The sequence below is a fragment of the Pogoniulus pusillus genome, chromosome 12 (assembly GCF_015220805.1).
Source record: "Pogoniulus pusillus isolate bPogPus1 chromosome 12, bPogPus1.pri, whole genome shotgun sequence".
Taxonomy (NCBI): Eukaryota; Metazoa; Chordata; class Aves; order Piciformes; family Lybiidae; genus Pogoniulus; species Pogoniulus pusillus.
Genome location: NC_087275.1, coordinates 14,905,475 through 15,048,405, shown reverse-complemented (window position 1 = coordinate 15,048,405; position 142,931 = coordinate 14,905,475). Strand labels below are relative to the sequence as shown.

Below are 142,931 nucleotides of genomic sequence, written 5' to 3'. Positions count from 1 at the left end.
GTTTCAAAGACAGGTGTTCACATTCCTCTTGGTGCAGATAACTTGCTAAGGAGGTACTATTTCAAATGTGACTAGACACACAACCAAGGAGTGAACTCTCTGAATAAGCCTAATATTTAGAACAGAACTCATAGAAGTATGTTCCAATGTGCATGTATCTTCCACTAGTATTGACTCTTGCCTCATGTTTTGGTACTGACATCTAATCAGTAAACCTATATACTGATGTGTCTGGAGCATCAGTGCAAAAGGGTTTGACCTCAGGACAGCCAAGGTTTGGGGCAGGTAATGTTTTTAAATGATGTTTTTGCTTCTGGCTACTTTTAAAATGTCCTGAGTGCCCAATTTATTTAACAGCAGAGGAATGTGACCGGCAATAGTCAAAGACAGAAGCCAGGGAGAGACTGTGATGAAATGGCTGTGGAAAAGTTTGTAGGCACAGGGCAATCAAGTCTGTGCACTGAGAGGTGCTATACGTTTGTAAGAAAGTCAAGAGACAGAGGTGGAAGTTTTGTGGTCACAGAACATCCCATCATATCTCTTCATGTGGCTAACTGGGGATCTAGTTAACAGAAGCACCAAACTGCTTGTGCAATGAAAGCAGCAAAAGCCCATTAGTGGGGATGCGTTTCTATCAGTATTGAAGTGCTTTGGCTTCAGTGTAGTTTTTACTGTGCATAGATTATTTATCGAGGCTGTGATTTGTTTATCTTTAATACAAATACAGCAGTCGGCAAGGTGTTGGGTTCAATGATGCTAAGGGGATAGCTTCCAATTTGAGATATCCTATGATTAGCAAAACAGAATCATATACTGGTACTGGTTATTCCTCTCTTATAGAAGAATCACCTGCATTGCTGTGACATCTTTAGCACAATATATCTTTGTTTATACTGGATATATTAGACAAAAACATAACCTTAATAAAGTAAATAGTCCAGTATAAAAAATTTATGTAAAGTGGACTTGAAACAGCCTTGGGAAACATTAAAACAAAAGCTTCTTAATCCTGAGGTAAGGACAACAGCCTACACATCTCACTGGTGCAAGCCATAAAAAGCAAGAAAGCAAGCAGCTAAGGCACACAGCTCACTCACCGGTTCCTCTTCTTAGCTGTTACTAGTTCCTTTCTGTCACTCACAGTTCTCATATCACTTTGCTCATTCTGAGTACTCAAGGCACAGTCTGGCATCTGGCCACACAGTTGTTACATCAACACACACATCCTCATTTCATTTCCCTAATTTCTGGATTAAAAATTTAATACAAAATCCAGGTAAATAACTAAATCCACAGATTATCTGTCCTCCTATTTTCCTAACCACTTCAAAGAACGCAAGAATAGCTCAGAGCCAACCCCTGCAGGCTGGCAGAGTGCTTTACTGCCATATACCAGCACTAAAACATCATACAACTGTAACATTTAGAAACCATCTCAAGCACATGGCAATCATCAGACCATGTCATGAGATCACCAGTCAACTCAATCTAAGCCCCAGACTGATGCTGCTCAGTAGGGTGTACTGATGCATGAGTTGTGGGCAGGGGGGATTAGAGGAACTGAGGTTTAGAAGAGGGAACTGTTGATTAGTGTGTAGAAAAGCTGAATGAATCATAGGCTATGTCTTGTGCTTTCCAGAGTGTAAACCACCAGACTGCGCAGTCTAGAAAGCCTGGGTTGAGGTTAACAGTAAGTTGTGAATGACTGTCATCTTTCATTCATACAGGTATGAATAATGCATGGCATTCCTTGTAAGGAGCACTGACAAACCTAAAGGTGACTGGCATTGTTCCAAGCAACGTAGATTTGGTTTTTTTCCATTCTGACAAAATTCCTTAAATGTAAAACATCAGCTGCACAGTTTTTGCATGCATCTGAAGGACCATCTCAATAACTCCCAGTTTAATGTTGCAAAACTAAGGGAAGCAGTGGAGAAAAGCTGCCCATGCAACTCCACCTTGCTACCCTTTTCCATACTTACAGTTCACTCTGGTACAGTCATGCAGTCACAATGTCTGGTCTTGTCCCAGAGAAGCCGAACAAGATGGACAATAGGGGGCAGCTTTTTGGTTCTTGGTCAGTAACAGCCCTAAGCCTCCATCGATGCACAGCTTCCAGGCCTGTTATGAAGACAGTTAATAGCTTAATCACAAGTTTTCTAGAGATGCTCATCACCATATTGCTCATGAATGAACATGCCAGCACACGCTTAACAGGAAAGCAGAAGACCCTCAGGGCTGTGGATGTGTGTGCATGCATGTCTGTGGAAGTACATGCATGGGAGAGAAAGGTCACACCAGAATTCAGGCTTTGTCAAGTCTCCTCACAAGCCTGCTGGCCGAGACCAGCACTCTTCCTGCTACATCACTGCCTGGACCAAACTTCCTTTCTAGGCAACACTGTTCTTTGATCATTGCACATCTTGCACTCTCCATAAGGAGAAAAACAAGGTTCTTCCAAACTGAAGTCTTCCCTGCACTTTCATTTTGTGCATTGAACAAGCAAAGAATTTTATGTAGAAAAGAACACCAAGTGACTCCATGACTAAGAATGCCACCAGTTTGTTTCTGCAAAGTGGTCTGTGACTGGATTTTCAGCAGAAAATAGACGTATGCCAGAGCTTCCCAACCACATAGCCCAAAGGAAGCCTGAGAAGACCTGTGTGTCGTACTCATGTGTATTTGTACTGCTACGAACAATGATGTGTAGTGCTCACAAAGGCTTAGAGATGGTAGAAAAGCCTCTAGGGGGAGGTGACACACTTCCAAAGTTCATTAATTCACAAAACCAATAAACCCAGACAGAATAAAAGCAAACCTGGATAGGGAAACGTTACATAAGAAGGAAAAAAACCCCACCCAGACAAAACAAAACAAACAAAACAATTCCCAAAACACATAAACAAACCAAACCCACACACACACATCCCAAAAAAAAAAGCCACTAAAGCGAAGCTTGCAGGTCCTTATCTTCCAGACTTTTCAAGTATAAAATCTCCTTAACCTCTGGCTGTTTCAAGACTTCATGAGTCATATCTTTGCTAACTGGAATACTTAGATTGAGCTTGTTCAGTGTTTGTTATGATGGAAGGAAGTTAGTAATAATAGGAAATAGAAAATACAGATCTTGGTTCCTTTAGATCCATGCACTTCACTGTTTTCTTAAGTGATCTGAAGCAAATGCATTTGTCATTATAGTGGCATGCTTATTTCTGCTAACCTGACTAACCTGGATAACAGCAAGCAATACACTTTATCTGTATCTATGGAGCTGCATGCAGTTAGCAATTTCTTTGCTCATCCAAGCCTTCCACATCTTCCCTTGCTTTCTGGCCACTGGTGAATTGCCAGCAAGAGTTGAAGACTGTGCTGATGTTCTGCTGAATACAACTGCAGTTGTCAGAGGCTGTAATCAGAGGTTGAAAGTTTTGTTGTCAGATGAGTTCAAAAGGTAAAACTGTCTTCCACATTCTTGGGTGAAATATAATGTAAAAACATCTTTGAAACAATCATACAAAACTTTTACAAATTATTATTAGAGTGCTATACTTAAAATGGATGTAGCTGTTAAAGGTCTCTCCTGAAATACCAGAAGGACACTAATCATATTGTCTACTTGGCAAATAGAGCATAAATGTGACAAACCTCTGCTTTCTTAAAAATCTTCATTTCAGATGTCGAGTTAGCAAGAGCTATAGAGTTCAAATTAGCATCCAGAGAAAAATTCAGCATGTCAAAATTGGAGAGTCTTTTTTAATATGAAAATGCTCTTGATGAAAAATATAAACCAGGAGATGGATGACAGATACAGCAGATCCTCTGCAGAAGGTTGTTCTAGCCATTTTTCACTCTGCAGCACTTGAATGATTTTCTGGGTCATGTTGACTTTCCTGCAGTTTATTTTAACTTGCCTATAAATATTTTTGGAAAATTGCATTTATTTACATCTTACCTTTGAATTTAATTTTCCTGCTTTTGTGATTGTTTTGGGTTTGGTTTGTTTTATGGATGGTGGTTTGATTATTTTTTCATGGTGGTTTTTGTTTTGTTTTGTTTTGTTTTAAATTTTTCTTCCTTGGTACTTGTATTTCAGTTGTATTTATTTGGATTGTGATGTAGTTTCTCTGAGTGACTATTTTCAGGTACATGAGCATCCATGCTGGTAGGCAAATACCTTGATACAATGCAGTTATTTTTTTTTTACTTTCATCATAACTAAAAGCATGAGGGAAATTTGATTGCAAACAGATACAGTCCAGATGAAATACAAATCCCTCACTTCAGTAAGTTTGAGATATTAAAAGAGTTCTGGACCACACTACAGATCTGGTGTCTATACACCTGAAAACTCTTGTACATAGGTTAGGAAAGCCATATTCCCTGGCTACTCTTAAACCACTCTCTTACAAATTATGGCCAGCTTTCCTTCTCCTGCTTCCCATGTTTTTCTCAAAGTGTGTGATCTGGTATTAATCTGACCTCTATAACATATTGGCAAATGTTTCAAGGCAAACAAAGCTATCTGTAAGTGAAGTTATGCTGTCTGATCCTTCTGCATCTGAAACCAGTCTACTAATGAAATAATTGTATGTACTTTGTGCAGTTTCCAATGAATTCACTGATATTGCCAAACAGATTGGCTGATGTTTTCAAAGCTAGATAGAAAAAAATCTGTGACTAAATCAACAAATTAACTTTTCAAATTACAATCCTGTTCAGAAAATAAACACAGATAAAAACACATCCCAGATTATGTAGCATCCTGTGCTCAAAGCAAAAGCCTGAAGTCCATACAGAGTATGTTTCCAATCAGTGCTAAACTCATGCAAGGCTTTTCCAGCATTCCCAGGCTTGACATCCCAAATGTTTGGTTTTTTTTCTTTCAGTTATGTTTTTTTTTTCACTTCAACTTTCACAAGATAATTAAAATAGTACCTCAGATAACAAAGAAAGAGGAGTAAATACAGTGTTATGGTGCTGCAGAGCACCCCAGGAGAAAGCCCATGTTTCAAAATTGTAATTCCCCTTCTTGTCTCCATAGTTACTCTACTCCTGCCCCAGCGGCTCAGGAGGGGAAGTGGAGACAAGGCTGTCCTCTCCCACCACCTCAAGCTTTCTTACTGCAACATCAGATATCTGTAGCAATATGGAGTCAGTTTTCACACCTGTGCTGCAGGGAATACTATAGATAGCACAGAGAAATAAAGAGCTACTTGGTTGGGTTTTGGCAGCTTGGTTTGGTTTGTGTCTCCTTTGCTGCCAGAATTACTGGAAGATATTTTGGTACTGAAAGATTTCCCCAGGTACTGTTCTGATTAAAACAAAATCCTATTTTTACAATAGATTAGTGGCAGTAATCAAAGCCAAAGTTCTGGCAGAAATTTTAAGTTCAGAGTTATCAATTACTAAGACACATTTCATGACACTTCCATTTACATTCCAACCTCAGGGAGATATAACAAGCCACATCTGTCAAGTAGGAGTGAAAAATACAGGGTGATAGAAAAACACTCAGAACATAAAATGGCTTTTCTATATCCACTTTTAATGAAAAAAATACTGTATGAATAGAAATGGAAGTATAACAAAGAATTTTCAGTTGATCTAGGAAAATACGGGGATAAATAGAACAAGTGCAGCTAACCTTTTACTTCAGGGTTATTTGTATATCACAGAACTCCTGTCCCTCCTTATAGCTACTCGTGTTTCAAAATAGATTTGAAAAGAACAAAATACCATCACAGTACTTTTACTGACATAGCTGAATATTTGACAGTACTATCCATATATTAATTTTTCATTTCTTGTATGACAAAAAAGCACAATAAAATACTTTCATCTGTCTTTACATGTGAGGAAGGAAAATTTGATCTTACCTCTCTCCTTTTAATTTCATAACTTGCCAGTCATTTCTGGCATTACCTTCATTTGATTAAAAAAAAAAAGTATGTTACTTTAATTTTTAATATGCAATTTCTCATGTAAAGTTGACATGGGATAACAAAGCATAGTTTTTACCAGTGAGGAGATCTGTTTTAAGATAACTTCCAAACACTCTAGGCATGAGCAAAATAATTTAAAAAGATCTTCAGCAAACTAAAATTAACATACATGTATGCCATATATTAACACTGTCCCTGCTGTATGCCTTAGTATGGTCCAAATTCCCAACACAGAGACTATTTATATCATTCTCTAGTGTGTTCATATCTTCTTAAATTGGAAGAAATATGTTTAGAAAAGAAACCTGATCTACTAGAACATATAATGGGGATAAATTAACTTCAATTATGTTACTCAAAATAAAATATCCATTATATAATGGATGAAATATCCATTATATTAAGCTACTGGCTGACAAGCATTAAATCAAATATAGACTTCCACATACTCTGTATCTGTAGTAAAGTATTATAACATATTAAATAGACCTTTATTTTAAAATCTCTTTCCAGCACAGGACCAACCCTGCCTCACATAAGCTAGCTGAGAGTTATGAGGACCCCTGTCTTTTTTGGTACTGTATCCTGAGCTTTTCCAGTTGTTCTACACACTGTGTCTGGGCCAGCTTCAGTGTTCGGTTCTCCTCTGTCAGTTCTGCGTACTCCTTAGCCAGCTGAGCAGCGTCCATGCTTTCCTTTTCCACTTCTTCCAGCCTGGCAATCAGCTCCTTTCTGACAATTATGGAAAAACAAACAAAAACAAACAAAGAAAACCCCAACAAACAAAGGTTAAAAAAGGCAGTATGCAAAAATTTGTCATTATATGGTAGGTTAAAGCTGGAGCATAGGTTGCTCACATGGTGTTATTTGAGCTCTTGTGAAATAAAGACCTAGAAAATTAATTTGTTAGAGTCCTCTTTTCTCCCTTAAAATATGAAGCTCTCAAAATCTCTGATAGGTTTGCTTTTCAGCAACCTAACATGCAAAATGCTAAGGACCTTTAAGCATCTCTAACTTCACTAAGAGTTGAACATGCAGTTCACGGAGAAGAATCAAGTTCCTGGAAACCACATGCTAATATTTTGCCTAAAGAATTACAATTCCTTTCTTCTTTCAATATTAAACAAATTTGAAAGAGAGTGAGGGATTTTTAATTCATCTAGTTAGCTTTATCAGTAAATTCTGTGAAGTACACATGGTCTGCTTCTCAGTGCTGCAAAGAAAAATTACTCTATTAAAAACTAGGCATATGAATCTGAACTCTGTATATTGTTACTATGAGTTTATGCTCATACCTTAGTCTTACTGCTGAGGAAGAGTGATAGAGCTGAAAACCTACCCCTCCTGGTCTTTTTAAGAGCAGACACAGGAGCATTCAAGCTGGTGCTTATTTCTGGATGGAGTCACACAGTGCCCTGTATTCCTAGAGCTGGCCAGGAGCTGGAGTTTCCTGTATAGTATCAGCTGAAATTACCTCAGCACAAGTTGAGATAAAAGAGATATTAAAACAAAACACACTGAAGGCTTGAGTAACTCACAGGCTATCTAATTGCTCTCCACTTAGTTACCCAGCAGGCCTAACCCAGCCTCTGCCTTTTTTTTTTCTTTCCCACTAAGTCAAGTCATTTACCCCTCCTACAGAATTCTCTTCTAAAAGGTTCTTGGTTCTTTTGATCATTCTATCTTGGAGATTAGTTAATCTTTAACTGCTCATACCTCTGTGACTTTATTTCTCAGTCATGTCAAAACAACACTTGTAGACCATCAGTGGGAAAATGTAATGCCTTCAAAGTCATAGCTTTTGCTCCAATCTTTGAAGGAGCCCTCTTGTCAAATCAGACCAGTGCTTTGTCACAGCTTCAGTTTTAATCTGCTGCTATTCATACCATCCTGCCTCATGCCATGGTCTAGCCTTGGGCACTGTGGTAAAGGGTTGGACTTGATGATCTGTGAGGTCTCTTCCAACCTTGGTGATACTGTGATACTGTGATACTGTGATTACAGCTTTCAGGAAATTCCTACAGTGATTCTATTGCCATAGTCAAAATATTCATGAAATGGTAACATTTCAGGATTTGCTGATCACTTGTATTACTTATGGCTGCAAAACTACCACTTACAGAAGCAAACTTAAGCATCTGGGTTTTGAAAAACACTTTTGTCTGGCTTGCTTTCAGGATTGTGTCCTTACTACAGCTTTCAGTGATAGCAATTTGCCCATTGTTTAGCTGACTGCAGTCACAGTTACTGGAGTTCGAGTCACAAATAAGAGGCTCCCCTGGCACACAGCTGTGTTTTCCATATTAAAAAAACCCAACCAACCAACCAAAAAACCCAATAACAAAACAGTTAGCAGCTATTAACAGCAATTTAAAATCATCCAAAAGTTGCAGTATATAGAAACTCTCTGTAGTTAAGTATGTTGGCTGTGTTTAATACCAAAATAATGCCCAGCAGTAATGCTGCAGCAAAGGCTCTTCTCTTTCCTTTCACCAGGTAAGAGGTATATTCGGTCAGTTCTTCAAGAGAAGATACTGAGGGTGTGTTTTTGTTCGACAGAATTCTATTGATGTTTGGCACAAAAGAGTTGTAAAAAGTTTTAAACCAGCAAGCCATTAGCAACAGGATAATTTTCCTTTTCTAGATCAACCAATGTCCAAATCGGCCAGGAGTAAATGATCTTGCTAGATAATTCAATATTCCATCTCCCACTAATGAGACTACAGGCCACAGTGCAGTGATTGCATGCATGCTTTAGAGAGTGAGAAACGCATTTTACAAGTTCATCAGCTTTAATCACTTCAATCTCTTAGAGCTTCCTCTAGAGAACTTTTGTCTCTTGGGACTGAAAGAGCGCTCCAGCAATATTTCTTTGCAATTATTCTACTGGTGGAACCCAGACTGAAGGATTAAATTAAGCTCTTTCAAATTACAGACTTTTGAGTCAGTAGTGTTCCAAACAAATGAATGAAAAATCATTCATCCCTACTTTTCCTGCACTTAAAAGGTTCTTAAAGGGATATGCAGTGAACACACTCATAAGTAATCAGAATCTTAAAAGCAGCCAAAACTTTTCCATGAGGACTTTTAGTACATGTAAGAAAAAAGGTACTAACTATTCTATTTGGACTTGATCCAGGAGTGGCACAGACAGACAGTGTGCAAACTCAGGTCTATTAATGAATGTCAGCCCTGATTTGATAAGATGAGGTTATGTGCAAGCAGAGCTTTCATGCTGCTCTCCAGTAATACTCAAGCAGCTCAGAGAACATTCCCCTCCCTCCGGGGTTTTAGCTTCTCTATTAAACAAAATATAAATGTGTTAAAATAAAAATATACTCATTGCTGTCGTCTACACCCTAGAACCAACCTTGCAGAAAGCATTTTCCTTGCACTGAGGTAGTAAAATTGCCCAATTCTGAGTCAGCAGAACCTACTTATTCCCTTCCCATCAGGATCAACACCTGTTTACAGGGCAGGGTGATGTTTCAGGCAAATACTGCCAGCCTGCCACTGAGATCTAAATTTAGAGTACCAGGGAATTGCTAAATGTTATGAATGGTGTGGTTTACAAAGCTCACAAAAGGATGAGGACAGTAACTAACATTTGCTTCTGATCTAATCCAGGATTTGAACTTAGCTTCCAGAGGTTAAAGAACACCGTACTAAGCTCTTGCACCATCTACCTTTTGTTGTGGATGCTTAACAAATAGATCTAACACTGTGTAATCTGTGCTTTCTGTTAATGGCTACCCTGAGTTTAAATATTAACAGCGTTGGTAAAGTACTTTTAAAAACTGTTTTGAGGTACTTGAAGCTTTGAGGCAATCTGTAACTTACACTTCAAATGTTCCTTTTGGGGAGGGGTTTGGGTGGGAAGAGAAACTAAGTGTGATCTGCATCACAAACCGATAAATCACAAGCCACAAGCAGAAGAAAATCCCAGCATGGTCTTAGGGAAATTATTTTTCTTGTCCTAGCCTTAATGACTGACCGTGCTGAGAACAGCATTCCTTTATAGTAATATTCAACGATGGTTGGAATTGATGATTTAAAGGTCTTTTCCAATCTAAATAATTCTATGAATATTCTATGAATAAATACCAAGAAAAGTTACAGATGAAGCAGATAAATCTGTCTGGAGGTAAGCGTCTCTGGAAATGGACTGGACTCAAGGAAAAGAGCCTCCACAGTGCCAAGAGGAAGACTTGTCTTCCTTCTGTCGTGAACAATGTGTTCAGGATCATGCATCTGTGGCACTAGGCATTTCTTCACAGCTAACAGGGGTCTATGCGTTCTGGTGGTCATTTACTCCTCCCATATTTGACATGGCTTTCACATCAGGAGGAATCGAGACCCTGTAAGGTAACTGCTGTCTGAGGAGACTGCTCTTCTCTTTTTAAAGTCTACCAATTGATTTTTAAAACAATTAGACAGCCTGTTCAAATGTAAATGAAAGTGTGTCTCAGATGCCAGCACATACAAGTATTCATCACCATAATAGCTGGATTTTCTCTTTGTATTAGAAAAGTGTGAATTTTGAATACATATTTTGGATACATGCAAGATGATGAAAAATCAAATCTATAATGGGAAAACTATTAAGATAAAAGGTTGCTTTTGTGGCTTACACCACTCTTTTTCTGCAGTATCCTAAAGTCTGAAGACTGGTTTTCTCAACAGTGTTGGGAAAAACAGTCAAACAATAGTGCACCTACCAGAGAAACCATCTGGACTTGAGACCACAGAAACAGTCCCATGACTATGAGACCATGCATGCTAAAGCATGCAGAAGAATCCCACAAAATTAAGCAGACATCTCCACTGCATTTTTAGTGTAGTACGTGTAAAAGAAGGAAAACAAATCATATCCGTGGCAAAGAAAAGGATTGATCCTAAATCAGGTGGTGATCAAATGATATTTTCTGGAGAGTTATATTAGAATTGTCTGGGGGAGGAAAAAAACCAGCCAGCACTAAGAATATAAGATATAGCTAGCAACCATGGCAACTTTAATATTTAACTACATAATCCAAGGTCATTATCTAGTAATAGCAATATAACGAGTGCTCGAAATAACCAGCCATCCCATCCCTTTCACCCATACTTAGATACCCAAAACCATCTGTTATGGAAATACATGTGTGTTTCTGGAACATAAATTAAATTACATTCTGTGACCTAAATGTGCCGTGTTCTTGCTTCCACACCCTTTTCTTTCTTTTCAGTCATATCTCTCATTCCAGAGTGATTCTGTCCCTCGTACAATGTATTGCTGGCAGACATGGGAAGAGTTTGAGTGAAGACAGCAAAGCCCTGATTATTTAAACGAACGAAAATCTACCCAATGTTCTTTTAAATTCTTTCAATTTCTTACTTCCTTTTGTTTGCCTTTTTTCTTAGTAATTTATTTTCTCATCCTTACTTGCTTCATCCTTAAATGTTCCCTTGTTTGAACCTGCAACTTCCCTTTCTCCTCTTCATGTGAAATAGTGGTGGTCTTCTCTCCTACTCCCAGCTTAGTACACTCTCTTGCCATCTACATTGTACACAAGCAAAAGTTGCAAGTAAGCTCTTTTCTTGCCTTGATGAGAAGCAATCCTTGTCATTTTACACCACTGCCCTTCTATACTTTGGCCATATGTGATCCTCACACTAAAAAGAGAGATAAGTCCAGCTAAGCAGAATTATTATTTTTTTTAAGTTGCAAAAGAGTAAATGTTTGTGACAATTAAAAACCTTGTTCATCTTTCTGCTTCTTAAAGAGGCCTCCTTTAGAAATATACCTGCATGTACTATTTCATGTACAAAAGGTTACACAGAACTTTGAAGACAGGAATGTAAATGAAGTAGAATGAACATTACTCCAATATCTGTATGGGTATTTATGTCAGGTTAATGTAACATTATTTCTTCTTCTGCAGGGGAACCTAATTGTGACCTTTCACAACTCAAAGAGGGCCTATAAGAAAGATGGGGACAGTATTTTTAGCAGTTTCACCTGTTGCAGCAGGACAAGGGACAATGGTTTTAACCTAAGGAGAGTATATTTAAGCTATGTATAAGGAAGACATTTTTTACAATGAGAGAGGCAAAACACTGGAACAAGTTGCCCAGAGAGGTGGTAGAAGCCCCAATCCTGGAATCATTCAAGGTCAGGTTGTACAGAGCTGATCTAGTTAAAGGTGTCCCTGCTCAATGCAAAGGGGTTGGACTAGATGACCTTTCAAAGGCTCTTCCAGCCTGGAGCATTCTGTGATTCTACTCTATGATTCTCCTAGCTAACAAATAAAAAATATTTTCTCAATCCATTGTCTGCCCTTCTCTTGACAATCATTGTCTTCAGTATCCTGCGTGCACAGCGTGCTGTCAGTAAGCAACCACAGATGCAGGCACTGCCAGGTGGGATTTGACATTTTAATTCCACAGGTGAGTTGACCTGTGAGGAGGAAGTTTGGAGGACTGACAGGTGTACCATCCAACAGCACTTCTGGTTGTCTTTGGTAAAAATGTACACTGAACAACACTGCACAAATTGTTCCCATGACACGGGATGAACCTCTATCTTTGTCTATTTTATCGAAGCAATATATAAAAGAAGTAGACTATAGATATCAGATGTATTAGGCAGTTGTGAATATCTCTGTACATCCAAATTCAAACGTAAAAGGTAAAGACACCTTCAACAAGGGCAAATTTCAGGAAGCTGCAAACTCCATCTTTTCAATTTGATTATAACTGCTTCTGAGGCTAAAAAACCTGCGCACCTCATCAGACCTCTTAGAAAAGTACAAGCATCCTTCTCTGCTGAGAATGGAATGTTCCATACGCATGCCACTCCAGCCATTGTAATCCACTCTTCATACAGCATATGCTACCCCATGAACTTCCTTTCACTTTCAAACTATTTAAACTGTTAAGAATGTTTTTAGATATAAAACAGTGATCACTAGATCAAACTCTCTATTACTCTTTGCTTTCTCTTTCACCTCTACATATCTAGTTTTATACAAAAATCAAGGCTAATGTGTTCAGGTTGCCTAAGTTTGCATGTGCACCTATATATGTACATTCGTGCTCATGTATGTGTCTCCTAATAGCTTTTAAATTCATTTTCTGATTTCAACCAAAATTCATGCAGCAAAGAAGTCTCAGTTAATTTCTGGAAGGTTTTATAGGAACAGGCTGTTGTTTCCAAATGGGGAAAGCAGTATTGTGAAACCTCCTCCAATATATTACAAAATGGAGAATCTATGTGGAGGGAGGAATCACAAATAGTTCCTATCTGGAGAAAAACACCACAACTTCAGTTGGCATTTTCAACTTTTTAAACCTCAAAATCAAATATCCACAGTGGGCTGACCTGTAGGAAATAAAACATCTTCAATCCCAGTGCTTGTAAGACTACATCTTCAGATTAAGAGATTTGGAAGGTGGTGAAAAGTGCTGCACTGACATTTGTCATGTTCAGGCATTTCACAGATAGATAGCATGTGAATATCTAGGCCAAAAATATGTAATTTGAAGGCATGTAAGAATCACAGTAATATAATTCTATTTGCTGTATCTTCAGCCGCTCTTTTCTGAACTATGTTTACTGGGGCATGTGACCTTCCATCCACAGAACAGGTTCACCAAAGGTAGCAATGGTCAGGGCTTTCTGGCATTGTTCCCCTGTTCACATCTGCTGGTGGAATGAAGGAAAATGCCAGCCTGAACCTTCTTGATTTGTCCAGAATAGCCACTGCTGAGAGGCTGACTTCTGGGCTCATAGTTGTCAGCTGATGTAAAAAAATTTGTGTGTGTCTCTGCCATTCCCAAGGGGCAACGTATTTCTAATTCAGCTTCACAGATAAGCAAATATGCATTCAAACAGCATTTTTAATCATTCTAGTAAATGCAAAACCAGGTACGTGAGTCCAGTTTTCAAGGGCTTCAAGCATACTCCATAAATGTGCTTCACAGATTCAGGGACGTGTCAATAATAATAATAATAATAATAATAACAATAATGCATTTATATTTCTAGAATAAAACCAACAAATGATCTAAGGATACTTTTTGAAAAGACATGCCTAAAGTTAGGCCCCTAAACAGTAATTTAGTATTTTATATTATTTTTTTGTTTTCTGGGAAGACAAGCACATGCTTTCTGCTGAATTCAGTTGCGAAACACACATGCAAGCAGCTTCTATTAGGCAATCAGGTTTGACAAATCTTTGCAGAAGTTTTTGGATTAATTATCCTCTCTACTGCTTTTTTTAAAACACAGATTACTTTTGATAGGGCAACTTTAATTAACACTGACTCAAATACAAACCACGTCATGATGTAGTGTTAATCTCTTCTGGTTAGTTTTATTTTTGGAGGGTTTGTTTGTTTGTTTTAATTTATGCAAATCTCAGCAGCTGAGTGCCATGCAGGTCCTGCTGCAGAAGGGGGTTTGTAGTGGGAAGCCTTAACTAGTTCCATTGCTTTAAACAACAACTAGTTACACTGTGCCTATTAGCCATCAACCCCAGCAAAGACAAGTCTCACTTTCTCACCCCATGTAGTCTAAATTCAAGGATATCTTTGGTTATCTTACTTGTAAGAGCATACAGGATCTCACCAGTTTCCTTTCCATCAGCTTACTTGTGCAGCCAATGACTCCCATGGATGCAACCTTTGTTGAACTGCACAATGAACTGTGCTAAGTTTGCTATAGATGCAGTGGAACACCCCTTTACTCAAAACTCACTCTTCAACAGAGCTTTTTCAACCCCTGTTGCTATACTATAAATGTTTCTGTTCCAGCAGCATTTTCACAAGAAGCCTTTGAGACTGAACTGACACTGAGGTAACTTTCCCTGAGAAAGGCAATTCTGCTTGAAGTCAACTTCAATGTGAATGCAAAAATAAATATATATATATACCTATATATATATATATATAGTTTTAATAAAGCAAAAGCTTATTCAGCAGTAACTATTATTCCTTGAGGTTGCTGTCTGTTAAAAAACTTCCACTACTCACCCCCTTTCTCTGAATTCCTTTTTCTTTTTTCTTATTGAAAGAGACCAAGAACTGCAGAGTGCATGTAGTAGTTTGAGGGTTCCTAGGCGCCCCCTAACAAAACCATAGGGACAAAGGCTCGTTCTAGGGTGATGGACATGCTTGCCCCAGGATATTGTAATATTGTTATTCCATTCTGTTTTCTGGTATTACAGCTTAAAAGACTGATCTCTCCTCCTTCCCTTCTCTGCCTTTCTTGCTTCCCTATATCCTCTCTGAGAACAGTGCACGTTCTTATCTCATGGTTCTTGGGGGAGATGGCTGGTACGGAATTGAGCTGCATCATTGCGGCCCACTGAGGCCTTGTAGGCCCCAGTTGGGGAGGGCAGTTATGGCTTACTCTCAGGCCAGCGGAGGGTGGAGGGGGTGGAGGTTTCTGGAAGGCCTGTTTGAGCCCAGCGGGCTTTGTATTTATTCTACCTGACTGCCTTTTGTATATATGCTCTTGGAAATGTAATTTCTCTTTTAACTTCCAGTAAGTGCACAGTATCCTCATTCTCACTCCTGGAAAGGGGTGAGAGTCATTTCTGTCCTCCAGTCCCAGGTATGCTCATGGCCCCAAACTGGGACAGTGCACTTTGCCAGTTAGTAGTCATGCAAACATTACAGAGGTGTGAGCACAGGCCATAGAGAAGAAAAAAAACAAGGCTGCAGCTTACAGAATCATAGAATCATAGAATCAACCAGGTTGGAAGAGACCTCCAAGATCATCCAGTCCAACCTAGCACCCAGCCCTATCCAGTCAACTAGACCATGGCACTAAGTGCCTCATCCAGTCTTTTCTTAAACACCTCCAGGGACGGTGACTCCACCACCTCCCTGGGCAGCCCATTCCAATGGCAAATCACTCTCTCTGTGAAGAACTTCCTCCTAACATCCAGCCTATACCTACCCTGGCACAACTTGAGACTGTGTCCCCTTGTTCTATTGCTGGTTGCCTGGGAGAAGAGACCACCCCCCACCTGGCTACAATGTGCTTTCAGGTAGTTATGCACTTTGCATCTGAACATTTCAAATATCAATGTACCTAGAGACAATACACCTCACAGGAAAATGTTTACTGGTATTCAGGAGTACTCTAAACCTAATGGAGGATCCATAATGTTCTTCATTAAAACACGGAAAGTTCAACTGGAGAAAACCCTTTAAACTGGGACTTGCACCATCTGAACTGGACTGTTATGTGACCTGGAGGCAGTCAATGAAGGTTTTAAGGGACACCTGTATAACTGACAGCCCAGAACTATAACAGTTCTGTGTCCTTAGCGGCTCCAGTTGATCCTACAGCCCAGCAACCTCATTATTGTGCTGTACTGTGATCATCAGGCAGAGGTACAAGGTCTGAAAATACCACGTGAGATGCTCACATTTAAAACAGGATTTTACAAAGAGAATATACAACAGTAAATACTTTAGAAAAGTACTCACTTTCTTTCTTCCAATAAAGCAATTTCTTTCTTGACTTCATGGTATTCTTCTGCTATTTTGCAGTGCTGTTTGTATACCTGCATAGATTCCTTAGAATCATGACAAGGAGGCAGTGGCTTTAAGAAAAGTAGAAAAAAATATATTACTACTTTTGAATTAAATAGTAGCAAAATGACACATATTTTGAAAGATGCAACGTTTATCTTAATCGCTGTGAGGATACTTAAAGATTTTTTTTCCCCTACTAATTGCAAGATACTGCCAAATATTCCTAATAGTGGTCTTTCAAGGAAGTGGAAAAAACATTTCTCTGCATAACAATATGCATAAACTTTGTAAGAACTTTCCTTGCCAAGATTGTCCCAAGAAAGATTTCTCCCTTACCTTCCTCTTTTATGGCTACAATGATACAAGAATATTAAAGATGATGGATCAGACCCGTAAAACACATGACCAAACTGCAGCACTGGGCAGAAGGCTAAGCAAGCGAACAAGCCCTTATTCTGCAATTGTGAAAGACGAGAAGAAAAGATATTTGGACATTGAGGCTGATTCTGCTGGACTCAGCAATAATTACATTGCTGACTGGTGCAGTCATGATTTTTCTATCCTAACAATGCCTCAAAGCGTAAGTAGTTTGCTCAAGATCATACTCAGTTTCTCTGTGTCTCCATTTCCTGTAGCAGGATACATACACCTTGTTAGAAGAAATGTTAGGAATTACATCAGCTATATTCGCAAAGTGTTCAAAATTTCCATGAGAAGTGCAGGTGAGATTAAGAATCACAATTAAAAGCAGCATTTAGGAAAAAAAAAACAATCAAATGAAAAGAAAGACCAAGACAGAAGCTCTGTACCTCCCAGCCTAAATACCAACATCATTGATGCAAGATTTAGATTTTTTTTTCAATGCACACTGGAGGTATTAAATATAGCAAATAAACCTACTCTATCCTAGGATGACTCATATAAATTTCAGTTTGCTTAAATGTCAGCGTTTTTCATTCTTTAAAAAGAACATAACTTAATTCAGGCTTCAGGCTTGACTGCCACATTTTGGCTATAACACTTTCAGGAAGTGTAGTATTTTTAAATTATTAACCATGAATCAATTGACTGCAAATGAACTGCAAATAGCATGCTTGAGCCACCTGTTTGAAGTGAAAGGAAGCACTTTAAATAGTTCCTTTACTATCCAATTAAAGCACATCCAATTGAATTGCCTTTCACAATATAAGATTATGTTTTAGTTCTTGTGGTCCTACTTCAACTCTTCTCTGTAATATCATATTCTTTTGATGACCTTGTTAGGAAAACAAAAGCACAAGTCTTCAGACTTTCTCTTATGATCTTGCAAACCTTTATTTTAGCTAAGCTGGAAATTAAATTTTTACTAAATATATTCAGAGATGAAGACTAAAAATATTTTTTAACCCAGGAGGCAAGGTGAATTGGCTTCATACATATCCCATGCACAAATGTAACTTATATATGGAACTTGCAAGTACTTGTAGATCGTATGTGGTGCTCTAGATGTCTAAATGTATGCCTCTAAATGTAAAAATGCTGTATTTCATTCCCTCTGAACAGGGAGAATTCAGGCAACCACAGAAATGGCAGTCCTTTACCTGATGAATATGGTCCCTAGGAACGGGCTTGTAATTGCATTTCAATGTAGATAAACAATAGCACCATTCATATAACCACCCAAATAATAAGCATAAATTTAACAAGATGGAATATAGAAGTCTCAGTGCTCTAATCCAAGAATGCGAGGGTGAGCCAAAGTAGCATCTCTGGTATCTACCAGACAGCAGCAAACAACAAATGCGTCACAATAAAACAATTTTGAATGACACTCAGGGAAAGTCCCCAAATAGCGACACTTCAGAAGAAAGAAAACCCTTGCTTTTGCTTCCAGCTCAGTTTCTGAAAATCTAGCTGGTTTAAAACAGTTTAAAAATTAAAGCAGCATTCAGTTTCTATATTCCAGCTTCCCACTCAAAAGATATATATAGAGAGCTAAAAATTATCTAGTCATGCTGAGACTTAGTATCTAATTCCCACTTAGAACCAGTTGCTGACTTTTAAACCCCTTCCTATCATTGTTTCCTCTTCAGTGGCATTTTTTCATATATTGATATTTTACCACTCAAACTGGCAATAAAAGATGCAGTCAGTTCACTAATATTATTTGTTTGTTGTTCATTTGCTTTTTAATGCAACTAGATGACTGGGCAACTTGGGTTTGCTCTTTTGTAATTTTGACATTTCAAAGATAAATTTTAGAGTTAGTACCTAGAATGTCCATGAGTAATTTCTGGCCAGGAGGACATGAAACAGAATTATGCATTCATATTTAACAAACACCTCTACTGCAATCACAAGAGAAAACAGATATACAGACCTAGTAAGCTCTTTGCTGCCCATCAGAGAATGCAAGCTAACATCAAAGCACAAAGAAATTATTTTACCCATGTCTAGCAGCCTACTTGACATAAAAAGAATGCAGAAAATTAGCAATAGATCTGTTCCCACCAACAGAAGCATTTTCATAAGATGGCAGAGCAAACTCCTTACAAATAAATGCAGAAACAGAAGCAAAACTTACATGTGCCAAGTAGCCAGCAAATATTTGCAATATTAATATAGTCCCACAGAAAATAAAATAATAACATAATAGTAACTGCTACTGGACTAGGCCATATTCAACTAGATAGGAATGGGAGGAATCCTGTAATTCATAGGCTTGCCTAGTTCCATCTTAAAAAAAATGAAGTCCCTGTCTCAGCTGTAAGACTCAGAGAATCACCAAGGATTAGAAACATTTTTGTCATTTCCAGTTTGGTGTTGTTGAAGACAGGTTTGTAGAGTCTTTGAATTTGCCAGCACTATCTTCTGAATGGTAGCTCTCTCTACATCTCACAGGTAAAACAGGTAGCATTTTCAGAGGATTCTAATATACTTTCCAAGACCTATGTCTCCATAAAGCTGCATTCCTCCAAGCCATCCTAGACAAAATTTCCATTTTCCTTAGCTTATCCAGGCAGTCTTTCTCTGCTTCCCATTCCACCTGCAATGACTTTTTTTCTATCCTGTGGCCAGGCCATGGGAACTGTTGCAGGTGCTAGCCCGTTGGTAGTCCCATGGCAGAGAAGAACTGTAATTCCCAGCAGAAAGTGCTTTCCATCCATGAAGTCTGCATACTAGTTTCTTTGGTAAAGGTATGCTGCTTCCTCAGGCAATTAATTACAACATAATGGCAAGTTTGCAGTCTCCATATTATTTTTGCTTCCTTAAAACAGACCAAGCTTGTTACTATCTTGCCCATCTATAAATTAATACATATAAAAACATACCTGCTACATAAGCAAAAAACACCTCTGCCAAAGAAAGTTATATTTAATGGCAACAGTTGCTACTGTAATCCTGCTTATTTCAGGCTTCAGGGTCATCCACCCTCATTTTCCTGTGCCGGCAAAATATGCACACACAGCATCTCTGATTTTGTTCACAAAGCTATTATAAAGCCCATAGCATTTAGTCGTACTGGTGGTCTATCCTACTGTGCTCCACTTTCAACAAGGTCTGAATTTGCCTCGTGCTTTGCTGAATAATTCACTGTGACACTGACAAACCTTCTACATAATCCAGCAAGTAAACACCAAGAGATCTTGTTATAGGCTGCACGTGTGTATGCTCATCTTTACAAGACATACCCACCACGTATTCAGATTTTTGTTTGGAACTCAGATGTATAAGGTGTTGGAAGATGATATGCAATGGCAGTTCTTGAAGACACAGAGCCTGAGCCACCCTCTTTGTTTTCAAGAAAGGTTGAAGGAGCTACTCTAATTAAAACTGTTTCTGGGGAACACAAGAGGATATTCTTTGGTAATTTTTTTTGCGCCACCCACATGACAAAGTGTGGTTTATCTTATCCGTGTTCCATATGCACAAAAGTTGTATAATTGATAGAGTCATTCAAGCATTCAAAAAGTTTAAAATGGAGTCTTTTAAAATTCACTTTTGTTTGTTTACATTTACCTTTTGGCTCTACTGTGAAAAAAATCAACATTTTATCCTGCGAAAGTCTTTAAAACAAATTGTATGCTATGGTTTTCACAGCTGGGCATGCAGACTCACCTAGAAGTCTTCAGCAATAGTCTAGTTAATGACTGGTATCTCATTTTCTGTAAATTTGTTAACTTTTAGCTAAATTATTCTTGAAAACCAGAACATTCAGTGTCAATATTTTACATTTGAACCATATTCATTATATGGCCTTGTGTACTCTTTTACAATGAAAGAAACCATGCTTTTCCAACCAAAAATTGCAGCTACTTTTTATTGTGCAACTGGAACAATTCACCCATTTTCAAACATCTAGCCTAGGACATAGCTATGAAAGTAAGCAGTTCTCTTCAAATAATTCAAGTCAACTGGATGAGAACAATTGAGAGTTTTGCTCTCTTTCTTGAATGATTTTCTATTATTTTCTAACCTTAGCATGCTGTTCTGACTTTGCAAACATCCATGTCTTACGTAATTCAAGATCATAATTATCACAGTAGCATTACAGGAGACTTATCAAGTTCATAGGCAATCAAATCTAATTATGGAGTTCCACAGTACTCTAGGAATTCTCTTGCAATTAACACATATTTAAAAGATACAGCATAGGCTTTGGAAACACAGTACACTTTTAAGCTTTCTAAAATGATTTGCATGTGTCTAACAAGAGTCTTTGCATTCAGTAGAAGCAAGAGTTCCACTATTAAAGTTCCAGAGTAAACAAGGTTTCTGCTAAATGCTTGTATTGCACATAACTGTTCCTTTCATAATATTTTTGTTGCTTCTTTTGTATACACACTTCCACTAAACCATGAGAAACTACCCCTTAACAAACTGATATTATGAATGGTTGGAGCCTTTTCTCTGTTGCAGCAATTTTATGGTCATCTAACCCCATTGATTCCAACAGATTTGTAGTACAAAATATGACATAAATGCCTCTCTCAAGCTCAAGATTTCATGATAAGGGATGATAAAAAACTAGAATGCCCAGTGCATCCATATCTGACTTGTGTTCTTCCTTCTTTAGGATTAAACTCCCAAACTTCGATGGAGAAGAGATGAACTGAGCAAGTCACAGGAAATACTGGAAAAGGATAGACAGCTTAGACAGCTCACAGGGCGTAGTAACGCAGGTAGTTAACACTAGATATCTTCCTCTATATTCAGTGCCCTAAACAAGAAGGCCTTGGATGCTGATGTAGGTGTCTAAATATAGCAGATAACCTGCAGTTGCATGCCTGTCAGAGTGGCCACCACCCACTATGCAGCTAATCAAGGAAGCTCCTTCCAAAGTCCTGTCCAACTTTTACAGAAGGCAAAGAGGTTAACATTCTCCAACAGTAAACTGACAGATGTAGCAAGCCTACCCTTGCTGCACTACCCCCGATGCCACACACACAAGGGCAGGAGGGAAACTTCCAATACTGCAAACTAACGGAACTGAAAGCAAGAGGTTTATCAATATGACCTTTGTTTCACTGGTAGCATATCAGGAACGTCTTTGTAGGTTTTTTTTCAGTATTGAAGCTGCAAAAAAGGACAAACTTTTCCTGCATACAGCTTAAACTGCTCTGTTCTTATATATAAGACTTTTGTGTCTGCTTGCCCATACATTAATTTTCTTTTTTCTTAAGTAAAAATAAATAATAATAATGAAAACAAATCAAAAAGTAAAACTTTAAAATTAGAGATTTTCATACAAATTGCTTCTTGGGACTTGCCTCCTCTCAGAGAAGCAGAAATGAATTTAACATTCAAAAAGGCAATTGGAAAAGACAGTATTTTTTGTCTAAATCTAGCTAGTAAATCAGAACACTAGACTGCTCATCTTTAGACTTAAGAAAGAAGCTGTAACATTCAACTAGGATTGTCCTTCGTAAGTCCTTACAGATAATTAGCTATTTCCAATTGGTCTCCTGGAAGTACCTTTTTTTCCAGCCAATTCTGCCTCTACTTCTGTAAAGCTGGTGCTGGTGCTTGGACAGCAGGGTTTATTATCCTGTCAGGGAGAGGCCGCATTGAACTTTGCCCTGCCATTGGATACCAGTGCCAAGGGAATGGGTATGGTAGTTATGGCAGGAAAATTTGGAACACTGGGTAAATCTGCTTAAACAGCCAATTGTCTTTCAAGGCCTCATATAGAAGGCCTTGAAGCCTAAAACAGAGGTGCAAATTGCTTGGTACTCAATTTGTGATCTGTTGCTTGCATACAAAAAATTCTAAGGCTTTGATTTTCCAAGTCACTCTGTGAACTTACATAGATTTCAAAATCCAACCTGAAGATCAGCTAATAGTGTTCCTTTGTATGTTTGAAACCTAGAAAGTTATTACTTTTTAAAATTTTTCAAGTGCCTACCTTGCATTTATAGTTTGCTTCTCAAAATACAAATGCTTTTGACTGTATTTATGGTTTGGTGATGAAAATCTTGTGGGTCTAGAAGTGATATTTTTATTACTAAAATATGTCCCAGCATTCTTATGAATTCAAGCATTTCAAGCTGCTATGATAGTTAAGTATAGGGTTTGTTTACATGATACTTAATGTGAGATTCTTTGTATTAGCTAACTGGGATAGAGAAAACGACAAGAGACACCACCATTCAGTACTTCTGATGGTCCTGGTGAAGCCCATATTGTGCTTTGTTACTGTAATACAGCAGTTACCTGGTTCAAAGCTGCTAAGGTTCTGTTAATATAAATTGCAAACACATGCTATATAGGGCTGACACACCCTTAGCAGTTTGGATTATAGCAATTTAGAAAAGGAATCAAAAAGAAAATGAAAATAGGTGAATTATAACTCGGATACAGTTATTGCTTCTTTGAAATGTTATAGTAGTATAATTCATTTAATTACATGAAATGATTATAACTTTACACTGTGATCTGGACTGACAAGAGCAAGGAAATACAAACGTTCATTGGTAAAACTAAATGCACAATTACATCTGCATCATCTCAGACTCAACTGCCTCTGGTCAAATGTAAAGACATGTAAGAATAAAAATGCATGCAAGATTGAAAAGCTAAAGGCTGAGGCACTACCACTAAGATTACACTGTCAAGTGGCTGAGTCAGCCAGATAATCCTTACAAGTTATCAACTACCTCAATATTACCAAAAAAAAGTTTCTGAAGGATGATAAAAATAACACTAACTGAATCAAAGCTCTCAATTGCTTCTTTGAATTTGTTATCACATTGAGATCATGAGAGTACAGGAAGGGTCTTTTGGAAAAAATGTCAGGTACTTAACAGACCAAGAGGGTGTACTTAGTGGAATTGCTCTAGCATATGCTTAAATTTCTATTGGAGGGCTACTATTCATCCATCAGACTTGAATGCTTCCAGAGGAGCAATTTCAGCCTGCCATGAAGTTACATGTTTAGAGTACATTCTGCATTCCAGAAATGGGTCATAAAAGTCCTAATTAAAAAATCATCTCTTGATCTATGAAGTACCTACACCTGACATTAGCAACTTTGTGTATATATAGCAACAACAGTAACGCTAATCATACTTTGCACTTATCTAGCACTTTTCACCCACTGATCTTAATGATCTTTAACAAAAAAGGTCAAAATTACAAATCTCTTTTCAGACAGGGATTTTTTTCAGATGGATGAAGCAACTCTTCCAGTGTGATCACTGACACACAGTGTGATCACTGACAGGATTTGAAACAGAATGCAGATTCTTGATTTTCAGTTCAGTACTTTAGCCATGAAACAATACTGCTTTTCTCAAACTTAATTTTTCTGAGAGAAAAAAGTATTAGCCGTCTTTGTTGTACTGGAATATCAGTGGAGCAAAGAGACCAATATACTACCCTGTTCCTTTCATCCCAAATCTTAGATTTCTATTAATTCTTTTAATCTTTCCTAGTTAATCCTAAGGAACCTGCCTCTGCTCTCAGGATTAAAGGCAAGAAGAGTGTCTGTCATTCTCAGTCACCCTTTAGACGAGAGCAGCAGGAAAGAAAACTTATTCCTTTAAGTCAGCAGTCCTCCAGTGTTGTCTCACTAGTTGATGGGGACAGGAAGGATGACATCATTGGACAACACGGGCTGCTAATGCCTTTCTCAATTTACACTCAGGAAACAACTGCCTTCATATTGAAATATCAGAGGATGTCTAAATGCTCCTGGGAAACAGATGATCTGAAGTAGTTTACAAAAGCCAACAAACACTCCAGAACTGCCACGGAGGAAAGGGAAATAATCCCTGCATACAGAATTGGCTCTGTGCCCAGCACACCATGGAGTTGCCATCAACTGCCATTTATCTGATGGTTCAGTATATCAGGGTCCCATTTTGCTACGCTGACAAATTGGACCAGACTGCAATTGGATTAAACATGTGAAATCAATTTTTCCTGCAAATTCTGAAAGGGCAATGTTTTCTTTTTCCTATGGAAATACACAGTCTTACTAAATGTAATAGATTACAGAAGCACCACTGAAAACTTTTACTTTAGTATAACAACCAGAGCTTTTTTTTCATAGCAAATACAGTGAATGTGATGTAGAAGTGTAGTAAAACACATATAAACAAACAAACAAAAAACATTTACCTGCAGCTGCTGATCTAGTTCGGGAAATGCCAAAGGAAAGTTTTCAGAAGAAGCATCATCTAAAAGGTAAACATGATGTTAAAAGTCAATGCCTACCAAAAAGGGCATTTCAAATAATCTCTTTAATGTAGTTCTGCATTGCATATATTCACAATCTCGGGATCCTGCCAACACCTCTGCAACTGCTTATCATTCTGCACTTGAGATACCCTAATAGTCTCCTTGAAAATACTACTGTGTTTGCAATAAGAGAATTGCTGAAGAGATGGGAAGCCTATTTTATATTGCAGTGATTAAAAAATAAAACAGCCAGATAGCACAGTGGAACCTGTGAAGTAAAGAACCTTCCAAGGGCAGCAGCCTTACTACCAAAGAGTTCATATTTGAATGAAGGGAAAGAGATCTTTCCCATCACAATACAATTACTTACCAGGGCTGAACCACAATAATAGAAATCTTTTCTCCCACCACATAAAGGCAACCACAAGTACACACAAGCCAGCCTGGCAACTGTGGCACTAGAAGACTGTTATCTACACAGGCATTAAAATGGGTAAGTTACCACAAATTTTGCCCCTCTGCAGAGATGTCTTTAACTTGCAGATAACAAACTTTAGGAACTGGAGCTAGTCCGTTCATGACAACAAGCCAAACCATGTTGTTATTTATTTATTTATTTATAGTACAGGCTTCCAGCAAAGGTGGGACAGACTGCCAGTTACGTCAGTGTTGTGGTGTGGACACCTGCCCACTAGTAGCTGGACTGTGGTCAAAAACATGAATCATACTTGGTAGCGTCACAGCTAGCCACTGCAATATTTCTTTCTCGGTGACTTTCACACCATTGGTTTTGTACTGGGTTGTGGTGAATGTTTATGCATCTTACTACAGGCTACGGGAGGCGAACAGAAGGTTACTATTAGCTCTCTTACAGAGTCAGTTGTTTCTAATGTGTCAGAATTAAGCAAGGATGGTTCTTGTAGGAGAAAATTGCTAACCTAGATCAGAGCTTGCAACCTGCTCTGTGCTGGCAGACTTGTACACTACAACAGAATTCCAAGAAGATTAAAAGAGACGTGTTTCAAAGCTGATTCTGGATATTCTTAAAGAGCACAGACTGGAATTTAATTATTTCTCAAATATTGGTTATCTTTTTATCCTGTCCTCAGTGGTCATACAGCAAGGTAGGTTGGGAGAAAAACTAAAGTCACTTTATCCTATGAAGAAGAAACATATTGGCTAACATACAGCTGTAGTCTTTAACTGATTTAGCTAGAACTCGGCTCCTCTAGGGAGGGATACTCAGAGAAGAAAAAAAATAACACTGTGACACAGAGGGCAAAACCAAAAGCTTTTGTACTTCCTCAGGAAACAAAGTGAAGTTCTGTATTTTCATGAGGTAGGGGTCTTGAGAGTATAATCAAAAAGTCATACCCACTCTCCTCCCAAATTTATTTCTTCACACTATGACCTAAACATGCCAATTCTTGAAAATCCTCAAATTACTTTAATTGTATAGAATTACATTGCACTGATATACAAATGTTTACCTTTAATCTGCTCTTGCTTTCTTGTACCATATTTAAAAATAGACCAATATTCTAAAAGAAGAAAGATGAATCATATGGCAAGGCTAAAAGGAAGAATGAAATAGGACTCAGTCTGACTAGGGGTACAGCTGCTCTACAAATATTTGGCTGAATAGCTGTTAAATATTCTGACAGAGATATTGGGCCAGAGTGGTGGACAGCAGCTAAGCTGCTATTTGTTTTGACAATTCCAGCGGTACAGTCTTCAGTAGAGTAGCTTTAAGGAAGGACCTTGAACATCTTTAACTGAAGAAAAACAAAGCAAAAGCAAACACATGACTTTTAAAGAAACACCAGCCAATAGTTTTCTCACTGCATTGGCTATTTAAAAAAAAACAAACCAACCAAACAGAAAACCCCACAAAGTTAACGCAGTGTCAGAATATTCAGAGCACAATCAGTTAAAAAAAAAAGTTTAGAAATACTTTTAAAATGATAGAATATAGAGAGAAATTACGATAGAGGAAATCCTTCAATAAACAGATGTTCCCTGCTTATTTTTTGAACTCAAGTGACTGAGTCAATGGTACTAAAAATAGAACATATTGGTATCCGAACCATTATGACATACCATAGTACATTTTATAATGGGCCTGCCCTAGCATCTAATGAACAGCTGCTAGGGTTTTTTTAGTTGTGCTAGTTTAAGATTTGTTTAAATCATCATCTGATGTGCAGAACATCATAGAGAGGAGTTGTGGACTTCAGTGGCTTTAAATTTTTCTGAGTTCCTAATTCTGTTAGGCTCAACTGAAGTATTTAGTTTACAAAAATCAACAGACACCCTCACAGCTAACTTGTTTTCCACAAGAAAAGCAAAAAAAACCAACCACAAACTAACACCACCCACACACACATACACAAAGAAACCCCAAACAAACAAACAAAAAACCCAACCCCCAAACCTTTCCCCACAGGTTCCAGTGAAATGAATTAATGCATAAGGTCAGTCTTCATTTCACTGTCACAGAACAGCCACAACAATAACAACAGAAACCAACCGGTAAAAACTAAACATGTTTAGATTTTACACAAGGAGAAAGCAAATGACAGCAACCATTTCCCTCATAAAACTTGTCTTTTTTTGAGGATGTTACCAGAAAGCCAAGGAGAAAGATACAAACTCTTGCATTTTCTGCCAAAAGAAACCCTATTTCCCATACGAGCTTGGATACTGGGTTGAATACTTATGCAAGACATCAGACAAAATAATATTTTCTTCTATCTTTAAAAAACTACTACTCTGAAAACCCAAACCACTGAAAATATCTTACATGTCAAATAAAATATTCAGCAGTTCAAAACTTGTCACTATCTCATCTGCCTGCATTTGTTCTTTTCTATCCTAGATCTCCTTAACTAGGCAACAGAATTTGGAAATCTCTCTTTTCCTCCTTTTCTCAATATATTATAAATATTTAATGAGTGCTCACATTGTTATAAGGAAACACTGATATAATCAAAGACCACTTGTATAATAAAGTTAGTGGCATTTCTGTGCCACAAAGCCATGAAAATAATCAGTCTGATTCTTCAGCATAAACAAATAGTATCTCATGACTGTGGTCACTCTTTCACTGCTCCTTTACCTGTCACTTGTAAAGAAAAAGGATTTATAATTCAAACTGGTTGTTGAAAACATATTTTATTTAAAAACAAAACAAAGCAAATCAAAACTTAGAGCTTACAACTTGCCATACCTGAAAATGAGCTGAGATTCTGATCAGAAGAAAATAAGAAAGTAGGAAAAACATACATTTGAGTGTTACAGCCATCCCAGCAAACTCAATAGCACTAAGTCGTGATGCCAAAGAATCAGACTAGGGACTTCATCACAGCCACCTAAGTTAAAGTGCTATCATAGGCTGAGTTGAGTCTGCTACCATGCTGCTGTCATGCCAGCTTCAAAATGAAAAGCTGGAGCAAAGCTGGAGCAAAGCACCATGAGGCTTGAAGTTCAGGTTGTAACATGAGAGGCTTCCTGTTCTGGTTGCTGCTCCTGGTTTCTGGGATTTGTTTTTTTGTTTTGTTTTTGTTGTGTTTTTTTTTCTGCTGGGTGGGCTGCAGGTTACAAGGTGGGAGAGTTACTGGCTTCTGCTACTGCTTCTGCATTTTGCTGCACCTTTTTTTATGCATAGGTTGAGGTAATTACACATTGTGTTATCTTGTTATAATATTCATTTCGACCTAGAGCAGTTTTTTTGTGTTACTTTCCCTCCCATCTGTGTGGGGGGAAGAGGGCTTGTGAGAGTGACCTGTGTTAATTCAGGACAAGTATCCATAGCATGATTTCTAAATGAGTACCACTTCTTGATTTCCCATAGATTCCAAAAATAATACTGAAGGTCCATATTTAAAAGTGCACTAAAGGTAAAGACATGTACCCTGATTACAGGATGAACATATAATTGACATCTTTTTAACCAAAGACTTGGTGTAAGGAGTAGCTTGTCTTCTGTTTGTTTCATCAGGTTCATACATTTGCTTTGCTTGTTGCTGAAAACAAAGAGCATCTGAGGGAAACTCTCTGGGGAACTCACTTCCTCCATGTGCTTTCCATCAGTTGGGCTGAAACAAATTGCCCCTCTGACCATTCTTATAGCAAAACTAACAACAAAAACCACAAGCACTCTAAGCTTGGTGCCCAGTCAAGGCATCTTTATGCTGAAATGGCATGATGAACACCTTTGTGTAAGGACAGCAAGGCTAAGCTGATTAGCCTTCACTGCCTAGGTGAGCTCTTGTATCTCTGCTGGTAGCACTTACTAAGACAAATATGAGAGGGTCTTCTAATATGTGGCACAGAGACCCAAGCCATCTGATTTAGAAGGCTGGACTGTATCAAGACTAGTTTTCTTCATACCAAAGGCCTGCAACTTATCAGTGATGTCCTGATGTATTCAGTCTCTGCTATATGCTAATATGGCACATTTGAGAATGAATCATGCTCTCTGAAAACTTCATTTATTTAAACATGTTCTGGGCATCTGAAGATTCCAACAGCCCAGACCTCCACATGTAGATGAATGAGCAAAGTTTCTCACACTTTGCTCTCTGACTGACACAACATCTAGTATGATGAAGTTCCTTCATATATGGCTGCTCCATTTAGCTGAACTGTGGGCAATAATTAATGGACAAATACTTTAGGAACAACATCTGATTTAATTGTAATACAAACTCACAAATTACAGTTCATCTAGGATCTTCACTAGGACAGAAACAGAACATAAAAATTTAAATGTGTTTAAAGCACACTAAGGTCACTAAATCAAGCACTCAAAATTTAGGAAATGCCAATCACAGCTCTGCTTCCTTGAGTTATGATCCAGTCTAATTATATGAGTTATTTTTATTTTAATATATGACTTAATTATATGAGTTATGATCCAGTCTTTAATTATACAATCATGTGCTATTTTTTTCTCTTACATGAGTGGGTAAGTGTATTCAGATCTCTTCCTCTTAAATTAAAGAATTAAATTGGTAACATAAGTAGGCTGTTATCCTGTAAGTGGATCAGCCCTCGCACAGGAAAAGTGCTCAAACTCAACTGCAAGCACTGTGATTTGCAGCAGGACAACACTGGCAAGCTGCGTATTGGGGTCCACTCTTGGCCCTAGGAGGGCAGTTGGATCTAGAAGTCCGAGCCCTGCTTACCAACAGAGAAGTACAGACTCATCAAGTTCATCCTGGAAGGCTGTGTGGCTAAGTGACTGCGACTTGGCACTGCTGTGTGAAGCTCCCGGGCTTCTATTCACAGCCCTGCCTGACATGACCTTACACAACCTCACAGTTACCTCACTCGTAAAATAGTGGGGAATGGTCACAGCCTGACCCAGGAATAGGCTATGAAGGCTTGCTCAATAATAAGAGTTGTGGGCCTCCCAAAAATAGAAACGGTCCATAACAGAGGGGTAAGTGCAAAACTCTATATACCTTCACCTAAGCCTAAAGCATCCTTTGTTGATGCACAGCCACTATTCCTTTGAGGGTATTCCACCTAAATTCCTCTCTAATTTCCCAAAGATCAAGACACTTACTTGAAGGTGGAGAGCAGTTTTAGGAAACTAGCTCTATAAATTTTAGCCACACATTTTATCAATCCCTACTGATTTTTGAGCGATACATTATCTGCTGGAAAGCCTCTGTGGCCAGCTACAACCAAAATGAGGATAGAAAAGAGATCTGAAGGTTGCTGTTGTATTGAAGAATCAGTCATTGCCAAACAGTCTTGCATGATGAAGTATAAAAGCAAAATTTTCTTTACAGTTCTTATGATAAAAAAAGGTGTACAGAGAAGTGGACTAAGTCATCTGCTATGCTTACAGAAATAGTGCACTGTTCCACCACCAGTTTTGTTAGAAGATGTATTGCTTTTGTTATTAGTGTTTATTCTGAAGAGTGCTACCAGAGCTAGGCTAATTTCAGTCAAAAGCTACTAGCAATTTCAAAACCAGTCATTCACCACAACATGTCACTACCAGAACTTTTTGGCAAGATTCAAGCTTTTAGTCTGGGAGGGAAGGTGAAGAGATGCTTACCTATAAAGCTTCCCTTAGAACTATTACACAAAACAAATCCACTTGTCTAAATTTAAGAAAGTTGCTGTTATAATTCTGTCTTAACATGTTCAGTAAATAATTAGGGCATATTGAATTAGGGCATATTGAATTTCATTGTTTTAATCAAAGGGATGTTGTTAAACTACAATGAACTTCCTATTTGGGAACAATTACTTAAATTTTGGAGCACCATATTTAATTTAACTCGCATTAGTTTCCAAGTGATATAAAATAGGCTAAAATAATGTTTTAAATTCATCAACTTAATGTGGTACCTTAATTCAAAACAGTGCAATGTAGTGTGCAGACACTCAGAGAAACCCATGTTTTATGCCAGCTTAGTGAATTTGAGTAAAAGAGACAGGCATAAGTACACATATACAGAAATAAGAGATACACAATAAAACTATCTTCTTATATAGCAGCCACTGACGAGACTTCTAAGGAACTGGTTAGCCTGCTTCCACATTACAAATACTGTCAAAGCTGGCCAAGATTTCAGTCATCAAGTGCTGACTGATGAATGATATAACAAAACTAAATTATTTCTTGTACACTTAAGATAAGGCAGTTCAGTTAACACAAAGTAATCTCTTCTCATGAGCTGGGACCAGTTTTGCTGCTCTTCACACCCAGTGCTTGGTTGCAATCCTAGCCAGTGAGATAATCGCCACCCAGAAGAAACATTCCATTTCCCCTTTTTATATCTAGTTGTGCTGCCAGTTCCTCCTAGTAAGCATTTGTACAGCTCCCGGAAGGAGAATGCAGCCTTTCTTGGTGAAATCTGTCACTGTCCCTTTCCAGTGACCCAGAGTTTAAGGAAAAACTTAAGTCAAACAGAATGCCTCACTACTTGGCCCAAGCAAAGAACTTTTTGTATGTGCTGCAGCAGTACATAACACTGTTTCAGTTGGAAAAGAACTCTAAGATCATCAAGTCCAACTGTCAAACTCAGACCACCATGGCCATTTAACCATGCTCCCAAGTGCCATGTCTGCATGTTTCTTGAACACCTTCAGTGATGGTGACTTCACCACCTCCCTGGGCAGCCTGTTCCAGAGCCTGGCTATTCTTGCAGTAATTTTTCCTAATCTCCAATGTAAGCCTCACCTGATGCTTTACTATCACACTTAAAGCAGGTAACTCCTATTTGAACTGAAAACAAATATCCTTGTTAAGAATAAAAAACATTAAATAAATGCTAAAAAAAAGGAGAAAAAAAACCCAAATGTGGAATACTTGAAGGTCTACCTTCAAGTATTGGCAGCTCATCTTAAAAAAAGGAAGTGTTAAATACTTATTTGTACTTTCTTGATTCAACTACTGTTAGATCAACATTTTCAGACCTGATAGAAGTTCATTTCATTTGCCTTCTTTAAATATACCAAATATAATAACCACGTCCAGGATTACCACTAAGAAGAGCAGAATCCTTATGATGCAGTAAAACAGAATGTAGGTTTACACCTCCTGGGTAGGCCCCAAGGGGATATGATGCAGAGGAGAACATGGCACTCACTTTACAAGCAACTATTTAGTTTTACCAGTACTCAAAGAGATTCTGGAGTGCATACTGCAGGAAGACTTATCTATGTGCAATAAGAGATTAAAAAGTCTGGAAGAGATCAACAAAAGATAGCAGAAAAATATTACTTTCATGTAATTAAGTTTATTTCTCTAGTAGTAAGAGAGAGGCTGTAATTATTAGCAGGATAGAAAAGTAAAAATAAAATATGATGCAATGTTAAGGAAGCTAGGCTTCCTGCCTTTCATGTCCCCTTCTTCCAAGCTATTCACAACCTTGTCATTTCCTATTGCCGTCTCTTATCACAAACCACTCTACCCTCTTTGATTTTCCCATGGTCTCAGCTTTCCTTGACTTGTTTTCAGTGTCTCACATGAGGATTTTTTTTTCAGTAATTTGTGTCTTTTAACTCTGTCTCCAAGACCCATAATTCCTGTAAAAATATTACCATGTTACTATATCTTGAGAGATGAGAATGATTCCTTATTACCTTCTTTCATAAGAATGTAATTACTAGATTATTTTAATTTATGAAAAAGGGTATACAGATGGCCACATGTGCTTCTTTACATTCCTTGTCTCAGTCTTACATTGACACTCATCTTTGTGAGCTGAATTTTATGTGCAATAATATATGAAGATGTTTGGTTTTAAATTCCCTTCTTAGGGAATGAGATTCTATTTCAGGCCTGTACCTGCAATACATCACACAAAAATTACCTGGAAAAGATAATGTATATTCTAAAATATGTTTTAAATGAGAAAATCATACTCAAGCTGAGACTTTTGTTCACAGAAAGCTCAGGAATTTGCTTTACATTATCCTACAATGCAAAACATCCAGTAAAACACCCATCAGCAGTGGGTTTGAGCTATCATTTTCAGAGATCCTTTCATTTCCTGCCATATACACATCTCAGCCCTGGCTTCGGGCATTCACCTTTAGCAACAGCATAGCCAACTTTTTTAAGGATGCTTTCCAGCTGCTGATTTACTTTATTTCATTCTGACTTGTACTGTTTGGCAACAGGTCTCTGGACCTTAATAATATTTAATGTGCAAACTAATTATATCAATCTTTTCCAAAGGCCATGTATGTACATGGTATGTTTGAGGAAATTAATGCTCAGTCAGCATGAATTGACAGGACAAACATCAATGAAACTTCTGCTGCTTTCTCAGGGAACATGCCACGTGGGCCATCCACTTCCTGAAACCTTTCACCAAGCTGGGCACATGTGGCACTTTTCAACCTTCATGCTAAAGGGAAAGTCTCTTTCTGCTCTAGCTTCATCCGCAGCACAAAATGTCCTTTTACTTTTATTATTTTTAAATTCCTTAAAGTTAGACATATTGTATATGCAGATAAATTCAGTAGTTAATTATAGCCCTAAGTATATTTCACAAACCACTGTAAGAAAGTTAAAATCTAAACTAAACTCACCAGACTGACAATTTAAGGAGGTTCTTAATGGAAACATTAAAAGTTATCAGACGTGAAAATCAATCACATGGTATCACTCTGGAAAAACAAATCCACCCATAACACTGGACTTCATTTGATACTGTAAACACTGTTAAGAATACATAAAATTTAAAAGCAATTATTTCATTGTGGATCACTCCATAAATTAAACTGTACCTGAGGAGTCATTCAGGCTGAAGGCAATTCGCACTGGTTTATCAGCAGGTACCCTGGCAGTGGTGATCATGTGGGCACTTGAGTCAATGCTTTTACTTGTTTGTTCCAGCTGCAATTATATAAATAATATAATTAATACAGAGCACATGATACCATTCAACAAATGAGTTTTAATGCTCTTCATGCATTCACAGCTACCTTTCTCATTCTAGCTAAGCAATGCCTATAAATCAAAGTCAAGGGAGCATCATTTCACTTTTCCATTTATGAAGGATTTAAGTGAAATCCAGAGCAGAAACATTCTTTTGCTATTTACAGATTAGAAAGAATGATGGCAAAGGAAGCTTCCCCTCTCCTCACCTGCTTGCTCCCCGCCATTGCCCCTTCAGCAAGCCTTGACTCGTGGCAATGCTGCCTGGTTCTGAAGGTGAAGAAGGAAGAAGGGGTGGAGAGTTGAGAGTAACATGACCCCAAGCCTGCCATGTGATTGGAAACGTGCACACCACTCCACATGGTGTCAATGAGGAGGCATCCATCCTCCTACCTTCCACCCATACTCCCCCAGTCAAACTATGCCTGATAGTCACACATTTAATGGTCAGAAAGCTAGTGGGTCTCCAAACCTTGGTGGTGATTCTTCAGTGGAACTCTGTGCAGATGTAGAGGTCTATCTGCATGGGTTTGACTCCCAGATGGAGACTTTATTCAGTCCTCGGTCTTTGTTCTGAGACCACCCACTCCAAAAAGCCTTTTTTTCTGAGATGAAACCCTGTCCATTAAGAAAACAGCTAGATTCACTTCAAGCAGTGCACTGAAGAATCATTGAGCAGCAATAGAAATGGCTAATCTAATTACTAATCTGTAATGGTGTAACTGCAGCATCTCTCAACACAGCAAAGTTATAGTCAGAGCTCTAGTTATGTCCAGTTAATCTTCTGAATGAACAGTTTTGGTTAAATTCTATTAAATAGCTGAATGCAAACTTAATCTGCCTTGTATACCTAACACAAAGCTGCTAAAATTCACAGATTTGTTCTATGTACTGGAGAACGTGAAGTCAATCATACTTTATGCATGCAAAGGATCTGCCCATAAAGAAGTTATTTTAGGACTGAAAACTATGCTATCCAGAGTGCATTGTAGTCATACCAACTATGTGGACAATTATGAAAGGAGCTTTTAGGTTACCATAAAAACTCAGTCAATTAGAAACCAAATTCTTCAGAAAAATTGAATGAATACACTAAAAGCTGTATCAATAGACAACACAACATTTAGCTAGTGAAAACAACAGCCAACAGTCCAGCAGTTTTTCAGTAAAGTAGCTATTGTATTGCATGGAAGTACCAACAACTCATTCTAATTTGCACTCAACTATTTGTCAGTCTCAGAAAATCAATACAACAGAACAGTATCTCAGGATTATAATATTCCTTGGTGATGCACAAGGGAATCAAACACTTTCTTGGCATCACTGCCTTGCAATCAATGGAACGGTGTCACATTTTCTTTTGACCCATTAATTTCAGCACTTCCTTTTTATTTGTTACATCTGTCTTAATATTTAGCTAGCAGGGTGATATGGTTACTCTGCACAATGATACATTTTAAAATGTTGTTTGAAGTGCACGATCCTTCCTTAAAATAATAACAATATTCTAAAATAATTACTTTGAACAGAATTGACTTGGAGCTGGGATTACCTCTTTCAACTAATACGTAAGGGATATTAATGATTGTTCTTTATTCCTGATTGCTAACAATGAAAACATACCAAACCCTGAATTTTTATCTATTGGACAGAGACGAAGAAAAGTCAACTAAACTGCTGTAGTCTGTTTTTGGACTCAGGAAAAGATCCCCTGGAGTCAACTGAAATATTCTACTTTGAAGTGCATTGCATTCCGCAAAGTAACTTTTTTTTTTCCTAAGCATTATTGATCTCCTTCGGCGCCCCCGTCCCGAAGCCTTACTTTATAAGAAACATCTAAAACATCTCATTGTTTAAAAAAAACCCACAAACAAAAAAGTAATTACTGATCCACAAAAAGATTTTAAGTGACAGTCACATCCTTGAAACAAGGCTGTTCATCATTCTGTGTTGGTAGTATACATTCCCCTGACATCTGTTTACTATCTAAGTGGTGTTCCACATAAGAGTACACTTAACATTTCATATCATAGCCTAAGAAATTAAAACGATGCATTCTGCTAGAGGTTTTAAAATTGCCCTAGCAATGTTGCCAGGAGTAAATTCATTGTCTTAGCCCAGTCACACAGTTTGTGATCTGCAATGTTTAAATTGCCTCTTTTAACCACCTACTATGCGAGGGCAAAAATCAGTATCTCTCCAATAAGCAATGATGAGTGTTTTCATTTTATTCCAGTTCACAAAAAGCAATTACCTTGCTATCCAATTTTTTTGTATTACATTTATCCCTTCACTCTTTCTTGTATGGAATCCTCGAGCTCTTTGTCACAAAAAAGCAATCAAAGGGAACAGAGAAGTATGGAAGGAGCCTGTGTACAAACGAGGTGATACAGGAAACACAGAGACCAACTGCCCCAATTCCCCACCTGCTTTCTCCACTCACGAAGAACATTATCTCTGCAGACAGAGATGAGAGTGGGCAACCTGGAATTTAACAAGATTTAACGAGCAGTCCCCTTCTTCCGAACAATTGCGTACAGAAGTGGGTGCTGTTTCTCCATTAAAAAAGAATCTGCAGCAAGCTCCGATTAAGTGCTGTTATAGCTCTATCAGTTTAGTTCAGTTTTCACACCTGTTGCCTTACCTCACTTAGCGGAGTGTCTGCACTTGTATAATCCAGGGCCAGCCACTGCCTTGGCTTGTCGTTGCCTTTATGGAGTAAAGCTTCAATAAAAGAAAAGGCTGCACCTGCTACATAGCAACAAACTGACACGGTCTGAGAAGCTGAGACAGCTGTCAGAGCAACATGCTGCTACCTGCACTTCCCATAGGCTTTGCTGTCCCAAAAGATCACCCGTTTCCGCTTTTCTCCACAATTCTGCTTTCCCTTCCTCTCCTTGCCAGTGACAAGGGATTATGATGCTGTCATGCTTCAGGGAGGAAAAAATCCTTCTGTCACAGGCATTATTAAGCAGCAAACTGTGGCAAGCCCAAGATTTTTAATTCATTAGTCCTGGCAAACCTAAAATACAAACAGACTTGCTTCACAGGACAGGAATGTTTTCAGCATGACCCAATCAGTGTCTGTGTCTATTCCAGCAAACTGGCAAAGATAGCATGACTCCAGTCAGCAAAAATGTCTGCAGCTCCAATCAGCTTGGGCTGACACTGCCAACTTGGACTGGCTACAAGCGAACTATCAAATGATAGCAGCAACTATCAAAGCTAACAACAAGGGATAGGCTTGGCATGTTAGGCTAGATTCATTGTGGCTTTAGTCTGGCTGGGCTTGTTTAACAGCAGATGATCGTCCTGCAATTCTGAGGAGGCAATGGGCAAATTACAGTACGCTTACACTGTGAAAATGGATTTATTTATAGATGAGTTGGTGATGGCAGTGATAGCTAAACCTGTCTAAATCAAGAGATTTGCCTGAACTCAGAGGATTTTTTAGTGCCATTTCAGATAGCTTTTAGAAGTTTTGAAACTGCAGACACACAATTTATAGATAAATCTTGAACTATCACAAGAGAGATTAATTTGTTCAGTTTAAACTTTTATTTTCTGTAGCTGTGTCACACACTTGTACTGCCTACATGATTGCTTTGATTGAGTGCTGTCATAGTCATTAAAACAAATGGAGAAAAATGCAGTACAGTTACTGATTGATTGTACAGAATATCTTTATACTTATTTTTCCTCTGTTTCAAAAGGGGATTCTTTTCCTTTTACATTTCAAAATGCATTTTAAAGTAATTTTTAAAATTCCAAATCAAAAAGGTTTATCCAACACAAATCTCCTGTATAGGCACACTGCTAGATTCTATTGGTTCAGCTGAGATATACAGAGGTTTCAGGACAGATAGAGATGTGAAGTCAGATTTTCATCTTTCCTCATCCTCTCACCTTCTGGCTTTAGCCCAGGACTGATGTAATCAGTGCAAATCTCAGGAAGCCAACAGTTGCCCTTGTGGCCTCAAAAGACCTTTTTCGTATTTTGAAACTACTAAACTGAAAAGATGCTCTACCTACATTGCCTTTCCCCACCACTGACATGGGAGAGTATCAGACGGCTACACCATTAGTAAGGTATCTGGTGAAGCAGTCTTCTAAACTGGCTCAGTTAACTGCAGTTAAAGAGTTAGTGAAAATTTGGGCTGCCCTTCTGACTATGCTGAACATTTTTCCTTAATGTGTTTCTGAAAGGACTGAGGATTCTTCTCTACATGTCTCCTTTGGAAGGGGAGGGTGAGATATTTGTTTATAATTACAATCATTACTGCGAATTGTACAGCTAAATAACATCAGCAGCTGATATTGATCTTCAGCTCCAATTCCAATTTCTGTTAGATATTGATCTTCAGCCCCAGTTCCAATTTCTGTTAAAGCATTCTTCTCAAGATAGATAAAATCCTGGCTCTAGCGAATTCACTAAAAATATTCCCCTTGAAGTTTCCACGGACCCAGGGTTTCCCCCAAATCTTAAGGTCCTCATCTGCTTTGTATGGACAGATGATATTTAGATGGTGTGAATGCCTTCATTACATGCCACCACAATAAGTCTAAAAAAGCCTCTCTACATAAAATCTTAAGACATGGAAAATGTTCAATAGCCATGACAGCAAGGGTCTTGTACAGAAATGATGTGTGTATAACCCAGGGGTGATTTTCCAGATGGCTCTGACACTCCACATTTCCAGACTGATACTTCGGTGGAACTCTGTTTAAAGAGCATGCACATCTATAAAAACTAACTTTGTAATAATTGTATGGTTTTTATCCATTGAATGTCAGTGTTTCCAATTAAATTTAGTATATTATACACATTTTACAAAAGAAAGTGAAAACACTTATACTTCACTTACTATGCACCCTCCTCTTCTAAAATGGGTGTGCTACTTCCAAAAGCTACGGATCATGTGCTAAGACACCAAATATCAGTTCTGTGCTTTACACAATGAAACTGCTACTTTATCAAAGGTAGCATACTTTCAAAATGCAATAAAATTATGGTGTTCTGCATACAGAACATTAAATTTGAAACACCAGGGTGAATGATTTACAGAATCATAGAATCACCCAGGTTGGAGGAGATCTCTAGAAGTCATATAGTTCAAGTCCCCTTCAGTGAGCAGGGATATCCCCAATAAGGAGGTTGCCCATAGCCCTGTCAAGCCTCACCTTGAATATCTCCAGGGATGGGGCCTCAATCACCTCTCTGGGCAACCTGTTACAGGGCTCAATCACCCTCCTGTTTTCTGAGCTTTTGAATCACCTACAACCGAGATAGCCAGAAAGATGTGTAAAGTAAACTTGTAACATTCATTATTGTAACTATTGGTTTAGATTAGACAGATAGTTCTCAGCAGAACTCTTAAGTGAAATAGACAGGGATGGATTGTGCTGGTTTGAAGCTAATTGGAATATTTTAATGAGAGAAATTAGATTAATAGGCTGTGAAAACAATGGTGATATCTACTTCACTCATAGGTTTGCTGAGACATATAAAACCAAGGACACAAGCATAGATAAGACAGTCTGTTGGAGCCTGTCAGAGTCAGTTGGTGTCTGTGTTTTCCCCCTGGGCTTCTGCCATCTGCTTGGATCTGTGTAACCCAACTAATCATTCTGCTTCTAGCCCCTCTTGCCAATCCTTCCAACTTACCTTGCACGTAAGGCAGATTCTGGGATAAGACAGGGGCGTGGAAAGAAGGAGGAAGGGTGTTTGGGAGCCCTTCCTGGGCACTCTGATTTCTGGGAGGGGTATTGTGTTTCTGTATTACTTCTAAATTGTATATTTCTGTATATAGCTGTAAATATTTGTAATATATTGCAAATATCTGCTTGTATATTGTGCTAAGCTGTGAATATAAAGCTTCATTCTTTAAACTCCAGCCAGCTGAGTCTAGTGAATTCAGGCGGGAGGGGGAAAGGTGTCACTCCCAAACCATCACAGGAGCACAGGGACTTAACTGATAATCAGTAATAGAAACATGCAAATTTGTAACAGTTTTTAGGATGAAATATTGGTTATTCTACAGATGTGAAAAAACACTAATATCTGCTATCTAACAAAACACCTGTTGCCCTCCCTTTTTTTAGCTGTGCTACTTTCATTAATCTCCGTTTCCTAGTATAAGTAGTATTTTAGTAGCATATGACCTCACTGATACTAAAATGGTGTTTCACGGATTGCCAGTTGCCTATTTAAAAATACATTTTAAATATTCTAGTTTATGGAAGATGTTTCAAGAAGAAATGTAAAAGCAATAAAAATGCTTTGCCTAAAACCACACTCAGAGCAAAACATTCATTTTACAGAGAGCTCTGAGTACAAACAGAATCTCATTTCTGACAATTTCTGGTTAACTTATTTCTGTAACAAATGTTGTTAAAAATCCCACTGTGGGGAGGTTTTGGTCCCCTTTACTGATTTTGGGGCTGATCAAGGTGAAGCTGCACCACACTATGGAGAATCAATTTTGAGAGCAGAAACATTGATGAGTCACATCCTTTAACTCCACATTACCCTTAGAATTTTCACTACCACTTGGATTGCATGGATCAGAATTTGGCAAATATTAAAAGCCAGACAGTAAACTCCATTTATCTGCCATGGTAATTGAATAAGTTTCCTCACAACAGCTACAAATACAGGATCTCTTTGTTGACCTAATCTCTTCTTGAAATCCATAAGAAGAACCATTTCCAGTCTGAAGGAAACAGGGTAGATAAGTGTTTTTTACTACAGAGGCAGGTATCCTAGGTGATATAAGAACATTCAATATGATGTAATCAAACTACAATTTTTACAGCCAGAAATTCAGAGCCAGAGATGAAGGCCTCTTTTATGTCTTTCAGATAACAGAAAGGTATAGATCAAATATAAAGTCTTTAGTCTTGCACCTCACTCGCAACCTAACATCACAAGTCCTGAAAACTGGAGCAGCCAACAGAGCACTTCATTATTGTTCTTACATACTACGTACTCTCTCTTTATCTAAGTGGTATTATAACACAGGTAAAATAATGTACTTTCTTCCAAGTTCTATACACATAAATGGCTGAACTCTGTCAGATTAAATGAAGTCATTAAAACCAATGTGAAACATATACTGAGCACTGACTTAAAAAATAGCCCATAAGAAACAGCTGAATTTATTAATAAAGAATCATACAGATCTAATGGAAGAAATTTTTTAGAGAAACAATTTTTTAATTGCCCTGTCAAGGTAATGTGGATTTACAGGAGTTGACTCAACAATTTTTACACCTGCCTTAATACCATCTGGAAATAACTGCTCCTTGAATCATTTGAGAACTTGACTGGTGGAAAAACTCCATCAGTTCCACAGCAAACTCTAGACAGAAACTGTGGGAAGCTAATTCTGCTGAGAGGAAGGAAATTGAAACCTTTGAGATATGATGCTGCCATTGATCCTTCTGTATCTCTGTCATGAATAATAAGAAGGAAGCTGAAGTCAGAAATACTACTGGAAAAAAGTCACTATTGTCAGAAATCAACAGGTGCAAACCTACATGTTTCACTCACATCAGCAGAGCTGGAAATAACCTTTAGAAACTAATTACAGGAAGCATGATGGTGGGTCATCTCAGCAGGGAATCATGAAGGAGGATACAGATAGACAGTACGCAGCAATTCACTGGGAGATCAACAACTGAATGCTTAAAGCAAGCATTGGCTAATGCAAACTGGAAACACCAGCACTTTCTCACAAACACTTAAATCCAATGCATTGATTTGATTTACAGCTGTGCCACTAAACCACAAGCAATATGTCCTAGGATAAAAATATTCTCTCATATTTGTGTAAAAGTTGGCTAATCATTGCATTTCAGCTGGACTTGCCATTCCCTAAGAGAGTGTCTAACTTACCTTACTTAACTTACCTGAAGGGAATACTACAAGACATTACAGCCTCACTTGATAGTGGCTGAGGTCATCATGCTCTGATGGACAGATGCATAAGACTTTCAAGTCACCACACTCTCATGAAGCTTTGATGCTCTAATGAAGAAATCAGCATACAGAAGAATGTGTCAAAATCCCTGCAGCAGCTGGTATTTTGCTCATACTTGAAACCTCATTGCTGATTGAGCACTGAAACTGCCTTAGTTAATACCATCAGCTGCAAACATAGAGGAGTTTAGAAATCATAAATGCTAGAATATTTATTAGTCTAAAATTTTAATTAGTAAAAGAGTCTTAGTATAGTCCAGGAAGTCCTCACATCTCTTCCAGATATTCATCTTACTTCCCTTCCTGAAGAGAAAATACATGATATTGTAATCAACAAGAGCAGAGCAGACAATTCAGCAGTGCAGTAGATGTATGGGGCACATAAATATCACACAATGATAGGATATGTGTCCATGAATTTATCTTGTTCCATAGAGTGAACTATATTAAATGAGAAATTATTATGGTTTAAAAGTCAAAAAGTGTTAGACTTATGACCTGCCCCCCAGTTTGTAGTTGGTTTTGAACCCCTGCGCATCTTTGATACACATGCTCTTTATTGATGGATGCTCACACCACTTTCTCCCATGAACTCAAACGCAGACAAAATTGCTTTTTCCAGTGAAAGATACTACATTTTTGCAAAATTAAAGATATTATCTTTTTATAAAGGCACAGTAGAAAAATAAAATAACAACAACAACAACAACAACAATAATTTTTAAAAGTCTTGCTCTGACAGATTACTTATACAAGACAATTCCAAAAGCAATCTTACCCAGGGACAGCTCCTGCCCAGAAAACAAGACTGTACCAATTTTCTACCGAGGCACTGACAGGAGTAGGGCAGTGACAATAAACTCCTTCTTTTGCAGAGAAGAAAAAGAGCACTTGAACTTTGTTCTTCCTAAAAGATGTCCATGCCCCTGAGGCTGACTGCAAGTGAAGGTTGAAGCACTACCATTTTTTTCTAAATTAATGTCATGCTCTTCTTCATCACAGGAGTTTAATATGGAAGAAGTGGATATTCTTGTGATCTGATGCACAGGACTAGATCAGTGATATTAATATTCCATAATATTCCCATATTAAATCACCCACACAATACTGTTTAAGTGCACTACTGACAGGAAAGAATTGACATCTAATTAGTATTATTCAGATGTATGGCTTCTAGGAATGACATAATATTGACATTTCTCACAAAAAAAGAAATGAAAATTGCTTTGTATTTTGCTCTACCATCAGTTTCCTTAAAAAAAAAAAAAAAGCAAAATACTCAGCTTTTTTGTGTGAGTACTCCACAGGAGAGAATGTCAGTGGTTTTATTACTACTTAAACTGAAGCAGGAGTTTTGACAGATTTGCAGTAATGACTCTCAGACATAGTGGTTATCTTCGAACACTCTTTGTGCCAGACAACACAGAATAACCACTGTTTAGTAACCACTTACATACATCTACTGCATATCATGAACAGAAGCAGCTGCTTATTCATAGAGACTTGCTCTTCAATGCTGCCCCTTAGAGGACACATTTGAGAATACATCCATAGAATCATAGAATCCAACCTCCCGGCCATGGGCAGGGACACCTCACACTAGATCGGGCTGTCTAGAGCCTCATCCAGCCTGGTCTTAAACACCTCCAGGGATGGGGCTCCAATTACATCCCTGGACAACCCACTCCAGGGTCTCACCACCCTCAAGGTGAAGAACTTCTTCCTAACGTCCAGTCTGAATCTACCCATTTCTAGCTTTGCTCCATTCCCCCTACTCCTATCATCTCATGTAAAAGAGTCTTTGAAGACAACCTAAGAATTCAATCAGAAGAGTATACTGTTGCACCCATCTAAAATCTATTGGCTATTTTAATATTGACTGTTCACCAGTATGGCATACAAATGTAAAACTCCCTAATCACTTCAAGAAATTGCCTTTGCTACAGCAAATTTTGTAAGAAATTTTAAAAAAAATCTTGATTCTCCATACCACCTTCATGTAAGCCCCAAAGGACATCCTGGTTTTGATTTGATTATATTTTCTCATGTAGTCATCCACAATAATCCAAGAACAAAAGAAAATCTCCAAATTAGATCTGCAGTGAATATTTTTTCCCTTTTCCAAAGCTCTGTAAGCAACACTACATAGTTGTTTTAACATCTTGAACTACATGCAGGTTGATGTAGCTTCTGCACTGCTCTCTAAATCCTGATTTTCATGTGAGAGTGACAGAAATGCCACCTTCAAGGGAAGGTTGCAGTGAATACTGGTCTTTAACTTGAATTACACACTCTTGATTAAAACATTTATGATTCTCATCTTGAAAAATACATCTCTGTCTGTGTGAAGATTTATCATGTCTTGAATGCCTTTCCTTTAGATGGGCAGTTAGATGTGGTAACTGTCCATTTCAGACGAGATGTCCAAAACACAGGGCTGTAGTCTCAAGCAGTTTAAATCATTAACTTGTCTCCTGCTTGTGTAATACAAGTCCTCAAACACAGTGCAAAATCTAGGAAATTACTGTTGAAATACCAACAATGAAAATTATTTGCATTCCAGTCACTCATTTCTACAGTTTTACAGATATAAATAAAGTAGTAGTGGTTTAAAACGAGCAAAACTAGATATTGATTAAACCCACTGTGATAGTTTGAGGGTAATTGGAATATTTTAATGTGAGAAGGCCTACAGGAAAGCCAGGAAGGGACTTTTTACAAAGGCTTGTAGTGATAGGATAAGAGGGAATGGATTGAAGCTTGAGGAGTGCAGATTTAGACTGGATATTAGGACTTCTTAGGGTATCAGGTAGTAACAGGACTACAGGGAATCGAGCGAAGCTGGAGATGGGTAGGTTCAGACTGGACATAAGGAGAAAATTCTTCACCATGAGAGTAGTGAGAGCCTGGAATGGGTTGCCCAGGGAGGTGGTTGAGGCCCCATCCCTGGAGGTGTTTAAGGTCAGGCTGGATGAGGTTCTGGCCAGTCTCATCTAGGGTAGGGTGTCCCTGCCTATGTCAGAGGGGTTGGTACTAGATGGTCCTTGTGGTCCCTTCCAATCCTGACTGATTCTATGATTCTAAATTAGATAATGTGATATAGAAGTTGCCCAGGTCATGCTGGTAGCTCATACTCTATACTGGCAACAAAGAGAGTACTCTGCCAACCCGGGGAAAAATTCAGCAGACTCTCTCTGTCCCCAGCTCTGGATAATGGATTCTTTAACACATGCATTTAGATGACACACAATTAAGAACCCATAAAAGTAAACCTTAAATAAGAATGAGGACAATATGAGAAATAAAAGTTGTAGTTACTTAGACCAGGTCTCTAAAATAATTTAGGTAGAAAACTGAAGTATTAAAAATTTGAACAACATCTGTCTTTGTCCTGAAGATCTAGATTTAGACCACCCTTAGAAAATTCCAGATTGGGTGTCCAAATCAAGGCATGACACAGTGATTGTAGAGTAGCACAGATCTCTGTGTATCAGGTGTCAACTAATACAAAGTTGCTGTCTCTATCTCAGAATCCTACGTTTTAGACATGTTCTTTTATGCTTAGTGTCTGCATAACTGAAATAAATGCAAACGGGTCTGGTAGTGGCTTGTTTCCGAGTGTCTTAAGACAGCCACTACTCATTTTACTCTTCATGACTTCATTCAGGTGCAAGGTGCAATTTCTGCAGAACCCTTCATCTACTCATTGCTGAGCCCATTGCCTTCTTTTATTATTTTCTATATTTTTTTAAATTACAGACTAAAATTTGTATTTCTCTCACTCCTCAGTTTGGTATTCTTCAAATTTCTACAGAGGTACTGGTAAATTCTTTCTGCTCCAACAAGAACAGCTGAGTTTCCAACAGGAATTTGCTTGTGTTTCTAGGATCCTGTGGACTCCACTGGAAAAAGTATGAGATATTTCTCTAGTCCTTATCTTATCATGGATTTGACCTCCTCATGTAAAACAGAAGTCACCATCTAGAAGACATGTAATTTTTGCCCACTTATGCTTGCTTATGATCCAGAAAGACCTCAATGATGTTGCTTTCTCTCATTAAGTAGAGGGTCTTGAACTGTATTTTGGTGTGTACCATACCAACCTCACACCGTGATTTCCTACCTTCAGTGTATCTACAATACAAAAGCAACACAAAGAGCATAAGTTCCTCTCTAAGATAATCATGCTTTCCAATCTTGTCAGATGAACTTCTGTGCTCTTACCAGTTGTGCAGGTAGAATCAAGCATACTGGAACCCTAATTCAGCTGTCGACTGTCACCACTATTTTAATACGTCAGCATTTTCAAATATTTAATCTACTGATCCCATGCAAAGGCAACACTCCCCTAAAATCCCAGAAGTGCTGTCCAGTGACTCAAGTTAACTAGATTAGCTATAAAAAAAGGACATACACTGAGGTAAGAATACACAAATAGTGAGGAAATTTTGCTGTCTAGCCTGCGGTCCTCTCCACCAGCAAGAGAGAAAAGCCCAGGATGAGGGGAGCTGTGGAGCACAACTCAGGAAGCACATAGTTGATTAGTAGTCCAGTTGATTACAGTGCTCTTTCTCATTATGTCACAAGTGAGATAAGTACAGTCTGATGTAACTGCTGCTGCAGTTACTAGAATTATGTTCACCCTGAATGTTCAGCCTTATGTGGTTTACAATTCTGTTTAAGTATATGCATGATTCTCTGCAAACTAGGTAAAGTCTTCAGGCTTGTCTCCAGATGCTACTCACATTTTTTCACTGGCCAGATGTCAGTGTTGTCAAAGAAAGACAGATATTATATTCACAGATGTCCGCGTTGTCAAAGAAAGACAGACATTATATTCACAACTTCAGCAAAACCATTTCTATCTCTTGTTTTACAATTGCTGAAGTTCCCACTACTGAATAAGCAAAGTAAATTAATATTCTGTCCTTATTATGAACTTCCCAAGAACTTGTTAAAATTTTACCAACCTAAAATTTGACAAACATGTGCCTACAGATAAGCTGGGGATTTCCACATGTACTGTAATAGATTTTGGCTGGTGAAAGAGCAGCCAAGTGCCAATAGCCAACCCTCTGACCTTTGGATGGTCTCTTAGCCTGGCAATGTTTGTGCAGAGTATAAATGGTGTAGATGAGTAGCTAAAAAAAAGATCAAGGCCAAGTCAAAGTCGGGATTAGACAGTGAGTCCCAAATAACTCTTCATTATAACAGAAAGAGATGTTTTAGTGATAGCTTAATACAATATGCATTTTGTATATATTAATAATTGAACCCATGCATATACCTTTTACCTTTAGTGGTATTCTGGCTTTAAAAATGTAGCTAGCATAAGCTTCAATAAAAGTATTTTACCCACAAGGCAGTTTTAGAAGTATCTGAAGACAGCATAAGGCAGCACTGCCACAGAGAGAGATTGCTGCCCTGTTTCCCTTTGTCTTCCCTTATGCCAGTCCAAGATTTTGGACAGTTATGTAGTGAGCAGGGAAGCTGAAAGTTAGACCATCTTCTTCTGAGCTAGTCTTACTGCAGATCAGTTCCCTAATCTGGTTCATCACATGAGTGTCAAAATTAATACGATAGGATTTGACAGAAAGGGAAGAAGAATGAAGATGTGTAATAAGCAGCCAAAGATGGGGCTTTGTGGCCACTGTCCTTACTTAAATACTAGACCTGAAGTGTGGAATCATTAAGCAACACAGACTTTATGACTTTGTTATATTATGGGTAGAAATAAACATGGGTAAATTCACTTCTCCAAGGAAAAGCAGCACTTCCACAGAAACTTAAACTGGAGCGAACTGAACAGCTGAACTCCTGAATAATAAGAGTTGAGTTTTTCACCCCTAGGTTGATTGCTTTTCTCAAGCAGAGCTGATTTAAGAAGAACCATGCAATGTTTCAATGGTTACTGTTCACCTCCACAAGACAACTTTGCTTTTTGTTGTGGTTCCAAAATTAAGAAAGACACATTTCCTATATACAATGACTTGAGAGTCTAATTAAATAACATTTTAATTACTGAAGACTCAGAATGGTAATGTCACCTTCTTAGAAGATTGAATGCTCACAAGGTTAATACTCTGAATTGCCAGGCAATAATAAACCTTGATTTAATTTCTGAGCTAACATTTACTAAGGTTCTGATGAAGCAAAGCAGTACTTGGATAGACCATCCCTGAAAAATCAGAGAACAGAGTTCAGAAGTTTAAAAAGATAAGCATTCAGCCTTTTTTCTCATGTAATTCGTTGAATTACAATGAATGTGAACTTATGAAGTGGCTTTAGCAGTAACATCCCATTTCTTTAGTATCCTGCATACTATTGCCTTGACTATTCTGTTGCCCTGGTGAAAACCAAGGAAGGAGAATAATACCAATGTATACCAGTCAGCTCAGAAATGTGTTTTAATACAAATTAATACTGTTTGGGACATCATAATTTAAGCACTGGTTGGCAATCCACCTAGGCAGGTTATAGGATTCTACAGGAGAAGAGCCATGGACTTCCTGACTGAAGACTGCAAAATTTCCAGGAAACCATTTCACCAGTTAACTAATATATTCCCTATTTGGTAAAAAAACTGTACTCATGTTAAATCCTGTGACAATGAGGTAGCTACATCTAGACGATGGCATGGAGAATGTAAAAATGTATGGTAAAAAAAAGGCAAAACTTTTAATGTTGAATCACAAGAGACTCGCCTGAGGTCATGCAGGGTATGAGTCACAGAACTGAAACACATGCTGTAGTCACTAATCAGCAGCCTAACCACTTGAACCATTGTGCACCCCTGCCTTAAAATGAATGTCTTTGTCTAAGATGCATTCAACTACTGATATAATGCCCATGACCTCATGCTCATAACTATGAAGTCTTCTGCAGTGGCATAGGAGTAAGTGCCTCCTCTGATCTCCATGGCTAACAATAGATAACAGAAGTTGCTTTATAAACTACAGTTTCTGGTATCTTGGCCATAGAACAGGATGGATATTTTTTTCTTTCCCAGGTGCACTATGGTGCAGATATATTGGAAGAGAGAAGTAGGGGATAAATGGGGTTATGTCCCCTATGCCAAACCCCAGCACATCCTTTTGGAAGTGACCACACTCCTTCGTCATGGTAGTTAGGGCTAAGCAGGTTCCCTCTTCTTCAAGTGCCATGTGCCTCTTCAGTAATTCTAGCATAGCTGCATACAGAGTTTTTGAAGTTCATTAACAGGGTCTTTATGTAGTTTTGCTTTCTATCACCAGTCTTTTTTATACTGCCATATGATGAAAGTTAAAACTGATTGAATTTTTAGAATTATATGACGGTAAAACTAAATCTATTGAGGTTGCTTAAGCAACCCATCTCTAGTGATTTAATTAACCTTGCATGTGGCTTACCTGTGCTTAGAGGTGCACCATTAGAGGCTCAGATACTATGTAGCCTGCACACACCAGCATTACTTCTAAGGCCTTGCAGTTTTGTCTTGAAACAGTATGTTTGTGTGGCACAAAAGCAAAGTCAATAAAACTTACCAAACGTAAAGCAGCTTTGTACAGAAGTAACTCCACTGCCTCCTGGCTGGACCTTGGCTACTCATAGAGATGTCAAGGGCAGCTTCCAAAGCATTCTCAGTGTGTCCTGTAGCATGAATTTTACTTGAGATTACGCTGGATAATGAGGCCTGTACATATGTCTTCCTATAAGTACATTTTGCTGCCATGTGAACAAGTCAGGTATGTACCACGCAAAATACTCAACTGGAGCCTGCAAGATTTTATGACCAGTTTTTGGCATCAGTAGCAATAAAGGCTCAGGGGAACATGCATGAGACAGTCCACTGAACTTGACAGTGTAAGACTCCTGTGAAGGAGTCAACACCAGCCGCTGCCGCAGTAGGGGACACTACTTTGTTACACGCACGATGATTCCTAGCAAAGAATGTCACCATTCAGCACCCCTGACAGAAAGAGGCAGTGAGTTGCCGGTAGTACATGTAATGAATCAAGCAATGCTATCTTGCCTATCATCCCTCAAGTTATCCGTCTAAATACTGTTCTTCTTGTCAATGGTCCTTCTCTTCTAGAGACCTAACAACCTTTATCGAGCAGTCAGGCTGTCGGCTAGGTGGGCTCAGCCGGGATGGACAGATGTCAGGCGAGATGGCGCTGCACAGGACCCGGCTTTTAGGAAGCCCTTCAGAGGCGCATAGCTTCGCCGGTGCTGAAAGCCGAAGTCTAAGCACCACCCACCGGCAGTACCTACGAAAAGCAGAAAACGCAACTCAGGCACTGCGGGGCCTGACGATGCTTAGCAGCTCCCCGTGACCCATCCCGCCATCGACCTTCCCTGGGCTCAACTCGTCCTGCCTACCGGCAGCTCGGCTGTCCCATCGCGCCGACGCGCTCCCTTTGTCCCGTGGTCCCTAGCGCGCCGCACTGTCTGGAGGAGCGGAGCGGAGCAGAAATGGCACTGCACGTCCCTAAGGCCCCGGGCTTCGCCCAGATGCTCAAGGAGGGAGCGAAGGTGAGAGCGCTGGCGGGCGAGCGCTGCTGTCTCAGGAGCATGGATGGCGTGGGCAGGACGTCTGAGTATGGCGGCGCGGGGCAGGCTCTAGCAGGCCGATGGACCCCAGCGGCTCCACGCGTCGGGCGAGGCAGGGGCTGGGCTGTGTGGCGCTGTGTGCCCCCCCAGGGGCTGGGTGCCCCTCAGGGGCCGTGGCACGGCGGGCGCAGGTCCTGCCCCGCGCTGCCGCTCCGCGCGCGGGTGGCGGGGGGAGGAGGGCGGCGCCTGGCGCACGCGGCCTTCCAGAAGGCTCTGGCGGGGCCGCATCCACGCGCCCAGAGGCGCGGCCGCTTCCGCCTCGGGGGCTGCCGCTGGGCGCTGGCGCTCCTCGGGGTCGTGTGCCTGGCTCGCGTTCTTTCGCTGCTGAAAGGCTTCTCAGGAAGGTGCCTGGTTTGGGCAGCTTTTGTAAGCCATGGCCAGTGCAGTTTGACCAGGCCTGGCTGTTTGGAAGTGTCTTGCTTGATTTGTACATTCCTTGGCGCTCTTAACTGTCTGTTACTGAGTCCATAAGAAAAAACACATTTGTCAATATCGTAGAAGAATATTGTCTCTTCTGTGTATTCTGGGATAACTGAGTTAAATGATTCTTGTGGAATAACAGAATTGCGAATAAAGCAGCGTGTACAAGACCACATGAGTCATAGAACAGAATCATAGTATCAGTCAAGTTGGAAGAGACCTCCAAGATTATCCAGTGCAATCTGTTAGCCCAGCCCTTGCTCCTTTCCAGGCTGCCGTTGCTGTTTTTCTGTTTCCTTTTGGTGTACCACTTAAGAAATGGCAAGCTCTATTAAAAACTAAGTATAATGATACAGATTTTCTGTTTGGAACCTTATTATGTGTGCGAGGCTGTCTAGTTGAGGTGGGGCACACAGTAATTCTTGTCTCAATGTCTTCAAGTAAGGTTTAGTTTCCATTCAACCTTTTGAGTGAAATGCCATGTCTGAATTAATCGAAAGCTTTGATGGAGTCAGTACATCATTGCTATTCTGATGAGAGATTCATTCCTTTCTTTTTTGTTAGAAAGCCTAATTCTAAGCAGAATGGTTTTATTTTTAGCATTATTCAGGACTAGAGGAAGCTGTCTATAGGAACATCCAGGCATGCAAAGAACTTGCGCAAACCACCCGCACAGCTTATGGACCAAATGGTAAGTAAATCCCAAAATTATCGTGGCATATTTGGGCAAAATGTTAGGTTTGAAGGCTCAATCATAGAATCAACCAGTTGGAAGAGACCTCCAAGATCATCCAGCCCTATCCAGTCAACCAGAACATGGCACTAAGTGCCTCACCCAGGCTTTGCTTCAACACCTCTGGGGACAGTGACTCCACCACCTCCCTGGGCAGCCCATTCCAATGCCAATCACTCTCTCTCCCAACAGCTTCTTCCTAACATCCAGTCTAGACCTTCTCTGGCACAACTTGAGACTGTGTCCCCTTGTTCTGTTGCTGGTTGCCTGGGAGAAGAGGCCAACCCCCACCTGGCTACAACCTCCCTTCAGGTAGTTGTAGACAGCAATGAGGTCACCCCTGAGCCTTCCCTTCTCCAGGCTAAACACCCCCAGCTCCCTCAGCCTCTCCTCATAGGGTTTGTGTTCCAGGCTGCTCACCAGCCTTGTTGTCCTTCTCTGGACACCTTCCAGCACCTCGACATCTCTCTTGAATTGAGGAGCCCAGAACTGGACACAGTACTCAAGGTGTGGCCTGACCAGTGCTGAGTACAGGGGCAGAATAACCTCCCTTGTCCTACTGGCCACACTGTTCCTGACACAGGCCAGGATGCCACTGGCCCACCTTGCCAAAGAAGCAACTGTTTGGTTTTTTGAGGAAATGCATTGGACTTGCTCTAGAACTCTGAATATAGCTTTTCTGTCTGTACAACTTAGACTTTGGTTAGCTCTTGAGTTATGCACAATATACTTGCCTTTGTCAAGTTTTTGTACCAGTAGCTGTGTCCTCTTTGCTGTCTTAATGCTATATGACAGATCTACAAAAGTTAAAGAAAAGACAGTAATTTGGTAGATGGCTATAATGAATGTAGCCATGCTGTGTCTGGCATGACAAAAAGTGTTCTCCATTACTGAGTAGTTAAATGGTGTGCTGTTGCTTCAGAAGAGAAAACTGTTGATAAATACTGATTTTTCTCTAAAGGTGTTACTTCACAAAACTCTTCTAGATTCTTAAAGGTATTGATAATGTTGCAAGATTTACTTGAAAGTTATGAAACAGTGTCTGTTTGACTAATGAATGGTTTGGTTTTGTTTTGTTTTCATTTAGGAATGAACAAAATGGTTATCAATCACCTGGAGAAGCTTTTTGTTACAAATGATGCTGCTACTATCTTGAGAGAACTGGAGGTAAGTTTTCTTGCTTTAGAAGTTGTCGGTTGTGAACCAGTGTTTTTAGTAATGGGCTATGGTTCTGAATGTTAGTGAGGAAATACATGTAACCTTGTCAGGTGATTTACATAGGTAATTTTTAAAATAACTCTTCACTGGGTTTGAGTGAAGTCAATGGACTATTCACAGTGACAAATGAAACTCTTTTGGAAAGTTATATTAAGTAGTTGAAGAAGGTGCTTAGTAATTGCCTACTTTTTTTTCCCCTCAAACCAGTGTAGATTTAGGGGAAGGTACTGTGGAAAGTTCTGAACAAAATAGCTTTTGTGTTAGTCTCACACTTTTGGTGGCTGCAATGTTTCTCTTGTTTGCTTAGAACACATTAAAGAGATTTAAGATCCTAAGGGTTATAGCATCCTTCTTCTGTGAATACAGTGAAAATCTAGAACAACTCATCTGTCCTAACTCTTTTTCTTCTTAGTCTCAAATTCATATTCGTATCAGATAAATCTTTATCACAGGAAATCCTGGAACTGCATTCTAGGTGGGATGTCAGTAACTAAATTTGTATAACTTCTTTTAAAGGTCCAGCACCCTGCTGCAAAAATGCTCGTGATGGCTTCCCACATGCAAGAGCAAGAAGTTGGAGATGGAACGAACTTTGTTCTTGTTTTTGCTGGAGTTCTCCTGGAGTTAGCAGAAGACCTCCTGAGAATGGGGTTATCGGTCACAGAGGCAAGTCATGTCGTTACTACAATTCATGTAGCTTGAATTCAGATTGTCATTGTTAGCATTTTTGTGTCATAATATTGAGAGTCATCTATTTCTTGCTGAACTAATTTTTTAGATGGAGATGTAGGAGGAAGAGTAGATGTTTTCTGCTTGTGTTTCCTTGCTTCCCTTGTAAGATTTTGTGTTTTAAATTCTTTCATAATTCTTTGAAGAGGAGGTGAAAGCAGTATGAGTGTATATTGAAGTGATGTGGCAAATATTTATTGTTTCCTGCACAGGTAATTGAAGGATATGAAAAGGCTTGCAAGAAAGCTCTAGAAATTCTTCCAGACTTGGTGTGCTGTTCTGCAAAGAACCTTCGAGATGTTGAAGAAGTGGCATCTTTGTTGCACACTTCAGTCATGAGCAAACAATACGGCAATGAACGTTTCTTGGCAAAGCTTATTGCTCAGGCCTGTGGTAAGTGGAGAAGATGAGATGTGTGTGTGTGTGCTTCTGAAAAAAACACCTGAAAAACTGTGTAGATTTGCTTATGGTCATTGCAAATGTCTTTATATAAGATAAAAGCTTTGGTTACTTTATCAGGTTGAAATGTGCGGAATGCTTTAGCTTCTGGAATGAGTGTAACTTGTATTCTTCTGTCAACCTCTTCATTGTCACTGTGGCTGAGAAAAGGTCTATGTTTTCTACTAAACATTTGTAGAAATAGTTTTCTAGTCTCTTAAAAGCAGAAATTGATCTTTCTTGGTTTTCATCAATAAATAGAAAGTTGTATTACACTTCAGATAAATCATTGCTAGTGTCAGCCACTGAACCGTGGAAGGAAGGCTGTAATGGTGGTGTTTTCTCCCTTTAGATTTCCAAGGAAAAGCTTTCATGTCTAGTTTAAATGCTTTTTCAAAATATTCTGGGTCAGACTTCACTTTTGAATGTACATGTGTAAATGGATATTTGAACTGAATTAACTGAGCATCCTGATTTACTTCTCTTGGTGCAGGTTACAGCTGCTTTAAATCTAGGCAGACATCTCAAACCATTGAACTGTAGTACTTCAGAAAAACTCCAGGCATTATTCATAGTGTTGTTTTTCTACTTGATTCAGTAAGCAATACCAATATTTATTTTATTTTTTCACATCTCTCTTTTTTTTCCCTGCCAGTTTCAATTCTTCCTGATTCTGGTCATTTCAACGTTGATAATATCAGAGTGTGCAAAATTGTGGTAAGTTGGAAGTAAATAGCTTTACTGTAAAGCTAAACAGCTTAATTATAAAGTTAATTTTTAGGGCTTTGAACTTCAAAAGTGCCTTTTCTACTCTAATCTCTATTGTGTTGTGGCACACATAATAGATTTTGGTAATTGATGTTTACATTCCTTGTTTAGTGCCCAGTAGCAGCTTCCAGCTAGAAGAGTCATTAATATTGGAAATTTACACTAAATCAGATACCTTAATTACACACAGGGCTGTGTTCCATCTTTGTTGTAGAAGCAGTCACAGAATTAGCCTAAGGTGCAGGAAATGTAGCTGGATTCCTTTTGTCAATGGGACATGAGGCCTCAGTGTGGTATGTAGAATTGGAACGAGTTCATATCTGTGTTTCTTCTCTGCTCATAAATACATAATAAGTTCAGCACAGAAAATCAGTGTCGCAGGCTTTAACCTAGACCACCAGCTAATAGGAACCTGAAAGTGATGAATGATAATGATTCCATTTCTTTCCTTTCAGGGTGCTGGTATCTCTGCTTCCTCAGTACTGCATGGCATGGTTTTTAAAAAAGAAACTGAAGGAGATGTTACTTCTGTCAAAGATGCAAAAATAGCTGTGTATTCCTGCCCTTTTGATGGTATGATAACTGAAACTAAGGTATGTAGAAGCTCAAAATAAGTTAGAGATCTATTTATGCTTATGTGCTCTTATTTTCAGACTTAACTATAAATATTCTTGACAGTTGATGATTGAGATGTTTTTGTTAATACTGAGTTCACTGGTTTAAAAATGTTCATAGGAAATGTCTGAATATAATTTTGCTTTACAGAGTTTTGGGGTTGTGGAGTTCTTGGGTTTTTTTGAGTTCTTTTGAGCCAAACAACATGATAGAATATCTGAATCTTAAAGTCTAGAAATGCTAGAACTGCCCTTTTTTGAGTTGCTTTACGAGGATGACTTGAGGTTTATGGATAGATTGGGAGGCAATGGTTTGTCATAAACTTTTAGGCATGTAATGTTGAATTGATAACAGTGTATGTATGTGTTTTACTAGGGCACTGTACTTATAAAAAATGCTGAAGAACTGATGAATTTCAGTAAGGGAGAAGAAAATCTAATGGATTTGCAAGTCAAAGCTATTGCTGACAGTGGTGCAAATGTAGTAGTAACAGGTGGCAAAGTGGCAGACATGGCACTTCATTATGCCAACAAATACAATCTTATGTTGGTACGGTAAGTACTAGAAGAGCATAAAAACATCTGATATACTGAAGTTAAGAAATGTACTTGCCATGTTGTTTCTTACCTCTCAAATTATAAAAGAAGGTATTGCAGGCTACTTGGTTTTCCAGTACAAGATCTGAGCTACAATATTTCATAGCTTATGTTTCTTTATAATATTTCATCTCTATGCAACAACTAATTGAACGTAACTTGTATATTGTGGTACTGTTGTTCTGCTGTAAGTGCCTTTTTAGCATAACTGAAATCAAGGGTATCAAAGTTTGGGGATCTAGTACAGAGGGATGTGGCCTCAAAGGCATGTTCTACAAAGTAAAGTCAAACTATTAGCAGCAGCTCTTGCATTTCACAAAAATAAGGAGTCCTTTTCCAAAAGCTGTAACTTCATTGCAATTATCCAGAAGTTGGAATTTGAGGAAGTAAGAACACAATCCTGTAATGTCCTTCCTACAATAATCTGTACTTGCTTGTAAAGATGAGTTCAAGTCTTATGTGCTGGAAGATAATGTCCATGTTTTTTACTAAGTTACTTGTTTTAAAATTCTTAGAAAATAGTCTTTGGATAGCATCCTTAAAAATAGCTCAAAAATAGACAAATGGATTTTATAACTTACTGCAGTACATTTTGATAGATGTTAACTGGTTTACAAAACACTGCCAAGTGAAGAGAATACTTGTAGTTTTTAACATTTGTTCTGGAAACTTGTTATTAGAAAGCCTGTTTTTTATTTTTGTTTTGTTGTAAAGGTTGAATTCAAAGTGGGATCTGAGAAGACTCTGCAAAACTGTTGGTGCAACAGCCCTACCCAGACTGGTATGGACTTCTCATATGAAGTGCAGAAGGGATAGAACTGATGAGTGAGTTAACCTTTTAACTCTAGTTTTTCTTTCCAGACACCCCCTACTCTAGAAGAAATGGGTCACTGTGACAGTGTGTATTTATCAGAAGTTGGAGATACGCAAGTTGTGGTGTTTAAGCATGGTATGTATGTTCTATGGAACTCCTAACACTACTGTTCTACAAGTATGAGCATATGTGGTTTATGTCTAACAAGCTTCATTCACTAATGCACATATCTGTCTGAACAGAAAAGGAGGATGGTGCCATTTCCACTATACTCATCCGTGGGTCTACAGACAATCTGATGGATGATGTGGAAAGAGCAGTGGATGATGGTGTAAATACTTTCAAAGTACTCACCAGAGTAAGTAACCATAATGCTTCAGTTATGAAAACTGAGCAATGGGTCAGTTGAGGCAGGATTCAACTTGGCTTTGTGTTCATTTGCTACAAATGCTGTAGCAGATATTTACATTGCCAGCTTACATAGCCTTGTCTACACCTCTGGAAGGCTCCTAGTGTTGAGGTGCAGAGGGCTGTGCAGAGACAACCTCATGAACACAATGTACTTAAGAAGTTGATACTCTGCAGGCACAGCACTGAGTTTTCCAGTAATGAGTGAGTTCTTGAAGATGGATTAGTTTTAGCACTTTCTAATGGTAATCACTTCTTTCTTGACTGTTCCCCTAGTAGTCAAGTTTCTCAATTATTAATTTCCCTAATAGTCTAGACAACTTTTTTTGGCTTGTTTTGTAATGTTCCTTGGAAGCCAGGCACAAACCCCCCCCAGCTACGTAGCTTGTTCTGTCACAGGGGATCATCAGAAAGAATTGACATGTTGCAGACTATAGTTCATAGGTGGTAAGATACTCTTCTTCCATGTCCTCCTGTAGTTAGGCTTTTTAGATAGAAGAACTCCATTTATTTTTCTTCTGAGCAGCTTCTGTGGACTTGAAAATTTGTTCCTTTTTTTTTTAAATTTAAATGCAAAAGGAAATATTTGTGTATTTACTTGGAAGTTGGCATGCAAAAATTGGAAATCTTCTGTTAATATCCTGGAGATAACAAGCTAGGCACAATGGCTTAGAGTACAGAAACAGCCACAGACTGTACAGTTGTCTCCAGGACTTGTCCTAACTTCAGATTTATGGTGATTACTATTGTTTGGAAGACTGAGGGTTCTGAAATGAATGCTGCTTTGCCAAAGGATAAGCAAAATACGTGATTAAAAAAAGAACCCAAAACTCAAACCAAAAAACACCCCATAAACAAAAACCTAGTAAAAAATTCCCAACACCTTCTGATATATTAGATTTAGTGTACAGTACACTGGTCTTCTACATGTCATTTCTCAACATGGTAATGGCAAAGATTGGGAAATCTAGGAATTCTATTAAAAGTTAGCCAGGAGCTGAAATTACTTTTGTGAAAACAAATGAACAAAAACCTGCTAAAACCCCAGAGACAAAATGCACTGCATTATTACTTCGCTTTTTATGAGAGAAGCTGTTTTCCTTCATGGGCACTGGAAAGAATGAGTAAATGCTGTTAAATTTCTCTTAACTGCACGTTTGTTCTGAAGTTGGTTCTTAATAAGTCACTGTAGCATGAAGTTCTAATGCATTTTTTATAAAGTATTTAAATTATAAAAAGTTCATATGATGCTTCAAGCAAATCTGTGAATTTTTGGATGGTCTGCTCACAGGATAAACGTCTTGTTCCTGGAGGTGGTGCAACAGAGATTGAATTAGCCAAGCAGATCACATCTTATGGAGAGGTACAGAAAATGGGCTTTTTGATGTTTGTTTTTATTTTACACAACACACACCCACGTATGTATTTAAATATATATTTGACTTTAAAAATACATACATACCATTTTATACCAAATTATATGTGTTAATACATATAAATCAATTTAAAATGTCTCCCCGTGTTATAGTTTTTGAAATGCTGACATGTTTACAACGTCACTTTAGACTTGTCCTGGGCTTGACCAGTATGCCATCAAGAAGTTTGCTGAGGCATTTGAAGCCATTCCTCGAGCATTGGCAGAAAACTCTGGAGTAAAGGCTAATGAGGTCATCTCCAAACTTTATGCTGTGCATCAGGAGGGGAACAAAAATGTTGGCTTTGATATTGAGGTAAATAGTCTCTCGTGAGACTGTGTTTTACTGTATAGAAAAATAACATCCTAGAATTGTTAATACTGAACTGTTGTTTCTTCCATCAGCAAGCTGTTAAATTCAGTGTAGCATATGGAAGGTAAAGTGAGATGCTAAATAACATGATAAAGTCTTAGTAATTATTTTGTCATCCTGCTAATAGATAAGGAATGAAGGTTTTCTGAAGAGAGATGAGAGCAGAAAAGTCATAACTTGTTTTAAACCTGTTTAAGCCCAATAAATTGCTAGGTAGAAGTCTAAAAAAAGCTTTGAGTAATGTTTTTCTCCATCTGATAGGCCGAAGCTGCAGCTGTGAAAGATATGTTGGAAGCTGGTGTATTGGACACATACCTTGGAAAATCCTGGGGTATCAAGCTAGCTACAAATGCAGCAGTCACTGTCCTAAGGGTAGATCAGGTAAGCTTGCAAGTAATTTGGGTGCTGAAAATGGAAACCTTTAACTCTGTGTGGAGGGTGTGAACCCAAAATAATGTGAATCTTCTTAGAATGCAGGGCATAAAAGTATGGGATACTTGAAAACATGATTTGTTTTTTTCCAAGAGTTCAGACTTTGGAACATTGCAATGCTGCTCCTTCCATGGGAGAGCTGTTAATGCTGTTTATTTTTTAAGATCCAATACTTAAAGTTAACCGTTCCTTCTGTGGGAACAAGATTTAACACAAGAAACCTTACTCATATATATGAAATGAGATTTTTAATAAGGAAATCTGTTTTTCAAAAGAAGTTAAAATCTCAATGACAAAAACCTTCTTGATATATTCTGTGGAACTCTACAAAAACGTTTTGCATGTAAAATTCCTGTAGATTATTATGGCAAAACCAGCAGGCGGTCCAAAAGCCCCTAAGCAACAAGGACATTGGGATAAGGATGACTGGAAAGATGAGCCTGAAAAATAGTATGCAGTAAGCTCTGTTTCTCTAGCAGAGAAGTACCTGTGTGTGAGAGCATGCATGAGTATATTGACAAGCACATGGCAGATGATACCTTTTCCTGGGGACACGTTAACACTGCTGCCTTATGTGTGCTGATCGCTATGTTTTGTATTTGTGCAAATGAATTTTACTTCTAAGTGTTCACTGAAGGGATGACAAAACAGAGTTTTGGTTTTACTTCACTTTAGCAAGCGAAGAACATGAGCCTCTGACATGCTTGATAAGTGTGGCGTTTAGACTAATTCAAAACAACAGCTCTGACAGTTCTGCTTTCTGTAGTGTGCATCCTGTAAACCAGTCACTTGTTGGCTTATTTAAGCACTCACTTTCTGTAGACTAACTGAAGCTTTTGCATGAAAAAATGAGGTAAAAGCTTTTTCGGTATATCAAGGCTCAGCTTCTGTCATTTCCAAGAAAAAAAAAACTTGTGTATATCTCAATTAGGTGGATAATAATATTCATCACCTTAGATTCAGAGTAGGGAAACTGCATGAATTTAGTCAGTGTTAGCAGTCAACATCTGGGGTATGAGTCTCATTCTGACCTTTTTCTGCTTCCCTATTATCTTCAAGATCATTATGGCAAAACCAGCTGGTGGCCCTAAACCTCCATCGGGAAAGAAAGACTGGGATGAAGACCAAAATGATTGAGCAATGTAACTGTATTTCTTAAGTGTCATCATGATTTGAGTTTTTTAATATTCCAGTTCAACCTGTTAGGATCTTTTGTTCTATTGCCATTAAGTTATGAACTGTGTCCAATGGAGTGCAGAACTTGAAACACTTCAATAAACGTACTGACTAGTAAAATGTTCACTGTTGTTGTATTTGGACCTAATATGATGTGGTTGTTCCCAGTGTGTGACTGTGTATGTGTAGGGATAAGTGTGGAGGTAGGATGGGCTGACCTTGACTGGCTGCCCAATGCCCCTCTGTCACCAGGGCATAGGCAGAAAATCAATACAAAAAGTTCACAGCCTGAGGCAAAGGCAGGAGCAATCAATCAATTACAAATTAGTGTCTCAGGCAGAACAGATCCATCATGTGGAAAATTAATTCATTACCAATTAAAATTAGATTGGGAGTGAGAAACAAGAACAAAGCAGCGTTCTTATTCACTTCTTCTTTCTGTGCTCCTTTGACTACGTTTTTGCCCTCTGCACCCCAAGTAGGCTGGGAGATTAATTAACAGGGTTCCAGTCAGCCTGTAATACTCCTTCCAGTGTGTGCTTTTTTCTCATCACCCCCTTCCAGCCCTTTTTGAAGTGTTTCAGCATAGGCATCCTCTAATGGTTAGAATCCAGCAGGAGTTTCAGCTACTTCTGTGTGGTAGTCCATGGGCTGCACTTTCTGGCTGTGAAACCTGCTCCAGTTTATGTTCATTTCTTCAGGGTGCCATCTTGCTCCAAGGCCCACATCCACCAGCTTTGGCTCAGGGAATCTCCCCAGCCACAGTAGAGGTCTAGCATGGTGCTCTTCACACGCTGCAGGGGAAGAATGTGCTCCCACCATAGCTGCTGCTGAGGATCCTCGTGTGGGTGCCTGGAGTTCATCGCACCTCTGTCCTTGCAGGACTGTTTCTCACATTTGCCCTTCCTCACACAGGCTTTCCCTGAGGCACTGCCATCCTGACTCTGGGGGCTCAGCTGTGCCTTGCCGTGGGTCAGTTGAAGCCGTGCCTCAGAGGCCCTGTCTGTACCCAGTGCAGTGGATAAGGGAGGCTAACCATGAGTTTGCTGCAGGGAATGCATAATCTCTAATTGTGGCAGCTCTGTGTGGTTGTGTTCCTTGCCTAATATTTGAGCATTAGAAGGCAAATGAGTATTGTAATAATGAGTGTAGCAGCAGGTCTGCAGTTCAAGCCTACATTCATTTTCATTACACACATCTATTTCATCCTCAGCCTTTACAAGCCTCCATGCTCCCAAAATGTCAGCCTGACAGTAGTGAGCTGCATCTCATTCTAATGGCCTTAAAAATAAACAGCAAGCAGCAATAGCTAGCATGATACAGAGCACTGGAATCTTTCAGCTGAAGCCCCCTGTTAAGATTCTTCTTGGAAAGTAAACAGCTTGTGTGTCTCAGAGTAGCTTGAAAGAACAGCACTTGAAACTCAAGCCCCTTCAATAATTGATCCTTTTATTACTCTTGCCAGTGCTACTCCATTTCACAGCCAGAAGGGAGTGGAAGGCTAAATCAAGCTGGAACTATTTTATGCCTAAATAAGGATACCATAGAACAGCTACACTAATACTTGCTTTATAGTCAGTTGCTGGTGTGGCTGAAAAATAAACTCAGCAAGTTTTCAGAAGGATTGGCATACTGATAGAAGCAGCTGCACAAGTGCTGCTGACTGTAAGAGTAACAAGAACATGCAAGACAGCCCATTTTCTTAATAAGGTTGCTGTGAAAAATCCACCAAATGTAAGCAGCTGCTGCTCTAGCATGGAAGAGCCAACATTTTATTTATGTGAAACCTAGCCTCTTGAGAGCTTCAAAGTTACAAGTCACTGCAGGACTAGTTTTCTCATCCATCTACTGCAGAAAGGCTACACTGGAGTGCCTATAGCAAAAAGGATAGGGCGCTGAGCTCTCAGCCTTGCCCAAACACCAGCATAAGGTTCCCATGCAAAAGAATTCCTAGAGAGGTTGCAGACTGAGTGCTCTTCTACTGGACATAAACCAGCAACAGAAAGGGAGCTGGTGCTGAATGTGTCTCAGCTTGCAGATGTGGAGGAAGGAAGAGCTCCTTGTGCTTGGAACTCAGCTCTAAAATACATGTGGAACAAATGATAGAATAATTATAGGTCAAAATTACAGCTAGTCCTTTTAAAATGAAAAAGCTGCTGTCTACACTGGATAGCACTTGCAGGGAACTAAACTTAGTGGCTGCTTGTCTGTGCCAACACAAGAGAAGCTCAAACCTGTTTTTTAGAAAAAAAGTCCTTTTATTTAAAGTAGTGAAAACATTGGAAAAAGTTAACCACTTGTCAGTGTGTCCAAGAGGCATAAAATATATTCCTGCAGTTGTGTACAGTAGTTCCAGCATGTTATGAACACGATTTGCAAATCTCTGCCTTCTTTTAGGCCACCTGAAGACAACTGCATGTAGAGGGAGTTACAGCAGTCGCTCATAGAACAGGAGATAGGCTTGCGAGCTCAGCACTTTGGCTGCAGACACAGCTTGCACATGGGTATCACTGATGTGGAACCACTGCCCTTTTACTGGTTCAGTTTCTACAGCTGAGAAAGGAAGTAGTCAGGAGTTAGTATGCAGAATTGCAGCAATTGCTGCTGTGACTGTTCTGCAGTAAAAACAGATTGTAAAATGCTGTTAACTGTTTACCTTGAGAAGATTGTCCTCGAAGGACAAGATCAGAGAGACTGTTGTTCATGTTTCTCATTTTAGCATAAGCAGTGTAGTGCCCAGACCTCATTGTTCCACTATGTTCAACAACTCCATAGAGAGAGTACAGCACTTTTGTTTCCCCTTCAGCTACATTCTGTAAGAGCATAAGTTTAGCTGTTTAAAGAAGGCTAGAATGTAAATGCTTCACTTTGGTGCTGATGGAAGGAAAGCTGGACTACAGTTCGTGCCAGCACCACAGCTATGATCACTGGAAGGATGCTGACTCAGGTGTCAACTGCAAGGTATCCTGGATTGTCACAGAAAATAACTGAAGCTTGAGAACTGTTCTGCAGATTTTGCTAAGCAGCTTTACCGTGAACATACATTAAAACAGGGGTAAAAGAAACCTGATGGTTTTCTCACTTACTTTACACTTAGCTGTACAAAAAGGAGCCAAGTCTATCACTTCTGGAAACTTGACGTGCCTGTTAACCTTCCGCAGATTAAATCCACCCTTAGACAAAGCAGAGGAAAACCCCATTATGATAAAATGTAGCATACTGAAACCATGCCTACTTACTAAATGTTAAAGGTTAAAGTTTCAACAATAAAAAAGTAATTTTACATTACACAAAATCTGAGAAAGAGCAACATCACTTTTCTTTTCCTCTTCCAATGCCCAAAATTTTCCAGCTTTACCTCCATGCCCCCCACACACTGCACTGGAGGCTCTTCAGCTCACTCTAATGGTAACTTAATGGTTGTAGCAGTGAAAAGAAAAAAATAATCAACTCTAATGTACATAACTAACTATGAGGACACCTCTGGCTTCTCAGATACTGTAATATGCCTAAGGATCTAATCTTAATATTGTCAAAACTGTTGTAACTTCTACTCCCACCTTTTTCACATAATCTTCCAGTATCAGACTGGAAAAACAGAAAAGAAAAGATGACAAATCCTTAATTATGTTACAGTCTCTTGAAATAGGGTACACACTTTCATTTTCTCTAAGAAATTGTTTTTCATCTGCTTAAGGTCATCTCCCTTATTTTTCAAGGATTTTGATTATTTTGGGATGCATTGCTCCTGGGCCTGGAGAAGGCAACCCTTGAACACTGACCAGCTTTCTTGGACCTCCCCCTTCCTTTCAAGGTTTTTACCTATGGCACCCTGCCAAGGAGGAAGCCTGCTCTTTTGAAGTCCAGAGCACTGAGTTTGCTAAGCACCCTCCCTGATGCCTTGAGGATCTTAAACTCTACCATTTCATGGTCACTGCAGCCAAGGCTACCCTTTGGCTTCACTTCACTCACCAGCCCCTCCTTGTTGGTAAGGACTAGATCCAGGTAGCATCATTTTTTGTGGGTTCCTCTACCACTTGGAGGAGGAAGTTATCATCAATGCATCCCAGGAACCTCTTAGATTGCTAATGCTCTGCTGTGTAGTCTTTCCAACAGATGTCAGGGTGGTTAAAGTTCCCCCATGACTGGGCCTCCTATTTGTTTGTGAAGGGCCTCATTCGCTTCGCTTTCCTGATCTGGAGGTCTGTAGCAGACTCCTACTATGATGTCACCTTCCCCTGCCTTCCCTTTAACTTTTACCCATAAGCACTCTGTTTTTGCATTGCACATCCCCAGGTGGAGCTCCACGGACTCTAGTTTATCACTGATACAGAGGGCAACACCTCCTTCCCTTCTCTCCTGCCTGTCCTTCCTGAAGAGTCTATAACCATCTATCCCCAAGCTTGAATTGTGAGATCTATCCCACCATGTCTCAGTGATGCCAATGACATCATCACCCTGTAGACTTGCACATATATGCAATTCTTCCTGTTTGTTTCCCATGCTCTTTATGTTAGTGTAGAGACATTTCAGTTGTGCCTCTATTGGAGCTGACTTATTAACTGATTGTCTCTTACCCTGTTATTTGGGCACTCTTTTCTCAGTCTGTACTTCAACCCCAGGGTCAGATCCCACCTGTCCATGCTCAGGCACCTCTGTAGCTATCAACCTATCTCTATCCCTTGATGTCATCACTACCACATGAATTACCACGTGATGTTTTCCTGTTGGCAACTACTACCTGAGTGGGAACTGTCTCGTCTCTGCAAAATTTTGACTGCATTATTTTGTCCCCAGCATGCTTCTGGGCAGCAGGTTGAGAGCCCTTACTAGTCCCCTATTGCTCTAACACTGGTGTCTCCTTGCATGGCTTGCCACGTGGAAGCCTGATGACTTTATCCCACTCCCCCTTCACATCCTATTTAAAGCTCTGTCAAAGAGCCCTGCAATCTGCTCCACAAAGACCCTCTTCCCCCTTTGAAAGAGGTATCTCCTGTTTGGTGTGAACAAGCCTGGTGCTGTATAAATCATGCCCCTGTCAAAGAACTCAAATTTATGGTGGTGACACCATCCACAGAGCCATGTATTAAAAGACTGGATGTGGCTGCTTGATCCAAGGGCTCTGCCACTGGCTGGAATAAGAGAAAAGAAGATGATTTGTGCCCCAGAATCTCACAGCACTTGTCTCAAGGTGCTCGAGTATTTTTTGATCATTCTAGGACTATCAGTCATTATTTCTTCTCCTCCTACATGGAAGATCAATAATGGATAGAAGTCTGTAGAGTGCACCAGGCTAGGAGTATTCCTAGCAACGTCCCTAACCCGGGCTCCAGGTAGGCAGCACACCTCTCTATGAGAGGGTCTGCCCCTCTGTTCCTCTCAGAAGAGAATCCCCTACAACTATGACTCTCCTCTTTTCCTTTGTTGCACTAGTCCTAATTCTTGGGGCTGGCTGACACTTCCTGGGCAATTAAGCAGATAGAGTTTCCCTTCTATCCTCCTCTGCCCGATCCTAATATGCTAACATTAGTTCTAAGCTCAGGTAGTACTCTATGTGTGTGTGTGTGTGTGTATATATATACACACACAAAACTGATACCACATACATTTTCACAAGATCAGCCAGTACATACCTGTTGAAACCTCTTCAAATGAAGAGTCAAAACTGGAGGAGCAAGAGAGATGAGCATCTGTTTTCTGGCATTAGTATAAACATACTTCTTTTCACCTGCAGAAAAGAACACCACCAGTATTACAGCAAGAATTTACTCTCAATATGTAGTCTCTCACAACATCCTCTACTAAATTGAGAAACTGAACACAAATCAAGAAACTGAACATTCCCCTTTTGCACATCATGTTAAATGATGACATGTACAACAGCTGCCATCTTGTAGATCCCAGATCACAAAGAACAACAGCTCACATCATGTCTGAGCCATGTCAGTAGAAGCAGGATGAACTCTTGCTTGCTCTCCACAACTCACAATCAGAAATTGTTTGTGGCCTTTACTGGCCTTTTCAGCAAACACCAACACAATTCCCCTGTGACTGTCACAGCAGAATGGGAAAGTCACCTGCTGAACAGCTACTCACTACATTCATCCACATCGTTAAGCTTTAGATTGAAATGCCCTTTCTCTTACCACAAACCCAAACCCACTCCTCTCTGCTCATTCTTTCACTCCTGAGGTATTCTGTATCCAACCCTGTGAAGTTAGAGTTCTGACTAGTTAAGGACTTGCATTAATCAGTGCAAAAAAGGTTCTTGGAACCTAACCACTGAATACCAATTGAATTCATCCAAGCAAAAGTTACACAAACACCACTTTAGGGATTTCCACTTCCCCCCTACACCCCCCCACCTCCATTACCCAACCAAGTAGCAGATATTTCAAGTTTTCTTTTAAGAGGTAATTTGTCATACTTTTTATGTTCTTCTTTGGTCCATAATGCATTTGTGTACATACATCACAGAGTAGTTTATTGGTCTCAGTAAGTTTTTCATTGCGGGTAAACTGATACAAACAGTACTGGACTGAACCTTCTTCCAGGTTTAGATCTTCTCTGTTTGCTAGAGTACAAAATGCTGTCTCTGAATCTTCAGCTGATAATTCACATGCCTTGGTGGGAACAGTCTGAAGGTCATCTAAGGTACTTGAGACAGATTCAGCATCGGTACTCAGATGTAGTTTTGAGAAGTCAGTGGCAAGATCTTCCTCATTTTCATCACCCTCAACCTTCAAAGATAAGTTATCAAGGCCATTGACCAATGTTACAGGAGAATCTAAGCCTTCCACAGGGAGATCCACGAGTGACTCATTTTCTACACACTCTTGTCCCAGCTTTCCTGTATTCTCATGCATGCTTTGAACTTCTGTACTACTTTCCTGTACATTCAAGTTTTCTTCAGCTAAGCAGTGATCACTGCAATCATTTGTTGATTCCTCTTCTTGCTTCATATCAGGAGTTTCAGAGTTAATTTCTGCTTCTGACTCTTGGTTGTAATCAACATCTTTCTCTGACTGTTCAGCTGTACAGGTATCTGTCAAGTGAAGAACCTTTCCTTGAAGTTTTTGCTGGCGGCGCTGGCTCTGTGAATTTGAATACATAACAGACAAAAACACAGAACAGGTTTAAATGAGATTTAGCATTTCTTACCATTTCTTTATCCATTTTTTTCAGCATGTCACAGATACATAGAGCAGGAGTAAGGAGAACAATCTGTGATTTAATGATCAGAGGTGACTGATTCAACCAGTACTGAATTTATCTTCTCACACACATAGTTCCCATTGCTCCCTGTTATGCAGCATCTTCAAAATATAACTTAGGATTTCCTTTATATCTTCCTAATCTTTTTTTATGTCTATTCTGTGACTATTCCTGCAATCAATGACTGGAGGACAGATTTTAAGTACAAATTAATTCTCCTTCACACAAGCCACAAATTCCACTCCTCCAGATGCTAGCTGACCCTAGCACAGCAGCTTTTACAGAACATGTTTCTTCTTAGGAGCAAAGAAACAGACTGAACTGGTCTTTTCATGCTTGTACATTTGAGTTAGACTGTGAGCTGTTTCTTCTCCATCTAAATTGAGGCAGCAAAAAGAATCTGTTTTAGCAGAAGTTGCTAACACTCCATCAATGAAAGTGAAATAGTTGTCAAAACCAACCTTGGCTTGTTTTTTGGCCTGTTTCTTAGTTTTTTTCTGAAGGTGCTTACTCATAGTGGGAGGCTCATCTCTCTGCTTAAGATAGCAGTCATTGTTTTTATCTTCTTCATCTTCAGATTCCTTTTCTTTGGTTTGTTTAACACTTTTCTCTTTTGTAATTTTTACTTTCTAACAAAAAAAAAAAGAAGAACAAAGAATGAAACCACAAAGCCCCCACAGAAACAGAGATGCCCCTGTCCCAAATAACAAAACAGTATTCCAAAGAAAACTGCAGGGATGAGATATTATCTTAGTTTTCAACTCAAGATACAACATTTTAGTGTTTGTTACATACAACTAGCTCATTTATGCCACCCTAATATTTACAAAAGTCTCTCACTCCAGAGGCAGCTCACATAAAACAATGACTTGCAGAATGAAACACTGAAAGAGGAAGGCTATCAAGGACCAAATTCTGAACCTGAAAACCTCTAACAGATATGGATCTCACTAAATGCATTGAAGAGTAATATTTCACACAAGCAGAGACACTTTCAGTTGAACTTTCTGCCACAGAATTCGTCTGCTTTTGCTAAAAATGAAATTTGCTTGCTGCAGGAGACACATGACCCCTTTGGATGAGGGGGTTTCATTTTGATATTTACTCATTAGCTTTTCTGTAAGCAGTGCTACTTCACAGATCTGAAATACTGAGTGTAGAGATCATACTCATGAAACACAAAGCACAGTAAGTATTTTTGAGTGTCTAGAGATAGATCACTGTGCTGGTCTGAGGCTAACTGAAATATTTTAATGAGAAATTGGATCATTGGTTGTGAAGAGAAAATAAAGATGAAGTCTATCATTCATTGGTTTGCAGAGAGGGGAAATTTGTCCCACTCTGGTCTGTGACACTGGAACTATTCACTTCCTCCTCACTTCACTCTCATACGTTTTCTACTAATCTTGCCTAACAGAAAACAATGTAAGCTTTGCTGGTTGCTTGCTTTGTCTGTCTCAGAAAGTAGACGGAGAAAGAGTGGGGTAGCTTTGAGCCCCTTCTGGGCAGTTTCTTTGTCCAGAAAGGAGTTTAGATTTCTGTATTATTATTTATAGTTACTTGTAAATACATTGTGTATATATGCTTGTAAATTTTGCTTTGCTGTAAATATATCTTTACCTTACTTCCAAGGCATCTGAGCTAGTCTGGTAAATGTCAGTAGCTGGGGGGGAAGTTCCTAACCTATGCCAATCATATAAAACAACAGTGATCAAACAAGTGTTCACATACTGTCCTACTCTCATAGGCTGTGATACCATAGTATCAGCGGGTAATAAGAGACAGGGCAAAGGCCTGATACAAGCCAATACAAATCCAATCTGAATCCAAATCCAGTTTATTGCACCCATGCATGGGCTTGGCTTATATACTTTTTTATCAGAAAGCTACATAACAGGATTACAACATCATGTTAAACTCTGATTGGTTACATTACACCTGCGTTAGGACTACCTTAGGATTACACACACTGCTTGGCAGACATTCTTCATATTCTCTCAACACCACATATATTGTGTCTGGCAATTCTAAGTCAAGCAGAGATAGGCAAAAAACACAGACTCCAGGCTTACACTTGTTTACATTTGCTACACCATTCTCTAAGGTCATTCCAACCTGCCACTTTAACTCCAACTCTCTCCTGTCCATGGCTGGACAACAGCTGCACCACAGTCACACAATTCTATACAATCACTGCTTTTAGTATTACTATATCCAACATCCTACCAACGTTTCTTAAGAGTACTCAATAACCTGAATATTAAGAGAAGGACTCTTCCACTTACTGTGGAAAAATGGATGAAAAAGGTAAAAAAAATTAAAAAATAAAAAAATGCAGGAAACCAGTAGCACCCATTTGTGATGGTTTGGGCTCTTACCCACCCCCCCACACTTTTGTAATTGCCCCAGCTAACTCAGAAGGGACTCCAGGAGTATAAATGAAGCTATTCATTTTACAGCAGCAAATATACAAGCAGATATTTACAATATATACAGTTATATACAGAAATATACAAAGGATAAACAATACAGAAGCACAACTCCCCTCCCAGAAACCTGAGTCCCCAGGAGAGGCTCTCAAACCACCCCAACACCTTCCCCGGCCCCTCTCAACCTTACCCCAGTGCCCAGGAAGAATAGAGGTGCAGCCAAGAGGTTAAGAAGGAAGGTTAGTGGCAGTGGGGTTAAGGAGATGTGACTAGGTCTGAAGGCAAAGGCAGAATGAAAAAACAAAATGGAGAATGTTATCAAATATTTTACTTCTTCTTCCCAGAGGTCTCAGCGAGACTATGAGAGAAGTTGACATCACAATTCTTTTCCTTTTCACAGCCCGTTATCTAGTTCTTTTTACCAAAACATTCTAGCTTGCTTCAAACTAGCACACCATTACTGTCACACAGTTTACTTCAGCTTTACAACACTGAAGATGAATTAGGAAACAATGCTTTTTGTTCCTGTGTTGTGTCACTAGTGGAGAAGAGTGAGCTGCTTACTAGATTATCCCCTAGGCTAGTCTCTACATGAGAAACAACTGACAGAGCAGCAAGATTGTCAACAGACTTAATCAGTCATTTTCCCAGAAAGTTTATGAGCCACAGCTTACAGGAATGACTCATGGAAATCTTATTTTCTTCCTGGACATACTTATATTTGTAACTTTCAAACAAGATATTTAGAAAGATGGACAAATTCATTCTCTGCAGACTACATAATAAAGGTGTTTTCATACAAGCAAACAAGAACTAAGGCAAAAAAGCAAGCATGTATAATTTCTTACCTGATCATCTAGCAGAGGAAGTGACAAGTCAAGGAAGGACTCATGGACCAAAGACACCTTTAAATGAATATTCAAAAGTTCAAATTAATTTTGATTGGAAATGGCTGGCTTGCTTGTCTGTAGGCTTATTTGTATGTAGCCTTGTCTGCACTTAATGCACGATTACACTTGTGCATACAAATTCAAACCCCACCTTATTTACCTTCATAAATAGCTGTCCATGACCAAAATCTAGCAGCCACAACATCACATAAATAGACAATAAATACTTTCACAAATTTCAGTTTTCTAGTGGCCCAGAATATGAGAACCTAATTTAGGGTACATGGGATTGCTATCTGAAATCTGGCATGACATTCCTTTAGCCCACTCACTAACGCCCTCAATTAATTTTCAGGATGCATTATCTCAACATTGCCTCATTGCCTGGAGAATAATTAAGCAATCCTACAGTCATTCCAGTGTGGGAATGGGAAAAAACTAATTATTTGATGAAAACAACGAAAGGCCCCTGGCAGCATACTGCTGGTGGCAGAACAATGAATACACTCTACAATTTACACCACTGGAAGGTGTTTACTGGGGACCTGAGAGTGTTTTCCTCTGGCACAGCCAGCTTGCCGCTGCTGACCTCTTGCCTTTTTTTGGTTTTGAAGGCTTTTGAAGCTTTATAGCCTAAGTGATGACAAGCCATGTATCTCTTTGAAATGCACACAGCTAATCAACACTTTTAAGTTTGACCTCTTCAATTTCACTTGTTTCTACACTGAGGTACTTCGGGGTTCTCCTGCAGATTACATACAATTATACTCTGATCTATTCAAAGCAGGCAGTTTACTTACAGTTCTGCACTCCTCACACATAATTGTGCTGGTTAATTCTCCACCAAAGATTCGGTCTACAAAACTCTGTATTCCCTTTTTCTTTTCATATTCTGTGAATTGATACAGTATATAGCAAAGTTAATCTTACATACAATTTAGTTATGGCACACTGAATAGACTAAAAGGAGCAAGACGTGTGGTGGAATGTGCTGACCTGCCCTACTTTCCTCAGGAAGTACAGCAAGATTCTTAAATTAGAATTCTTTTGTGAATCAAAGGAATGGGGGTGCAAATGCACTTGCAGAAGACAGCTTGATTGAACCAACACATTCTCAACTCAACAACATTTATCTGTTTTCTCAGAGTTACTGCATGCCAGTAAGAATTGCTGCCTTCTCTTAGGACTTAAGTGTCCGAACCTGAAGAATAACCACCAACTTTTTTGTCTGTATAGGTGTCTTATCAAAACCCCAGGATTTTCTCAAGTTATCTCTTCAGTATGGCACACAGTCTGACTTTAAACTTGCTTTTCATCTTCTAACTTAAGTCATGTTGAAAAGTCTAAGAATTATTCTGTTCACTGTTTGGAAGGACTTTTTGAGTATCAAGTCAAGTAACAACGGTCCATTACAACTGAATAAACTGCTACATTCATCTGCTAATATTTTAATTTCTTACATAACATTTGAAAGATTAAATACTACCAAAATACATTTTAACTTTAACATTTATAGAATCAGCTCACTCTTACACTGTTAGAAAGGGAAAGCCATCATGTTCAATAAGACTTTTAAATAAGTACATTAAGACTACCGAGAGATTATATATACAAGGTGGCAGAAAGATGTACAATTAAACATGTACCTTTTTGTTGATATTTTTAAGTATGCACTCCAATGAAAGAGAGTTTAAATTATCATCAGTAACTATATTTTACCTTTAATTTTCTTTTTAAGCTCTTCTTCATTTTGTTTGTTAGAGTCAGTCAACGTCTTCAGTATTCCAACACTTATTTGCTGAAATTTTCAAAATACATATATATTGTAAAATTCCCTAAGCTAATTCAGGTTTAAAAATGGTTTTTTTTTTGGCTGGTTTTGTTTGTTGAGTTTTTGGTTTTTTGCAAAGTTTAATCTTCAGCAGTTAAAATAATCACAAAATAGTTCCTTTGGATATTAAAACAATTACTACATGAGAATCAAGCCTGCAACTTAACATTGCAATTACTATGTCAGAAAATCCATCTAAAGATGAATCACTTTTCCAAATTTCAACTAGGAAAAAACCCAACATTTTCCACAAGTGAGCCTTCAGGCATCTCAGAAATTAAAACAGAGATATTCTTTAGGGTGATTACACATGCTCCACACCCACTTTTTCTTGTAGGTTTGGACAATGTACTTCTGAAAGACAGACATTCATATTAGAAGTGTTGAATTAACCAAAGCAAGCAAAGCTGAACCCTTCGAGCCCTTCTACTTGATTTTATTAGAAGGGTATAGAGAATAATCAGTACACTGCTTCCCAAAAATACAGAAAATATCATTACCTTAGAAACTTAAACAATGTGTGCATTTCATGAAACAGACACAGGCCACAAAGTTTTCTCCAGAAGTTTTGTTGCTCCTTCACAACCCCAACGCTTGTAGAACTGGGCAGTCTCTAACTCTGTTCCTAGTCTGCTTCGATTAACTGGGCAGCACGAACCACTCTACAGAGGCTGACTTACCTCAGAAAGAACTCTCTCCCCTCAGCAGAGGGGAAAATCTTTGTCTGTGGTATGAAGAAGAAAGGTATGCACGACTATGAACTTAGCACTTACTTGGATTTCTTCTGTTCTCATGCCATCAAGTAAGTAACGAAGCAATTCATGGCTGTCTTGCTGCTGATAACCTTTAAATCGTATTGCTCTGTTAAAGTAAAGAGTAACTGTGAAGTGGAGCTAAGCTGAAAAGATAGACAAAGTAAACCCAATTCATATCAGACAAAAGAATGAAGGCTCAAGCAAATATACACATAAAATAGATGTTACTTTCTAAAAATACGAAGCTAGCTAATCAGAGTAGGTCACTGAATATCTTTCATCTTTCATTAATTTAGATTTTCCTCTCAGCATGTTCTGAAAGAAGAGGATAAAGTATTATACAAGTTCCACATGCTGTGGTGTGAGCTCAAGATGAAATAAAGGGAGAAAATTGACCTTAATTTTAAACAACAAACTTTTTTTATATTTGATGTGCAATTGTACAGATACTCACTTTTTACAAACCTGAGCAAAAAGTTCCTTAGGAGTCACTACTCCTTTTTTTGTCTCTTGCATTTCTGTCAGGAACTGATACATGGCTAATGTCAAAGGACCTGGCTGATCTAGTTTTATCAACTGAGGTTCCTGTTTTAAACAAAAGCAACAAAGTTGTTTCGCCTCAATTTGGTAAAAGATCCTTCTGAAGCAAGTTTTTCCTTGCCTAAATATTTCAGTTACTTAAAAGACTATTATAAAATACAGTACACAAAATTCTCAAATGGCAATAAGTTAACCTGACAAAAACAATCAACACATGGCTTCTCATAAGATGGTACCAAAACACTGGGCTAAGAATCATTAGTTACTTATAGCTTAGTTGTAGCTACAGATTTCCTGCTTTTACTAGGAAAACACATTTACTGAAATGTACAATCCTTCTTTCCCATCAAAATCTCTAGCCATAATGGCAGGTGCATTATAAAGTTAGTGTTGCAGACATCTTCTAGTTTCCTATTTTGCATTTAGCCAAGCAGCACTATAGCAGACTTACACATTTTCATCCCTTAAACCAACTTAACCATAATCTCTTTTGATGACAGCCAGTAATTAAAGAGTATTGAATCACTGCTCTTTTGCTTTGAATCCAAGTCCTCTGCTGACTTCAGAAATGGCTTTATGGAAATGGAAGCAGCTTATGGGTGGAGTTCACACTGAATTTACATCTGAACTTTGTTAGTATTTAAATGAAATACCTTTAAAATGGTATCACTTGTTAAAATCAGTATTGCTTGTTTCTTTAAAGAACTGAAGGGTGGGAAGAAACTCAAGCTGTGACTGGGTAGTGTAGACTGGATATTAGGAAACTTTTTTTTCTCACAGCAAGAGTGGTCAGGCATTGGAATGGCCTGCCCAGGGAGGCAGTGGAGTCACCAACCCTGCACGTGTTTAAAAGTTGTTTGGATATGGTGCTTGGGGATATGGTTTAGGAGTGAACCTTGCAGAGTAGGGTTATCTGTTACACTTGGTGATCCTGAGCATCTTTTCCAACCTGAATGTTTCTATGATTCTGTGAAACACTATGTAGGTTGAAGCATTCATACCATGGATAACTCAGGTGACTCGATTTTCACTGTTGCATCAGGCATTTTAGCTTCTTTAAGCAGCTCCCTCAGAACTGGAGTTTGTGATAAATTCTGTAGAACATAAAAGAAAGGAGAAGATTGGCATCTCGAGAACAAAAGGAAGAGCAACTGAATTCCACTGCTCATGGAATTTGTAGCAGCCAGCTAAGCAGCAGCTTATTTTTCCCAAACACAGAACCAGCTAGGTACCACTCTAACATAAATTCTAAGAGTGTTTAACAGGTAAACATATATTCCATACAGACAATGGAACTTGCAAGAGTCCTCTACATATATATGACTTTGGTTGCAGAAACCCTACATGTACTATTCCTCTACAGACTGATATTCTGACAGTCTGTTTACTAATGCCTACTTCTAAACCTCAAAAGGTAAGATGAAGTGTGCAGTATTTGCTTGGTTTAAAGTTTGTTTTTTACAAAAAACAATAATTCAAACTGTTTATTAAAACCTGCAAGTACAGTGGGAATTTCACTTGGGTAAATTTTCAATATTGAGAGCCAAAGAAAACCTGCAAGTTTCAATATACATGAAAGACAAAGTTTTTTGTATTCAAACACTTCCCAGCTCAGCAAGACATACAAGAAGGCAATGGAATATGCTCATCCTCTTAATATTTACTCTTCTTTGATTTCCTATTGCTGAGAGAGATATTTTTCTTTTCAGTAAACACCCAGAGTCTCTGAGGATTAATTTCTTACATTCTAAGAGGTCAGCAAGGGTGATGCATCAGACTGCTTTGTATTTTTTTAACTAAACTAGGAAGCTGACATGCTTAATCTGCATCAGTGAAAGATGCTGTCCATGAAAGGCAACTCGTTTTGTTGTACTTTCCCTTAAAGCAAATCTGAACCTGCAGCTGCATTTCTTCATATTTCTCTGGGCCAACACATTATTTTTAGGAAGACACCACCGTTCTTGGCAGATTGTGTTGTAAAACACTCAGAGTGGGGTTGATGAGGGCTGGGTTTTTGGGTTGGTATTTGAAATTTAAGCAGCAGCAGTTAGCTACCATACCTGCATCACTGCATTAAAGAAACACGTATTCCCCAAGTTACTAAGTCCTTTCACAGTCACTTCTGAGCTAGTGCTTGAGATTTCTTTTTCTTCCTCATTTCTGCTGTCCTTTTCCACTGTTTTATTTTCAGATTCTTTGTTCTCTTCTTGGTGTTTGACTGAAATAATACAAAACATAGCACATATTAACCCACTAACAGGGAATGGGCCAGTAAAAAGTTATTACAGGAAGCAGCAATCTATGAGGTTTAAAACTTTACCATAGGACAATTAATTCTGTAATTATATAAATTTAACACTACTGGTTTAGATTTAAAACTGGCTATGTAACAGAGCTAAAATAAACAAAACTGAACAACCACCACCATAAACCAAATTAAACATAAAACCCCCTGAAATTCCATTTCAGATCAGCATGCAAGTTAAACATGCAACTTGGCCCCAAAGCCATGCACATCAACAAACTCTGAAACTCTGCATGTGTATCTGCAATTTCAGTCCTGTTGCAAAATTGCCTGTTAGGGCTTTATACAACACCCAACAAGATGGCATCTGAGAGAATCTCTCTTTTGGCATGGCACTGTTGTCTGAAATTAAACACACAAGCCTCCCACTGTCAAAGCATTTTCGTGTTCATTCCATGAGCCTCAAGATGAAGCTGGAAGGTTTATATTCTTTGAAACATTTTCCACGTGATTAATTTGGTGTGCAGCTCAAAATTTCACTGACCTCTTTGATAAAATCATAAGGAAATTATGGCTAAGTTTTAGGACAACACTCACACTGGTTCTGCCAACTTGACAGTCTACTATTGGTTAGGTTTCTGATAAACAGAGCTGTGAGCCAAAATAAAGCAATGCCAGCTTGGAGAAAGCACAGAAAACAGGCAAAACAGTCTTTGCAGATGGACAAGACAAGAGATGGATGGACAACAGATGAAACACTTGAAAGGGCTGGCCACTACACCCAGATATTCATCTACTTTACAGTTCAAACCTGACAATTTTGGCAAACAATATGGAGTTTGACTATTAGATGTAGGCATAGAGATGTATTTGGGAAATAATGACCAAAACCATGCAAAGATTCTGATCCCTGTGGGAAAAGCACAGCTGATTTTGGAACAAATACTCAAGAGATTCAAATATTCACTTGGCACTGCTGGATGGCTGTGATTTACTTCTAAAGGGGCCCATGATTTCAGCAGTGTAAGACAGCACTGGAGTTTCTGATAGCCATAAGTTGTAACGTTTACTTTTATATGCAGATTCTTCCAAATTTCCTTGTGGAAATGCCTAGTACAGAACCAGTTTTGCCATTGTACAAACAGGGAATGGGTGTTTGCTGTGTTTGTTTCCTTTTAAACAGCCACAATTTGCAGACAGACTGCAGGCTGAACACATCATTTTAGAATTCCAAATCCACTGCAGCTCAGCTACCTGTAACTAAATGTACAGACCTACACTAAATGACACAGAGTCACGGAAACATCCAGGTTGGAAAAGGCCCTCAGGATCACCAAGTCCAACTGATAACCCTACTCTGCAAGGCTCACCTTAAACCATACCCCTAAGCACCACACCCAAATGACCCTTAAACACATTCAGGGGTGGCGACTCAGTCACCTCCCTGGGCAGCTCATTCCAGTGCCTGACCACTGTATCCATGAAAAACTCTTTCCTAATGTCCAGTCTAAACCTACCCAGTCTCAGCTTGAGGCCATTCCCCTTGTTTTCTCTCCAACTACCTGTGAAAAGAGACCAGCACCAGTCTCTCCACAATGTCCCTTCAGGTAACTGTAGATAGCAATGAGATCTTCCCTCAGCCTCCTCCTCCTCAAACTAAACAGCCTCAGCTCCTCAGTTGCTCCTCATAAGATTTATTCTGTAGGCTTTTCACCAGCTTCATTGCCCTCCTCTGGAGCCGCTCCAGCACCTCCACATTGCTCTTGTATTGCGGTGCCCAAAACTGAACACCGTGCTCCAGGTGTGGCCTTGCCAAAGCCAAGTCCAAGGGGACAATCACCTCCCTACTCCTACTGGCCACAGCATTTTTAATACATGCCATGCTGCCCTTGGGCTTCCTGGCCACACTGCTGGCTCATATTCAGCTGCCTCCAGATCCCTTTCTGTCAGGCAGCTCTCCAGCCACACTGCTCCAAGCCGGTAGTCTTGCTTCGGGTTGTTGTGACCCAAGTGCAGGACCTGGCATTTGGCCTTGTTGAAACTCATCCCATCAATGTTGGCCCATTGATCTAGCCTATCCAAGTCCCTTTGCAGAGCCTCTCCACCCTCATTCAAATCAACACTGCCACCTAACTTGGCATCATCTGCAAACTTACTGATGACACTCTCTATGCCTGAATCAAGGTCATCAATAAAGGTATTAAAAAGAAGTGGTCCCAACACAGATCCCTGAGGAACACCACAAGTGACTGGCATTTAGTACAGATCTGTACTAAATGTATGCTTTCCATCAGAAAACGTGCTGCAACACCTGGAGACTTAGTTCTTTCAGCTGATATGTTCACAACTACCTATAAAAATACTTTTTAAAACAACAAATCAAATTGTCCTTAGGCAATGACAATTTTCCTTCAGAACTCAAAACAGACAGAGCAATACTGATGAATAAACAGAGCACTTCTAAGCACTGAAATTCATCTCCTCACAAAACAATTGAACACTACATATTTTTAAAAGGCATGGTAAAATGTTTTGGTTTTTTCCTTCCTGTTCCTCTATTTCTGGTCTCTTAAGTTTAGGAGACACTGAATAAAATCCTGGTCCAATTAGGTCCATATTACTTATGATATCAGAATTCTGACAATAAAAAAATATTTTAAAAGAGAAAAAAGAAAGAAATTAGCTTTTTACCCTAAAATGCTAGAGAAGTTAAATTTAACTCTGAGTATGTTCTGGATTTTTACACTACTGTATCCTAGATTTAAGAGACTTTCTGATTTACTGTGTGTATACTGTAATCACTTACCTGTACGCAATGAATCAGTACAAACTTGTTTTCTAATGCAATCCACAGTCTGGCCCAGTTTGCTTTTAGCACTATATGGAACTTCATTATCACACTTGTAGCACCTGTATCCCCCACAAAAAACCAAAAACCAACAATCAAAAACCCAATTAATCCTACCCTTTTTGGACTGTTTACAAATCCTAAACTATTTGTTCAACGCAGTTCATTGCAGAGTTATAAAATTACAAGACTTATTTTAAGATTTAGAAGTCTTAGAGCTCAACCTACTTCTGATCAAAAAAATAACATGTTTAGAAATTACCTTGCTAAACTATTTCAGTGACAGAAGGTTGCAATTTACAAATATAAATGAGAGCCTTAAAAGATGTGAATTTACAAATATCAATTAGAGCCTTAAAAGATGTGAATAGAAAGTTTGTTGCAAGAAAAATAAATGCAGGAGGGAAATTACCAGAAGAATCAAGGTAACAGGCCCTGAAGGAAATGACATATGAATGTCATGGCAAGGAAAAAATGCTCTTCTAGCCAAGCCATATTTACACTGGATAAGAAATAAAGGAGTGCCTTCCATTAGTCCTGCACACTTTTAGTTGCTCTTCCATTGCTGATACAAAACTATTTCTCCCATTATGATCCAAGAAGAGCACGATTAGGATGACAACAGGCTGGTCAGGGAACTGGTGACATCATCATCCCTGGAAGTGTTAAAAAAACATGTAGACATGGCACTTCAGGACATATAATAGTGGGCATGGTAGTGTTTGGTTCAGAGTTGGACTTGATGATTTTAGAGGTCTTTTCCAACTTCAACAATTCTAAGATTCCAATCTGTTTTAAATGAAATTGTGAGAGAAGCTGAAGTAATAAACAATCACATAAGGGCAAAATTCTGCCAGAAAAAAACTGGAGTTGTGTACACCAAACTCGTAGGTCTGCCCAGTCAGCCCTTTGAAAAGGTGACAACAGAGATTGGAGAGAACGCAAAACTTCTGCACTTTGTAACACACTGCAGTTCTTAGGCACAAAGAATTAGGCAGATTTCAGGATTACCAAGTCAGACTTGGTTTTCTGGTATCAAACACAGAAGTCTGCAGTAAAGTGCTTCCCTGAATCTCTAGCATGCCTGAAATTAGCTGTCATTTTAACACTTCCTTGTATCCCATTAAAAAAAAAAAGGCTCAACTTCAGGATCTCAAAGCATGTATTACAGTTTGCCTGCTTAACTACAAAAAATGGCATTCTCTCTCCTGGAATACTCAATGATAGTGACTTCCACAGGTAATTTTAACATCATAACCTTTTATCTGTCAAATGCTTAGTAAGTAACCTTGAAGGAATAAAGACATCGGAAAAAGTTTTTTCAGCAACAGCTGTTGTACAGGTGGGGGAAACAATTGCTATGTCATACCAGTACTAAAAATGCATACAATAACACTTGTGAACCCAAACCAGCAGTACTCAGCAAATTACTAGAACTCATCTCTTATTGACAATTTGGAATGTTTCTTTTAACTTTACAGGTAATACTCAAATTTCCACCAAAGATGTGTGCTCATCATCAAAAGATTTTTCATACATTTTTAGTATTGATAAATTTTGATCAAAACTACTTCTGGACAATAATTCTGTGTAGCACAGTTTAGAGATTTAAGTTTTCCTCTTATTTAGTTAATACACTATTCCTTTTAAGAGAAGGAAATAGTACCAGGGAGATGGAATTTGTATTGATTGATCCAGTAGCATCTTGTAATTCTACAGTTGTGCTTCTTAACTCTCTCTCTCTCTCTCTATATATATATATATATAGTATTAAGAAGTGCTATTTATTGAGAAAATAAAAATAATTCAGTTTTTCACTAAGTACACATCAAGAAGGAGCTGAAAGTTAAGGTTTAGAGCTATATATTAACATTTGTTTCCATGTGTCTTTGAATTCTTACCAAGCAAAATCAGTAAAATATAAAGTCAACAGCATTTACTAGTTGACTGATTTCAACTTCAGTTATGAAAACTTTCTAATTATGAATTTCACACGAAAGTAACTCAGTAAAACCCATCACAGCCTGCTGGGATTTTCATACGTGGAATTCGTAAAGAGAAGAATGTACAAATTATATCCCAGCCTCTGCTGCCCTCTAGCGGTGTCTTGTAACCGTTCCCTGACAAACTCACCACACACTCCAGTTGTCCAAACTGAGAACCAAACAATGAAGGTCTGATCTTGGCGTTGTAAAATGCTTTAAAGCATGCTGTTCTTGAGAATTTCTGCCACAACCCTACAACGTTGATAAACACAAGTGTCACAAAATCCAGTGGACTATCAATAAAACATACATAAAGTCAGGGTATAAACACAATATGAAAACAAGAACTGTTTAATTACGTTAAACTAGGACAAACAGACAGGTCTCTATTTCAAGACACTTATTTCTGCAGGGTGAAAGGTGACTTACTGGGTGCAGAATAACTGAAAAGTTGCTCAGGGACTGAGCATTTAATTTACAAATTCCAGTTTGAACAGCTTTAAGAGCAAAACAGAACAAAAACCTATTCAGCATGCAAAGTTCTACGTCTAATAACCTGCTGTGAGCACAAGGTGTTATTGGAAAGATCAAATTAGGAGCATTAACATAAATTTTTATTTTCTTCCAAAATAATTTGTACTTTCTAAGAAAGTAAGTCCTCAAGATGGTGTTTTAGCCTTAAGCCTGATAAATGCCACTGTGCCAAGCTTCCAAGTAATTTATGAACAGTTCAGAGCAGATATTTTTTAATGACACTAAAGTATTATAAAATTAATTTATCTAGCACCAACTTTAAAACGAGTTTAATGAAAAGCTCTCTTGTTCCACTGAACTGAAAGATATTAAGACAAATTAGCATAGATACCCTATGGCCACATTTTAGACATAACCATATCGAAGGGCTCTCATCAGTCTCCTCCTCAGACTTTTCTTGTGTCTTATTGTCAGCCTGGCAGTCCTGGCAAACATGCCACTCCACGTTTAGCAGTGCCTTTTTCAGATGACCTTGTCCCAATCCTCCTTTATGAACATGCTCGCACACTGGTTCTACAAAACAAAAAGGCCAAGAAGCATTTAAGTATCAGAACAAATGCAGTCTCAAAGAAACAGGTAGCAAGCCAAAAGCTAGGACAGCCTTTCTAGAGCCAAAGAAACATTGACCATTTAGCAAGCATGTCAGAAAGAAACCCTTTGTGACCCTAATTACAATGCAGGGATATTATTGCTGCATCTCAAACTTCTGCATTACTACAGGAAAGACAGTAACAACAAAAAAACCCCACAAATGTATCACTCACATCTACATCCAGTCAAAGAAAATTCACTAAACTTAGATACAAACCTACCTTCTCTGTCAGGCTGCAGACTTCTATTAGTGTGGTGTTACAATTTCTGCACTTCTTAGCCTACAGCCCACTGCCATGGTTCCCAGGCACCAAGGCAGCACCTGGCTGGTCTATAAAACAGGACATTATGGAGGTTATGCTTACTGCTGCCTCAGTGAAATTATGCAGCAGACTACTGTAAAAAACGAATGGTAGAGTCATTCTTCCTACACCATTATCACTTCACACTGCAAACCTGCACCTCACTTAGAGTTGCATCTTCTGGGCCTGGTGTGAACTCCACTTATTTAACCAAACTCTTCTAAGGATGAACAGGCATCTATTGCTACAAGCTACTATCAGAGGTTTAAAATCTCATTTCTTTGTCATTTAACTTTTAAGGTTACTGGTCACATTCTCACTTGTGCAAAAAGAACCTGTGTGTAAGCCTGCAGAGAAACTGACTGACAGATAATGCAAATACAAACTGATCTATGCTGTTTCAAATAAAAGAATGAGGAACATAATTTTTTCCCCTGCCTTTTCTGTTTTTTTTTCTTTTTTCTTTTTCTCCTTTTCCTTTTTTTCCCCCCCCACAATGTCAGTTTCTGAGACATTTAGTGAACCATATACGATCCTGTTTGCAGTTTCAAATGGCTAAATTTGCAAATACAAGGTAAAACATCTGACAGTATAGAGTTACTTCAAGTCAAAAAGAGTAAACAACTCATGCTAAAAGAAAATTTTAGGGAAAAGTAAGAATGTGTGAAACAATTGTTGAGAAGAATTACATAGCTGTTTGCAAAATTCAGCTGTCTAAAGTCCTTCGGTACAGAAGCATTTTTATTACTCAGCATAACAGGATTGAATCTATCTTCATTGAGGTCAAAGATCACAAGATTAGAAGCAATATTAACAGCCTCAAGATAGCAAACTTTTTATGAGCCTAAACCGGTGAAAATTCTCGTACCTATGGTTCTGTGTTTGTCCAAGATCATGAGATTTCACCACAGTACAAATAATGTCCAGTAAGGACAAGTGTAGAGTCCTGCATCTGGGTAGCACTAACAGCAGGTACTAGTTCAGACTAGGGGTCATTCTGCTGGAAAGCAGCCCCATGGAGAAAGACGTTGCTGTCTCAGCGGACAGAAGATTACCCATGGGACAGCAGTGTGCCCTTGTGGCCAAGAGAGCATCCTGGGGTGCATCAAGAAGACTGTGCCCAGTACATCTGCCTGGCTTTCCTCCCCTTCTACTCTGCCCTGGAGAGATCATCCTTGGAATACTGTGTCCAGTTTTGGGTTCCCCAGTTCAAGAGAGACATGAGTCTGCTGGAGAGAGTCCAGTGGAGAGTTGTGAGGATGACTGCTGCATTTGAACATCTCTCCTATGAAGAAAAACTGAGAGAACTGAAGCTGTTCAGTTTCGAGAGAAGGCATCTGAGAGAGGATATTATCAGTACCTACTAATATCTAAGGGGTGGGTAGCAACATGAAAGTGATGGTCTCTTTTTGGTGGTGCCAAGTGATAGGACAAGTTAAAATGCATACAAGCTAGAACACAGGAGATTCCACCTAAACACAAGAACACACTTCCCTACAGTGAGGGTGACAAAGCACCGGAACAGGCTGCCCAGAGAATCTGTGGAGTCTTCTTCTCCAGAGACTTTCAAAACCTGCCTGGATGCATTCCTTCAGACTTTTATGTTGTTTTTTTTCAAACAAGCCTTTTGTATGTTGGCTGCTACTATTACCATGGAATTAGTCACAATGATCAGTCTTAGTTTACACTTGTAGATTTATAGGACCTTTTTGAGGTAAGCTTGCCTATTTTCAGCCAAAGAAGTAAGATGCCATCAGCAACTGCACCATAAGCTACCACACGACCAGGATAACCAGGAAACCAGAGAAGAGTAGACTTGAATTTAAAATAAATAGGCCAGCACATCAAGTCTTTTGGCTAAAACTGTAGTTCTCTCATTCCCAGCTCAATTTGTTTCCCCAGTTAGACTCAGCAAAAATATGGGCAAGACACAACAGAAGGAGAGGAAGAGAGAGATTTTAACCAAAACCCACTACTGGAAAGCAAAGGTGATGAACTAAGTCAGTTGCTAGCACAAAGACAAGTGACAAAAAAAAATTCACAGCAATTTTAAATCACAATCATTTTTTGCTGAAGCAAGAACCTTCTGCCAAAGAAACTTCATTAGCAAAATGCTAGTTAAAGCTATTACAAGCTTAGCAGCTGACTCTACAAACTCATTATTGAGGAATTTAATCTGATTCAGTATGATCTGTGTGTCACTAAAGAATTCTGTGTCTATAAAGAATTGTCTTGAGTATCCTGGAAACCAGAGTTTCCAGGGAGACTCCTAGTTTCCAAGATAGGATGCTTCTCTCAGCATACTCCAAGAAGTAGCAACACTAATTCCTCTTGGCAGACTTCAGTGTCAATTACACAATCCCACACTTTGCAAATGAGACCTCAAAGACAGTCACTAGCATAAAGGTCTTCTAATATTAATAATCTTCAGGCCCTTTTTTGGGTTTAAAACAAACATTAGGACATAGAGTTCTCTGAAGAAACATACTCAGCCTACCTGAAGGCTCATCAGACTGCGATGTTTTGTCTTTGATGCGTTTCTTCCCCATATTTGTAGTCTGTAATTCCTCTTACATGGAACAGTGACCTCGTGAAGCAAAACAGTAAATCAGAAGACAGGTTTTGGTTTTACTTGTTCAATGTTAAACAGTATGTTATTTCTATGGTAAAGGTGTCTCTTGGAAGTGAACTAGTTTGTTTTAACTTGACATTTTCAAAAGAACATAATTATACTTTAACACAAAACAATTGTAACTGTTGTACAGGAAAGATCAAAACAGGAGTTACAAAAATTACAGGATTTAAAATTTTAAGTCAGAAGCATTGCACAGAGGAACAAAATGGGAGACTTAAGTATCAAATATGCTATTAATCTTCAGGACTTGTAACACAGAGATTTCAGGAAAAAGGATTAGATTTGTTCCAATTAAATCTTGAAGTTCTTCCAATTGCAATTTGTCTGTTTTCCTTAATGCAAATTCCTTCTGAGTCTGACACATCTAAATACTCAAGTGTTTGAAAACAGAAAGATTCTTGTAGAGTGATCTACTACTAAAAAGTCCTAAGACAAGTGCCTGCCTTCAGAAGTTTGCTACTGCACATATGGCAGGACTTTTTTAGTGTCTAGTCTGTAGCTCCTGCAAGGCTCTGCCTCAATTCATAAAATCTCATTCACATAAAATCACGTAAACTTGAAAACAGGTATGTTATAAAAATACAGAAACGAAAAAGGTGCAAAATTGATTCTATGCAGTCTTAGGCAGCCTATGTAGGCTGGCCTAACCCTGCTGCCCATCCTTCATGTTAGCACAGCAAATAAATCTGACTTGTAATATTTTGCCTTTCTAAATAGTATCTTAGCTCCTAATGAGCAGCACACCAGCCACAGACAACAGTTGCCAGCTTGGAGCTGGCGTAGCCAAAAATCAAAGCCAGCTCAAAAGAATTAAGGACATTATAGGCGAGTTCTTCAAAACGAGGGTCGCAAAACACTGAAACAAGTTGTCTGGAGATGTGGTGGAAGCCCCATCCCTGGAGACATTCAAGGTCAGACTTGATGGGGCCCTACGCAACCTGACCTATTTAAAGACGCCCCTGCTCACTGCAGGGGGCTTGAAGAAGCCGACCTGATGGTACCTTCCAAACTGATGCACCCTATGGTTCTATGAATCACAAAGAAATTAAGAGTATTACGTATGCCACTTACAGAGGACTTTGTGTATGAAACACCTTTTAGAAAGACGCTTTCAGGGCAGATTACCCAGCTATTAAATGACAGGTAAGCGGCCACTTCATCAAGAGCAGAATTAATCACCTTTTGCAACTCAGCATTCGATTTCCTCAGAAAAAGTAAATGCCAGCTCATCTAACAAACTGCTCCTACTGCACAGCAGTCCGCAGTGAGTTACAAGGTTTTGTGAACCACTCTAAATCCTTGAATTCCTTGCCAAACTGATGGTGTTCGTGACGGGAAAGCAGGGCAGCAGGAAAACATGTAGCTGTGTAAATTAACCCACGCTGTGTCTGGACGGACTTGCCTGACAGGCTCGTCACTACCCCTCTCCACTCAAACAGTCCACACCAGGAAAAACGCCGCACCGCCCCATAGCTAACGCAAAACCCGATTACTTCTATGTATTTCTTTTAAATAACACAGACACCAAGTGAGCTGCGTCGCGCGGGTAAAAGAGGAAAATGCCCCCAGTGACAGCGCCTGCGAAACCGCCGGGAAGGGAAGGGCGCCCGCCCCGAGCAGCAGGCCGGGGCCCAGAGGCCCCGCCGGACACCTGCTGCAGCGGAGAGCCGGCACTCTCTCGCCCTAGGGCAGCGGCGGGGAGGGGTGCCTCGAAAACTCGCACGGCGCAACGCTGCTGGGTGCTCGGCTGGAGGCTGCTCGCTGAACGCCGCCGGCCAGCACCCCGCGCGACCCACGTGCGCCCCGCGCCCACCGCCCGGCTCACCCCCGCCTGCTTCCGATTGGCCCGCGCCCGCCCCCCGCGCCTGCACTGACAGGCACCGCAGCCAATGGGCATAGCCGAGCGTCCCGGCCGAGGCGCAGGCTGCGGACCGTCGGAAGAGCCAGTCCCGGGGCAGGGGAAAGGCGGCGGCCGCGCTGGTAGGAGCGTGACAGCAGTACTAGGGGGCTTCCGTCCCTCACCTGCCGGTGCCGCGGAACGAACAGCTTGATGGCGCATGGCTCCGTCTCGGGGCAGCCCGGCAGCTTCACCTCATCCCCACTCGGTTGGGCGACGGTCACCGGCTGCCACACGCTCTTCCGGCGCGCTGCATTGTGGGCCCGTGAGGACACGGCCGGGAAGGGAACGGCGATGGGGACGAGCCAGGGGGACGAGCCGGCGCATGCGCCAGCCTCTCGCACCGCCCCCTCCGCCGTCCGGCCCGTGGGGTAGTTGGTGTTGGGCCCGGGGTCTTGGGTGTCGCTCTGGGGCTGGCTGGGCTTGTTTGACAGGGGCTCCCCAGGCGTGCAGATCCTCGCCTCTGGGGCCTAAAAGAGGCAGCGGCGACTGCGCTCCAGACGAGCGGCCCAGTGAGGGAGAAATGCATTTCCTGACGCTCGAGCACAGCTCGTCCCTTCTCAGGTCAGTGGAGGTCTCATGGGCTGTCACAGCACTGTCCTGCCGCTGACTGCCCGCTGTATGCCACCTAGTTTTGATGGGCTTGGTTCTGCGGACCGGTATGATTTATGCGGAGGTATTTAGTGTAGCTTTGTCCCATATTCAAGCCCTGTTTTTCTTTCCCAGATTCTTTGCTTAGGGAACAACAGAAATGACTGACCGAGAAGAAGCCGAGATACAAATTTCAGAACTGGATTTATTGTCTAGCATGTTTCCTTATGAGGAGGAGTTCATTGTGACTGACCAGCTGGCTGTGGCAGAGCTAAAACACTATGTCGAAAACGACTCTGCAGAGATGCCATCTTCCAAAGTTCAGTTTATACTGAATGTAAAGCCAGAGGTCTCTAATGCCTCTATGGTACTGTAAACACCTTTTAAAAAATCTTCTAATTTCGTGGGATTTGAGATCTTACACTTTGAACTGAATGTTTGCTCATTATGTTTTTTAGGTGGAATTCTCTATGGCTTGTGCTTTACCATTTAAGTACCCAACTGTTCTACCAGAAATTACTGTGAGGTATGGCATTAAAAATACAGCTAACTGTGATGGTTTGGCTGTTACCTGCCCTCCCCCTGCCATGAATGCACCCAGACTAGACTCAGCCAAGCTGGGAAGTAAGAATGAAGCTTTATACTTAGAGCTTAGCACAATATGCAAGCAGGTATTTACAATATATACAGCTATATTCAGAAATAAACAAGTTTTAAAAAGTAATACAGAAACACAATACCCCTCCCAGAAACCAGAGTCCCCATGAGCGGCTCCCAGTCACCCTTCCACCTCCTTTCCACCCCTCTGCCTTATCCCAGACTTTGCCTTACATTCAAAGTGAGTTTGGAGGATCAGCCAGGGGTGTTAGAAAGCAAAAGGATTAGTTACACAGACAGCAGGTTAGGGAGAAAAGTGCAGGCAGCCAGAGACACACAGCAACTGTGATATCTATGTTTGTGTTCTTGTTTTTATACATCTCAGCAAGCATATGAAGTAGACATCACCACTGTTTTCACAGCCTATAATCTAATTTCTCTCACTAAAATCTCCTAGTTAGCCTCAAGCTTGCACAGTAACAAGCTCTTATGTACTACATAAATACATTTATAATAGAAAAAAAAAAAGTAATTTTTTAATAGTTTACTGTTAGGTCAGAAGGACAGTAATGCTGAAAAAAAAAAGTCTCCATGACTGTGGTTTCTCTGATGTCCTCAGCAAATAAGTGATAAAAATCACACAGTCACAGAATGTTAGGGGTTGGAAGGGACCTCCAGCAATAATCAAGCAGGATCTTTGCCAAAGCAGGATCTTTGCCAAAGCAGGATCACCTAGGGCAGGCCACACAGAAACACATTCAGCTGGGTTTTGAAAGTCTCCAAAGAAAGAGACTCTATTACCTCTCTGGGCAGCCTGTTCCAGTGCTCCACCACCCTCACCATAAATACCTCCTTGTGTGGAGGTGGAACCTCCTGTGTTCTAGCTTGTACCTGTTATTCCTTGTCCTATCACTAGGCACCATCTAAAAGAGATGATCACCTTCATCCTGCAATCGCTGTAGCTCTGTTGGATTCTTTCCATCAGATCCCTCTTTCTCTTGAATTGGATGAGAAAAAATGTGGAGGAGTGTCATCTGTGCAGAGGGGTTACACACAGATGTTATTCATAGATTTTATTCTCAAGAAGTGAAGCTGTTAACTTGAGAAGCTAAGCACAAGCTAAAATGAAAAGTTAGTGGTCTTGTGCGCCCCTTGTCAAGCTGCTGTTACTTCCAGGTTCCTGTTAACTTTTCACAGGAACATTTCTGTTTTAAGAAATAACTTTATGTATTACTGGAAATTAGTTCAGCTACCATAATTACTTCTCAGTTACCTTCTTGATTTTGATTTATAGACTGACTACTGCATGTGAACATGAGTTGGCACACTGATTAAACGCTAATTAACAGTTTTTCATAGCCAGCTTAAGAATCAATAGCAAGTGCATGCTACTTAAATATGCCCTGGCTTTTTTTTCAACCTTGAAGTAAAACTGCTTGAAAAACATGCTAAATTATAAGCATATTACAACTGCATCTATATTTTTCTTTAGGTCATCGTTCTTAAGCCGCTGTCAGCAGATTCACCTGAACTCTGATCTCAAAACATACTTGATGCAAAACTGCAATGGTGAGCCCTGCATGTTGAGTGCAAGGGAATGGGTTAAAGATCACGCAGTTGCTTATATTGACAAAGAGCTTTCAGCTTCCTCGGTGACAACATCAAATTCTGTGCCATCAGAAGATACCACCTTCACTCGACTGTGGATCTATAGTCATCACATTTACAACAAGCAAAAAAGAAAGAACATTATTGACTGGGCCAAAGAGCTCTCTCTGTCAGGGTTTTGCATGCCTGGAAAACCAGGTGTTGTTTGTGTGGAAGGTCTACAAAGTAGTTGTGAAGAGTTCTGGTCCAGGTTTGTATTTCTTTCTACTTAAATGCCATTAGAAGTTAGAATATAATGTTTGATGTTGTGTATGTGTAAAAGAGGAAATCCAACCACCTTCAACCAATAGAAGTCTGCAAAATTAATATTTACAGTTCTGAATACCCACTGTACTGTTGGCTGCAGCAATCAAAGCTGCTAGTATCACATGATGCATGTTTATACCTTCCTCTGTAGTTTATTTGTATACTGATGGACTGCAGTATCCCAGTTGTGCTAGATCAATATGCTGTTAAATCACTTTACAATCATCTTTTATTCTGCTCCCATCATTTAGACTTTCAGTTGGTGCAGACTACATAAACATTGTCATTTGGTTATAACAGCCAAGAGAGTATGAGAATATGAGAATTCTTAGCACAGATCAGGCAGAAGTGAGCACTGAAACAGAAACTACAACTTCATCAATTATTTTGTGATGAACAATGTTAAGGTTTTTGAAGCCTGAGTACGTAGAAAGACAAGCTTCTGCTTATGGGAGTGTCTACATGTGCATAGTATTTCCGTGATCAGCTAGGGAACCATCTCTGTCAAGATAAATGTACAAATGGTATTTATTGAGTTTGGTGATAAAAGCTATTTTGTAGTATTTTCTAAAGCAGTGTTTATTGATAGATCCATAATTTTCTAATTGCTTTCAGAATAAGAAGACTAACATGGAAAAGAATTCTCATTCGACACAGAGAAGATGTTCCTTTGGAAAGTGGAGGACATGCTGAGATTCAGAAACAAAGAAAGTTCTCCACTTTGGAAGAAAAATGTTTTGATGCACATGGTGCCAGAGGAAATCATATGGATTTGGGACAACTATATCATTTTTTGGAAGAAAAAGGTTGTGCTGATATTTTTCAAATGTACTTTGGTGTTGAAGGGCACTGAAGGAGTTGAAGATCACCACAAGTCCAAGTGCCTGCATTTGTAAGTTAATTGTAAGTTAATCCTCTTAACAGATTGCTTAGCTGATCTGCAAAAATTGATCAGAAAGATAATTAATAATTAATAGTTTATATGATGAATACAGCTTTCATTGGAAGCAAATATCCAGTGAAATCCTGAATAATGAAAATTACTAGGTGAATACTTTATTACACTTTCTGCTTTTAAGGGCATTTGGGGTATATACCTAATTACAATGGAAGAAAATATGTGTAATAACCTACCGGGCACTTAAAGAATTATAGATGAATGGATGGAATTGCATTACACATGTTTGCTGGAAATACAATACAGCAGAGAGAAAACAGTCCCAGAGGCTCCAAAAGTGTATGGAGAAAAAAATCCTGACACAGCTGGTGATGGAGCCAACTAGGGAAGGCTCCCTGCCGCACCTGCTGTTTGTGAATAGAGGACTGTTGGGGACTGTCTTTGGTACAGTGATCATGAAATGACAGAGTTCTCCGTTGTTGGAGAAGTAAAGAGGTAGGGGTCAGCAGAACTGCCCAGTGGGCAGATTTTGGCCTCTTACAGAGACTGGTCAACAGAGTTCCTTGGGATACAGTCCTGAAGGGCCAAGGCATCCAGTGTCCTGGGTTAACTCAGCCCAGTCTCACAAGGCCCACTCCCTCCACATAGATCTATGATATCCAGGAAGGCTGAACACTGTTTGAGAAGAAGTCTTAAAGGTGCAGGCACAGGCTATCTCCCTGTATTAAAAGGTGAGCAGGCAGGGAAGAAGACTGGCCTGGCTGAGCAGAAAACTTTGGCTGCAAGTCAGGGCAAAAGGGATTGTTTAGTCTTTGGAAGAAGAGGCAGACCACTCAGGAGGCCTACAGATTGTGAGAAGGAGTTAGAAGGGACAAAGCCTAACTGGAAATAGATTTGGTTTCAGCTGTTAAAAGAGAATGACCAATGGTTTTACAAATATTTTAGCAAAAAAAAAAGAGGACTAAGGCATATCTCTGTCCTTTATTGGATGCAGGAGGGAACATAGTGATCAAGGATGTGGAAAACACCAAGGTACTCATTACCTTCCTTGCATCAGTCTTTAGTATGAGGATCAGTTGTTCACTGGATACCCAGCTATCTTGAGCTGGAAGATAGGGATAGGAAATGAAATGAAGGTCCCATATTCTAAGAGGAGATAGTTATCGTGATCTGCTGCACCACTTACACAAGTCTATGGGGCTGGATGGCATACACCCAAAGTTACTGAGTGACCTGGTGGAAGTGCTCACTGAGCCACTTTCCATCATTTACCAACAGTTCTGGCCAAGTAGGGAAGGCCCAACTGACTGGAGACTGGTGAATGTGATACACATTTACAAGATGTGATGGAAGGAGGATTCAGGGAACTATAGACCTGCCAGTCTGACCTCAGTGCTATCCTGACTGCCATTATGCAGTATGTCCAGGGTAACCCAGTTATCCCAGTCAGCATGGGTTCATGAAAGGCAGGAGGTGGGTGTTGGTATCTTCTCCCTAGTAACAAGTGGTAGAACAAGAGAAAATGGCCTCACGTTGCAGCAGGGAAGGTTTAGATTGGATATTGAAGACAGTTCTTCACTGGAAGGGCTTGGCTCCCCAGGGAAATGATTATATTACCGCCCATGTAGATGTTTAGAAGACACACATGCGATGCTGAGGGACATGATTTAGCACCAGACTTGATAGAGTTGATGGGCTTGAAGGTCTTTTCCAACCAAAGCAATTCTATTCTAATTAAAACGAATGAGTGTATGGGTGAGTAAAAACAAAAGTGAAGCCTGACTATCTCAAAAAAGGACATGTTATGTTTACATTACTCGTTACTGTTTACATACACTACACAAAGACTTTAAACAACCTTTTCTATTTTCTAACTGAAACTATTAAGTCAGACATGAGATTCATTTTTTAATAAAAAAAAAAAAGGAACAAGTTCACAATAAACTTGTTCATGCAAACAGGATGAGCTCAGGTGCCTATTCTGAGGCATATGAACTTTCCATAAATAAAATTATATATGCAGGTAAGAGGGGTACTCTGATGGCTCCATTAAATCTTTAGCTGAGGAGTCTAGTCTGTTTGCTTAAATGAAAGCAGAAACTATTTTAGGATTGAGGTCCCTTACAGTGCACTCCAAAGCAGTAAATATCTTCAACCTGTGGAGTTTGTGGGTCTGCAATCCACTGAACTACAGTACCTTAACCTGCCTGTGCTTCTGAGTCTGGTCTCAACAAAGTGATTATCACTTTGTTGTGTATTCTATGTCTATAGACATAGAGTATATGTCTGTAGCCATATACTACATCACGTATATAGACATACTCTATATCATGAGTATTCTATGTCTAAATCACATACATGTTAAAAATCAGGCATTAAGTTCCTTCTGATGTTGACTTCTGATTTCCTGATTATGTATTTCTGTGTAGATCTGGTAAAATTACCAATGTTTTGATGTCTGGTACAGATTTGGGCACTTTTTGCAGTGGTTTCATTCAACAAGTGCAGATTTGCTTCTAATTTTAAACTCTTCCAAATCCTAAGCCCTTGTCATTGTACAAGAAAATCACAGTTCAATAAAAGCCTCGGAATATGCTTTTAGTCTCTGCACTTTTAAGATCTATCGATGGGTACAAAATGTAATGATATTTCAACCTGTTTATGTCAACATTCTATTTCACAACAAGGTATTCACAACCATTTGCTGTTTTGGTGCCAGCGCTGGGTTGTCTGTCACAGGCACCTTCTGTGGACCACTGGCCCTGGGGACCTTGAGAGGCTGGAGAGGTGGGCCCATGCCAACTTCAGGAAGTTCAAGAAGGCAGAGTGCACAGGATGATTTGGGAGTGCTTGTTGATGAGGTGCTGGACATGAGCCGACAATGTATGCTGGCAGCCCAAAAAGCCAACTGTGTCCTGTGCTGCATCAAAAGGTGTGTGGCTAGCAGGTCAAGGGAGGGGATTCTGCCCCTCTGCTCTTGTAAGGCCCCGCCTGGAGTACTGCATGTAGCTCTGGAGGCCACGACACAAGAAGGACACGGGGAGGGGCCAAAGGAGGACCACCAAAATAATCGGCTGAAGGAGTTGTGGCTGTTCAGCCGGGAGAAGACTGGGGGGACCCTATAGTGGCCTTCCAGTATGTGAAGGGGGCACATAGGAAAGCTGGAGAGGGACTGGATAAGGGCCTGTGGTGGACAAAAAGCAGTAGTTTAAATTAGAGCAAGGTAGATTTAAACTAGGAAGTTATTTACCATGAGAGTGGTGAGACACTGGAAGAGAGTACCCAGAGCACTTGTGGGTGCCTCATCCTTAAAAGTGTGTAACACAAGGCTGAATGAGGGTTTGAGCAAGCGGGTCTAGTGGGAGGTGTCCCTGCCCGTGTCTGGGGAAAGTAGAGCTACGTGATCTCTAAGGTCCCTTCCAATTCAAGCCACTCGGCTTCTCCCCGGAGCTGGGGAAGGCTCGGCCGCCGCCGCCGCCCGCCTGGCTCTGCCCCCCCGCCCTCCGGAAGTGCTGCTCTCCGCCGCTTCGGCTTACTGTGCGTCTCCGCGCTCCCGGCCGGTGCTCAGCGCCGCAGCCGCCGTCGCCGCCATGGGAGGCAAGAACAAGCAGCGAACCAAGGGCAACCTGCGGGTGAGCGCGTCTCAGCGGGTGGCAGACGGCGCCTGTGAACCTCGGGTCCCGCGATCCCCGCTGGTGGCTCTGGCGGGGCGGGCAGGCGACCTGGCTGGAGAGGGCGGCGGGGCCTGGGCCCGCTCCTCGGCCTCGGGGCGGGGGCTGGGTTGAGCAACCCTTTCCTAGCCGCTGCCTCGGGAAGGGGCTGAGCACAGCGGAAGGCCGTATCTTCTGGGGCATGGCGCTGCTTTGAGGCCCGGTTTTGGGCCTCTCTGGGGCTGTGGTCACGGCTGGCCTTCAGGGGCGACTCGGCGTGGACCCATGTTTTAGGGGCGTGTGTTGCAGCTTCCTGCGGTGTTAGTACGGGTTTTCCAGGCAGGGACAGGGCTGGGGAACTGTCACTGCAGAATCGCCACAGACGTAAATGCTGCAAGGTATCGGGGGCTACATTCAGCGGTTTTGTTTAGTTGTTCTTTTTCCTGTCTTAGAGTACACCTGTGGCGGTGTCTCTGCGTTGCTACCGGGCTGAAGTGCTCTTGACACTGTGTCATGTGGCACTCGCTCAGGATGGGAGAATTGTGGGGTCCAAGTTTGTATTTAGGATACGTCATTCCTACAAACCTACTCTTTGTTAGCTGTTTAGGGAAAACTTGGAGATACAATCAAGCATGTCCTGATAGTTGAGATTTTGCACTCAGGAAAAGTGGCTTAATCTGTAGACATAACAGTCAGGTAAAAAGTCCAAGAAAATAAGAAAAATACAACACATTTCAGCAAATAGTCATTACTTAAAAGATCCTCAAACCCCAGCAAACTCTCAAAACTGCAACCATTATGAGAAAATAAAAGGAGAACATTAAAACATTGGGTTTGGAGCAGTCTTTTTGAAGGAGTGGGGTTGACATGAATACAAGCAAGATGTTGACTTAACTAGGGCAAACTAGAACTGAACTTCAAAACATTCACTGTAGTACAAAGCAGATAGTATTGTACCATGTTACATATCTAGATCCATTTCTCTTAAGTTTTTCTTGATCGTTTTGTTGCTGGTAACAACCTTTGTTTCATGTGTGTTCCTTGGGAGAGGTATTGGTACAATAACATGAGAAGAACTAAAAACAGAAGTAGTCAGAGAGAGTAAATTGTTTCTTAATAAATTGTTTGCTTACAGAAGGACTTTTTTTGTTAACCTTTTTTGTATGTGTATAAAAAGAATATAATATTCAATAAGGAAGGTTTATGAGCAAAGGGAATGCTGTTTCTAAAAAGAACAATTTTCTAGGTCAAACCTACACGTGGCTTTTTTGGTAAGACTTTCTTTTAAATGGAAGATTAATTACACAATATAAATAGGATTATTATGTGAATTGGTGCATGCACAATATAAAATTACTGAAATAGATAACTGACTTTTGTTCTGGATGTTTTTGCTAGCCCTCTAGCAGTGGTCAAGCTGCAGAGCTCCTTGCCAAAGAACAAGGAACAGTGCCTGGATTTATTGGCTTTGGAACATCTCAGAGTGATCTAGGATATGTTCCTGCAATCCAAGGAGCAGAGGAAATAGACAGCCTTGTGGATGCTGATTTTCGAATGGTGTTGCGAAAACTTTCTAAAAGAGATGTCACAACAAAATTAAAAGTAGGTGTATCCTTTATCCCTCCTCTTGAAGTACCTGAAAAAATGGTCCATCCTAGAGTGCTTCCAGAGCATTCATAAAATTGACTCTGTAGATCATAGAATCAGTCAGGGTTGGAAGGGACCACAAGCATCATCTAGTTCCAACCCCCCTGCCATGGGCAGGGACACCTACCCTAGATCAGGCTATCCAGAGCCTCATCTAGCCTGGTCTTAAACACCTCCAGGGATGGAGCCTCAGTCACCTCCCTGGGCAACCCATTCCAGGCTCTCACCACTCTCATGCTGAAGAACTTCCTCCTCATGTCCAGTCTGAACCTACCCACCTCCATCTTTGCTCCATTCCTCCTAGTCCTGTCACTACCCGATGTCTTAAAAAGTCCCTCCCAATCTTTTTTGTAGGCTCCCTTCAGATAAATGCTCAACTGCAAGAAATGAATTGGTTTTTTGAAAAGAAAGGGTTGTGAGGTAGAAGTTGGTGAATCACAGAATATCTTTCTGACTTCTTCAATCATGCTCTTGATTCTAGGCTATGCAAGAGTTTGGGACAATGTGCAAGGAAAGGGAAGCAGAAGTTGTTAAAGGTGTTCTTCCTTACTGGCCAAGAATTTATTGTAAAATCTCACTAGTAAGTATTAAAAGTATCTAAATGAGCTTCTCAGGATACTTCCTGTGAGAACCTCTAAGGCAGCTTTTGTTGATACATCTAACTTGTTGGAATTATTGACTTGTTCTAGTCAAGTTGAGGGAAAGTAGTCATCTTTATTGTGGAGATATTTGAGTACTGGCAGTGGGTGCAGTCTTGAAGCTTTCATGTCTAGGCTGTACTTGCTGAGTGTTAGACCTTTACATTACAAATATGACAAGATAAATATTCTCATGAAAAGTTCTTTACCTAGATTCTAGAATGGCTGAAGAGAATGTACTAGTCTTTTAAAGAAATCCCTTCTTTTCTCCAGTCTAGGACTAATGTCTGACCAGATTTGGTAGTTAGTAAACGAAGTAACCCCACGAAAAAATAAACATGAAAAAAACATGCGTAGCCAGATAATCCAGTTTTCTGATGTATTTAATACATCTCCAAACTATCTGGACTGGCTGCTATTGGAAATGTCTCACTATTCTGAGCTATTAGGTCAATTCCTAGCATTTCATTCAGGGGCCAGGAACCATCGTGATGTTGTAAATTCATATACAAATAATGGATAATAATGCACAGTTTGTGTAAGGTTATTATAGTAATTTTAATCCAAAAAGTGTCTTCAAGGCTTCCTGTTTCTCTTGCCTCTGGTCTTTCTGTGAAATGTTTGTATAAAATGGAAATTGAAACTATAGTTAGGGACATTAGGGAAAGATTACAATTTTGAATGTACAACACAGTGGGAATATGGTGATAACTTGGGAGTCTCCCATTGTCTAGAGATATCAAGATTTTTTTATTGTTGCCTATTTTCACATCCATACAGTCTGAATCAGTGTGGAAAATGTCTAAACAGAGAGGTGGCTTTTGGTTTTGGCCATCACTTCTTGTTTGAAGTCTTTGGCCTCAAAGGTACATTTCTTTAGTAGTAAAGCTTTCTCTTGTTTTAACAGGATCATGATCGCCGTGTTCGAGAAGCAACTCAACAATCTTTTGAGCAACTCATTCTTAAAGTAAAGAAACATTTAGCTCCTTACTTAAAAAGTATCATGGGACACTGGCTGATTGCTCAGTGTGACACTTACTCCCCTGCTGCTTCTGCTTCAAAAGTAGCTTTTGAAAAAGCTTTTCCTTCAAGCAAGCAACCTGAGGCCTTAGTATTCTGTAAGGATGAAATTCTTAATGTGAGTTTATATGTTTACATTTCTTAAAGGCTTTGTGTTTGTTTGTATTTCTTTAAGGCTTTGTGTTGAGCATATGTCAGCTTTTATTGCAGATTGAAAACTTATCCTGCCCCTGTCTATTCTTCATGCTTAAATTTCTTTCTCACCTGAAACTGCTTCTGCTCTTGTGACAAGAAGACTGTCCAAGTCATATCACTTGGTTTTTTTGTCTTATGGACCCATCATATATAAATGTAACCACTTTGTTTTGTCTCAGTTTGTTGCCTTAATACCAGAAGCATGTTCACAGATTGACAAGTTGCATTGGGTTGGAAGGGACTCTCAAAAGTTACCTTGTCCAACCCCCCATGCAGTTAGTAGGGATGCCTCCAACTAGATCAGATTGCTGAAAGCCACACTGAGTCTGATCTTGAATGTCACCGAGGACAGAGTCACAACCACATCTATGGGCAGCCTGTTTCAGTATTTTACCACTCTCACTGTAAAGAGCTGCCTCCTTATGCCCAATCTAAATCTACCCTGCTCCAGTTTAAAGCCATTGCACCTCATCCTATCATTACAAGCTCTTCTAAACATCATTTCCCAGCCTTCCTGTAGGTCCTCTTTGGTGCAGGACTTCAGTTTACAAAGAATTAGGACATCTTGATTCAAACACTACCACAGCTACTGTGTTCAGTAGGAGTCAGTTAAATTTTGTTCTTGTTAATTTGTATGTCAAAAATGTGTTTGAAAGACTTGACTTGGAGATTGTCAAATTTTATTGTGATGTCTCCAATATAAATGCTGGATTCTCACATTTATATATATGTTGCTATTTTTTTCCCTCTAGGTACTTCAAGATCATCTTCTGAAAGAAACACCTGATACACTCAGTGACCCCCAGTATGTTAGCTTGCTTTCAAGTATATGGTTTAGCCTTGGTCTGTGGCAGGTTCTCTCTGGCTGGAAGTAATGGATTGTTTTGTTTCAAGAGATGGAATAGTCATTTGAGTCCAGATCTCAGCAAGTTTCCTTGGGGAAGTGTTATCAGTTACCTGGTTCTTGTTTCAGCTCTTTTATGAGTAGTATTTTTCAATACCTGGAAGATGAGATGACTTTGTAGTGCTAGAACCTCTCGAAAGTTTACATATTTACTTTGCTGGCATTGCTGAACTCAAACGAAGGGCACAAAAAGTTTAGTTTAGACAGTGTAGAAGATCTTGAGAGGCCAACTGATTTATTTATTTATGTTTCACTTGAATTTATTTTTGTTTTCTGAGAACCGTACCAGAGGAAGAAAGGGAAGCCAAATTTTTCCGGATTCTGACCTGTTCCTTGCTGGCTTTAAAAACGTTGCTTAGTATGCTACCAAAGAAAGAGGTGCATTCACTGGAGGAAAAGTTAATGTTGCTTCTGTCCCAGTCTAAATTTTGGAAATACAGCAAGCACAACGTACCACAGGTGACTTTTTAATTTCTTCATTATTTTGATTGTTTTTAAATATAATACACTGAGGCTAAGCAAGTATTAATTACTTTTATTCTGCAGGAATGATCTTTGTACTTCACTGAATTATGTTAGAAACAGCCTTCAAATTTCTAGGCCTTAAATAGACAGTATTACTCTAAAGTTTTCTCTCTCACCTGATCTTTACCTAATCTGTTGTTTCCACACCATCATCATCTGCTTCTTGGCAATCTGTCATGATTTCAAGTGCATGTAAAAGATACAAATGTGTGTCAGTTGACTGCTCATGTTGTTAGTACTTTGGGATTTTTGGTTTTTTTTAAACCATTTTGTTTGTCTTTGGTCTGCTAAGCACAGTAGTGAATAGATGATAGTATTTTGTAAAAAAAAAAAGAATTAAGGTGCTTTTAGGAAAACCTTTGTATATACTTTTATAGAACTATTAAAATAGTTCTTTTTAAAATAAACTTTTTATCACCAAGTAAATTGCTTTAAAATATTAAATAGGCTTACCAAGTAATTGATTTTTAATAACACATATTTGCTGATCTGGCAAAATACAGGTACTGCATGTTGTAAGTTACAGTGACTTTAAAAAGAATGTTGTAAACTACATGGTATGAGAAAGTGTTGCCATTTGATTAAAACTTTGTTTTTTCTGGTTTATGTCAGGTTCGCTCAGCTTTCTTTGCGCTGGTTTCTGCTTTTTGCCAGTACTTGCCTGAGCTGGTGAAGGCTGAAGCACCAAGAGCTTGTCCTGCTGTTCTTCTCAGCATTGATGACAGCGATGCAGTGGTGTGTCCTGCTCTTTGGGAGGCTGTACTTTATACTGTTACCACTATTGAGGTAATGTGGAAAACTAAGGGGCAGTTGTTTTACTGGCATTTAACTTTTCACCAAATGCTGCTGTTCCATGTCTAGAACTAGGAGGAACAGCTTGGCTAAGTTTTCTTTGTTATTAAGAACGTAAACTTGTCAATGGTACATGGTCCTTCCTCTGTAGGGGTTCAGTGTAACTTTATTGTGTTCAGGATGTCTGAAAATCACGAAGTAAATTAACCTGAATCTCTTTGATTAAATGGTTACTAATAAGTAAAATAGTACTTAAAGCCTTAGTTAAAGACAATTACAGAAATGACCTGCAGTGCATTTGTTTGTTTGCTTGTTTTCTTTCCTAATTTTATGCTTATTTCTATGACTACTTTTTTTCTTTCCCTTTTTTTTTTAATAATATTAAGTGAAATAGCAGCTTTTAAATTATTAGGAGGATGACTGATTATCATAGTGTGGTGGGTTTAGGAAATCTCTTCCCCAAATTAAAATTTACGAGACCAGCTCAGAAGACTTGGAAGTAAGACAAAGCTATATTTTACAGCAAGCTAAATTTATGAGCATGTATACAAAACATATTTACAGTTATATACAACTTAGAAATTATACAGAAAACCAGTCTTTCCCCCTGGAGAAAGAAAAAGCCCAGAAGGAGCCAAATCCATCCTCTCTCTCCCCCCAGATAGAAGAACCAGGAAGGCTCACATGTTACCTAGAAAAGGTTAGTGTGGAGGAGTCAGAGAGGCAAAGGAACAGTGACAGAGCCAGCACCCAAAAACCAAGAGAGTGAAATTGTTTATATGTTGGCTTTTTATACCAATTAGCAAACTTATAAATGACAGGGACTTTATCATTATTACTCTTTCACAACTAATGCTGTAATTCATTTAGATTCTGTACTGAACTTTCAGGAAAGTTAATGATTTCCCTTACTAGAATATTCCAATAAGCCTTAAACTACCACACATAGACTGGGATTTTTTGAGGGTTTAAGACTCCAGATCTCTTTCATGACTGCTGCAATCTGTGGGAGAAAATCAATAATCTTTTTTTTTCAGATTTCTATAAGTACAGATATCTGGAAATATGATAGATGAGGTGACAGGTGGTGGAGGTGCCAAGGTATTTTGTAACCATCAGAAGATTTTTCAGGGGAGTTTTGAAGTTAGTAATTCTTCTAACATTAGGGTTTGGAAATCATTGCTTATTCTTGATAATGAGAATTCTGAATTAAATACATGACCAGTTACAATAATGATTTTTATGAAGAATCCTTTAAGTATTATTAAAGAATCATAGAATCATAGAATCATAGAATCAACCAGGTTGGAAGAGACCTCCAAGATCATCCAGTCCAACCTATCACCCAGCCCTAACCAATCAACTAGACCATGGCACTAAGTGCCTCATCCAGTCTTTTCTTGAAGACCCCCAGGGATGGTGCCTCCACCACCTCCCTGGGCAGCCCATTCCAATGGGAAAATCACTCTCTCTGTGAAGAACTTCTTCCTAACATCCAGCCTATACCTACCCTGGCACAACTTGAGACCGTGTCCCCTTGTTTATTGCTGGTTACCTGGGAGAAGAGGCCACCCCCCACCTGGCTACAATATCCCTTCAGGTAGAAGCCTTTAATTGCAGCTTGATGACAAGGAATGTCAACTGATTTTAAACAATACCTAAATAGTTTCAGTACATTAACTTCTTAAATTCAGAAGCTGGAATAGGGAGAAGGTGATTTTTAAAAATAGTAGCAAGTGAAATTAAATTTTACAATAACTTGTAAAATACGTATGGGAATACAGTAACATAGGGAAGTGTATTAAATGTATAGCTGAGTGGTTCTTCCAAGGCAGTAAATTCTCATTTCATTTTCATTAGCTGTATTTCTTTCTGTAGGACTGTTGGAGTCATGTAAATGCGAAAAAGGGAGTTCTACCAAAGCTATGGACAGTGCTTCGAGAAGGTGGACGAGGACTAGCTACTGTTATATACCCAAATCTCTTGCCGTTCATTAGCAAAGTACCTCCTGGTATTGCAGAGTCAAAGCTGGAGTATTTCAGAACTTTTTTCAGCTCTATAATTCAAGGGTATGAACCACAAATCTACTAATTTTTTTTTTCAGTCAGTCTCTCTTGCATTTTCAAATAGGAGAACTCTTCTTCTTTAAGCATTTAAAGATAAGTAATGTATCATTTTCACTGTCGTATTTGAAAATTATCTCTTTAAAATACTTAATACTGAAATAAATACCCAAAACTAGGCTCAGTCCTCGGTGGCTGTCCCTATCTTAAACTTTTAGTCCTCTTTTTCATTACGTTTTCCTTGCCTAAAGCATTTCTTGTCAAAGCTTTGGCTTTATTTCATAACAAGTTTAAAGTAAAAAAAAATGATTTAAGGGTATGAATGGCTTTGAGGATGTCAGTCTCTTCTCATCGGTGTGTAATTGTTAGTGGGATTATTGTGGATTAGCGTTGTGATTGTAAAGTTCTTGTGATGCTTATTTTTAAAGCATTGAAGTTGCTATAGTTTTTGCTTTTGAGGTACATCAAAATTAGCTTGCTGGCAAATCTAAATAGATGCACACACATTGCCTACCTGAGCATTGATAAAAAGACTGAAATGTAGCTTATTTAAACAAAAGACAATTCTTGATTGTTCTTGGTGTGGCCATTATCAGAGCTCTTTTAAGAAGAGCCTTATGTGTGGGTTGATTCTAAAAAGTGTGTAGATTTTTGTTTGAAGTATTAAATGGTTGTAGTATTTGTGTGATAATTTGTGTGATCTATTATTTTTTTGAAAAACAAACAAATCACAGCTGTTTGAACCCAAACTGGCTATGGCAAAACTGTTTTGGTGGCTTTATAATTTAGTGCTTTTTTTTTTTCCTGTAATGACAGGAAGTGACACTAAATCTGAGGTGTGTGTAGAAAATTGCAACACAGTTGACAGCTAAAACAGTAGACAGTATGCTTGACTGGTTATGTTTCTTCTGCTTACACAGATACTGTATTATAAATGCTAAACTAGATGAGAAAGTTACTTTAATATAAATTATATTAGATGCCCACATTGATTTTTGTATTTGTTTTGATCTGATTGCCATCAGTGATTCTACGATTCTGTGTTTTCATGATAGTGTTGTCTATATAAAAGCAGCATAACAAAGGTTGTATGTTTATTGCATGTGTGTGGTGCTTTCTCAGAAGTGAGGGTGACTAAGGGTGCCCTTCCTCCAATGGTGCTTTCCAACAGGTTGTCAAGTGAGCGAGCGACAGCCAGCCCCTCGGAAAGTTCTGCAATGACTGCTGCGTTCATGGAGTGTCTGTGCTTTGCCATACTACAGAAAATAGATAATGAAGATGACCAAGGGCAAATTCATCAGATGCTTATATGTGACCAGGTATTTAGTGGAAGTGCTTGATATTGTTATGTGTATGTTTAATAAGTTTATTTATGTGTTGAAAGCCTTACTAGAATTTATGGGGGGAAAAATGTTACTGAATTCATTTAATTTCTTCCTTCCTAGAAAATAACCCCTTTTACTGTACAGTTTAAATCCTGTTAAGGAAAAAAAAAGATTTCACTCTGTATATTTTTACTCAGTGTTCAGGCATGACTTATTCTGATGTTTCTGGAATTGCTTCCAGAAGGTTTTTCAGAATTGCAGAATTTTCTGGTATTGTAAAGAATAAAACAATCACCCAGTTGGATCGCTATTCCTTCATTTTTATTTCTTTTTTTTTGGTCTTTCTAGTTAATTCCTCTCATTGATGCTGTACTTAAGGAACCCAGGTTGCAGAATGGACCAATATTTTATGAAATAGCAGAAACGTTGAGCTCCTGGGAAGCTAAAGCAGAACCTTCCAGTGATGATGGCACAGATGAAATTTTCCAGAAATTATTGTCAAATTTTTGGGACCATCTTTTAAAAATGTGTGTACTTTATGTTGACACACTGGATGCTGATGAGAAATCATTGTTTGCTGTATCTGGTATGCTGGAAGTTCTTCAGAATCCAAAGAATCCTGCAAAACTAAACAACAGGAAATCTCTCAAAATCAGATTTACAGATGAGTATGAATCTGAAAGAAACACAGAGAATGGAAAGCTTACAGAATTGAGAAATAGTGCCTCTGAAATACAGACTGACTTGCAGCATAGTTCACTTTTAAGGAAACAACATTTGGAGAATTTAGTCTGCAGCCTTGCTGAACTGAGTATTGTGTATGTCAACGAACACAAGTCAGAACAGCATTTGAAATTTCTCTCTGCCCTGCTCAACTCTTTTTCCTCGAACAAAGTATTTCAAGTACTTTTAGAGCAGGGAAATGATGTAAGCTCTGCTCAAGGTGAATCACAGAATGAAACAAAAGCCCATCATGAGAGTCCCTCTGTACAATTTCTGTATGCGAATTTAATAACTTGGTTGAAAGAAGACTGGAGGAAAGACACACAGTTTCTGGTTGATATTTTGTACAGTGTGCTGAATTGTTGCAACAGTAATGATGAAAGGAAAGTCATTCTTGATGATTTGACAAAGGTATGACTGGTACATTTCGTTACCAGCTTTTATCAGATTGTTCACTCTTTGTGGGCTGTGGTTGGCCATTTTATTTTGGGGCTGTAGAATGGAAGATACTCTTTGTGAACTTGGCTAAATTCAGCGTAAGGAAGGTAGATTTAGGGAAGATTGACATGACAGAGCCCGGGTGAAAGGTTATGACATAGGCCCTTTTTTGTATGCTATGAATATTTATTAACAAAAAAGTAACCTCAGGATTTATCTTTTCTCGCTTCTTTAGACAGTGTGCTTTTACACTCAGTTATAAATGGCCTTTCTTATAAATACCCTTCATAGTGTCTGTGTTGTACAGAGGGACTTTGAAGCCGAAAATAATAGCATCAGTAACTTTATTACTGAAACTTAGCAAGTTCTGCTTATCCCTGCAGAAAATAAAGCTGTAAACCAAACAGTGAAAAGGGCACGAAACTCTTCTATTCAGCAAGTAATGCACTAAATATTATGGAATTTTTCTTTTCAGATGGATCTGAGATGGATTATTTTTCTCCAGATAATTCAAAAGGTATCTCTTAAGACTTTTTTTTTCCTTCCTTTTTTTTTCCTTTCTGTTTTGAGTATTTCCCTGGTGTTGGATTTGAGGGTTAAATGTATTTGAATTTGATTTTTTTAATATAATTTATTTAAGTAGTGATAATTTTCATAGTTTGAAAATCTTGTAGTAATAGTTCAGACTTGTTTGTTTTAACTTCATTTAAACCTTAGGCAAGTCTTAAAATGAAATTATGATACCAAAGCAAAAGCATCTTTATCTTTTCTCTTTTTGAACATGTAACTCTTTGAGCCATGGAGGTTTTTGGTTAGTTTCTGTTCATCCCTTCTAAGCTAGAGAGTTGGGTATTAGACTAAAAATTTACTATTTTTTAATCATCACCCTTGTGTCATACTTAGAAAGGAATGATAGCATACCATTTTTTTCACATGGAATATTGAGAGATTGACATTAAGTAATGGCCAGCAATCAAATATGAAGTGTACTAAAAAATTTTGAGCAAGAATTAATAGCACCAGCTTTACAATCCAGTGTATTTGCCGTAATACCTTTCCTTGACAGATACTATGAATTTTAGGAATCCTCCAGTTTTATGATTTTGTAACTTTGTCCTATTTTTTTTTCCTGATTTGTGACTTCCCATTTCTTTTTAGAGAAATTCAGATACTATAAATAGATTTTTATGTTGTAAATAGATTGTATTTCACCCAACCTGGTCATCTACACTAGAGTGTAGACATTCCCTGAGCTTTATAGTTGGAAAAAAGGAAAAAGAAGAGCTTGCAGGTGACTTGCTTCACTCTGAAGTAGAGATCTGACCTAGCCATAGGTTGTTGTCTCTGACTACTGATCTCTGACCAATCTGCTGGGGATTGTTTCAGATGAGAATGTTTATGATAGATTATATGATTCCCATTCTCTATGTACAAGTTTGACTTACTAATCTTACACTTAGTAGTAGGAAATACCTTCAAAAGGCTACCAGTTATTTTCTTCTGATTCAGGCATGCTCAAGCACAGTGAAACTTAACTTAGTCTCTGACTGGCTGAAAGGAGATACGCTTGGAGAAAGACTTGTAACGCTGGCAGATAATCTCTGTCATCTGGCTTTAAAACCTGTAGTAGCTTCATCAGAGTCATCGTCTTCAGAAAGGTGGACCCTCCTGAGCTTAGTTTTGTCACAGCACATTAAAAATGGTAAGCATATTTATTCCTCAGAATTTGTGAGGTGTAAAGACCCCTTACGCTTTGTAGACAGTTGAAAGGAATTTGAGAACTTCCAGAATACTTAATTTATAACAGCTAAGCTTTCTTCTGTTCAATTTTGTTTTGTTTGTTTGTTGTGGTTTAGTGTTTTCTTCTGAGTTTTGTTTTGTTTTGTTTTTTCACCTGAGACAGTTAACCAAGTTCTGTTTAATTTCATAAGCACTTAGCTTGGAACATTTACAACTTTTTTGTCTGTGTTGCTAAACAAAAGTCAGTGTTAAAAGAACAGATTCAGATTTATGAGTCTGGAAAACATGAGGAAAATTTTAAATTAGTTTGAGTTGCTAGCTGATGTGCTATAAAATAATATACATTTTTAAACCATACTATCAAAACCAAATTTACCTTCAAAACTGCAATACAAAAAACAATGGTTATGGGCCCTTGCGTGCATTGTCAGTGCACTGTTACAGGACCTATGAATTGCTTTGAGCTGTTTTCAGTTAGATTTAATGTATTTTAAGAACTGTGTGCATGTACTTATGCTGTATATGTGTTTTGTTTTTATTATAGCATCCTATTTAATTTCTTCCTTGCATTTTATGGTATCTGTGATGTGCATTTATAGTGGAGTTCAATTTTCTTGATGTTTTCCATGTCAGCTTGCCATTTGTGTTTTACTAAACTCAGCATTGACTTTGATCCCTGAGGGGTAATATACTATACTTCAGTTTACCTAAAGCTGGGCACATTTGTGGTGCTCTGAAGTTTCAGAATTGACAGCACAGAAGTTGACTGCAGTGAATGTTCATACATTGTGCATCCTTAAGGTGTTATAAATTGCTATTTATGTTACTGGAACTTCTGATGTAGAGGGGTGTCAGGAAAAGCTGTTTCTTCTCTCTAGAGAGAGCTTGCTTCTGAGTCAGCTGTGTTCTAGGACTTCCTGTCCAGTTACGTCACTTTTTGTGTTTAGAGCTGGAGGTATCACTTTGTGCTGGTTACTGTGTGACCTGTTTTTAATGCATGTTGGATGAAGTCTGAGGCTTTCAGGAGCTATGGTGGTTCTTCACGTAGTGATTTAGGCCAAAATAGACTATGTGAACTTTGAAAAAAAATGGTTCTTTTTCTTGTTTTTTTGTTGTTTGTTTGTTTTGATTTTGCTTCAGTTTTTGTGTCAAGATATCTCATCAAGGTTTCTCATAGTAAAATGTCTTGGAGTAATTGGAAGGGCCTTTCATGGTTCAGTAACCTGGCGGATGTAAGGAATTAAAAGGATTAAGGGATAAATACTGTAAGGATGATAATTGTTTCTGATAAAATATTGAGAGTAATCAAAACTGAGATTTGATGGAGCCATATCAGAGTGTTGCAATACTGAATGATTAACTTATATACTGAAAAATTAGATTCAAATCCAATAATATCAAAGGAATACATGGGAAGGCCAGAACAGTATCTATTCAATGGTAGGCTCTGAAAAATCATGAAAAAGATCTTCAGTCATTGTGATAACTCCCTGTAAGTGGCAGATTGGTGTTCAGCAATTAGAAAAGTAATACAGGTGATTAGGAGCAGCTGTGAAGAGAGAAGAGGATGAACAAAAATTCTTCCAGTATATCAGTATCTTGACTACTGCCCATTGTTTTAGTCACAGCATTCTTGTTCACTTGTGTATTTTTGAAAAAAAAAAAAAAGATGTGATAGAATTAAAATGTGCCCAAAGAAAAGTGGCAGGAATTGTCAGACAAATGCAGTGCTTCTGGTCGTCAAGGCAATAAAGCAAACTAGAATTTTTCAGCTTGCAATGAAAGTGATTGGCTTATAGTAAAGTGCTATAAAATCATAATTTGTGTGGGAAAAACAAGTAGGAAGGCTGTTCATTATTTAATTAAATAGAGAAGCCTGAGGTTGCTTACAGATATTAGGTAATACTAGATGAGTGTGGAGTAAGAGAGTTTAGGTATACATTAAACTTGAACTACTTTGTGCTTTGTTTTGCATTCAAAATTAGTAAACAGAAACAAATTGGTACACAGTAATCTGATGTCTTCGAATCAAGTTTCCCAAGTAATCAAAGCATGCTGTCTTTTTCCATTCCTCGATAGAATCTTTGATTGGTGAGACTTACGTGGAAAGGATTATTGATAAACTTCAAGCAGCTCTCTCTAAAGCTAAGGATCTTTCTGAAGCTGGAAATACTGAGCCATCAGTGTCCTTTATTTGTGATGTAGCCTCGAGCTTTTTCAGCTCAGTTAAAGGGTGTTTACTGCTGCCGTCTTCGGAAGACTTGCTGCTTACCATATTCCAATTGTGTGCTCAGAGGCAGAATGCTACACACTTAACAGGTAATTTGGAAAAGGAATTTCAGCCAAACCTTGTCATATTTAATAACTGCATATAAATTCTTATTTTTCTTGTAACAGGTTCAAGTATATAAGAGAATATTGAGTTCACAGATACTGATCACTTGCAGCTATAATTGACATGAAAATTGGTGCTTTTAATTTACAATGCTTTATTTTACTGTTACAAACAAGTAATTATTACTAAACATCGTCTTTTACATCTTTATAAGGATTTTGACTTTGCTAGTATCCATGTGCTTCAGCTATCCATGAGGCTGTGGTGCTCTACGCTTTATGGAGAGTGACATAAATAATTTAAGATCTGTAAAGTACAAAGAATGAGCATTTTTTTCTGGTTCATTTTGCAGTGTGGAAATCCTATGAAAAAAAAGATGCACATTTCAGCAAAGATAAATACATTTATTCTGAATCCATTTATATGGGTCAAGTTGCTCTGACAAATTGTGACCCATTCCTCTCTCCATCAGTGCTTTATTTCCAGACTGAAATCCCAATTTGTGTTCTTTGAATGCAGAATTAGAGTGACAAATCATATATTCATTTAGTGCATAATACAAAAGAGGAGATGTTGCAGTATTCTAGAAGTGAAGTAGGACAATACCAGCCTGGAACTGCTGCTCCTTTGGAAATGAGAATTGATGTAAATGTTCAGTGTTTTGATATTTTAAAAAGCTCTACGTCTCAGAGCAGACAACAGGAACATCACTCTTACTGGTTTTGATTTTTGTTGTGGTGGTGTTGTTTGTTTTTTCCTTTTTTTTCCCTACAATAGATTTGCTTGTATGTAAATTAAAACACACTTGGATGTCTGGCGTAAATTCACTTGTGCATCAACTTCGGAGCACGCAGACACAGAGTACCTTCTTGGATAAATCTGCACAATGGGTCAAGAACCAAATTCTGTCTTCCTCTTTGGATGTTAAAAGGTAATTCTGATGCATGCTTCTGTTTCATAATAACTAAGCAAAGTTCAGTTCTTTAGGTAGGGATTTTTCAGCCTGTTAGAAGTGAGAACTGTGAGTAGAGCCTAACGTAAAAGGGCATTGGTACAGCAAACACATAGTATTGATGCAATACATACAGTACTGATGCAATACATACAGCATTGTAGCAGTCTAAAATAAAGCAGCTTTCTTTTACTGGCTAGTGCCAATCTTGTTTACAATGTTTTCTTCTTCTCTTAGCCTTCAGGTTTTGATTTCTGCAGTTAGTGATTTGCTGTCTAAGCTTATGGAAGCTGAAGGACAGTCTGGATATCTTGTGGGAGCTTATGTTGAGCGTATCACACCAAATAAAACTGAGTGGGGCAAATTGCACGAGTCTCTGTCTGCTGAGGTATGGACATAATTATGGACTTGAAAGCAGTAGTCAATCTTACCTTAAGTCTGCTCTTTAGGGTGATAGGCATTCTTTATTTGGATGTGACACTGCAGTTACAAATACACATACATATGTCTGTGCAGAGGTTCTTATCAGCCTCTGACTGTGACAGAGGACAAAATCTTTGTGTATGGTTTCATCCAGTACTATTGGAGAAAAGCTAATCTGTGAAACTGTTTTCCTTATGGAGCACCACTGTCTTACTTTACAATTCAGGAATTTCCTGAAGGTGTTATTATCTTGAATTTAATTCTTCTACAAGATTAATTTTTTGAAAGACAGCAATATCTGCAGAGGAACACACTAAGCTTTTTCTATCCAACCACCAACCTTCAGTAATCTTAGTATTTCTTGTAAAATACATAGAGTTCTAAAGAGAAATACTTATTTCTGAGGCAGCAATGCAGTTTCAAGTTACTGCTGTGCATTTAGGGTTTTTTTAATATGCTGGAGTGGGTCATCCTCACCCCTTTTGGTCTTTCATGATGTTTGTTTGGGTTTTTAATCAAATTTTCAAGGTTAAACAGATCATAGCTTTTGTATGCATAATTAAAATGTCTTTTTTTTTCTTTATATTCTTTTTATGCATATACTACAGTGGATGCACAAACCTCTTTTGGAAGGAAGGCTTAGTATGAATTGTGAACCTTTGGGATCACTTGTTAAGCTGTGCAGCACAACTAAGCTTCCAGGCCATCTGTGTACTTCAGCCTTATTAAGTAAAATGGTGCTACTCATACTGGAAAAAGGTGTAGTCCATGGAAATGATGATGCTGAAAGGAAGAAAACTGACAATATAAGTAAGTTACAGTGGTGGAACTTGAATTCAGTTTTGTGTTAGTTGGAATTTAACCTGAATTGATAATTAGAAATGAATGGTTAGTTTGACATATAGGTATGAGAAATCATCCTTCTTTTTTTTCTTGCACTCTCCTTTAAAAGTATGAGTATGCTTAAATACAGTTTCTATTTCTAGGGCTCTTTGTGATAATATGTATACAATGTCAGCAGAAGCTTGAATTTCAAAGCTGTTCATTGCCAAAACATGTGCTGCATTGGCATGAGTGGACAATAGGAACTGTATTCATGGCATCAAAAAAATGCTCTGAATGTAAATACATTTTAAGGCAGCACTTTTTCTTAAATCCACCAGGAAGAATCTTATTTCTTGTTTATAGAATGATCAAATTTGAGATGCCATTAACAAATTTATCTCCAGAAGTCTCACCACGATGACAAGTGTAATTGTTCAGTGTACACCTTTGTGAACTAATGAAAAGAACACATGCTGACTGTTAGCAGTTAGCTAATCTGGGTTTTCTGCTGGGCTTGGGTTTCGATTGCCTTGTCTGCAAGAAACATTAATAAAATGAAAAACAAACCAAAAGAGAGAAGGAAGAGAAGTTAGAGTTCTTGTCATGTTTAATTTGCTTTACAATTTCCTAAACATCTGCAATAGATTATTATTGTAACCTTTTTCTTCTTGTGTTCTATGATGCAATGGCAGGTATTCATTTGAGGCTCTGAAGCTCCTGAGGTTGCATGTAAATATAATCTCTTTAATATATTAAAAACATATTTAAAAATCCAACTCCTGAGAACAATAGAAGCCAACAAAGCTTTGACCTGAAATCTCATGCTTATGCACTGAACATATTCAGCAGTTGTTAGTAAACTACAGCTTTGGTTTCATTAGTTGCAGAACTGTTGTACTCGTTACAATGGATTGAAGAATTGGAGAGTCCTCCTGATCTGCTTCTGGAGTATCTTCATATGTTGGAAAAAATGCACATCACATATGAGAAGTTCAGTACACTTAGTAATACAGCTAGCCTTCAGCAAACAGTGTTTGATAGGTATGTAAGAGCAAATAAAACAACTCTTAACAGTGTCTTCATAGTTTATGTTGTAAGGAGTATTAAATGCCACCATATTTCCCTACATGTAATGATTCAAACTTCATCCAAATGCTTTTATTGTGACTGCACATCTGTGTATATTAACCAGGGTCTTTCTTCTCCTTTGAAGATCAGAGGAACATGGAAGACTCTGGTCCTTAACAATGGCTAAAGTGATTCGTGTGGAAAACACTGTATCCTGTGAGATGAAGCATCTGTATAAGACAACAGAAGGGTATCTTCATACTACTGCCTATAAACTTTTTGTTTGTTGCAAATCTTGGCATTGCTGAATGATACTGATTTTGATGAATGCCAAGACTGAAAGTGTGGTAATATGTATGCATGGTTGGTTTATTTAGTGTGTGGGATTTAGTTACATCATAGGAAATTGGATCATTATGATCTGATTGATGTTTTGTTTACTAGTTAAAGTTTTAGGTTTATTTCAGTTGGGTGTTTTGCTTGTACGAATAGGTTTTTGCCATTAACAGAAGGCAGATTGCATACCCTTCAGTGTCTATCACCTTTTCTGATGGAGGAAGAAAAGAAAGAACTTGTTTTCCACTGTGTGGCCAAACTTATGACATGCACGCAGACAGAGCTTTCCAGCACCGATGGTGAGTGTGTTCTTACCTCAGTTCACTTCCTTAGAATTTAGAAACATTAGTTTACAATGTTTGCTTTGAGGTAAAATGTGTCAGCTATAAAATATAACACAGTCTGTAGGCTTTCCAGTCAAGTTGTTGTTTGTGGGTGGTGATTGGTTGTTTTTCCAGATCAGGAAGATTCTGGTAAAGTTCCTGTAAATCATTGCACTGCTGCTTAAAGGAAGAGCAGGTTTTGTTTGTTTGTTTTTGCTGTTTATATCCTGTACTGGGTTGTCATTGTGCTTATAAGAAATGTTCCTGTTCTCCAAAAAATCTAAATAGATGTTTTCCTTAAAAATGGGAAACAGTATGAATACAACAGTAGTATTTCACTGTGAAAGTACTAATTAACCCTTTTACAGTAATACTAAAATTCACAACTTGAAGTTGCAATTACTTAATTTATCTGTCCAAATTATTACTTGACACACTACATTTTTAATAGCAGAAATAGATGTAGCAGCATTTCTTTTCCCTTTTTGTTAACTGTTTAATAGTTAATTTTATAAAAGTGGTTAGTTGGTTTGAGGTTTGCTTTGGTTTTGTTTTTTTTTTTAAAGTTTGGATTGGATACAGTCCCTTTTATTTAACAGTGGCATCTCTGAGTTAAGTGCTCAAACAATATGGCTTAGATATCATCCAAACTGTCTTAAGATACTAACGTTGAATTCAAATGAAATGACTCAGTCAGTTAACACGTGCTAATGTTTGCTTTGTCTTGAAAATTACGACCTATAGCATGTGACATTTTTACTATGTTACAGGAGCATTTGGGTGCCTTTCCATTTTGAACTCCTGCTTGAAGGATAGCAGTATTGACTGTGATCATCTACTACCTGGAATATTAAAAATCATAATATCTTGGAGAAATGATAATGAGGACAGCTTTCTCTTTACCTGGTGGGTACAACTTTGAGCTAGACTTTTAAAAAATCTTCTATCTAAACCAAGAGTTTAAAACAGACCACACCTTGAGTACTGTGTTCAGTTCTGGGCCCCCCAGTTTAGAAGGGACGTTGAGATGCTTGAGCGTGTCCAGAGAAGGGCGACGAGGCTGGTGAGAGGCCTCGAGCACAAGCCCTACGAGGAGAGGCTGAGGGAGCTGTGATTGTTTAGCCTGGAGAAGAGGAGGCTCAGGGGTGACCTTATTGCTGTCTACAACTACCTGAGGGGTGGTTGTGGCCAGGAGGAGGTTGCTCTCTTCTCTCAGGTGGCCAGCACCAGAACGAGAGGACACAGCCTCAGGCTGTGCCAGGGGAGATTTAGGCTGGAGGTGAGGAGAAAGTTCTTCACTGAGAGAGTCATTGGACACTGGAATGGGCTGCCCGGGGAGGTGGTGGAGTCGCTGTCCCTGGGGCAGTTCAAGGCAAGGTTGGACGTGGCACTTGGTGCCATGGTCTAGCCTTGAGCTCTGTGGTAAAGGGTTGGACTTGATGATCTGTGAGGTCTCTTCCAACCCTGATGATACTGTGAAAATACAGAGTGGTTGTTGACTCAAAGAAAATCCACAAAATCAATTTGTAAGTTACAGCCACCATCTCTAACATTATGTTTTTCAAGCTCTTGTAGAGCTACATCACTTAGTTTAATATATCTGCCTTTGAATATCTGATAACTCATACTGAAGAAGATTACCTGAGTGGTTGAAGGGTTGAAACACCTTTTCTAATGCACTAAGAGAGCAACAGTTCTCAAAACCATTCATAGCTAACCTACTTTTTTAGGTGTTGCTGGGTGTTCAGTTCCAAATTCTGATTGCTTATTTAGATAGCAGCAAGCAAACTTAGATACCAAACTTAGATGTCTTCTTTTTAAAAAAATCTAGACCTCAAAACTTAACTTGGAAAGCTTCCAGCAAGGAGTGAAAAATACTGAGGTTCATGTTGAGTGCAGTGAGAAGAATACAGACAACAAGGTCTGCAAACAGTGTGTGCTACTTGGGCCCTTTAAGGCTTCTATTTTATTTTTTTGTAATTTGCTAGTAATTTATTATTTTTCTTACATTGATCTAGTAAATATTACTACATTTCATAGTTTATGTAAGCTTACTATTTGAGTGAATATGTAAATAGTACAATTTTTTGGAATCTGTATAACAAGCAAACGAGCAAGTAACTCTGATGGCCTTTTTATGTGCCTGATGACTGACTTACTTAAAAGACTTGGCAGCTAGTGTGGTACTCTTTGAAAATGGCAGTACCAAAAGCACACAGGGCAGAGCAGGGCCTGCTGCAAGACTGATTTGTCTAAAGAGAAGTGAAGGCAAGAAAATAAATACTCTGTCTACAACATGAAGTTATGTAAGCTTTAGTTGTGTTTTTATTACAGCAGTCTGAAAGAAACAAGTGCTCAGTTGCTTGGTTTCAACATAGAGATGATCCGTTACCTGCCCTTGCTGCTGAAGCATTCCACAGCACCTTTGACTGATAATGAATGGGACTTCATCATGTGCTCCATGCTGGCTTGGTTAGAGGTAATATGAAAGGCTGTTAATAAACATTGCATTGTAGCTTTTTCTAGGATCTTTGTGGTGCCCACTGAACCTACTGGGTTGATGCAGAGATCTCAGGGTTAAAAACCAGGCTATGACAGAAATTAATCTTTATAGTCTTTCTGGGCTGTCTGATTGACCTTTCATCCTAAAACTTGGAAAGCTGTATGTTAAAAGTTTACCTCTCTATTTACAAAGTGGAAAGTGGAGTGTCAGGATGATGCAGTAAAACATTGTATGCCACATAGCAATTAAACTGGAGAAGAGGTGCATAAGCAGTGCCAACAGGAATGAAAATCAGAGTGCTCCAAACTTACAGTACACAATAGTCTTAACAAATTTAACTTGGTTCCAACTAATGTGTGTTACCTCTCTGGCACGTCAAAGTAACAATAACTTTTAACAGCTGGGTAGTCAGCATGTCTAAAGATAACTTACTTAAAAAAATCATGTCATTCAAAATACAGACCTAAGGAAATAAACTTTGCCTATTGCACGAGTACTAATTTTGCATCACCAATTTTGATGCACTTTAGATTATTCTCTGGATATCACAGAGATGCAGTTAGGTTGGCAAGTATTCAATGCTGTTAAGTAGAAGTGCACTGAATTCTTTTTTTCATTGAACTTTGGCAGAGGTCCTGTGTGGCTCAGAAGCATAAGCAGTACAGTTATCTCCTGTTTTTTCATATATATATATAGAGATAAAATTACTTCCCCATTGAAATAATTGGAGGGATAATTTTGAGATGTGTCTAGTGTAGGTCTCTAGGTTGTGTAGGTTGAAAATAATTATCCCTTTAAGACCAAAGACATAAAAATTAACTGAATGAAAAGCAGTGTCTGCATTTCAGTATCTAAATAATCACACGAAACGTCAACATTATATTCTAATGCTGTTAGGGAAAAAAGGTTAAGAGTGAACAGCAGACTACTTCTGTATTAATTAAATAGACTCTCAACCAGGTTTTGACTGGTTGCTGCCATGTGTCCTTTCTTGGTCACTCTTACAATTTTTGAGGACCTTACAGCATTGGTATTTTCTTCTCTTTAAAAGAAAAACAAAGCAAAAAACATTAAACTTGTATGAACAACTTGTTATATAGATTAATGCCTGGGAATATTACTAATATTTAAAAATAATCCTTTTGAGGAGGATATTAGTAAGAAGCAAAATCAAAAGGAGCTGTATTGGGTAAGAAGAATTAGGAGGAAATATTCTCCTGATCACCACTTCAAGAATTTCCATTTTACGGAAGTGTATTGCCAGTTTTCTTCTGCAATTTGGAAACAGATGCATGAGACTGGTATGGCTTTTAAGTTTAGGAGAGAAAAGTGAGAGCACTTGATATATCAGTTTGGGCTTATTGTGTGCACAAGTGCTCCAGGTAAGCTACGGCTGTGTACATTTCTGTTTGAATCCACTTGGTGGCAGCAGCTTTCTGTCGTTAGAAAAATCGTATCAGGGAAGCAATCCAGGATTCTAAATGTTGATGACACTTGAAATAATTTTTAGCACGTATTACTAAAATACAAATCATATTTTACTTTTTTTCTATATTTAAATATTTTTCCTTCCAAATAATTAATTCTTTTTGCAATTTTATCTTTAAAATTACACTTTCTAATATAGATAGAGAATGTGAAACACACTTCAAAGCCAATTTATAACTAAGAAATCTTCCTCTTATTTTTTTTCTCCTAGACAACAGCTGGAAACCATTTGCTTTATCATCTTCCATTTGTACAGATTTTTGCTTGTGTTAGTTGTGACTTGGCATCTGCTCTTAGTGCTTACTTTGAAGCTGCAACTCCTGAAATTATTGAAAAGCTTCCTGTGAACTTGATCACGGAATGGCAAGAATTCTTTTCTGATGGAATTCACAACTTGCTGTTACCTTTGTTAGTGAAAGTCACAGGCAAGTACATGGCAAGGAAGATACTGGTGATACCTGCCAGGTTATTCTGAGATGGGACTTCATGGGATGTATTTTTAAATTTGTAGGAGTATTATGTCAACATAGCTTATAAAAACCTCACTTTCTTGAGTGCTCTTGTGCTTAATCAGTAAAGTAATTGCTCTTGACATACTGACTTTTAAGTTTAGATGGATTTTAAATGAGTCTGAGTTGTTTCTAGTAGTGTTCGTTTATGGTGTCAGCCATACATTCTGTCTCACTGCTTCTCTTTCTCTGTTTTAAATAGGAGAAACAAAAAATGCATCTGAAGGCTGCTTTCAGAATGCTGTGCTAACATCTTTGGGTGAAGCTCTGACATACATCTCAAAGGATCAGCTGTTAAACCATACACTACCTGCAAAGTTTGTTGCAGGCCAGAAAACAAATCTTCCAGATAAACTTCAGACTCTACTAAATACATTATCTCCCCTGTTGCTTTTCCGTGCAAGACCTGTGCAGATTTCTGTCTACCATATGCTGTATAAGTAAGGATCAACAATTTTCTCACTTCCCTCACTTCCCCCACTTACCTTTTTTGCTGTCTTAAAAAAAATAGTGTTGTGGAACATGCACTTACAGATGTGTTTATTAAAGTTGTGTTCCATTGTTGGAGAAAATTTGTGTGTGCTAAATTTAATTGTAAATGTCCTCTGAATATCATACTGAGAAATTTTACTGCAGTACCTGAAGATACAGTTTTATTATCTGTACCATAGTTACACAGATATCAGTACCATAACTATAAGGCTGTTTCTATTTTAATGCTCAGAGAATCCTAAAATGTAAACTGAAATATTCCAGGTTTGTTCTGGGTCTGGCAGTATAATTAAGTAGAGTGACCTTTTTATTTTCAGTAGTTCAGATCATGGAAATGAGTAAAATGAGGAAAAGTCTGCAGTGTTCTTGAGGAAATGTTGGGTATCTCTAACACCAAAAGAGAGAACATAGACTTAGAAAAACAGTGTCTGTGCTTCACTGTTCTAGAGCAGATTGTGAGGCAGATGGCTTAAACATAAGAAGCTACCATTGCCTTTTGCACATACTGAGGGGTGAAGTTGCAGTAGTTTTATTCTGAGACAGAGAAGTGTGTTGTAGCATGACTCAGGAAGTGCAAATGATCTGGAAGAGACTGCAACAAGGCTATGTTCTCATTGTCTACGGTAATTCAGGATCCAAATTTGCAGTGATTCTGTGTTCTTACTAAGGAATAACTACTGTTATTTTATTGCTGATCATTAATGTTGACGCTGATAAACTATATATGCATCACATATATTAAAACTATCTAAATAAAATCTGATTTCCTTTCCATATATCTATAGATTAATGCCTGAATTACCTAAATTTGATGATGAAGATCTCAAGTCTTATGGTGATGAAGAGGAGGAACCAGCATTGTGCGTATTTTTTCCTCATTTTTTAATGAGTTTTCCATATTTTTAACATGTGTTACAGAAGATGAGATTTGCAGCAGAGCAATCATCTGTCAGGAGATGTTAAAAGGAAGAAAAATGATGTGTCTGTGACAATAGGGATCATAAATATTGAAGATATTCAATGTAATTGGCTAAGCCTACTGTAGTGATAAAACTGAAAACAGTATTTCCAGTTGTTTTCTAAGTACAGTTACTGAATTAAGTGCAATGTATATACTTTATATTGTAAAATCTTAAGAGTTATATTTTTACTGGACTCCTGTATTCTGAATGTGTCCAGCTGCACAGCTTCTTGAAGCTCCAAAACTGACCTGCGTGTTTTATACAGCTTGATTCTGATCAAATCAACTGTTTGAAGAAGGAATACAGTAGCTAAAAAAACAATTCCTTTTGATTTTTTTAACCTCAGCCCAATGATAATACTTTTCCTTACTGTGGAGCTGCAGAAGGGTTCTTAATCCAATGTAAATACCGCAGTCCAAACCCAACACTTTCAGTGATTAGGAGATCTGTTGCTGAGTTGCTTCTTGTTGGTGTGACTTGACAAATAAAGTAGGCAAGTGAAGCAGTTGTCCACAATGTAGGTTAAATCAGCTCAGTTATAGATTACCTTTACAGTAAGTGATCAGCATTCAGTTTATATTTGTCTTGCAAGAGGTAAAAAATTCAGCTATCCATTTCAGGAAAAAGAAATGTATAATTGCAGTGATCTAGTGGTAATGTGTGACTCAGAAGGTACATTCTCCTGTAATGACAGGGCCCTTTTATGTTCTACATACTTGGTTTTACTACCAAGTTTCTAGGAAAGCTGTGAATATAAATGCAGTTAATGCTGTGAACAAGATTTGAGTTTACTGAGACTGGTAACATTTTTCCATAGATCACCACCAGCAGCTCTTATGTCTCTCCTTGCCACTCAAGAACTCTTGCTGGAAAACATTCTGGAATGTATTCCAGTTGGAGAATTTGCGGTTATTCAGCCCCTGAGTGATGAGTTCTGCCTTGTTCTAGGATATCTTCTTACTTGGAAGTTAACATTAGCCTTCTTCAAAGCAGCTTCTTCTCAGGTATATGTTCAGACTCTTTCTTTTAACTGAATTTCTTAATGTTACATACTTCAGTCTTGAAGTTTAATTATGTATGTTCTTACCTATTTGTGTGGAAGTAGTGGAATTCTGCAACCATCAATAGACTTAAATTTCTGCTCTGCAGTGGCTAAGGATTCATTAATAGGAGATTCCTTCTGGCATTTTTAAACAAGCTTGATACATTTATAGTCTTAACTCAAAACAGTGTGGGGACCTGCCACTCTTCTAAACTCTTCAGCCTCACAGTGTTGCTTTTCCTTCCTACAGAAACATATTGGTATTGTTTACAAAATAACCTGTAGTTGTTAAATCTCATCCTTATTTTGTCTTTTTGTGTGTGTGTGTTTTTTAATGCAATCAGCTGCGGGTTCTCTACTCACAGTACCTTAGAAGAACTAAAAGCTTGAATAAACTGCTTTATCACTTGTTCAGGCTTATGCCTGAAAACCCTATCTCTTCTGGGCCAACTTTAGAAGCTCCAAATAAGGACACAAAAACCTTCTTTACTGAAAGGCTTCATCTAGATGTTAAAGGTTAGTATAAATTTTGTGTGTTAGTGAGTTTTGATATTGCTGAAGTTTCAATACACTTCTGCTTAAAAATACATACTTAGAAAATCTTATAAATGTAAACAAAAATGAATACATACCTGTGTTTTAAAATATTCATCTAATACTCTCCATTTGAAGCTTAACCAAAATTGAAATGTTTATCAGAAAAATCAAGAAAAAAAAAGAAAGAAAATAAACAACAACAAAGAAAGAAATGCTTAGATTATTAATTTGGGACAGAAGTAATACATCCCTACCTATCTTAATCCTGAACATATGCAAAGATTTCAAAATGCTGAAGATACCTGATTGTTCTGGGACTTCTCCATTTTTTCTAGATTTATTTTTTAATTCTAAATGGAATTTTATTTTTTTTTTATATTTCACTATATAAATGAAAATATTTTAATTTCCCACTTCTTTTTTTGAGATGTCAAATTGTTTCCATCATGCTGTTCAGAACACCCAGAGTTAATCAACCACGATGAAAGAAGATAGGCTGTTTGATGGGGATTTTTTTGGTGAGAAACATGAAAAAGAGAATTAGGTTTGAAAGTTACTTCATTGAGATTTGTTGTTTTATATACTTGTATAGATGTGAGCAAAGATAGTGAGCTTTCATAATTACATCACTGTATGTGGTTGAACAATCTCTCTGGGTGACAGTAAGAAAGAATTCCTAACATGATGTCCTGAGAGAAAGATTTCCCTTAGCTGTTTGGGTACCTCTGTGAAACACTGCAAACCTCAAACATGCTCTGAACACCTTAATGTTTGCTCACTTCAAGGTGAGCATTTTGTCTTTCCTAGGATATAAATTATTCTTCATTTCTGTTAGTCCATCTAGTGTTAGAAGATGTATTTGCTCTCTAAATTAGAAAATGAATTTCCAGTTGTGAAGTGTTAGCCTAACAAAGAAACTAGTCTGATGGAGGAAAGCAAAGTCAAGCATGCACTTAAGAGTAGCAGCTGTTAGGAGGACCATATGCATGAAGCTCCCATTACCATAGTTATGTTGGTCTCAAAGTTACTGTATGTGGTGTGGAGGAACCACCATTTGTAAGTAATGGGTTAGAGTATTTCAACATCTTTGTTTTCTCCTCCCAGGGACAGGAGACTTGTCATCCCAGATTCCGCACTTGGCCTGCTCTGTGTACCACATAACCCTGAAAGACTTGCCAGCCATGGTCAGGCTTTGGTGGAATAGCTGTGAGAAACGTGTCTTCAACGTTGTAGACAAATTTACAAGCAAATACGTCAGCAGCGTGCTTTCTTCACAGGAAATATCTTCTGTCCAGACTAGCACGCAGTTATTTAATGGCATGACGGTCAGTAAGACTTCTTGTCCTTTTTTTAGATTTCCTTTAGGTTTTTGGTAGCAATTTTAAGCAATGTTACTTCTCAGAATCAGTCTTTATTACAGTATTTTACATGATCACATTTTTGTTGTTCTGAATGGTTGACGAGAACATAATTTAGCTTGGTACTGGTCTGTTGTTAATGCTTATTAATGTTCTGCTTGGAAAAAGGAAAAGAATGAGGTCTATGGTGTTGGAGGAGTTGAGGTTAGTGGAAGCTAACTGCTATCAATATACTTCTTTTTGGTTTTAAAAATTGTAATACATCATTTAATGTGGGGTGTCATAGAATCATATCATAGAATGGCTTGAATTAGAGGGGACCTTAAAGATCATCTGCTTCTTACACACTGTCATGGGCAGGGACAGCTCTCAGTAGACCAGGTTGCTTAAAATCTCATCTATCCTCACCTTGCACACTTCCAGGGATGAGGCATCCACAGTTTCTGTGAATGGGCAACCTGTCCCAGTATCTGACCACTCTCACAGTGAAGAACTTCCTCCTACTGTCTAATCTAAATCTACTCTGTTGTAGTTTAAAACCATTGCCCTTGTTCTATCACCACATGGCTATATAAATAGCCCTGATTGAGCTTTCCTATAGGCCCACTTAGAGTCTTGGGAGGCTTCTATAAGGCCTCCCTCAGAGCCTTCTCTACTCCAGGCTGAACAGATCCATCTCCATCAGCCTGTTCTCGTAGGAGTGGCATTCGAGCCCTCTGATCATCATTGGAAGATGGCTAGTAATTTATTTTGCATTTGCCAAGATAGGAGTGGATTTTTGTCTTTAAGTGTTTTCTGGTCTAAGAAAAACACTTACTGTGTGTAGTGATGTATTTATGCTTTATTTACATATGCACCATCTCTAATCATTATATATATATATATCTATCTTTCTGGAGTCTTTTTAATATGTGCATTTTTTTCAACAGGTAAAAGCTCGGTCTGCAGCACGGGAGGTCATTGCCACCTATTCAGTTGATGATATATTTATTGAGCTAATCATACAGCTTCCATCAAATTACCCCCTGGGATCCATAACAGTTGAGAGTGGAAAGAGGGTTGGTGTGGCTGTACAGCAGTGGCGCAATTGGATGCTACAGTTAAGCACATATCTTACACATCAGGTGAGTTTAGAGAAGGCTCTGAGTTTTGAAAGCTTGAGTGCTGATGACAGCAAAATAGTAGTGCAATATTATTTAGATCTGTATGGATCACATCAGTAGAGATCAAAGACTTCACAATATTGGTCACATCTACTTTTCTTTGCATCCTGAAACATGAAATATTATTGTCCTAATAAGTTCTGTTAACCCAAAGTTGAAAATTTAGTCCTCTTTAAGACCTGAGTGTTTGCCCCATCTGGCTGTGCCATCTCAACTACAATTTGAAGCAAAAAAACTCCGAAAGCTAGTACATTAAAGTAATTAAAATGGTGGTTGCTAAAGTGGCAGTATCTGTGGTTAGACCAAAACAGGGTATGAAGATATTAAAATCCCCTTTGGAGTGCTCTTGTTGTGGTGAATGCTTGCATTTGTATAGATTAGACTTACCTGTATTTCACATCTTGACTTTATTCACTATGTGTGCTGCATATACTTTCAGGTTTTGTTTGCTTCTTGTGTTTTAAGAGTATGCTGCATATACTTTCAGATTATAAAGCCTTCAAGGTTTTGTTTGCTGCTTGTGATTTAAGAGTAGCAGTGAGCATATTCTGAAGGAATAGTACAGTGTTAACAGCTCCTTTTCCTCTGTTAGAATGGAAGCATTATGGAAGGCTTATCTTTGTGGAAAAATAATGTGGATAAACGTTTTGAGGGCGTGGAAGATTGCATGATCTGTTTTTCAGTCATACACGGTTCCAACTATTCTCTTCCCAAGAAAGCTTGCCGAACGTGCAAGAAGAAGTTTCATTCAGCTTGCTTGGTAAGTACCTAGACTAAATATTTTAAATATGCAAAGAAATTAGTTTATATTTTGAATTGGGAACTTCTGCCATAGTACCATGAATTCTTCATTATGTCATTGGAATAGCTGGGATTGGCTGAACTCTTTGAACTATCTGTATGGATTTTGTAGTTAGCTGTAAGGGCACCTGATAAGAGAGGAGTTGCTACACTTCACAGTCTGTTGGGAGTTCACTAAGACAGAAGTCATTGCTTCTACATGGTGTGGTGACAGCATCTTGTTTTCAGCTCAGATGGAAGGAGAAAAAAGCTAAAGTTGATTCAGCATGCTCTTTAGTAAACCGTGCTGGTCTGGATAATTAACCTTTCACTGTAGCCATCACAGGCACTGGCTGTATGATCACAGAATTGGCATCTGAGTGATGGAATTACTGCTGCTTGAAATACACTGGCCTTTTATTCTGAGACTAGGACTAGATGAGAATTCCTTTGTGTCAGGGTTTATAGAGTAACACTACAGTGTTGTGTGTTTGCAGACATGCATATATTACATGCTTGCATACACGAGTGGAAAGGGTTTTGGCTTTTACTGTTTCTTGCTGGTATTTTTAAAGTACAGTTAATGTTTTGATATATTCATTACCAAATAATGGTTATTATTAGTGATAGAGATGTGTTCAACAGTTGTATTTCTCTTTCAGTACAAGTGGTTCACATCCAGCAACAAGTCCACCTGTCCACTCTGTCGAGAGACATTTTTCTGAAATAAAGTGGTCTTTCTTCTTTCTGTGAGCTAAATAATAAATGAAGAGGCGGCAATAAAACTCTATGCTGAAAGAAGCCAACTACCTGGAAGTAATGTCAGTTACTTTAAAATTCTTGACTAGTAGCATAAGACACATATTTACCTCTGGACTGTTTTTTCTAAGTTTGAATATTCTTTGATATAAAGAACTATGTAAGAGTAATTTAATTTGTATATTTTAAAGATACTGAGATCTATTAAAAATTCCAAAATACTGCAGACTTTTGTCTGAAAAGTGGTGTTTAAACCATGGCATAGTGGATTAAAACCTCTTATTCTAGATATATCTTAATATGGTGTTATGCATTTAACCTAGATTATACCTTTTAATAGAACAGCTGAATTTAACATAGATGATATGAAGACTTGGTTTTTCTATTATAGTGTGTTTGTAGTAGTTCCTCTTATGGAAGAAAAAAAGAAGTTGTTGCTGCTTGACATTAAGGCATGGAACTAGGGTGATAGCCTGTTAAAGCATAACATTTACACTTAGAAGGCTCTAAATTAAGACCTTTATAAACTAAGCTCTACCTTGACAGTCTCATTTTCCCAAAAACCCCTCAGCCATCTAGCATCCTAAACTCATGAAGACTTGGAAGCCCAAAAAATTAATAGATGTGCAGCCACTTCCACCTGACAATGAAAACACTCCCTATTTGGTATTGATTGGCTTTTAAAGAGGAGGCCTATGCACTGATCAGGTCCTGTTCTTACTATTTCATTTAATATTTTAATTAGCCAGTGAATTAACTATCACAGAATGTACACTGTTACTTCCACTATCCCATAATAATGACTATTAAGTGAACATAACAGATGAAGACTATTAAAGTCCAATACAACTGTACATTTTATTAAGCTTTTTTTTTTGGTAGCAACAATAGCATAGAAAACCATTTGATTTTAGATGGTATTTGAGTAGATTTCTTTGAAAAGTCAATAAAAGGGGGGATAAATAAATTGGGACAGTCTCTGGATTGCTGCTTTTTTTCTTCTTTTATTTTTTGTGTGTGTGTTTTTATTTATTTTTTCTCTTTTCAGAAATTAATACCATGAATTTTCAGATGCTGAAAGGTACCACTCAATTGGTGGTACCTTAACAGCTGGGTTCTTTTAGGCAACAGCTCTTGGCAGTGATTTTTAGCTGTTGATAACATAGGTTTCAGTTTTTAACGGGTAACATTGGGCTTCCAGAGGAGAGATTTCTTGAGATTTGAGAAAGACAGAACAGAAAGTATTTAAAAGTGGTATTGAAAAGGCCTAACTGAAAACAGATTAAGGAACAAGCTGTATTGCTTCCTAGTTATTAAAACTCCAGGATTGTTTCTAATCCATCACTTTGATTATTCCATACAACTTCATTGCAAATTTAGTAACAGATTTTAAGGCTGGTTGTGGTTAACTAGGTATTGCTTGAAAAGAGCCATCTTAAACTCTTCTAGCAAAGACTGACATGCAAATTGCCTACTAGGAACAGACTGGGGGGAGAACTTTTGTTGTGGTTACAGGATCACAGGATGTCAGGGGTTGGAAGGGACCAGAAGAGATTATCGAGGCCAACCCCCCTGCCAGAGCAGGACCATACAGTCTAGCTTAGGTCACACAGGAACACACCCAGACAGGCCTTGAAAGTCTCCGGAGAAGACTTCACAGCCTCTCTGGGTAGCCTGTTCCAGTGTTCTGTGAGCTTGCAGTAAAGAAGTTCCCCCTTGTGTTCCACCAGAACTCTCAGGTTACACTAGAACAAAGGAGTGCAGGTGCAGATTTTCTCACAGCCAGACACGAAGTTTCTCTCAGATTCTCAACCCTGACATGCCTGAGACAAGTTATGCAAGAGGTAAGAATCCACAAAATCCTGCATCTTAGTCTCATTCTGGTCAATGAAATGCACCTTTTTTAGACTCAGTTTCAAGGACTAGAATTTCTGGTTAAGGATTTTACTTAACATTTATACTACATAAATGTCAGTATCTTCCCTCTAAACCCTTCTGCTGGGTGACCACATTCATATTTATTTGTATTTTTTAAAAGTTGATGTATTTGGTTTAGCTGAGCTGAAGTTAATTCTCAGATCATTCTGGATGAGGGAGGAGTTTTATTCTACTTCTCTACTTGCTCTTATTGTTTCCAGCTACCCAGTACTCCATAGTACTCTCCTTATAAAATGGTACAGTCACCACACTATCACCCAGAAGACTTTAGGAGAGCAATAGCTTGCCTTTGTTCCAGCTCTTGAGATAAACTTACTGCATCTTTCTGTTCAGAAGTACATTTACATGAGAAACAAACTCTTTAACTGTGCTTAGACCTGTAAAGGTGCTTTATACTGCATCAGAATCAGTAACACTGATTGCAAGTATTCATTTACACACAGCACAGGTATAGGCTAGCTATTAAAAATGGAAGAATTGTATCAAGCACATATTTATAAACCACAATGACAAATATACAAGTACCTCTTCATAGAGAAAAAGAGCTTTAAGTGCTTCAGTGCAAATGCAGCTGAGTAGGGTATTTCAGTGTCCCCACAACTGCCATGTGGAAAGTCAGAGTACAACTGTACCTCTGACAGTAGATAATAACTGGTTAACATCCAGAAAACAAAATAAAAACCCCAAAACCAAAAATGAACAAGACAGTCTTGGTCAGTTTCACTGTCATAACCAGTAACCTTGTAAGAGTAAAAATCTTGTCTTAAAAATTTGTCAGCTTGAGTACTCTGTGTTCAATTTTCTGTGTAGCTGGAAGGTTAAGACTTCCTAAATTTGAGGACAGTAAGCATCTCTTGTCCTGCTTGTCTGGCAAGTAGTCGTGTGCCTTCTAAGCCATATTTCTTCATGGTTTCCAGAATTTCATCTGTAATGGAAAGTGCAGTGTTAAAACTGATTTTATGTAGACATCAGCTGTGGGAGGCAGCACTAAGTTAACTGTCAAACATAAGCTGTAAACCAAAGATTATAGAACTGTCCTCTTACAGTCCGTACTCTTTCGAATAGTATTTTTTATGCAGCATAGTCTTACAGCAAAGACAAAGTTTACAATTTATTATCAGAAGTTCTGTATTTTGGTATTATTAGTGGCTATGAGAAATTCAGTTATGAAGCTAATTGGTAGGAGAAACTCTAATTTCTAGCACCTTCTCCCCAAAGATGCCTTATCAATCAGGAACGAAAACTTTTTTTTCTTTAAGATACAGCCATTCAGCATCAGATCAGAGGGAGCAAGTTCAAATCTTTTATCTATGTGTGTCAAAATTAAAGACATCATCACAGCTTCAGCTAAAGGCTTTTGCCTTTTAGTTTACAACACCATTCTATGTGATAGGTTGGACTGGATGATCTTGGAGGTCTCTTGCAACCTGGTTGATCCTTTGATTCATGAGAAAGGGTTGGTCTGGTCTTGTTACTTAGCAGAGATTTAATCACCTTTGAAACTTGGAACTGGAGTCTTACAGAGCTGCTGGGGTCAGGACCTACATATTAGTATTTTTCAAACTAGCTTAAGGAGCTCTTAATTTTGGTAAATGTCTTTAAAATTTTTGGTCACTGGATGTGTAAGAGATGAATTAAAATAAAAAAATTCCAAGAGACATCAGGTTATGTAGAAGCCTCTCTGTAGATTACAAAGTTTGGATGATGAGAAGCACAGGAGTTCAGAGATGCCACAGTTTGTATGAAGTGTGCAGAGGCACTTCAGCCATCTACAGCATTTCTCATTGATGACCTGTGTGAATTTCAATACTTGCAGTCAGTCTTCCAAAGAGTTATCACTACATGTTCTATACAACTATTGTACTACTTTTTATTGTTTACTGAAGTCTGATTATCTAGAGAACACTGCTGTGATTAACATTTTGATTAATATGCTCTTACATCTGATTTGGCATTATTTAAGGGTCCATGAAAGTGATCACCTGGATCATTTTCTTTAATTGTGACCAAGTAGAATAATCCTCCTGGTGAAAGTAGGTCTGGTACTAATGGAAAAACTCTATCCATTACTTCTCTGCCCTTTTTGCCACCAGCCCAGGATGCTTCTATTCCATGGCTTTTCACCTAGGAAGAGTGAAAGGAAAGATACAAGAAATAACACAGAATGACAGAAGTGTCACTGGTACTTATATGAGAAACATCGTAAGTGTTTGCCACTGGGTAACAGACAACTTTGATTCAGTAGATGAGTTCATGCAGCAAAATCACTTAAAGATTCTTGATGAAAATAATATTGTTTCAAATTCTACTCTTAAGCTGAATTAATAGATAGATTTTGTCACAGGCTTTGTGTGTATTTTCTTACAATGTTTTATGATCTTATTTGTGAAGTGGAAGGTGGCCAGAAAATCCTTTAAGTGCTCACAAGTCAAACACTGAGAGCCGAGGATATTTAGTAGATATTTGCAGAAGCAGAGGGTATTTGTTTTGTAGGGAACAAATGCATTTCCCATCGAAAGTCTTCTGTAATACCTTAGCATAACCAACACAAGTCTTACACGTCTTAGATTTGATGGAGAAAGTACAGAGAGGCTGCAGCTAGCAATCTTGACTCTCATGTAGTCTTTACAAGCAGCTCTAGTAAACTGGCTTCACCATGACAGTGCTGTCACAATACAACAAACAGTGCTAGTCCTACAAAATCCCTTACTATTTCAGAAAAATGCTCCATTTTTCATACCAAAGCTTATTTGATTTTGCCATTCCTCTTCTGTCAGCAGAAATACCATCTTTATTGTGCATTTTTAATGTTTCCTACCTCTTCAGACGGTGTTACCACATACGGTGGATTAAACAGGAGCAGATCAACCTTCCCATTTAATCTTGGAGACAGTCCTTTGACCTACAGGTGAAATTGATGATTCTTTTGTCAGTTGTTTTTGTTTGTTTGCTATTTGAAACATAAAGAATGCAAACATTCTGAAACAAAACCAAAATCAACAAATTACATAGTGCTGGATATTCTCAGCATTTCAGCCAGACTGAGGAACGCTAAACTTTACTTTCTATGTGCAAGAGAAACATCAAGAAGTACTTGTACACAGCAAAACGATTTCAATAGTCTTAATAATATTTGTGTAGGGGATGTAGAAGGGCCAAAGAAACACAAAGGAAGTACTTCATTCTTGCTCAGTTCGGAATTTTAAGTTAGACATGAAAGAACCTTGAACTTTTCATCAGTTAACATTTGTTACCCAAAATGATCAATTCGTGATGGATGCAGTTCAGTACCCAAGTATGAGCAGTTATTTATCCATTTTATATCCATTCATTGTTACCTATCTTCAGGTGGCAATTTTTTGAAACATACATATTCAGTGTATTTTAAATGAACAGCTTCTAAAGAAACTTCACCTTCCTACATGCCAAATTTTGTAAGAAACAAAAAGTAACAACAAATACAATTCCTAATAAAATTGGAAAGAAATGTGAACCAAGAATTGCAGAGCATTAGAGGAAGGGCTATAATAATGTCAGCTCTCTGCACAATTCCTTGTGCAGCATTTCCCAAATTACATCTCTGTAATTTTAAATTTTAAATCCTAAGTTTTCATTTGAGAGTGGACGTAGTTAGTTTCCCTTTTCTTTCTGAAACACTGACATTCTGTGTTTTTTCTTCATCTGTGCTTTTATTAAGAAAATGTTTTGTTTAGACTTTGGCTAGTTTTCAGTACCTAGTAAATACTAAGAAATTACAAAGGATTAAAATAAGAAATTATTGTAACATCTATCTTACCAAGTCAGTAATGATTGGTTGAAGGTGAACGTTGTTAAGCAGAGCTGTCTCTAGTGTACAGTAAGCTGCCATCGGGTTGATATCTGTACATCTAAAACCAGATTATGAAGAAATTACTGGCTACTGCATCTAGAAATGTAAGCCTGTGAACCACAAGCTAATTCATGTACTGAGCTAATTCATGTAACAGCCTTTACTTTGTAAATAGCCAAAAATAGCCAATAGAATACACACAATGTATCAGCAGCAAAGCTACTCTACAGTCTGCTGCTTTAACCACTGTCTGTAAGCTGAAGAACAGGATTTCTTTTTCAGTGCTAGCTCTGCACAATATATATATATGCATACAAGTCTCTAAACTGTCAACACACTAATGTTCCCTCACAACATCTCGGTAAGGCTAGTCAGTGGCTAAAATGCAAGATTCAACCCAGTAAACAGAAGCATAAGCTTGGAATTTGTCTAAGTGGGAAAACATTATGCTAGTTGCACTACTACTTCAGGTTGTTACAGAACATGAAGTAAGGAGTTAGGCTCTTGACTTTGATTTCTTTATCTGTAGAATTGAGCTACCTTTGAGAGAACACCAAAGGGAACAAGAAAAACATCTATATGAGGGCAAAGTATTCTTCATTACCACATGCAAGAGTTTAAGACCTGTAATACTTACATGTAGAGTGCACTGGATCCAATAATAGACGCTAGAAATGCTGAAACTACACCAGACCCAGATCCTATTTCAATGCAGATCTCAACTCTAAGGAGAGAAAACTGTATGACTTAATTGTAACATATAACAGCACCTCGAACAGATGCAGGTTGGTCTAGGCAGTGTTATGAAATGTGGTGGCCTTCTCCCAAACATGGTGAAATACTTATTGATCATAGGCGCTCAAGGCCCACACTACATCTTCTGCTTCGTAGTCGCTGCCAGACCTACTGGTGCCCTGACAGCCAATTCCTGGTTATCACAAGCCACTGGGAAACGCAGTCCCCTGCATCTAACATTAAGTTTCCATTAGCTACACAATCTCAATAGTACAGGCTACATTTCTACAGCATTTAATGCACATTTATCACAACAAGTCTGAATGACAGAAATTACTGAAATTCATCATGTAGCCACACAACAAAAGCAGAACTCAAGTGCAGAATACCTCAGGAGCCTTTCAGCCAGCTCTGGACAAACAGTAGTGACAGGCAATTTAAAAATAAGCACTTTTTAAGATCAACTCCCTAGGAGGCTTCTATAGTGTTTATATTATGTTTACAGATGTTTATGCAATGTGCAGATGACATCCACCGACACCGTGCAGTAAGCCAAGCTGCTATGCAACTTCTGTACCTTCTTCAGGGCTGAGATATGGACATTTTACCACTCTCACAGAATCACAGCACGGTTTGGGTTCAAAAGAGACCCTAAAGATCCTACCCCTCCTGCCACTGGCAAGGGAAACTTCACTAGAGCAGATTGCTCCAAACCCCACACAATCTGGCCTTGAACTCTTCAAGGGAAGTGGCATCTGGACGACCTGTACCAGTGCCTCACCACCCTCACAGCAACGAATTAATTCCTCACATCTTAGCTAAACATATGTTCTTTGGATTTAAAGACATTACCCCTTGTCCTACTGTACCCTTGCAAAAAGTCCCTCTCCAGCTTTCTTCTAAGTACTGGGAGGCCACCAGGTCTCCTCGGAACCTTCTCCAGGCTGAACAACCCCAGTTATCTCAGTTTGTTATCACAGGAGGGGTGCTCCAGCCTCTTGAGCATTTTTGTAGCCCTCCCGTTTGGGCACTCAGGCAGGTCCGTGTCTTTCTAAAGCTGGAAGCCTCAAGAGTTGACCATTCAGGGGACCATTCAGGGGTGTGCTGCTGCCAACAGAAGTTAAGCCTCAGCCCCTGCGCAGCTGCTCGGGCAGTTCCCGCAGTGTGACACTCCGCAGCCAAGCAGCAGCAGCCGAGACCGCTGCGAGAGCAGAGCCTGCCGGCCGCGCGGAGGGCAGCTCGGAGGGGAACCGCCGTCCCCTGCCTCTGCCACAGGAGGAGGCTACCTGCCTCCAGGGCCTGAAAACCCACCCGCAGCTCCGAGACCCGCTCTGCAAGCCCCAGACACTCCATGTGCCCTCCCCGGGCCCGACGGACTAAGCGAACCTGCCCCGAGCGCCAGAAGCCCTCCACACCCACCTCCGCCCCGCCCCTTCTCCGCAACTGGCGGCTCCCGAGCGATGCTCTCGTCCCTTCCTGCCGTACTTACCCAGCCTGCCGCAGGCAGGCCGCCTCCTGCTCCAGCGCATCCAGCAGCAGGAAGGTGTCCTCTGCCGGCTCGTACACGTCCCCGAAGGCTCCGTGCGGCCCTACGTGCTCGTACCGCGGCGTAGGGAAGGCGGGCGCCGCCATGCCGCCCCTCCGCGGCAGGGGTGAGGCGCAGCGCTGCGCGGGCCGCGCGGACACCCCGGGAGGAAGGGCGGGCGGCAGCGGGGCCCTCGTGCGGCGAACAGCCAATGGGAGGGCGCCGGCTGGGCCCCGCCCCGGCGCGTGGCGGGCGGCAGTGGCGTTCGCTGAGACGTGACGGTGGCGGCGGGGTCGGGCTGGGTGTCAGTGACCCTCGAACGGCAGCTGCCAGTGGAAATGCGCTTCTCGGTGAGAGCTCAGCGCATCGACTGAACCGAGCCAACGTTACAAATCTTAGTCTCGGTCCCAGCCAGTTGAAGTATGCATAGCGATCTCTGCAGTGAGTAACCCAGCCGTCCACTGAGACTGATGCAGAGCTGGCTTGCAGCTATTGCATGTTCTTGTTCCAGACTCCCAAGCTGCCTTTCCGCGACGAGAAGCCCCCCCACCTCTGCACGGCAAGTTAGCAAGAACCTATACGGAGGAGCTGCTGAGAGACTTTCTAAGTGCCAGTTCTACAGTAAGCACCCTGGGGAAAGATGTCGATACTCGACTGAAGCTAATTTTTCTAGTTACTGAAGAATGTGTTTCTGAATTCTTTGTCAGGGACACTTGACAGCATCCTTAAGTCCAACTCCTGTAAACTCCAGGATTCCGATAAAAATGAGGCTCACCAAAACCAAGAATCGAAGGGAAATTTCAGGGCATAGATCAGATTAATTGCTCTACACAAAATGAGCAAACAAGTTCAGATCAAAAGCAAGAAAGAGCCATAAGAGTTCCAATTCTCTTGAAATGTCTGTATTCAATTATTAATGTACTGCACACTCGCATTGTGAGAGTGAGATGACTGTCTAGGCTGTGGAAGGAAAAGTGGTGTTATAATAATTTCAAAGACCATCAAAACTGAGAAAAGAGAAAAAAGGGGCTGACTGACTCAGTAGATTAATTTTTGTCAAGTACATTTAAAGGTTGAGGTGAGCCCCGTTTTCCAGCCTTCATTTTTGGCTCTAGAACTAGGGAAAGTTAACCAATTACCATCTTTTACTTGCAGCTAGAAACAGCCTCTGTGAAACAGGGAGTACCCTCCACTCCTGATTTTTCAGCAGCTCACAGTTCCTAAATGCAGCTAACTCATTTTGAAGCTAGGTTTGTTCTGTTTATTCCTATATCCACCACAGGTCATTTTTGCACAGAAATATAGGGAAATGCTGAAAGGGAGTTGTTCCTGCTACACAGGAAGGTGCCATCCTTTATCACTCACTTCGAAGAACCATGGAACAGATACTTTGCCCTGCAAGTTCACAGTTGTGTGAGGTAAAAATGTCACCAATATACTGAGTCTTTGCAATAACAAAGAAATGTTTGGGTACATCCTCTTAGAATGCTGGAGACAAAACCAAACCAATAACAACAAAACAAAACAAAAAAACCTCACGTCAAACATGCATCAAATGGTGAATTTACAGGACTCTTAGCAGGGGACACCATTCTTACTGTGGATGTGATGACTGGTGTTGCCTGACCTGGTGTTAGACATAAGCTCATCACGCAGGTTTCTGGAAGATTTAACTGAAAATTCAGTATTAGTGCATCCTGCCTTGCATCTGCCTTTAGCTGTGGCCCACCTTTCCAGATGAAATCAGCAGGCTACTCTTTAGCCTCTAAGTCCGTGCTTTTTCATGTAGCCAACAGGAAATACAGAGAATCTTAATTAACATACCAGAAATACAGGCAAACAATTATGATCAATCAGTAAGCAAATGTCCTTTATGACAGATCTTTTGGTCAGTGCAATCAGATATTCAGAGATTTAACAAACAAAGATCTTAAGGATCATTTTTGTCCTGTTGCAGAAATGAAATTGTCAAGCTTTATCTTAAAATGTTTTAGGTTTCTTGCTCCACTGTCTAGTGTATAAAGCAATTCCAGAAACTTAGAAGTTAAGAAGACTTCATTTTGAAGTGTAAATTTAGTCATGGAGCTGATCTGAGATTGCTGACTTTTAGTTTAAAATGTTACTTTCTCTTGATTCATTCCCCCATATGAAGTGTTGTTATAACTCCCCTTCATTTGGCCAACAAAATGAACTGTTGCTGCCCCCTAACTTAGGTCCCTACTGCAATCTTCTGCATTTTTTTTTTTAGTTATTCTGTCTTTCAATGTGGTGTCTGCATACAGGTTAAACAAGATCATAGCTTGTGAAAAGATACTAATGGCTTCCTTTACTGGAAATTCCTTGGTTAATGTAGAGCAACCTGGAAAGGGTTGTCCAGAGATGTGGTGGAGATCCCATCACTGGTGACATTCAGTGCCAAACCAGATGGGGCACTGAGCAACTGATCTAGTTAAAGATGTCACCGCTTACTGCAGGGGAATTGGCCTTTGAGGGTCCCTTTCAACCCAGTGCATTCTGTGATTCATTCTAAGATGATCATGCTTGTGCCAGAATGGCAGGTTCCATCAGAGGTTAGCCATGTGTTGGCTCTTCTAGGTTACTTTGGTCATAAGTGGTGCACAACAGGCTGCTTCAAAGTGTAGTAGTGAATAGGAGCCTTGCTAGATACAATACCATTTTTAATAAGTTGCTGCTGTGCCAGTGGAACAAGTACTTGTAAAACATACTAAGCTTGCATAAAATTCCATTACTTTGGCAGAATGAAGTCATATTAAGAGACAGAATTTTGCACTGTGTCCATATTAGGAAAATGAATTATTTGGATTTTTTTTTTTAATCTTCACAGGTGGTCAAACTTTGGAGTGCAGTAGAAGAAATGACTTCACCATATTCAGCTGTACTGGTTGTTATTTCTGGATGTTACATACTTCATGAAATCTGATTAATTATTATTGTTTTTTTAATACACATAACTCCACTGGGTAAATTTTCTAAAACATTTATTTTTATTGCTTATATAACTACCTAAAATGTTTTTCTTGGTAGACAAATGTACTGTTTTTGCCAAACCAGATTTTGTTTCAATTTTGGGAACTTGTTGGAAAGCTAGTATTCCCATTTTCAATGGTGCCTATGCCATGTTATTAAAGTAGGTTTCATGGAGATGAAAAATGTTTCTTGACAAGAATCATAACCATTCGTTTACACTAACTAACTATATGGCTCTATTCCATTTGGAATTCAGTGTCATTCCTCTTATACAGTGATGCTTACCCATTACCTCTTAGCTGTCTCTAAGCCTTCAGTGGTCTCCATTGTACACATCTCAAATATTTCATGCCTGTGTCTGGCCCTCCATGTTCCGGAAGAGACATAGACTTGTGCTGGACCTGTGAATACTCCTGTTTTGATGCATTTGAGGAAGTGGAGCCACCAGGATCACTGAAAAGATGGGATTGCTAAGAGAATTCTGGAAGAAATTTCTTTATCTGTGTAGTCCAGCAGGAAACCACATTATATAAACTGAGCAAGTATCTTTCTAAAAGTAGATAGGGTTCTTGCCATTAGTATTTCTAATACAAAGTGATTAGAAACCTTGTAATTCCCAGCCTAAATGTGGTAGTGATAGGTTTTATACTCACTCACTCTTCTGGAAAATATGTGTAAGCCTAAGCAGCTATTTTCATATTTTTTGCTTGATGGATTTGTAGTCAAAGAAAGTCTCTCGTGAGCCTTTGTTTTGCTTGAATAAGTAAGACATGTTCTTAAGTTTCCTGTCATAAGACATTCTTTTCATTTATCTTGCCATTCTCTTAGACTTTCCACACACAGATTCAAGCCTGACTTCACTCTGAATGTGACTTGTACAAAATAGTCCAGGTAATGCATTACTGATGCTTTGTGGAATTTACTGGCTTCATTTATCTCTCTTGGAACTTTGCTGGTACCTCCCAGGATCATGGTTGCATTTTCTTGCAGAAATGATTTCTTAAAATTTTGGGATCAGCTTTTTTTCCTCATTTTTTTCCTCAATGGTTTCCAAATGACTGAAAATTGAGAAACATAAAGCATTTTACTGTTTTTACTAGTCCACTTTGCGTGCCTGTTGCTCATGTTCTGGTCATTTTGTTTCCCCTGTGTGATGTCTACTGACTTCACATTGTCATCAGAGTGATGTGAAGGATATTGATAGAAACACTAAGTAAAATTAGGCCCAAGACTGATCTTCCAGGGAGTCACCATTACTATCTTTTAACCTGATACTGTTCCTTTTCAGTATGATGTATGGTTATCTCACTTTTATTAGTTTTTTGTTCACCATGTTTCCTATGCCAATACCATTGTCTCCACCTTACTTCATACTTTTGCATGTAATGTCACATCAAAAGCTACATAGGAGTCTAAGTAGTTTCACTGCGCTTCATTTATCTTGTTGAAAAATAGACAGACAATGCAGTAATATCACAAGTAATGTAGCCTTTGACATCATGGCCAAAAACATCATCCATCTGTTGTTTCCAGTCATTATCCCAGTTTAATGGCAGAGCTGTCCTGCTGCTTTCCTTGTCTTTTTTTACGTATGAAAACCTTTTTGCTCTGTTTTGCAGTCTTCATTACGACATTTTCAAATTGAATTTAACATTTCTTATTTCACATATTTTTTTAGATTCTAAGACAGCTTTTTTACTGATCAATATTATTCTCTTTTCAACAGTCTGCATATTCATAATATCTTGCCTGAGATGATTATCTAACAGGTTTGAAGCCCTATTCCTACACACATTCATTCCCACACTTCCACCTTTATCTACGTTCAAATATGTTCATTCTCTTTTAATGCAAAACAGTATCTCTCAGTCACATCCTGAAATCCCTTCCATAGTTTGATTTATTTCATTCAATCATGCTTTTAGAATAGTGTGTTTTAGGTACAGACCCATTTTTATTTATCCTTTGTTTAATTATATTCAATTTGTACATGGTCAGCCATGCAAGGTTTTTTTCGTGATGCCCTTGACACAACATAGTAATTACTTACCAGACTCAAGAGTAGTATCCTGTTTTTATTGCTTTCCTGTCTACTAAGTGAAGAGCTACACTACTGTTGACATGAAGAACACTTAGACCTTACTTGTTTCTAGTGTTTGGATAATTAACTTATTTTTCCATGTGTCACATTTCTCAGTCACATTTCCCTTTCTAATCATACTGCTGAGTTCCCTACACATACCAAACCCCAAATCTTGGAGTTTATGGTCCAGTAAAACTTTTCTACTCCACATTCTCCATAGATACAGTCAGATGAGTCAGTGCTGTGGTTTACATTCATTAGTCTGTGTTTCTAAGGTGAATAGTTTTAATCTTTTTTCACTTCCTTGCTTCCTTACTCACTGATGGAAATTCTTGCCCTTACGTCAAGACATTGCTTCAGTACACTGTGGCATGGTTGTGTTTAATCACAGCTGTGGAATTTTTAGACCTGCTAGGGAAAGGTCCAGGGATGCATATTAAAGAATGATGGATAATTGTTTATAGCCCTTCCTGAAAAGATCTCAGAGTGCATGCTAAACTTTACAAACCAAATACCGATTATTCTGTCGAAGGAATTACATCAGTCATCATTGAAATGCAGCTACCTCCGGGAGAAGGCAAGGAACTTTTTAATAGTCTACAGAAGTTATTTCATCACTTGAGGAAAGAAAATTAAAAGGTAGTACCATGATCAACTAAGCAGAATGTTGAGGGAAGTAAGTCATATTTTTACTGGATGTGAGCCAGATACCTAGGAAAGACCTACTGCTAATGCAAAGAATGGAAATGTGACTTTAAAGTCACAAATGGCCAAGTGCTTTGGTTTATATTTGCATCTTAAAACACAATTTTTCACACAGCAGAATGGTAGCAGAGATTTCTTTCATAACTAGGTCATGAACATTTCCTTCTTCAGTAGACAGGAAAGATTGCAATTTTAAACTGGTTTAGATGTAAATTAAGATATAAGAAAATGTTTTATTGCATTGATTTCTGACAAACTAGCAAGACAAGAGATTCCCTTACTTCCTGCCTGCCCAAATACTCAGGAGAAGTCTCTATCCTGACTACTAGTTTTGAGTGTGCTTCCTTAGTTTGTCTCCAAGGTATTTGAATGGAGAATTTGTAGAGAAAGAGAGAAAACAGGAAAATGATGGGCAGTCACAAGGCCATGTTTCACCTTAATAATTACAGAAGATGAGGAGCCCTTTGTACAAAAGTTAAAAATAATGTGGATGACTCTAATCACGGTGTTAGTCTGTCAGCAGCACTTGTGATAGTCTGAACTGTAGCTGTGTTCCTTGTAAATTGTAGCTAGAACCATCACCTGCATGAAGGTGAAAGGGGTTGGAATCTCTTACAAGTAACAAAATTGCAGCACAGTCAAGCTCAGTAAGATCATGATGATGAATTAGCTGTTTTGAACAGATGCGTACACAATACAGAGACTTTTAGTCATATTAATTACATTTTAAATGAAATATTGTAAGAATGCTTTGGAGATTCCTTCAGGATGATCAGAGGCAGCATCAATCCATCTGCTCTTTTTGGGAGATTTTCCACTGGAAACTGGGGCAGACTTCTTCTGGGAAGGTTTTCCTTGCAATTCACAGATTCGTGCAGCTAGAGCTGAAGTGGACTTTCCATCCCACTTTCTCATGGCCTCCCCTGGCCACATGACTAAAATGAGAGGATACGTCATCACAGAATCACAGAATTAACCAGGCTGGAAAAGACCTTCCAGACCATCAAGTCCAACCTATTACCTAGCACCGTATTATCAACTAAGCCATTGCATTAAGCGCCACGTCCAGTCTTTTTTTAAACACTTCCTGGGATGGTGACTCCACCACCACCCTGGGCAGCCCATTCCAAGGACCAGTCACTCTTTCTGTGAAGACTGGATGATCTTGGAGGTCTCCTCCAACCTGGATGATTCTATATCACTCACTGGTTCTGCTGAGGGACATAAAATATAAACAACGGCAGGAACTTCTGCTTCTTCTGTCTGTGTGTATGGCTGCATGCCTTAACTCCTCTGTATGAAAATAATGTAACCTGATCTAACCATTTCGGTTTTAACTCCTTGTAGCTTCTGACATCTCACCTCAGATCTCTGCAAAAGTAATCATGTGAGCTATACAGAGATTTATCTGGTTATTTCTGAGATAAGGGGTAGGGTGGAAAGGATGGGAGTTGATCAGGAGCCCTCCTGGGCTGTCTGGCTGTTTGGGAGGGATTCTGAATTTCTGTATTACTTCTAACTTGAATATAATTGTAAGTATCTGTAAACATTGTGTACATATGCTTGTAAATACGTGCTAGGCTGTAAAATATAGCTCCAACCTTCCAGCCAGCTGAGTTAGTTTGGTGAATCTTGTGTGTGTGTGCAAACTCCCAAACCACCACATGAGTTTTGAAGAAGAGGCACATATATGGGTGATGGAAAACTGCTAAAGCCAGGGAGAGCCTGTCTTCCTGGAGAACAGATTGGGATTCTAGACAAGGGAAGGGAAAGAACAATATGTGCCTGAAGCTTTTAAAGTGGTGAATGCTGAAAATGACATCGTGTGAACTGAAGAAATTGAAACCAATGATTTCTCAGGAAGTGATAAAATTTAAAGGCAAGAAATTTATTTTTTTCACAGTAAGTAATTAAGTAATAGAATTATTTTTTCAGAATGTGTAAATGAAGCCAACAGTTTGGAGCAATTTATTTAAGGAACAATAAAAATACTAAGACTTTTGCTTCACCTAAACAGCAGCTGTCCACAAGCGGGCATTTAGAGTTGTTAAATGGTCAGGTTATTCCAACATCGTGAACTTTGTTTTAATTTTGATGGGGTTACTCTATATTAAAAGTGACTACTGAGAGTCATTAGCAGAAAAGAAAGTGCCATTTTCTGTTGACTAACTGAAGCAGTTTACACCAGGAATATCAGGAGAATAAGCACTAAGCAAAGTGGCTCAGTTTGAAGCAAAATATCTTAAGAAGCCTAAAAACAACAAAACATTTTGAGACTGTTTGAGCTGGCTTTTAAAAAAATCTTACTATTTCTATTGAAAGGCCTCTAATTATAGGATCAAAGAGTAACTCAGATGGGAAGAGGCATCAGGTTTCTGGTCCAGCCTCCTTCCTAAAGTGGGGCCATCTCTGCAATCAGACAAAGCCACTTGGGGCTTTCTCCATGCAGGCCTTGAAACATGGTAAAGATGGAACCTGCACAACCTTACTGGCAACTGTTCCACTGCTTGACTGTTGCCCGAGTGAGAATATTTTTCTTTGTATCCATACTGAACTTAACTGTTTTCAACTTGTGTCTATTGCTTCTTGTCCTTCCGTCACAGAACTGGTCTTCCCAGTTGTTCATCTGAAAACTTGCTTGCAAGTCCATAACAATACAATGTGCTTGTGAAACAGATGTCAGGGAAAACACCCACTCTGGAGATTCTGAGTTCCTCTTCTGGCCAACACTGCTGATACTGAAACATAGAAACTAATATTAGATTAGGCAGGCTGTGGTTCTTAAATTTGTAAATGTTATGTCTCTCTCTTTTTGTTTGGATATGATGAACATTTTTCCAGCACCTTCTTATCCATATTGTTTCCTGGACAATGTTAATGTTTTCTTTTAGTCAGTAAATGAAAGCATGACTACTAAGAAACGAAATAAAATCTTCATGTAATTACGTTTTGGGTGGCAGTTTTCCCTGTATATATTTTAGTATGAAAATTTAATAAAGAGATATTAAGAAAGATTTTCACTTTAAAACAACCTTGAAATGACTTTCATAATGACATTTGATATTCCATTACTGTCATGCTTCAAAAGTGGAGGCTTTAGGCAGCCGTCTACCAAAACACTGGATGTTGATGTAGCAAGCTTAGAAGGCTCTGGATAAAATATGTCATCAGGCACTTCAGAGGAAAGATTTTTTGAGGGTTATATAAATAATGCATCTTGATGGACTTGAGAAAAAGACATTAATGTAATGCAAAATAGATGTTGTCTGCAGCTGTATATATTGTAGATGATTGATGAGTATACATTGTAAAAGGTCAGGTCATAAATATCTAATTCCATATAATCACACATTCTTCAGTCAAAGAATATCAAAATCTGGCCCATCACAAAGGACCTTATCACAGTATAAGACAGTCAGAATAAGGTTGCCACAAGCTAGTCTAACTTAATGCTGAAGACTGTGGACAGGAGTCCACTTTTGCTATGCCTTTCCATAGCAATGAACATCTGCTAGCACTTAATAATGAAGCAATCCTGCATTTAATGGGATCTGTGGGTTGTCAATAACTTTACATCAAGACTTTAATTACATTTCCAAGTTTTTTTTTTTTTTCAAGAAAAGTGTTGGACTGGATGATCTTGGAGGTCTCTTCCAACCTGGTT

General features: G+C 38.9%; 6 protein-coding genes and 1 long non-coding RNA gene across 13 annotated transcripts; 4 read left to right on the top strand and 3 right to left on the bottom strand.

Moving 5' to 3' along the window:
* Positions 1–5,524: 5,524 nt before the first annotated feature.
* On the bottom strand, positions 5,525–42,553 carry MAP3K7CL (MAP3K7 C-terminal like). Of its 4 annotated transcripts, none has more exons than XM_064152386.1 (6): positions 42,491–42,553; positions 35,018–35,163; positions 34,395–34,503; positions 25,074–25,132; positions 16,425–16,540; positions 5,525–6,674 (listed from the first exon to the last, which is right to left on the bottom strand). In XM_064152386.1, exons 3-6 carry the CDS (start codon positions 34,462–34,464, stop codon positions 6,494–6,496), a joined length of 426 nt encoding a protein of 141 aa, XP_064008456.1. In that variant the 5' UTR covers positions 34,465–34,503; positions 35,018–35,163; positions 42,491–42,553; the 3' UTR covers positions 5,525–6,493. The 4 variants fall into 4 exon arrangements, with proteins under 4 accessions (XP_064008456.1, XP_064008455.1, XP_064008453.1 ...); XM_064152385.1 differs by having other exon boundaries at positions 42,443–42,519; XM_064152383.1 differs by lacking the exon at positions 42,491–42,553 and adding an exon at positions 37,190–37,227.
* Positions 42,554–50,830: 8,277 nt separating this feature from the next.
* CCT8 (chaperonin containing TCP1 subunit 8) lies at positions 50,831–61,372 on the top strand. 2 transcript variants are annotated; one of them, XM_064152381.1, is made up of 16 exons: positions 50,831–51,040; positions 52,139–52,229; positions 53,359–53,438; positions 54,006–54,155; positions 54,431–54,611; positions 55,312–55,373; positions 55,880–56,017; positions 56,415–56,593; positions 57,350–57,416; positions 57,497–57,584; positions 57,692–57,807; positions 59,149–59,220; positions 59,423–59,587; positions 59,906–60,025; positions 60,435–60,533; positions 61,136–61,226. In XM_064152381.1, the coding sequence occupies exons 1-15, from the start codon at positions 50,981–50,983 to the stop codon at positions 60,525–60,527; spliced, it is 1,662 nt and encodes a 553-aa protein (XP_064008451.1). In that variant the 5' UTR covers positions 50,831–50,980; the 3' UTR covers positions 60,528–60,533; positions 61,136–61,226. The 2 variants fall into 2 exon arrangements, with proteins under 2 accessions (XP_064008451.1, XP_064008452.1); XM_064152382.1 differs by lacking the exon at positions 60,435–60,533 and having other exon boundaries at positions 50,840–51,040; positions 61,136–61,372.
* A 2,117-nt stretch (positions 61,373–63,489) lies between these two features.
* USP16 (ubiquitin specific peptidase 16) lies at positions 63,490–88,211 on the bottom strand. The gene is made up of 18 exons (XM_064152378.1): positions 88,075–88,211; positions 85,915–86,004; positions 82,856–83,037; positions 82,139–82,242; positions 79,964–80,067; positions 76,973–77,130; positions 75,914–76,006; positions 74,827–74,957; positions 74,391–74,478; positions 73,506–73,584; positions 72,587–72,678; positions 71,745–71,801; positions 68,929–69,096; positions 67,680–68,346; positions 66,886–66,980; positions 64,339–64,425; positions 63,909–64,065; positions 63,490–63,805 (listed from the first exon to the last, which is right to left on the bottom strand). Exons 2-18 carry the CDS (start codon positions 85,964–85,966, stop codon positions 63,681–63,683), a joined length of 2,439 nt encoding a protein of 812 aa, XP_064008448.1. The 5' UTR covers positions 85,967–86,004; positions 88,075–88,211; the 3' UTR covers positions 63,490–63,680.
* On the top strand, positions 88,045–94,711 carry RWDD2B (RWD domain containing 2B). Of its 2 annotated transcripts, XM_064152380.1 has the most exons (6): positions 88,045–88,513; positions 88,676–88,907; positions 88,999–89,066; positions 90,630–90,995; positions 91,667–91,943; positions 94,669–94,711. In XM_064152380.1, the coding sequence occupies exons 2-5, from the start codon at positions 88,701–88,703 to the stop codon at positions 91,902–91,904; spliced, it is 879 nt and encodes a 292-aa protein (XP_064008450.1). In that variant the 5' UTR covers positions 88,045–88,513; positions 88,676–88,700; the 3' UTR covers positions 91,905–91,943; positions 94,669–94,711. The 2 variants fall into 2 exon arrangements, with proteins under 2 accessions (XP_064008450.1, XP_064008449.1); XM_064152379.1 differs by lacking the exon at positions 94,669–94,711 and having other exon boundaries at positions 88,046–88,513; positions 91,667–94,550.
* Positions 94,712–95,505: 794 nt separating this feature from the next.
* LTN1 (listerin E3 ubiquitin protein ligase 1) lies at positions 95,506–126,435 on the top strand. Of its 2 annotated transcripts, none has more exons than XM_064152375.1 (30): positions 95,506–95,581; positions 96,998–97,201; positions 97,728–97,826; positions 98,792–99,022; positions 99,852–99,904; positions 100,282–100,462; positions 101,141–101,314; positions 103,199–103,389; positions 104,555–104,702; positions 105,057–105,842; positions 106,345–106,386; positions 107,379–107,571; positions 109,689–109,928; positions 110,722–110,875; positions 111,134–111,284; positions 111,928–112,129; positions 113,026–113,185; positions 113,358–113,462; positions 113,705–113,847; positions 114,642–114,777; positions 116,209–116,350; positions 118,074–118,287; positions 118,574–118,811; positions 119,649–119,723; positions 120,643–120,829; positions 121,212–121,383; positions 122,509–122,729; positions 123,692–123,886; positions 124,518–124,685; positions 125,368–126,435. In XM_064152375.1, exons 1-30 carry the CDS (start codon positions 95,540–95,542, stop codon positions 125,428–125,430), a joined length of 5,310 nt encoding a protein of 1,769 aa, XP_064008445.1. In that variant the 5' UTR covers positions 95,506–95,539; the 3' UTR covers positions 125,431–126,435. The 2 variants fall into 2 exon arrangements, with proteins under 2 accessions (XP_064008445.1, XP_064008444.1); XM_064152374.1 differs by having other exon boundaries at positions 116,206–116,350.
* A 1,333-nt stretch (positions 126,436–127,768) lies between these two features.
* On the bottom strand, positions 127,769–133,686 carry N6AMT1 (N-6 adenine-specific DNA methyltransferase 1). Its single transcript, XM_064152377.1, has 6 exons — positions 133,456–133,686; positions 131,869–131,955; positions 131,199–131,289; positions 130,221–130,304; positions 129,385–129,526; positions 127,769–128,327 (listed from the first exon to the last, which is right to left on the bottom strand). Exons 1-6 carry the CDS (start codon positions 133,596–133,598, stop codon positions 128,221–128,223), a joined length of 654 nt encoding a protein of 217 aa, XP_064008447.1. The 5' UTR covers positions 133,599–133,686; the 3' UTR covers positions 127,769–128,220.
* An 87-nt stretch (positions 133,687–133,773) lies between these two features.
* On the top strand, positions 133,774–137,882 carry LOC135179983 (uncharacterized). Its single transcript, XR_010304228.1, has 2 exons — positions 133,774–134,112; positions 136,337–137,882. It is a non-coding gene; the product is annotated as an uncharacterized LOC135179983 (long non-coding RNA).
* Positions 137,883–142,931: the final 5,049 nt, after the last annotated feature.

What these genes read in the sequence shown, in the direction of transcription:
- N6AMT1 (XM_064152377.1), bottom strand. Translation starts at nt 133,598, where the DNA reads ATGGCGGCGCCCGCCTTCCCTACGCCGCGGTACGAGCACGTAGGGCCG. An exon ending in AACCAATCATTACTGACTTG is followed by an intron (nt 130,305 to 131,198) that starts GTAAGATAGATG and finishes TTTCACCTGTAG; the next exon opens with GTCAAAGGACTGTCTCCAAG. An exon ending in AATTAAAGAAAATGATCCAG is followed by an intron (nt 128,328 to 129,384) that starts GTGATCACTTTC and finishes TTTCCATTACAG; the next exon opens with ATGAAATTCTGGAAACCATG.
- LTN1 (XM_064152374.1), top strand. Translation starts at nt 95,540, where the DNA reads ATGGGAGGCAAGAACAAGCAGCGAACCAAGGGCAACCTGCGG. An exon ending in ATGTCACAACAAAATTAAAA is followed by an intron (nt 97,202 to 97,727) that starts GTAGGTGTATCC and finishes TCTTGATTCTAG; the next exon opens with GCTATGCAAGAGTTTGGGAC. An exon ending in GTCACAGCACATTAAAAATG is followed by an intron (nt 107,572 to 109,688) that starts GTAAGCATATTT and finishes ATTCCTCGATAG; the next exon opens with AATCTTTGATTGGTGAGACT.
- USP16 (XM_064152378.1), bottom strand. Translation starts at nt 85,966, where the DNA reads ATGGGGAAGAAACGCATCAAAGACAAAACATCGCAGTCTGATGAGCCT. An exon ending in GCAGTCTGATGAGCCTTCAG is followed by an intron (nt 83,038 to 85,914) that starts GTAGGCTGAGTA and finishes TTTGTTTTGTAG; the next exon opens with AACCAGTGTGCGAGCATGTT. An exon ending in TACTGATTCATTGCGTACAG is followed by an intron (nt 77,131 to 79,963) that starts GTAAGTGATTAC and finishes GTATTATTTCAG; the next exon opens with TCAAACACCAAGAAGAGAAC.
- RWDD2B (XM_064152380.1), top strand. Translation starts at nt 88,701, where the DNA reads ATGACTGACCGAGAAGAAGCCGAGATACAAATTTCAGAACTGGATTTA. An exon ending in AGGTCTCTAATGCCTCTATG is followed by an intron (nt 88,908 to 88,998) that starts GTACTGTAAACA and finishes TATGTTTTTTAG; the next exon opens with GTGGAATTCTCTATGGCTTG. An exon ending in CTACCAGAAATTACTGTGAG is followed by an intron (nt 89,067 to 90,629) that starts GTATGGCATTAA and finishes ATTTTTCTTTAG; the next exon opens with GTCATCGTTCTTAAGCCGCT.
- MAP3K7CL (XM_064152386.1), bottom strand. Translation starts at nt 34,464, where the DNA reads ATGATCACCACTGCCAGGGTACCTGCTGATAAACCAGTGCGAATTGCC. An exon ending in AACTAGATCAGCAGCTGCAG is followed by an intron (nt 16,541 to 25,073) that starts GTAAATGTTTTT and finishes CTTTTCTTAAAG; the next exon opens with CCACTGCCTCCTTGTCATGA. An exon ending in GCTTTATTGGAAGAAAGAAA is followed by an intron (nt 6,675 to 16,424) that starts GTGAGTACTTTT and finishes CATAATTGTCAG; the next exon opens with AAAGGAGCTGATTGCCAGGC.
- CCT8 (XM_064152381.1), top strand. Translation starts at nt 50,981, where the DNA reads ATGGCACTGCACGTCCCTAAGGCCCCGGGCTTCGCCCAGATGCTCAAG. An exon ending in TGCTCAAGGAGGGAGCGAAG is followed by an intron (nt 51,041 to 52,138) that starts GTGAGAGCGCTG and finishes TTTTATTTTTAG; the next exon opens with CATTATTCAGGACTAGAGGA. An exon ending in GCTTATTGCTCAGGCCTGTG is followed by an intron (nt 54,612 to 55,311) that starts GTAAGTGGAGAA and finishes TTTCCCTGCCAG; the next exon opens with TTTCAATTCTTCCTGATTCT.